We start from the raw sequence: 126,078 nt of genomic DNA, 5'->3' as shown, positions 1-126,078 counted from the left end.
TCCCTTCCTCCCTCCCTCCTTCCCTCCCTCCCTCTATTCCTTCCTTCCTCCCTCCCTCCCTCCCTCCTTCCTCTCTTCCTTCCTTCCTTCCTTCCACCCTCCCACCCTCCCTTCCTTCCTCCCCTCCCTCCCTCCATTCCTTCCTCCCTCCCTCCCTCCCTCTCTTCCTTCCTTCCTTCCTCCTCCCTCCCTCCCTCCCTTCCTCATCCTTCCTCCTCCTCCCTCCCTTCCTTCCTCCTCCCTCCCTACTCCTCCCTCCCTCCCTCCCTCCCCTCCCTCCCTCCCTCCTCCTCCCTCCCTCCTTCCCTCCCTCCTTCCCTCCCTCCCTTCCCTCCTCCCTCCCTCCCTCCTTCCTTCCTCCTTCCTCCCTCCCTCCCTCCTTCTTCTCCTCCCTCCCTCCTCCATTCCTTCCTCCCTCCCTCCCTCCCTCCCTTCCTTTCTTCCTCCCTCCCTCCCTCCATTCCTTCCTCCCTCCCTCCCTCCCTTCCTTTCTTCCTCCCTCCCTCCCTCCATTCCTTCCTCCCTCCCTCCCTCCCTCCCTCCCTCCCTCCCTCCCTTCCTCCCTCCCTTCCTTCCTTCCTTCCTTCCTTCCCCTCCCTCCCTCCCTCCCTCCCTCCCTCCCTCCCTCCCTTCCTTCCTTCCTCCCTCCCTCCCTCTCTTCCTCCCTCCCTCCCCCCTCCCTCCCTTCTCTCCTCCCTTCCTTTTCTCTGGGTGTCGCACGTGTGTCTCCCAGGCCTCCCTGGGCCCACTCAGCCATGTTTTCCGCACAGAAGGCTGTGGTTTGGGGGCTCATTCTTCCTCCCCGGGAGGAGCACAGAGAGGCTGCTGCCGGCTGCGTGGGGAGGGGAGCCCTGCTCACTGCCCACCTGCACGTCTCCTCCAGGTAAAACTTCTCAAATCAACTCCATAGTCATGATCAGCATTGGGGCCGGGATCCTGGCGGCCCTGCTCGCGCTGATATGTGTTACCAGCTGTCTGTACTTCAAAGTGGCCAGGGCATTGAAGTAAGTGACGTGGTAAGAGTGCCGACCCCCTCGCACGGGCACCTGGGCCGAGCTGGAGCCGGCCGCCCTGCCCTGGCCCGCCCCCCCCCCCCCCCCCCCCGACCCCGGGGTGTCAGGCACGGGGCAGCTGGGAGAAGGCAGAGGCAGGTGAGCACGGAATCCTGGCCGCGTCCCCTCGGGCTGGGCTGCGAGCTCACAGTGAGGTCCCGGCGGGCGGCTAGGGTCAGCGCTGTCCGTCCGCTGCCCGGGGCCTCGGGGAGCTGCCCCCCGTCCGCGGGGACTCACCCCGGCCGGCCCTGCCTGTGTCCCGGGCGCGGCAGACGGAGGACTGCGGGGCGGGCGCGCACCTCTGCCTCAGTTCACCCAGAGCCCGGCTCGGTTGGTCTCCCCTGCCCGAGCCCAGAGCTCCGGGTTCCCTCCTCCACTGCCCGTGGCCTGGGGACAGGGAGGTGCCTGGAGGCGTGGGGAGCGGAGCTGTCGAAGATCCTGGGGACAGACAGGGAGGGGAGCGCAGGTCATTCAGCTGGGGGGGCGGGGGGGAGGACCCTTCAGATGTGGGAGGTTCGCTGTCCGAAGCCGGGGCGCTCCGTGCTAGGAAGGAAGGCCGTGCACCAGGTCAGTCCCAGAACCCGGGGCAGCTGACGGGCGCCTGCCCCTCCCGGGCTCGGCAGCTGGGGCCTCAGCGCCGGGGCTCCGCTCCCTGGGTGCTGGGTCTGACCTGGTTGCTGGCGTCTTGGAGAGCACGGGACGCGGGAGCCTGGGCCAGAGCAGAGCTTTCCTCGCAGCTGGGCCCCCAGACCTCCGGTCCCACGCGGCCACGGACGGGCCGAGGTTTCTAACCCTCCTGTGTGTGTCTTTCCTTCAGAGCTTCAAAACCGCCTTTTTGTTTGGCCTTAAAAAATCATCCATCCGTGGTTACTCAGGACAAGATCGCCGCGGCCCCGTCCGTCACCGCCGGCTGCTACCCCAGCCTCCAGCTCTGCGAGGAGTGTCCCCTGTACACCGACTTCGACTCCCTGCCGCCATGCTTCTGTGATGTGAACGAGGGCCTCTGACTCGGGTGGGCGCGGATCCTCCGGGGGCGATCTTTCTTTCTTAGTAGAATGTTTTGTTATTCAAGTCAAGTTTGTAGTGTGTATATTATGTACTGTGTAACATATTTATGTGCTTTTGAATAAATGCAGTATGGAAACAACCCTCTCCGCCTCAGGGATGTTTGTTGATGTTAGTTGCAAATGTTCTTAAATTTGTGTATTACCCACTTTGCAACTTGGCAACTAACCTGTAAGGAGAGTGAGAGTAGAATGGATGGATGGATGTATGGATGGATGGATGGGTGGATTGATGAATGAATGGATGGATGGATGGGTGGATGGATGAACGAATGGATGGGTGGATAGATGGGTGGATGGATGAACGAATGGATGGATGGATGAACGAATGGATGGATGGATGGGTGGATGGATGAACGAATGGATGGATGGGTGGGTGGATGGATGAACGAATGGATGGGTGGATGGATGGATGGATGAACAAATGGATGGATGGATGGATGGGTGGATGGATGAATGAATGGATGGATGGATGGATGAACGAATGGATGGATGGATGAACGAATGGATGGATGGATGGATGGATGGGTGGATAGATGAACGGATGGATGGATGGATGGATGGATGGATGGATGGATGGATGAAGAAATGGATGGGTGGATTGATGAACAAATGGATGGATGGATGGGTGGATGGATGGATGGATAAATGGATGGATGGATGGATAAATGGATGGATGGATGGATGGATGGATGGATGGATGGATGGATGAACGAATGGATGGATGGATGGGTGGATGGATGAACGAATGGATGGATGGATGGGTGGATGGATGAATGGGTGGATGGGTGGATGGATGAACGAATGGATGGATCGATGGGTGGATGGATGAACGAATGGATAGGTGGATGGGTGGATGGATGGATGGATGGATGGATGGATGGATAAATGAATGGATGGATGGATGGATGGATGGGTGGATGGTTGAACGAATGAATGGGTGGATGGGTGGATGGATGAACGAATGGATGGATGGATGGATGGGTGGATGGATGAATGAATGGATGGGTGGATGGATGAACGAATGGATGAATGGATGGGTGGATGGATGAACGAATGGATGAATGGATGGATGGGTGGATGGGTGAACGAATGGATTTATGGATGGGTGGATGGATGAATGGATGGATGGATGAATGGATGGATGGATTGATGGATTGATGGATGGGTGAACAAATGGATGGATGGATGGGTGGATGGATGAACGAATGGGTGGATGGATGAATGAATGGATGGATGGATAAATGAATGGATGGATGGATGGGTGGATGGGTGAACAAATGGATGGATGGATGGGTGGATGGATGAACGAATGGATGGATGGATGGGTGGATGGATGAACGAATGGATGGATGGATGGATGGATGGATGGATGGATGGGTGGATGGATGGATGGATGGATGGATGGATGGATGGATGAACGAATGGATGGATGGATGGATGGATGAACGAATGGATGGATGGATGGATGGATGGATGGATGGATGGATGGATGGATGGGTGGATGGATGAACGAATGGATGGATGGATGGATGGATGGATGGATGGATGGATGGATGGATGGATGGATGGGTGGATGGATGAACGAATGGATGGATGGATGGATGGATGGATGGATGGATGGATGAACGAATGGATGGATGGATGGATGGATGGATGGATGGAAGAGGGCAGCCCCACGCTCCTCTTAAGCACGACTTCCCGATGTCACAGGTGCTACACCTCCCACTCAGCACCAGTCTCACCTTGGAGACCAGGATTCCTTTCTCTCATCTGCCAAACACAGTGCCAGGGACTTGAATTCACCTGCCTCAGGCTCTCTGGACATGGCCAGCTAGAAATTCGTGGACGCTGAACCTGTACTTTCTTCTTCCCCCCGTCCTGTGTCACCCCTCCTCTCCCTCATGGTCAGCACCCTGGCAGCAAAGTGACCCACCTGGACCCCACGTTGGCCCAGGTGCCATTCCCACCCCCCCCAACTTGATTCTTTGGACCCCCACAGGCTCTAGTGTTTAGAGAAGGGCAGTGAAGGCTTTAGGGTCAATGATGTTACCCCCTCCATGATCTGAACATGTCACAGGGCATAGGCCCAATTCCCAGTCAGGGCCAGGAGGAGCTCCCCCATGCCCACTGCGTGCCAGGCCTAGAGGTGCCTGCGAAGCGCTTTCGCTGGGTGCCACCTCCAGGGCCTCCAGGCACGGTCGAGGAGAGCACGCTCAGGTGAGGGTGGCTGATGACACGCGGGCCACAGCTGCTGTGCTCACACCGGTCGCCCCCGATGCTGAACAGTTTCAGACAATGGTCAAGTGCTCGAGAGAGAAGAGTTCGAAAACGCACGGATCTGATTTACCCAACGCATCGCTTTACTGAAGAGGAACACACGCTGCTGCTGGGCGCTCACAGGTTTGCGGGGAAACTGGAGGAATCAGGCCCCGCCCTTGCCCTGATCAGTTCCTCTGCGGATCTCCAGTGGCCCCAGCACCTGGAGACGCCCAGCCTGCTCCCCCGTGGCCACCGCAGGGCCCGCACCCCTCCGGCTCCGGCCCCGCCCGGCACAGCCCTGGGAGCAGCGAGAGGAGGGGTCGCCGGCTTTGCACACGGCGACCTCGCACTGCAGGTAGACCACCTCGTAGCCGGGGAGGAAGCTGAAGGCGTTGAACTTGAACTGGGCCGTGTTCCTCTGGTGAGAGGGGAGGCTGAGGTAGGTGTCATCTGAGACGCACCTGGTGGGGAGGGCCGGCAGCAGGAGGGTTAACGGATAGCGCAGGTGAGTCACTCCGGCTCCCGCAATCAGGCTGGGACCCCGAACTCGGCATTCAAATGGAGTTCTTCCCACCACCCTTCTTTGTTCTATGAAAAAATGTTTACAGCCTGGCCGGTGTGGCTCAGTGGTTGAGCATCGACCGATGATCCAGGAGGTCCCGGTTCAATTCCCGGTCAGGGCACAGGCCCGGGTTATAGGCTCCATCCCCAGCAGGGGGCGTGCAGGAGGCAGCTGACCCATGATTCTCTCTCATCATGGATGTTTCTCTCTCTCCCTCTCCTTTCCTCTTTGAAATCAATAAAAACATATTTTAAAAAAGGGTCTATCATTTCAAAACATCGTGAGCTCGTGCTGCCAGTCATTACCCAGGGGGTTGTTTTTGACCCGAAGGCCCCCTCCCCAGGAGCCGTGAGAATGCAGCCGTCCACCCCAGAGGCCCCTCTCCTTACCCTTGCCGGATCAAATAGTACTTGACGGTTGCAAAATCACCGGGGTCTGGAGAAGCCACACAGGTGTCCACGGAGAGCCTCAGGCTGGGGTCGGGGCTGCGGAGTGTCGCCTGCAGGAACACCTCCTCCCTCTGGCCAGCGTCCTCCGGCCCTGCGCTCCCCACGGGCGGGGCCACGGGCAGCTGGAGGAAGGCTGTGGACACCTCGTAGGCGGCGCCCCGCCCCGGGCCGTCAGCCCCAGGAACACGTCCGACTGTCGACGGCCCGTCCACGGAGCAGGTGAACTTCAGCTGGGGCACCCGGTGCCGCACGGTGACGCGGCCGGGGGCGCCCCACGGCCGGCCGCTGACGGAGTTGGAGTAGCTGAGGGAGCCGCGGCTTTCCTGGGAGGGCGGGGGAGAGGGAGGAGGCCCAGCCTGGGCATCTCGCTCGGGACACGCCACGTGACGTGGGTGAGAAAAATGGCTGGGGTTATACACGCTGTGTCTTTGGCCTTGTCTCCTTCACGTCAGTGACAGTGTTTTGTGACATAAGCAGGTGGTTAAGGACAATGAAGTAAACATATGCATTTCATTGTACACACATGTCCAAGGTAGTTACTGTCTAGAATGGAAAATAGAGCCAGCTACTGGGTTAGAAACACAGCAGACAGGCAGACAGACAGACAGACAGGCAGACAGGCCCCAGGCCTCCCCCAGCCCAGCACCATGGCTTGCCTGTGGCAGGCGTGCACTAATCTGTACGTATAAAACCCTAAGTGACTGTTAGACCGAACGACCAGATGACCGGCTGGTCGCTATGACGCGCACTGACCACCAGGGGGCAGATGCTCAACGCAGGAGCTGTCCCCTGGTGGTCAGTGCACCCCCACAGCCAACCTCCCACGGTCCCTCCCCTTGGCCGGCCGGCCCCGATTGGCCCTGATTGGGACTGGGTGAGACAGTGATCGCCAGCCAGGCCGAGGGACTCCACCGTGCACGAATTCGTGCACCCAGCCTCTAGCACTGAATAAAGAAGCATGTTGTAAAAAATACTTTGGCTTTGGAGCTAAAGGAATAGCTCCCATCCATCCATCCATCCATCCACTCCCCCATCCACCCACCCCCCATCCACCCCCCCATCCATCCATCCACCCAACCCCCCATCCATCCACCCACCCCCCATCCACCCCCCCATCCATCCATCCACCCCCATCCACCCCTCCATCCATCCATCAATCCATCCACTCCCCCATCCACCCACCCCCCCATCCACCCCCCATCCTCCCAACCCCCCATCCATCCATCCACCCCCATCCACCCCTCCATCCATCCATCAATCCACACCCCCATCCATCCACCCCCTCATCCATCCACCCCATCCATCCATCCATCCATCTACCCTCATCCACCCCATCCATCCACCCACCCCCCATCCATCCATCCACCCCCTTCCATCCATCACTCTACCCCCCCATCCATCCACCCCCCCATCCATCCATCACCCATCCACCCACCCCCCCATCCACCCCCCATTCACCCCTCCATCCACCCACCCACCCCCACCCACACACACTCCCCCATTCACCTACCCCCCACCCACCCCCACCCACACACACTCCCCCATTCACCTACCCCCACCCACACACACACCCCCATCCACCCACCCACCCCCACCCACACACACTCCCCCATCCACCCACCCACCCCCACCCACCCACACTTCCCCATTCACCCACCTATCCATTTATCCACCCACCCATCCATCCATCCATCCATCCACCCCCATCCATCCACCCACCCCCTATCCACCCCCCCATCCATCCATCACCCACCCATCCACCCCCCATTCATCCACCCATCCATCCATCCACCCACCCCCACCCTCATCCATCCACCCCCCCATCCATCCATCCACCCCTCCATCCATCCATCCACCCACCCACCCATCCACCCACCCACTCATTCACCCATCCACCCCCCCATTTACCCCCCATCCACCCCCACCCCCAGCCACCCCCCCATCCACCCCCCCATCCATCCACCCATCCACCCATCCATCCATCCACCACCCATTCATCCACCCACCCACCCACCCACCAGCATTCAGCACCTGTTACTGTCTGTTCCAAGTGCAGTCTGGACCCCCAGTCCCCATGGGAAGGGAAGTCTCAGACAAGTGAGGGAGCCATTCCAGGTCTCACCGAACTGGGGAATAAAGTCACAGCCCGTGCCTTCCCTCTGTCCCCACCAGGCGTGTAATAGGCGCTGACTTTTCCCAGCCTCTCCTGGGCCTCCAGCAGAGGCACCGCGGCCGCCGGGCCGTGTCTCACCTGTCGGACGGTGCCGCAGTGGCCGTAGGGGATGCTGAAGATGAGGAAGCGCCCCGCGACTTGGGGGCGACACAGCTCATCGTTCAGGTGGACGTCCCAGGAGGAGTAGCCCAGCCTCCGGAGGTAGCCGCGGTCCACGGTGACCCGGAAGAGGTGAGGCAAGCAGGACAGCTGGGCTGCGGGGGAGAGGCGGGAGGAGCTCACACAGGGCACCCCGTCCCCTGGGGAGGGGCGGGAGGAGCTCACACAGGGCACCCCGTCTCCTGGGTGTCGAGGCCAGGGCTGTGGACAAAGTACCCACAGTGCCCTGGGCTGGCTCAGCTCTCATCACCCCCCCACTTTTGACTTGACTTTCACGGACTTTATCCATCTCCCCCCTTTCCAAAAGTCACCCCATGGGGAACCCAGCCCACAGCTCGCGCCCAGTGGGCGGGAGGCAGGGCCTCTGCAAGGAGCTAGGGGACAGCTCTCCACGTGACGCACGCGAGCCTCTGTGGGCTGCAGAGAGCGCCCCCGAGGGTAGGCAGGTGCCAAGGGGCTTCCTCCCCGGCCTCTGACGCCCAGGAAGTGGGGGGACATGCGAGGCCTCAGTGAGACCCAGAGGCGCCCCCCCCCCCGCCGCAGCCTCGGACCCTGGAGAGAGGGGCGTTACCATGGTCCCTGGGCGCAGCGGGGCGGGCTCCACCTGGAGGGAGAAGGAGGGGAGGCAGGTCAGCTGCGCAGAAACTCAGAGACGGAGATGGCGAGCCGCTAGGGCAGGTCCAAGGGCATGGGCGCTCAGGGGCGATGCCCAGGAAGGGAAGCGAGGGGAGGGTGCCCGCTCGCGTGGAGCGCTGTCGAGGACACGTGCCGGCGACACGAGGGTTTGTTGGAGCAAGAGCATAGCAAACGCGGGGCTTTGCCGCCGAGAAACAGTCACGTCTGAACGCTGGGCGTCCCTCCCCACCCGTGGCCCTTCCACCCGTGGAGACGCAGGCCGGGCAGCAGGAAGTGGGGGCCGGTGCCCGGGGCCAGGGCCGCGCAGGAGTGTGGCCAGCCTCCCCCCACCTCCTGGGACACCCTCGGCCCCAGACCCCGGTCCTGATGAGACGGCACCCCCTTGGGGTAAATCCCAGAGTGGAAAGGGAGGGTCGTTCACAGCGGCGGCGGGGGGTGGCTGGCGGGGAGGGGGGTGCTGGGGCCGCGAGAGACACACGAAACAGGTGAGGAAGGGTCTGAAGATGGAGCCCACGGCCCGGGCCGCCCAGACCAGGGCTCCGGCAGGGGCCACGCTGGCCCCCAGGGGACTCCGATCGCTGGTTTATGGGGGCCCCCGTTTCTACGCAAAACCAGAGCAGCGCCTGCGCCAAGGTGAAGGCAACGGCGGCGCTTTCTCTACCTCGTTTACCTGGAAAACACCGGGAATGGAACCGACACGGCGAACTCGGGCTTGTTCACCGGACCTTGGAACCCCATAACCCGAGAGCCACGCGGGTGAGTCTCGGGGAACACCGGGGTGCCGCTCCACAGAGGGGGGTCAGGGCCCAGGACGGTGTTGGGAGGAAACAGTATTTCGGGAAAGAAACAGGATGACGAGGACTCGAGGGGAACTCAGACATCCCGGGGCCTGGCTTCTGAGGGCGGGGCCTGGCTTCTGAGGGCGGGGCCTGGCTTCTGAGGGCGGGGCCTGGCTTCTGAGGGCGGGGCCTGGCTTCTGAGGGCGGGGCTTGGCTTCTGAGGGCGGGGCTTGGCTCCTGAGGGCGGGGCCTGGCTTCTGGGGGCGGGCCTGGCTTCTGAGGGCGGGGCCTGGCCCCTGAGGGCGGGGCCTGGCTTCTGAGGGCGGGGCCTGGCTCCCGAGGGCAGGGCCTGGCTCCCAAGGGCGGGGCCTGGCTTCTTTGGGCGGGGCCTGGCTTCTGAGGGGGGGCCATGGCACCAAAGGGCAGTCAGGACTGCGCCCTGGACCACCTTGAGGTCAGGAGAGGCACTTGCATAAACTGTCCTCTGCCCCCAGCCGGTCAGTCCTTAATCATTTATTATGGCGTCACTTCCTCCTTCTCCCCATGATCTCTTAGCTCTGTGGTCGGCAAACCGCAGCTCGCGAGCCACATGCGGCTCTTTGGCCCCTTGAGTGTGGCTCTTCCACAAAATACCACGGCCTGGGCGAGTCTATGTTGAAGAAGTGGCTTAGAAGAAGTTTAAGTTTAAAACATGTGGCTCTCCAAAGAAATGTCCATTGTTCTGTTGATGTTTGGCTCTGTGACTGATGAGTTTGCCGACCACTGGCCTAGGTCTATTTCAGAACAAACCTTGCTCTGCATTGCACTTGGACAGAAGTGGTTAATGAACCCCAAGGCCTCCGGCAGGGGGGCTCAGGGGTGAGGTCCACCTGTGAACCAGGAGGTCACGGTTCCATTCCCGGTCAGGGCACAGACCCGGGTTGTGGGCTCCATCCCCAGTGGGGGACGTGCAGGAGGCAGCCGATCCGTGATTCCCTCTCATCATGGATCCCCCTCCCCTTCCCTCTCCCCCTCCCCCTCTGAAATGAATAACTATATTTTTAAAGACCCCTAAGCTGTAGGAGGAAGGCATTTTTACCAACTGCGCTCTCCCGATCCTAGAATCTGGCGCTCAGCCAGCCTGCCAGCCCCTGGGCGGTGAGTCCTGAGGTTAGGGGCCTTGGAGAGGGAAGAAGGGGCAGAGCCTGGGAAGGCCCGGGCCGGGAGGAGGGAGGGGGCGGGGAGGGTGGAGGGTGGAGGGGTGGCGGCCCCGCGGTACCTGCGCAGACCACGCCCGCGTCCTCGCGGTGCCGGCAGTCGTGCCGGGCCCAGCCGGCGTGCGCGCAGCTCCCCAGCGCGTTCTCGGCGCCCGCGCAGCGCACCTCGTCCAGCAGGATGGGCCCCGCGCCGGGGCCGAAGCGGGCGCGTCCCGGGGCGCTGAGCGCGCGGCCGCAGCCCAGGAGGCGGCACACGACGCGGGCGTTGCGGAGGCTCCAGCCGTCGTCGCACACGGTGCCCCACGCGCCCTGGTGCCAGACCTCCACGCGGCCCTCGCAGCGGCTGCGCCCGCCCGCCAGGCGCAGGGGCCGATCTGGGGGCGAGGGGGCCAGTCAGCAGCGGGCAGGGCGCCGGGGCCCTTGCCGGTTTCAGTGGGAACAAGTCACCCTGGTGCATTCCGAGCCGGTAATGGGGTTTCTCTCCCGCCCCCCCCCCCCCCGCCCGCAACCCCCCCCGCCCGCACCCCCCCCCCCGTGGCTCTCCCACAAAAGGCAAACCCTTAATGAACGGGACCCTCCCGCTCTGGCCACCACGGCAGCCTGCTTCCCGGGAACCGCAGCTCTTTACGCAAAAGCCCCGGCCCAAAGGAAGCCAACAGGGGCTCCCTGCACCCTAACTCCCCGGTGGGCCCCCCACCCCGGGAGCCGGGAGCAGTGCGGAACCCCGGGTCCACCTGAGGCCCCGAGTCCGCGTCTCACGTTACCAAGTGCCCGGCCCCCCACGGGCATGGAGCCTCGCTGGGTGGGTCACCGCTCAGCCTCCTCCAGGCCCACGCCTGCCGGGTCCATGGTCCATGCGAGTCCGTCCCCCCAGCTGCCTCTGTTCACAGCTATAACCCTGGTGGGGCGCCGCCTGGAACCTGCCCGGGCCCTCTGCTCCGCCCCGGGAAAGGGGGGTGTTGGCTCCGCTGGGAGCTTGCTGGGCTGGGGTTCTCAGAAGCGCCCCCCCCCACCAGCCCCTGGAGGCGCAGGGAGCAGAGGGGCCCGCGTACCTGCTGGAGAGGACTCTTCGCCTGAGGTGGGGGTTGTCTCTGCAAACAAAGAACCAAACTCAAATGCCCGCAGTTGGCAGAACCGGGGAGCGACGGGCAGAAGCGGTCCCCGCCGGTTCTCCAGGCACCAGAGCCTAGTGCGTGTTGGGGTGGCGGGCAGGTCACGCACCGCCCGCCAAGGTGGGTGTGGGCCCAGCCCTCCCGCCGCCCTGGCACAGCTGCTTAAGGCGGCCAAGACGTCCCTGGTCAGGCCCCAGCCTGTGTCTGGATGAGCAGAGAGAGCAAGAGGCTGCGTGGCCATGGGAAGGGTGCGTGGCCGTGGGAAGGGTGCGTGGCCGTGGGAAGGATTTGTGGCCGTGGGGAAGGGTGCGTGGCCGTGGGAAAGGGTGTGTGGCCGTGGGAAGGATTTGTGGCCGTGGGGAAGGGTGCGTGGCCGTGGGAAGGGTGCGTGGCCGTGGGAAGGATTTGTGGCCGTGGGGAAGGGTGCGTGGCCGTGGGAAAGGGTGCGTGGCCGTGGGAAGGATTTGTGGCCGTGGGGAAGGGTGCGTGGCCGTGGGGAAGGGTGCGTGGCCGTGGGAAGGGTGCGTGGCCGTGGGAAGGATTTGTGGCCGTGGGGAAGGGTGCGTGGCCGTGGGAAAGGGTGCGTGGCCGTGGGAAGGATTTGTGGCCGTGGGGAAGGGTGCGTGGCCGTGGGGAAGGGTGCGTGGCCGTGGGAAGGGTGTGTGGCCGTGGGAAGGACTTGTGGCCGTGGGGAAGGGTGGGTGGCCGTGGGGAAGGGTGGGTGGCCGTGGGGAAGGCTGTGTGGCCGTGGGGAAGGGTGGGTGGCCGTGGGGAAGGGTGGGTGGCCGTGGGGAAGGGTGGGTGGCCGTGGGAAGGGTGCGTGGCCGTGGGGAAGGGTGGGTGGCCGTGGGGAAGGGTGGGTGGCCGTGGGGAAGGGCGGGTGGCCGTGGGAAGGGCGCGTGGCCGTGGGGAGGGCGCGTGGCCGTGGGGAAGGGCGCGTGGCCGTGGGGAAGGGCGCGTGGCCGTGGGGAAGGGCGCGTGGCCGTGGGGAAGGGCGCGTGGCCGTGGGAAGGGTGTGTGGCCGTGGGAAGGACTTGTGGCCGTGGGGAAGGGTGGGTGGCCGTGGGGAAGGGTGGGTGGCCGTGGGGAAGGCTGTGTGGCCGTGGGAAGGGTGGGTGGCCGTGGGGAAGGGTGGGTGGCCGTGGGGAAGGGTGGGTGGCCGTGGGAAGGGTGCGTGGCCGTGGGGAAGGGTGGGTGGCCGTGGGGAAGGGTGGGTGGCCGTGGGGAAGGGCGGGTGGCCGTGGGAAGGGCGGGTGGCCGTGGGGAAGGGCGCGTGGCCGTGGGGAAGGGCGCGTGGCCGTGGGGAAGGGCGCGTGGCCGTGGGGAAGGGCGCGTGGCCGTGGGGAAGGGTGCGTGGCCGTGGGAAGGGTGCGTGGCCGTGGGGAAGGGTGCGTCGCCGTGGGAAGGGTGCTGGGCCTCCGGCTACAGTGGGGTATACTGCGGGCAAATTCTTGGTACAGTGTGGGCCACGCGGACGGACGCTCAGCTATGGCTGCCAGTCGGCTCTGCCACGGGGAGGTCCCGGCACAGGAACCACGACCCCTGTAGGGACCCCCGGCTGGGAGAGAGCCGCCCCGAGTTCCTGCCGCGCTGCCAGATAATCCAGTTCCCCCCCGTACGTCCCCCAAAGCCGCTGGGGCTCAGAGGAAGCGGAGCCTTTCGTAGTTCAGCTCCAGGCCCAGATGAGCCACAAAACCAGCCACGGCGACGTCAGGACCAGCTGCAAGGAATACTGACCCCTGCCCCGGTGCCGCCCATCAATCAGGGGGACCCGGACCCCGAGAGGCCACACCTGGAAGGCTGCGGAACGTTCTATTGAGATCTTCCCCTGGGGCCTCCCTACCATCCCCCCTTTAATCCCTCAGGACCAGGACCCAGTGCCCTCCCTCCCGGAACACGTCCATGCCTCTCCCCTCCCCTTCCCCCTCCCCCCAGGCACCTTACCCACAGCTTCCTCGTCCCCCAAACGCCAAGGGCCCCTCCTTTGCCTCCGTAACTTGTTTGCTAAGCCCATTTCTCATCGGAATCCCTTCCACCTCCGTGATTTACCCAACACATGTTCTCTCTAAAAACACTTGGTGCGTATACCCATTTGTCAGACAGAAAGAGGGAGGGTGGGTCATGTTTAACTTAAGAAAGTGACATCAGGACACCTTACCGGAGGGGGCATCGACGTCCGCGGGGGGAGAAGGGGCATCTGTGTGGACAAAGGGAGGAGAGACATACACGTGAGGGAAAGGACACTCCTTGTCCTTTCCACTGACGGTGACTTTGTGGTCAAAATAGTCACTAATGCCGGCCCGTGTGGCTCAGGGGTTGAGCGTTGGCCTATGAACCAGGAGGTCATGGTTCGATTCCCGGTCAGGGCACAGGCCCGGGTTGTGGGCTCCATCCCCAGTAGGGGGCGTGCAGGAGGCAGCCAATCCGTGGTGCTCTCTCACCATTGATGTTTCTCTCCCTCTCCCTTCCTCTCTGACATCAATCAGAGGATATGTTTTTAAAAAATGGTCCCTCCGCCGAAACCGGTTTGGCTCAGTGGATAGAGCGTCGGCCTGCGGACTGAAAGGTCCCAGGTTCGATTCCGGTCAAGGGCATGTACCTTGGTTGCGGGCACATCCCCAGTGGGAGGTGTGCAGGAGGCAGCTGATCGATGTTTCTCTCTCATCGATGTTTCTGACTATCTCTCTCCCTTCCTCTCTGTAAAAAATCAATAAAATATATTTTTAAAAAATGGGCCCCCAGCAGACCGTTTTCTAACTAGAACATGACGAGCAGGAAGCTGGTCTCATGGATTTGAACGTCGCGATGAGCGAGCCTTTACCAGGTGGGGAGGTCCCGTCTGTGGGGCTGGCGGAGGCATCTGCAGAAAGAGGATGGGGAAGTCACACTCCTGAGCCGGGGACGCGAGCTCTGTCTGTACCGAGTCCGTGTTGGGGGCGCGCCCAGGGACAGCCCCGGCTGAGAGCTGGGGCGCCATGGAGAGGCCCCGAAGGGTAGACAGGGTGTTACCTGGTGGGGAGGTCGGGGCCGTGGACGTGGCAGCTGGAAGTGAACAGAAACGACACGATGGCAATGAGACAGCTGTCCAGGCCCAGCTTTCCTGCTTCCCTGACAGGGTCCACACAGGCCCCCTCCCCCCCTCCCCCCCCACTGCCTCCTGGCCACCCTCCACCCTCGGGTCTCCATTCCTCTTGCCCACCCTTGACCTCTCCTTTGAAGGTCGAGGGCAACACCATTGCTCCAAGTCTCTCCACCGGGTGTGGACAAGCTAACCAGGATTCTGTAGACCTCGGAGCAGGAGGTCACAGTTCACCAGGATTCTGTAGACCTCGGAGCAGGAGGTCACAGATCACCAGGATTCTGTAGACCTCGGAGCAGGAGGTCACAGTTCACCAGGATTCTGTAGACCTCGGAGCAGGAGGTCACAGATCACCAGGATTCTGTAGACCTCAGAGCAGGAGGTCACAGTTCACCAGGATTCTGTAGACCTCGGAGCAGGAGGTCACAGTTCACCAGGATTCTGTAGACCTCGGAGCAGGAGGTCACAGTTCACCAGGATTCTGTAGACCTCGGAGCAGGAGGTCACAGTTCACCAGGATTCTGTAGACCTCAGAGCAGGAGGTCACAGTTCACCAGGATTCTGTAGACCTCGGAGCAGGAGGTCACAGTTCGATTCCTGGTCCGGGCTCATGCTGGGCTGTGGGTTTGATCCCCAGTAGGGGGCGTGCAGGAGGCAGCTGGTCCAGGATTCTCTCTCATCATTAATCTCTCTCTCTCTCTCTCTCTCTCTCTCTCTCTCTCCCTCCCTCTCTCATCATTAATCTCTCTCTCTCTCTCTCTCTCTCTCTCTCTCTCTCTCTCTCTCGCCCTTCCTCTCTGAAATCAATAAAAATGTTTTTTTTTTAAAAAAAAGCAAGAAAGAAAATAAAATTACCAGGCGGGGTGGTTATTCCTGAGGCTGATGCTGAAAGTGTCAAACAACAGAAACGAAAATAAGATAAAATCCAAACAAAAATCCCACCCACCAACAGGAAATGTAGAAGACACTTCTTTATTTAAAACCTATATTCCTCAGAGACACTACAATTAGAGAAAGGTGACTTCCGAATGCGAAATGAACAATACGAAAGGGTTCGTGGATGAGACTGAAATGGAGATAAGGGTGCACAGGCCCGGGTTGCAGCTCGATCCCCAGTGTGGGGCGTGCAGGAGGCAGCCGATACGTGATTCTCTCTCATCATTGACGTTTCTCTCTCTCTCTCTCTCCCTCTTCTTCTCTGAAATCAATAATAAAAAAAAAAGGCCGAAACCAGTGTGGCTCAGTGGATAGAGCATCAGCCTGCGGACTGGGGGGTCCCGGGTTCGATTCCGGTCAAGGGCACGTACCTTGGTTGCGGGCCCATCCCCAGTGGGAGGTGTGCAGGAGGCAGCTGATCGATGTTTCTCTCTCACTGATGTTTCTAACTCTCTATCCCTCTCCCTTCCTCTCTGTAAAAAAGCAATAAAATATATTAAAAAAATAAAAATAAAAGATATTTAAACAAAAAAAGCCCTCAGGGACCATAAAGTGTGATAGAAACATCCTCGCCCTTGTCTTCCTCTCACCCATCGGAACCTCACCTCCACCGGCCCTCGAGGCGGGGGTGCAGGTGGGGGGTGGGGGCTGGGGGGTGGGAGGCGGCCCGGGGCGGCCGAGGGACCTGGGAGGGGGAGGGGAGCCGCAGATATCAGCTGCACACATTGCTTAGCAACAACAGGTGAGAACCAGGCTGTCCCGGGTCCATCCAGCTTTTCTGAGCGGTTGCATAACTGCTTCCAGGTGCAAGGAGCCCCGGGAGGCCGCAGAGGGCTCTCTCTCCGCGGAAAAGCTCCACGAGGAGGCGAGGGGCTCACACCCAGAAAAGCTGCTCCCAGAGGGGCGCAGCGCCCCGGTCCCCAAGTTTGTTTTTTAAATATATTGTTACTGATTTCAGAGAGGAAGGGAGAAGGAGAGAGCGAGACATCAACGATGAGAGAGAGTCATGGATCGGCTGCCTCCTGCACCCCCCACACTGGGGATCGAGCCTGCAACCGAGCCTGTGTCCTGACCGGGAATCGAACCCCGACCTCCTGGTTCACAGGTCGATGCTCAACCCCGGAGCCACGGGGCCGGGCCCATGTAGGCGTGTGCTCCTGGGATCTGGGCCCGGGGACCAGGCGGTGACCCTGGGCCCGCTTGAACTCCTGCGACCAGGCCCTGGGTTGCTAAGTCTGAGGGTTCCCGGGACGCGGGCTGGCCGTGCTGACACTGGAAGGTTCTAGGCGAGGGGCACGCCCTCACTGCCGGAGGGCCGCGGTCTGGGGGCCGCCCTACCTGCGCAGACGGCCCCGGCGTCCTCCTGGTGCCCGCAGTTGTGCACCGACAGGCCGAGGTGGTGGCACCGCCCCAGGCTGGTCTCGCTGCCCGTGCACCACACGTCGTCCAGGAAGATGGGGCCGGAGCCGGCGCCAAACAGCCCGCTCCCCGGGGCCGCCAGGGCCGCCCCGCAGCCCAGCTGCCGGCACACCACCCGGGCGGCGGGCAGGTCCCAGCCGTCGTCGCACACGGTCCCCCAGGCGCCGCCGTGCCGGATCTCCACGCGGCCCTCACACCGGCTCCGCCCGGCCGCCAGCCTCACCTCGGGCAGATCTGCGGACAGCGCTTCGGTCAGCGGTTCCTGTCCGGCCAGCACGTGGCCCCGGGAGTGACACGCCGGGGACCCCCGAGGCCTGACTCTCCTGTGTCTGAGATTTGGCACCAACGACCACCTCCCCCTCACGGGCGGCTCCTCCCGGGGCCCAGCCACGCGCTGGCTCTGCAGCAGGCACGTGTCCCTGGAACCACTGCTCCGTCCGCGTTGGGTGTCACTTCTTAGGCTGTTTCTTTAAAAATTCAGAACGAGCCCTGGCCTGTGTGGCTCAGTGGATAGAGCGTCGGCCTGCGGACTGAAGGGTCCCGGGTTCGATTCCGGTCAAGGGCACGTACCTTGGTTGCGGGCACATCCCCAGTGGGGGGTGTGCAGGAGGCAGCTGGTCGATGTTTCTCTCTCATCGATGTTTCTAACTCTCTATCCCTGTCCCTTCCTCTCTGTAAAATATCAATAAAATATATTTAAAAAAAACACAAAAATAAATAAATAAAAATTCAGAACGATGCGGCCGAATGCCCGGGTTTCCGGCTTTGCGTGTCTGAGCCAGGGCTCTTTAAGAATATGATGCAGCCGAAACCGGTGCGGCTCAGTGGATAGAGCGTCGGCCTGCAGACTGAAGGGTCCCAGGTTCGATTCCGGTCAAGGGCATGTACCTTGGTTGCGGGCACATCCCCAGTGGGAGGTGTGCAGGAGGCAGCTGATCGATGTTTCTCTCTCATCGATGTTTCTAACTCTCTATCCCTCTCCCTTCCTCTCTGTAAAAAAAAATCAATAAAATATATTTTTTTTAAAAAGAACATGATGCAATTCTTAGAACAAAATCAGCTTCACTTCCCTGGCACTTAGACGTCACAAGGCGTTTTCTGGAGGAGGATGGGGGAGTTGGGGTGGGAACAGCAAGCAGCGGGAGAGGGCGCGCGGCTCCGGTCGAAGGTAAGGAAGGGGCCCGGTGACCCGACCCCTGAACCCAGAGCAGGGGGTTCTCAGATCCCGAGCCGCAGAGGTCGGGGCTGGGCCCGTGGGTCCCCGTGGAGAAGGGCCCGTATCTGGCCTGTGATGCCACGAGGGCGGGCGGACGTGAGTCTCCCCGGCGAGGAGAGACCTCGCCGTCACCGGCTTGCCCCTGACGGGCACACGTCTATGTCACGCAGCACCGGCCATGGCAGTCGTGTTGGCTACAGATGCCGGGACCCGGGACGTGGCCTCAGAAGCACCGGCACAGAACGTAGTGAAGCAACAGGTACCTAGTGGGTGGAAAGCACGCGGCTGGTCCCCAGGAGCCGGAGAAACTGCGCGGAGAAAAGGCAAACACGCATCAGCACGCTCCAGACTAACAGGCGTGTGAGCTTGCCCTTAGATTTATTTTTCACTGATGTCAGGGAGGAAGGGAGACGGAGAGACGGAAACACCCAGGATGAGACAGAATCACGGATCGGCTGCCTCCGGCACGCCCCCCACTGGGGATGGAGCCCGCCACCCGGGCCTGGGCCCTGACCGGGGATCGAACCCTGACCCCCTGGTTCATGGGTCAACGCTCCACCCCTGAGCCACGCGGGCCGGGCCCACCTCCTTAATCACATGCAGGAAGATTCCATGATTTTCTGGTGACTTTTAAAAAAGTGTTAATGGTGGTAAAATACACCTCAGGCTTTCACAGAAATGCGGGAGGTTTCCTGGGCCGAGACGCTACCGAGGGCGGCGAGCTCACCTGTCGCCGTGGGCACCTCTGTCGGCTCCGGAGAGGGCGCTAAGGACGAGAGGAGAGGGAGAAGCAAGTCACACCCGAGGTGCCGGTCAGCGTGCGCGGCCCCGTGAGTCACCTACAGTTTCTGAGTTTCAATGGAGTCCCTCCCCAAGTCCCTTCTCTGTGGGGACTTCCCTCCATCACCCGAACGGTGTGTCCACGGCCGAGTGACACAAGCTCAAGAAAATCAAAGCAGGTGGTGGACAGATATTCCTAAAAAACAGATACACGTCAGCCCCCAGCTCGTTGTTCAGTGGTTAGAGCATCGGCCTGCAGCCTGAAGGGTCACGGGTTCGAACCCTGGGCCTTGTCCGGGCGCATGCAGAAGGCAACCAATCCATGTCTCTCTCACATCGATGTTTCTCTCTCCGTGTCTCTCCCCATCCCTCCTGCTCTCTCTAAAAAAATCAATGGGAAAATATTCCTAGGTGAGGATTCACAACACCACCACCGAAAACAGATCACTTGCCGGGGTCCTCAAACTACGGCCCGCAGGCCACAGGTGGCCCGCCGAGGACATTTATCTGGCCCTCCGGGGGCTGCCGCCTGTCCTGCTTAGCAGCCCACTCGTCCCGGGCCCGCAGTGCGCATAGGAATTTGTTCATAGTTGTTTTTTTAAACTATAGTCCGGCCCTCCCACGGTCTGAGGGACAGTGAACTGGCCCCCTGTTTACAAAGTTTGAGGACCCCTGCTTTAGAGTGTGGGAGGCGGCGTGGGGTGTGGGAGGCGGTGGCCATGGGTGGGGGTTGTGCAGGGACACCTGTGCGGCTGGGGCTGGGGAAACAGGGGCCGAGGGACCGTCCAGGCGGAAGGCCGTGTCGCACTGGCCGCAGAGCGGGCTCACCTGCGCAGGTGACGCCGGCGTCCTCGTGGTGGCCGCAGTTGTGGGAGAGCCAGCCGCGGTGCAGGCAGCGGCCCAGCCCGCCTTCCGTCCCCTCGCACTCCACGTCGTCCAGGGCGATGGGGCCCCGGCCCGGGCCGAAGTGCGCGCCCCCGGGGGCCGCCAGGGCCCGGCCGCAGCCCAGCTGCCGGCACACCACCTGGGCGTCGCGCAGGTCCCAGCCGTCGTCGCACACGGTGCCCCAGCTGCCGCGGAGGCGCAGCTCCACGCGGCCCTCGCACGGGTGGCCGCCGCCGGTCAGCCTGAGGGCCGCCTCTGGGAACGGACACGGTCACTGCGGGCGCAGCCCCGGCCCCGGCCCCGGCCCCGGCCCCGGCCTCCGGAGGCTGGCCTTTCCTCTGAGCCTCGGCCTCCTGGGCCCCTCGCTCATGTGGGCGGGGCCGCCGCGAGGTGCTCAGGGGCCCAGGCTCAGGTCGGTGTGATATATATATATTTTTAAATATATTTTATTGATATTTTACAGAGAGGAAGGGAGAGGGACAGAGAGCTAGAAACACCGATGAGAGAGAAACATCGATCAGCTGCCTCCTGCACACCTCCCACTGGGGATGTGCCCGCAACCAAGGTACATGCCTTTGACTGGAATCGAACCCGGGACCCTTCAGTCCGCAGGCCGACGCTCTATCCACTGAGCCAAACCGGTTTCGGCCGGTGTGATATTTTTAAAAATAAATGTTTTTTAAAATTGATTTTTTAAAGAATTGATTCTTATAGAGAGAGGACGGGAGAGAGATAGAGAGAAAGAAACATCAATGACAAAGCCATCATGGATCGGCTGCCTCCTGCACGCCCCCGACTAGGGATCGAACCCTGACCTCCTGGTTCATAGGTCAGCGCTTAACCCAGCCGTGGGCAAACGACGGCCCGCGGGCCGGATCCGGCTGTTCCATCCGGTTCTCTTGCTCTCCCCTCCGCTCCTTTACTTTGAATTTATACTAGTTCACACAAACACTCCATCCATGCTTTTGTCCCGGCCCTCCGGTCCAGTTTAAGAACCCATTGTGGCCCTCGAGTCAAAAAGTTTGCCCACCCCTGGCTTAACCCCTGAGCCACAGGGGCCAGGCTCAGGGTGATTTTTCAAAGCCTTTTCTGCAGCTGCATTGCCGACGGACAGGCCCACGGGGGCCAGGCCGTGTGACGTGGGACCCACCGAGGACCGAGCACGGCTGTCCCTGCCGGTCCGGCCCGTCCTTGGGCGGGAGCCACCCCCGGGGCAGGAGCCCCCTCGAGTCGGGATGGGCCAGGCCCCGTGCCAGCAGCAGGCGCTCCCTCTCGGCGCCGACGCCTCTGATACCAGGACACCGGGGAGGTCACCCCTCAGGCTGGGGTCCCACCACTTTCTGCGGCCGATTCTGGGGGTGAGCTAAGGAGCACGGGAACCCCTTTCCCATCCCAGTCCCCGGGCGCGGAATCGGGTCCCCCCTCGCCCCTGGGACCCTGCGGAGCGGGCCGCGGGCCCGAAGGACCCACCAGAGTCGGCCTCCTGCAGGAGGGACGTGTAGGTGGCAGAGAAGCCGGCCCCGGTGCCCACGGCGTCGCTGTGCAGGACCACGGCCAGGCGGCGGGAGGAGGAGGTGAAGGTGGCGGCCGAGCCGGAGCAGAGCCTGCCCAGCGAGAAGTCCGCGCTCGGCGGGCCGTCGAAGACCTCGAGGAAGTCGAACGGGCAGCCGTCCACGTCCTCTGGCCTGTGAAGCAAGGGCGCCCTTCAGCCTCGGCCTGGGGCTCGCCCACAGGGGGCGCTGCCAGTGGCTCAGGGAAGGTTCCAGAAACGCTGTCTGAACCCACATCTCTTCACAGGGCAGGGCAAGTCAAGTCCCCGTCGATGTGGGCAGTATGTCTCTCTCTGTTCTGAAAATGCTTTAATTTTGTTTTGTTTTGTTTTGTGAATCCTCACCCGAGGATATTGTCCCGTGGATTTTTAGAGAGAGGAAGGGAGGGGTGGGAGAGAGAAACATTGATGTGAGAGAGACACATCGATGGGTTGCCTCCCACACACACCTCCAAATGTGGCCTGGGATGGAGCCTGCAATCAAGGCCCATGCCCTTGACTGGGAATCGAACCCAGGACCCTTCAGTCCATGGGCCGAGCCTCTATCTACTAAGCCAACCAGCCAGGGCAAACATGTTTTAATTTTTAACATTTTCTTTCCGTTGTATTTTCTGAATGTATGTTGCAAGTGCAAAGAATGTAATCTAGTATTTTTTTAAAATATATTTTATTGATTTTTTACAGAGAGGAAGGGAGAGGGATAGAGTTAGAAACATCAATGAGAGAGAAACATCAATCAGCTGCCTCCTGCACGCCCCCTACTGGGGATGTGCCCGCAACCAAGGTACATGCCCTTGACCGGAATCGAACCCGGGACCCTGCAGTCCGCAGGCCGACGCTCTATCCACTGAGCCAAACCGGTCAGGGCTAGTCTTTTTTAAAAAATATTTTTTTATTGGTTTCAGAGAGGAAGGGAGAGGGAGAGAGAGAGAAACATTCATGATGAGAGAGAATCACGAATCGGCTGCCTCCTGCACGCCCCACACTGGGGATCGAGCCCACAACCCGGGCCTGTGCCCCTGACCGGGAATCGAACCCTGACCTCCTGGATCACAGATCAACGCTCAACCCCTGAGGCCCGCCAGCCCGGCTGCATGTCCAAGTTTTGACCACAATCACCAAATGGGCCTCCAAGGCTCCCCTCGCCCTTTGAGAATTACATATGGAAGCTGTTGTTTGTGGGGGGAAGGCTGGGAGGGGGGCGTGGGCCCGCACACCCCACTAAAGGACAGGTTGCGTTTACTCACTCCACCACGTCCAATGTCAGTTTGACACGAGCCCCAGCGTCCACTTGTATGTCCCAGACACACACCAGGTTTGGGGGGTACGCGTTGGGGTACCAAGGGCTGGAGAAGGAGCCGGAAGCGTTGGTGAGCAATCCGCCACAGGGGAAATTTTCATCTGCAAGAGACAGTGAAGAAAGCCCATCGGGGGGCTGGCCCCGGCCGGTGTGTTTGCAGGCGTCCTCAAACTACGGCCCGCGGGCCACAGGCGGCCCGCCGAGGACACGGATCCCGCCCGCCGGGGGCCGCTGCCTGTCCTGCTGAGCAGCCGACGCGTCCCGGGCCCGCAGTGCGCCTAGGAATTTGTTCATAGTTTTTTTTTTTTTAAACTATAGTCCGGCCCTCCAACGGTCTGAGGGACAGGGAAGGGGCCCCCTGTTTAAAAAGTTTGAGGACCCCTGGTTTAGGGGGTGTAGAGGGCCGGAGTGAGGGCAGGAGTCAGAGCTTGGTCCAGGGCTGATGTGGCCGGGAGCCCAGACGGTGGCTTGGAGGCCCCTCTGCGTTCCCGGGGCTGGTCTTTGTCCGGCAAGACACTCGGCGCCCCGCTGGGCCCTCCCAGGAGAAAGGGCGTGACTCCCTAAAGGGGCTCCAGGCCCCACGCACACCGGGGCTCAGCCTGTGTTTTTCGTTGTTGTTGTTGTTAATCCTCACCCGAGGATATTTTCCCCTTGATTTCCAGAGAGATTGGAAGGGACGGGGAGAAACACACAGAGAGAAACATCGATGTGAGAGAGACACGTCGATGGGTTGCCTCCGCACGTGGCCCTGGGGGCCGGGGATGGAGCCTCAGCCCATGTGTGTGCTCTGGCCAGGAATCAAACCCAGGACCCCCCCAGGCCACAGGCCGACGCTCTATCCACTGAGCCACACCAGCCAGGGCTATATATATATTTTAAAATAAATAAATAGCCGATAGAGTGTCGGCCTGCAGACTGAAGGGTCCCAGGTCCGATTCTGGTCAAGGGCATGTACCTTGGTTGCGGGCACATCCCCAGTGGGAGGTGTGCAGGAGGCAGCTGATCGATGTTTCTCTCTCATTGATGTTTCTAACTCTCTATCCCTCTCCCTTCTTCTCTGTAAAAAAAGATAAATAAATAAAAAATAAAATAAAATAAATAAATAGTAAAGAAAGAAAGCGGAGGTACCTGTAGGGGGGCTGTCAGCCGTCGAGTCTGAAAATACACAGAGAAAAACGGTACCATGAGCGAGGACTCGGCTCCAGAACATTCCCTCACAACACGCAGAAATAGCGACCCTCGGCTGTGCCTTCTCGGTGCCGAGTGGACGGAGAGGACCCTGGCTCTTTAAGAGTCCGGACCGTCACACCCACGGGCAGCGGGGGAAGCCGGGGGCAGCGCGTGGAGGGCTGGCCCGGGTTTCTGTTCCCGCTCCGCAGCGTCCAGAGCAGGACCGTCACGCGCGGGCACGCGGCCCCCCACAGCTGACACCCACGCAGGACCCCACTGGCCCGGAACTGCGTTCCCGTGAACCTGCCTCTCTCCCTCCCCTCGTGGCTCCCACCCCACACTCTTGTCACCGCTGACGAGCGCGTTGCTCTTGTTAATGAGCAACAGAGAGAATTAAAGTCGCTCAGCCCCGATTTCAGGATCAAGGAGCCGCCGGAATTCACGCAGGTCGGGGGCCTGGGGCGGGTTGCGATGCACGGAGGGCGGGTACCTGTGGGTCCTGCTGTGGGGTTGCCATCGACACCTGTGCAAAGACAGAAGGGAGACGGGCGGATGCATTAAGGCAGGCACATGGCCCTGGCCGGTGCGGCTCAGTGGGCAGAGCGTCGGCCTGCGGACAGAAGGGTCCCGGGTTCGATTCCGGTCAAGGGCAGGTACCTCGGGTGCAGGCTCCTCCCTGGCTCTGGTTGGGGTGTGTGCAGGAGGCAGCTGATGGATGGGTCTCTCTCACATCGATGTTTCTCTCTGTCTCTCCCTCTCCCTTCCGCTCTCTAAAAACCGATGGATGGGTCTCTCTCACATCGATGTTTCTCTCTGTCTCTCCCTCTCCATTCCGCTCTCTAAAAAGCGATGGAAAAATATCCTTGAGTGAGGATTAAGCAAAATAAATAGAAACAGAGTAAAGGACTCTAAAATAACTAACATGCCGAAACCGGTGTGGCTCAGTGGATAGAGCGTCGGCCTGCGGACTGAAGGGTCCCGGGTTCGATTCCAGTCAGGGGCATGTACCTTGGTTGCAGACACATCCCCAGTGGGAGGTGTGCAGGAGGCAGCTGATCGATGTTTCTAGCTCTCTTTCCCTCTCCCTTCCTCTCTGTAAAATATCAATAAAATATATTTTTTTTAAAAAAATAAAAAAATAAAAAAACTAACAGGAGTTATGGCATCTACAAGTCATAAACCAGGACTATTCCAGCGAGTCAGGCCCCTGCCCAGGCCCCCGGGTTCATAGGTCACTGCTCAACCACTGAGCACGCGGCCCGGCTAGCGTCCCTTTAAAATTCTCAGAAGCATCCCGATCGGAGGAAACATCACACGGCCCCCTGCGGGACCCCCCCCCCCGCCCCGAGGGCTCTGATGTGCCCCTGTCCCGCTGGGACCCGCCCTGGCGTCTGTGTGGAATCTGGTGTGGCTGCAGCAGGACCTGCCCCTGCCCCCAGCTCCGGGGAGGGCGAGGCTGTGTGTGCAGCCCGGGGGCCCCCTGTGCTCACACGGCCAAGGCAGAGCAGGGACTCCGCTTTCTCATCCGTGTTTTGGGAGGAAAAGACGTGAGCAGCAGGGCAGGGCAGGGTCAGGGGGCGGGGGCGGGGGCCGCTGGGGTCACACGGATGCCACTCAGCTGTCGGCACTGAGGGTGGGCCCCGCAGGCCAGATCTGGGGAGCGGCCCTTCCCTCGGCGGGAGAGGACGCCCCGGGAGCGTGCCCCTGAGGTCCCTGCCGGGACACCTACCGCCCTCGCTCTCCTCGTCGCTCTGGTCCGGCCGCACGGCGCGGTACAGGGCGGAGAACCCCGCGCTGGTGATGGCCGCGTCGCTCCTGAACACGAGGGTCAGGACGTTGGAGGAGGAGAGGAAGGTGAGGGCCGCCCCGGCACAGAACCTGCCCATGGACAGCGAGGCCCTCTGCCAGCCGTCGAACACCTCGATGAAGTCGGGGCACCCGAAGGCGTCCTCCAACCTGGGGGGGGGGGCAACGCGGAGTTAGCCCCCGGAGCCCGCAGAAGTGTCTCAAGTAAAGTCGGGATTGGCTTTGCATCCAGCCGGAAACTGCCATCCTCCCGGCCACCTCCTTCCAGCCCCCCACTGGGGGACATCACCCCTAAAAATCGCTGGAACCTGCGCTCCTGCCCTTCCCATGGGGACCCCAGGACAGTCAGCCTCTCGTCATGTCCCGCTCGCTCTACTTCAGCCCCCCGCCCCCCGCCCCCCACTCTCTGGCTCCCAGTCTCTCAGCACCTCCCTCTCTGCCTCCCGGAGGGCCCCGGGCTCCCCGCAAACAGGGAGACAGGGTCGCTCTAACCGCCTGGAGGTGGGGGGAGCAGAGCTCTTACCGCAGCCTCCTGACGGTCAGCAACACGAGGAACCCCTCAGCCACGCGGATCTCCCAGACGCACCGCACGTCCGCGGGGTCGCTGGCGGGGTACCAGGGGCTGGAGAAGGAGCCCACGGGGCCTGACAGGACCCCCCCGCAGGAGCTGCTTCCTCCTGTGAAGGCAGACGGGAGCCCACGGTGGCTTTCCCAGGCGTGCGAGCCAGAACTCCTCCAGGCTCAACAGCGAACCGCAAAATGGGAACGGATGGAGCCGGTACAGACAGAGCTGGGCTTGTACCCGGGAGGAACCCCCAGTTCCTCCCTCGTGGCAGCCGGACACAGGCGCCCTCTGTGGGTGCATGACCACAGGGACCCCGTCCTTTGCAGGGGATACTTGCGCTGAAAGGGACTTAGTAACCTGGTGGCGTAGAAGCTTGAGGAAACACAGCGGCAAAAAACAAAGCCAGAGGCAATCAGGAGAGCTCAGCACCCTCCCATCCGCTCAGCACCCTCCCAGCCACTCAGCACCCTCCCAGCGCTCAGCACCCTCCCAGCCGCTCAGCACCCTCCCAGCCGCTCAGCACCCTCCCAGCGCTCAGCACCCTCCCAGCCGCTCAGCACCCTCCCAGCCGCTCAGCACCCTCCCAGCGCTCAGCACCCTCCCAGCGCTCAGCACCCTCCCATCCGCTCAGCACCCTCCCAGCGCTCAGCACCCTCCCAGCCGCTCAGCATTCTCTCGGCTCTCAGCACCCTCCCAGCCGCTCAGCACCCTCCCAGCCGCTCAGCACCCTCCCAGTGCTCAGCACCCTCCCAGCGCTCAGCACCCTCCCATCCGCTCAGCACCCTCCCAGCGCTCAGCACCCTCCCAGCCGCTCAGCATTCTCTCGGCTCTCAGCACCCTCCCAGCCGCTCAGCACCCTCCCAGCCGCTCAGCACCCTCCCAGCCGCTCAGCACCCTCCCAGCGCTCAGCACCCTCCCAGCCGCTCAGCATTCTCTCGGCTCTCAGCACCCTCCCAGCCGCTCAGCACCCTCCCAGCCGCTCAGCACCCTCCCAGCACTCAGCACCCTCCCAGCGCTCAGCACCCTCCCAGCACTCAGCACCCTCCCAGCACTCAGCACCCTCCCAGCTCTCAGCACCCTCCCAGCACTCAGCATCCTCCCATCCACTCAGCATCCTCCCATCCGCTCAGCACCCTCCCAGCACTCAGCACCCTCCCAGCGCTCAGCATCCTCCCAGCCGCTCAGCACCCTCCCAGCACTCAGCACCCTCCCATCCGCTCAGCACCTTCCCAGCCGCTCAGCACCCTCCCAGCGCTCAGCACCCTCCCATCCGCTCAGCACCTTCCCATCCGCTCAGCATCCTCCCAGCCGCTCAGCACCCTCCCATCCGCTCAGCACCCTCCCAGCGCTCAGCATCCTCCCAGCGCTCAGCACCCTCCCAGCGCTCAGCACCCTCCCAGCCGCTCAGCACCCTCCCATCCGCTCAGCACCCTCCCAGCGCTCAGCACCCTCCCAGCGCTCAGCACCCTCCCAGCGCTCAGCACCCTCCCAGCGCTCAGCACCCTCCCATCCGCTCAGCACCCTCCCAGCGCTCAGCACCCTCCCAGCGCTCAGCACCCTCCCAGCGCTCAGCACCCTCCCATCCGCTCAGCACCCTCCCAGCGCTCAGCACCCTCCCAGCGCTCAGCACCCTCCCATCCGCTCAGCACCCTCCCAGCGCTCAGCACCCTCCCAGCTCTCAGCATCCTCCCAGCCGCTCAGCATCCTCCCAGCGCTCAGCACCCTCCCAGCGCTCAGCACCCTCCCATCCGCTCAGCACCCTCCCAGCGCTCAGCACCCTCCCAGCTCTCAGCATCCTCCCAGCCGCTCAGCACCCTCCCAGCCGCTCAGCACCCTCCCAGCGCTCAGCACCCTCCCAGCGCTCAGCACCCTCCCATCCGCTCAGCACCCTCCCAGCGCTCAGCACCCTCCCAGCGCTCAGCACCCTCCCATCCGCTCAGCACCCTCCCAGCCGCTCAGCACCCTCCCAGCCGCTCAGCATCCTCCCAGCGCTCAGCACCCTCCCAGCGCTCAGCACCCTCCCAGCCGCTCAGCATCCTCCCAGCCGCTCAGCACCCTCCCAGCCGCTCAGCACCCTCCCATCCGCTCAGCACCCTCCCATCCGCTCAGCACCCTCCCAGCCGCTCAGCACCCTCCCAGCACTCAGCACCCTCCCAGCACTCAGCACCCTCCCAGCCGCTCAGCACCCTCCCAGCGCTCAGCACCCTCCCAGCGCTCAGCACCCTCCCAGCACTCAGCACCCTCCCAGCCGCTCAGCACCCTCCCAGCACTCAGCACCCTCCCAGCACTCAGCACCCTCCCAGCACTCAGCACCCTCCCAGCCGCTCAGCATCCTCCCAGCCGCTCAGCACCCTCCCAGCCGCTCAGCACCCTCCCATCCGCTCAGCACCCTCCCAGCACTCAGCACCCTCCCAGCACTCAGCACCCTCCCAGCCGCTCAGCACCCTCCCAGCGCTCAGCACCCTCCCAGCGCTCAGCACCCTCCCAGCGCTCAGCACCCTCCCAGCGCTCAGCACCCTCCCAGCCGCTCAGCACCCTCCCAGCACTCAGCACCCTCCCAGCACTCAGCACCCTCCCAGCACTCAGCATCCTCCCAGCACTCAGCATCCTCCCAGCGCTCAGCACCCTCCCAGCGCTCAGCACCCTCCCAGCGCTCAGCACCCTCCCAGTGCTCAGCATCCTCCCATCCGCTCAGCACCCTCCCAGCCGCTCAGCACCCTCCCAGCACTCAGCACCCTCCCAGCACTCAGCACCCTCCCAGCACTCAGCATCCTCCCAGCCGCTCAGCACCCTCCCAGCCGCTCAGCACCCTCCCATCCGCTCAGCACCCTCCCATCCGCTCAGCACCCTCCCAGCACTCAGCACCCTCCCAGCACTCAGCACCCTCCCAGCCGCTCAGCACCCTCCCAGCGCTCAGCACCCTCCCAGCCGCTCAGCACCCTCCCAGCGCTCAGCACCCTCCCAGCGCTCAGCACCCTCCCAGCACTCAGCATCCTCCCAGCACTCAGCATCCTCCCAGCGCTCAGCACCCTCCCAGCGCTCAGCACCCTCCCAGCACTCAGCACCCTCCCAGCGCTCAGCACCCTCCCATCCGCTCAGCACCCTCCCAGCGCTCAGCACCCTCCCAGCTCTCAGCATCCTCCCAGCCGCTCAGCATCCTCCCAGCGCTCAGCACCCTCCCAGCGCTCAGCACCCTCCCATCCGCTCAGCACCCTCCCAGCGCTCAGCACCCTCCCAGCTCTCAGCATCCTCCCAGCCGCTCAGCACCCTCCCAGCCGCTCAGCACCCTCCCAGCGCTCAGCACCCTCCCAGCGCTCAGCACCCTCCCAGCGCTCAGCACCCTCCCATCCGCTCAGCACCCTCCCAGCGCTCAGCACCCTCCCAGCGCTCAGCACCCTCCCATCCGCTCAGCACCCTCCCAGCCGCTCAGCACCCTCCCAGCCGCTCAGCATCCTCCCAGCGCTCAGCACCCTCCCAGCGCTCAGCACCCTCCCAGCCGCTCAGCATCCTCCCAGCCGCTCAGCACCCTCCCAGCCGCTCAGCACCCTCCCATCCGCTCAGCACCCTCCCATCCGCTCAGCACCCTCCCAGCCGCTCAGCACCCTCCCAGCACTCAGCACCCTCCCAGCACTCAGCACCCTCCCAGCCGCTCAGCACCCTCCCAGCGCTCAGCACCCTCCCAGCGCTCAGCACCCTCCCAGCACTCAGCACCCTCCCAGCCGCTCAGCACCCTCCCAGCACTCAGCACCCTCCCAGCACTCAGCACCCTCCCAGCACTCAGCATCCTCCCAGCCGCTCAGCACCCTCCCAGCCGCTCAGCACCCTCCCATCCGCTCAGCACCCTCCCATCCGCTCAGCACCCTCCCAGCACTCAGCACCCTCCCAGCACTCAGCACCCTCCCAGCCGCTCAGCACCCTCCCAGCGCTCAGCACCCTCCCAGCGCTCAGCACCCTCCCAGCGCTCAGCACCCTCCCAGCGCTCAGCACCCTCCCAGCACTCAGCATCCTCCCAGCACTCAGCATCCTCCCAGCGCTCAGCACCCTCCCAGCGCTCAGCACCCTCCCAGCGCTCAGCACCCTCCCAGTGCTCAGCATCCTCCCATCCGCTCAGCACCCTCCCAGCCGCTCAGCACCCTCCCAGCACTCAGCACCCTCCCAGCACTCAGCACCCTCCCAGCACTCAGCATCCTCCCAGCCGCTCAGCACCCTCCCAGCCGCTCAGCACCCTCCCATCCGCTCAGCACCCTCCCATCCGCTCAGCACCCTCCCAGCACTCAGCACCCTCCCAGCACTCAGCACCCTCCCAGCCGCTCAGCACCCTCCCAGCGCTCAGCACCCTCCCAGCCGCTCAGCACCCTCCCAGCGCTCAGCACCCTCCCAGCGCTCAGCACCCTCCCAGCACTCAGCATCCTCCCAGCACTCAGCATCCTCCCAGCGCTCAGCACCCTCCCAGCGCTCAGCACCCTCCCAGCACTCAGCACCCTCCCAGCACTCAGCACCCTCCCAGCGCTCAGCACCCTCCCAGCGCTCAGCACCCTCCCATCCGCTCAGCACCCTCCCAGCACTCAGCATCCTCCCATCCGCTCAGCACCCTCCCAGCCGCTCAGCATCCTCCCAGCACTCAGCATCCTCTCGGCTCTCAGCACCCTCCCATCCGCTCAGCACCCTCCCATCCGCTCAGCACCCTCCCAGCTCTCAGCACCCTCCCAGCGCTCAGCATCCTCCCAGCCACTGAGCATCCTCCCAGCCGCTCAGCATCCTCATGGATTCTCTCTCATCATTGACGTTTCTCTCTCCCTCTCCCTTCCTCTCTGAAATCAATAAAAATCTATTTTTAAAAAGAAAGGCTTCCCAGCTCCCTGTTTGTGGCTCATAAATGCAGGGGCTGTGTCTCCAGCTCTTGCAGCTGGGCCTGGCCTGGCAGGGCCTCAGTGAACACTGGTGGGCGAGGGACTGATGATCTTACGTCAGGGAATGGCAGACTCACATGGTGGATCTCAGCCTCCCCAAGGCAAACGTGCCTCTGAGGGTCAAATATACGAGGAAATTCCTTGCCCAGAAGTAAACACGCCCCCATCCGCACCCCCACCACCCGCCAGGGGTTCACTACTTGGCTTTCTGAAAAAGTTACGCGGTTCCCGCAACGGCCCCTGGGTGTCAGGGGCCCCTGGTCGGCAGGTAGCGTGCTTGCTGGGTGCAGACTGGCCCTGGCCCTGGAATGACCGCCTGTAGGGCCGTGGCTGAGAGACGCTCACACCTCTGGGTCGGGTGAGTCTAGGGAAGGAGGTGGGGTGGCCGGGGAGAGAAGCAGATTCCTCAGGAAGGCGGGGCTTCCAGGCGTCAGCACTCTGGACAGCTCCCGCCGGGCGGGCAGTGAGGATGCGGACAGGACCTCCAGCACTGGCTGCTCCTGCCCCTGGAGGAGGCCGCAGCCGCCTTCACACACAGGCTGTGCATCGCCCTCTTGCTCCACCTGCCCAGGTGGCACTCTCAGTGGGGAAAGCCAGCAGCTACAGGGCAGAGCCCTGGGACTAAGGCCGAGGGTCTTCTAACACTGAACCCCAGGCCTGGCTGGTGTGGCTCAGGGGTTGAGTGTTGATCTAGGAACCAGGAGGTCACGGTTTGACTCCTGGCCAGGGCACATGCCCAGGTTGCAGGCTCGATCCCCAGGAAGGGGTGTGCAGGAGGCAGCTGATCCATGATTCTCTCTCATCATTGATGTTTAAATATATTTTTATTGATTTTTTTACAGAGAGGAAGGGAGAGGGATAGAGAGTTAGAAACATCGATGAGAGGCACATGCCTTTAAAGCAAAGTGATAGGGAGAAACCAAGATGGCGGCATAGGTAAACACCTAAACTGCTGCCTCGCACAACAATTTCAAAACTACAACTAAAAGACAGAACGGACACCATCCAGAACCGCAGGAAAGCTGACTGAGTGAAAATTCTACAACTAGAAGGAAGGAGAAAAGCTCACAGAGAATTGGAGGTACGGCAAAGGGTCTTTGTGCGCGCAGAGAGGAAGGGCGGCGGAGTGCCTGGCTGGCTTTCTCTGGCGGAAGGGGGAAGGGAGCCCCCGACCGCATTGAACCCCAGTTCTGACTGCAGTGAACCCCAGTTCCAGGCGAGCCCCCGGGGACCCACGCTCTTGTGGGGGGAGTCTGGACTCTCGGGCGGAGACTCGGGAGCCGGGGAAGGCGGAAGACTGAAAGTCCGCTCGCGCCAGTGCGCACAAAGGCTGCGGAGGCTGCCACAGGCTTTCCCTAGCGGAAGGGAGTGAGAGGCTCCTGACGGCACCGAACACCAGTTCTGACTGAAGTGAGCCCCAGTTCTGACTGCAGTGAACCCCAGTTCTAGGCGAGCCCCTGGAGACCCACGCTCTTGTGGGGGGAGTCTGGACTCTCGGGCGGAGACTCGGGAGCCGGGGAAGGCGGAGGACTGAAAGTCCGCTCGCGCCAGTGCGCACAAAGGCTGCGGGGGCTGCCGCAGGCTTTCCCTAGCGGAAGGGAGTGAGAGGCTCCTGACGGCACCGAACACCAGTTCTGACTGAAGTGAGCCCCAGTTCTGACTGCAGTGAACCCCAGTTCCAGGCGAGCCCCCGGAGACCCACGCTCTTGTGGGGGGAGTCTGGACTCTCGGGCGGAGAATCGGGAGCCGGGAAGGCAGAGGACTGAAGGCACACACGTGCTAGCAAGGGCAAGGCTGATGGGAAGCCAAGACTGAGACTCCACCCCATCCAAGCTGAGCACAGAGGCTATTGCAATTTGGCAAGTCTAATCCTATAAGGCTGTCTCCAGCACCGGACTTCTCCCAGCATAGACACAGCTGATCCTTACAGCCAACTGGCCTGGTGGTCAATTCTTCCCAGTGATACCAACAACAATAAAGACTTAATTACAACAAGGCTGTACACACAGTCCACAAAGGTGTGCACCAAGAGTGTCCACCTCAGGTTAACTGGGGAGGCAGACCCACTGGGCCAAATTGGAAACCTAGCACACAAATCTACCAACTCAGGGAAGCAGTGAAAATGCGGCGTCTAAGAATCAGATCACAAACGAAAGAAATGGAGGAAAACAAACGACTGGATATAGAATTCAAAACCACGGTTATAAGGCTTTTTAAGAATATCCTAGAAAAGGCCAATAAATATAACGAGACCCTCGAAGAGATGAAAAAGGACCAACTAGAAATTAAACATACACTGACTGAAATAAAAAATATTATACAGAGACCCAAAAACAGACAAGAAGAACACAAAAATCAAGTCAAAGAATTGAAATACAAAGAAGCAAAAAACACTCAACCGAAAAAGCAAAAAGCAAAAAAAAAAATCCAAAAAGTTGAAGATAATGTAAGAAGACTCTGGGACAACTTCAAGCGTACCAACATCAGAATTATGGGGGTGCCAGAAGAAGAGAGAGAGCAAAATACTGAAAACCTATTTGAAGAAATAATGACCGAAAACTTCCCCCACCTGGTGAAAGAAATGGACTTACAAGTCCAGGAAGCCCACAGAACCCCAAACAAAAGGAATCCAAAGAGGACTACACCAAGACACATCATAATTAAAATGCCAAGAGCAAAAGACAAAGAGAGAATATTAAAAGCAGCAAGAGAAAAACAGTTAGTTACCTACAAGGGAGCACCCATACGACTGTCAGCTGACTTTTCAACAGAAACTATGCAGGCCAGACGGGAGTGGCAAGAAATTTTCAATGTGATGAATAGCAAGAACCTACAACCAAGATTACTCTACCCAGCAAAGCTATCATTCAGAATTGAAGGGCAGATAAAGAGTTTCACAGACAAGAAAAAGCTAAAGGAGTTCATCACCACCAAACCAGTATTATATGAAATGCTGAAAGGTATTCTTAAAGAAGAGGAAGAAGAAAAAAGGAAAGATAAAAATTGTGAACAACAAATACATATCTATCAACAAGTGAACCTAAAAATCAAGTGAATTAAAAACCTGAGGAACAGAATAATCTGGTGAATACAGTAGAATCGGGGGCATAGAAGGGGAGTGGACTGATAATTCTCAGGGGGAAAGGGGTATGGGGGGTTCATGAAGTGACTGGACAAAAATCATACACCTATGGATGAGGACAGTGGGGGGTAGATAAGGGCAGAAGGTGGGGTGGGAAATGGCTGGAGGGGAGCTATGGGGGAAAAAAGGAGAAATAATTGTAATAATCTGAATAAAGATTTATTTAAAAAAAAAATAAAGCAAAAAAAAAAAAAAAAGAAACATCGATGAGAGAGAAACATCCATCAGCTGCCTCCTGCACACCTCCTACCGGGGATGTGCCCGCAACCAAGGTACATGCCCTTGACCGGAATCGAACCTGGGACCCTTCAGTCCGCAGGCCGACGCTCTATCCACTAAGCCACACCGGTTAGGGCTCATCATTGATGTTTTTATCTCTCTCCCTCTCCCTTCCGCTCTGAAGTCAATAAATCTATATTTAAAAAATTCCTTTCATTCTTAAAAAACAAAACTGAATCCCAGGCATCTGCTGATAGGGAAGCCCCTCCAATTAGAAAATCTGTTGTGTCTTTTTTTTTTTTAATCCTCACCTGAGGATATTTTTCTCATTCATTTCCAGACAGAGTGGAAGGGAGGGGGAGAGACAGACAGAGAGAACCATCGATTGGCTGCCTCCTGCAGGGGCTCGGGATGGAGTCCGCAACTGAGGTTCGTGCCCTTGACCCCTTGACTAACATCAACCACTGAGCCAAACCGGCCAGGGCTGTCCTGTCTTTTCACAACGACCGGGGCCTCCTACCTGGCTCTCCCTCGCCCCGCGGAATCACGTCGAACAGAGCGTGGAAGCCGGAGTTGGTGACCACAGCGTCGCTCCGGAAGACCAGGGTCATGATGTCGGAGGAGGAGGAGACCAGCACCGCTCCCGGGGCACAGAACCGGCCCAGGGAGAGCGAGGCCATCCTCGGCCCATCGAAGACCTCCACAGAGTCGAAGGGGCACCCCGGGACGTCTTCCAGGCTGGTGGGGGGGGGGGGCAAAGCGGAGGGTTAGCACCTTGCTGGGACCGCCCTGACTGAAAAGCGCACACCGTAGGACCGTCCCGGGATTCCACGTCCGGGTCGTGGTTTACATGGCACACGGACATGTGACATATCGACTCCCTTTCTCAGATGTCTCGTGACCCGCCCTCTTGTTCCCTTTGAGGAATGAGCGAGGCTGGTGGTTACGACTGGGTCACAGGCGTGTTCAAGGCCGTGTCCTTACTTCAGACTCGGAATGCTGAGTTTGACGCGGGATTTTTTATCCGCGTGGATCTCCCAGACGCACTGGGTGTCGGTTGGGTAGTTTTCCGGGTACCGGGGGCTGGAAAACGAGCTGGGGAGCCTGGTCAGCACCCCTCCACAGGAGCCACTTCCTCCTGCAACAACAGGGGACACCTGCGTGACCGGCAATGACCTGGCCCCACCCCTGGTGGGTGCCGTGGGCAGCACTGCCCCCTGGTGGGCACACACAAGGCCGTCAGCTGGGAAGTAGCGTCCTTTTTTTTTTTTTTTTTTTTTAAATATATTTTATTGATTTTTTAGAGAGGAAGGAAGAGTGATAGTCAGAAACATCGATGAGAGAGAAACATCGATCAGCTGCCTCCTGCACACCTCCTACTGGGGATGTGCCCGCAACCAAGTTACATGCCCTTGACCGGAATCGAACCTGGGACCTTTCAGTCTGCAGGCCGACGCTCTATCCACTGAGCCAAACCGGTTTTGGCAGGAGCGTCCTTTTGGTCTAATTCTGTCTGATGAGACAAATGGAGTTTCCATTTTAATTTAAAAAGAGCGATTACCTGTTATGTGATCCTGAGACGCCGTGGAAAGACCTAGAAGGAAAACAAGGGGTGATAACTGTGATGACCAGACAGCTCCTCTCTCTCCACACGGTTTCCTCCATCCCTGTCACCCACGGAAGTTCGCGCTGAGCTGAGTTACATGCAATGAGAGAACCACAGACGAACGTGCCTTTGAATGTCTGTGCCCTGGACCCTCACCAGGGCCCTTTAACATCAGACAGCCCTACCCCCTCAGTCACGACATGAAGCCGCCGTTCCCAGGAGCGCCCGGAACATGCCAATGACTGGTGACCTGCGTGTGCTGTCCGAGGCTCTGTGGGCACAGCAGGCGCCTCAAAGAGCAGGAGACGGAGTCGACCATTCCAGCCCCGCTGCTTCCGATCGCCCCAGTCCTCGGCCGGGAAGAGGAGGTGAGCTCACTCACGCGGGCCCGGCAGGATGCCCGCGGTCCCCCGGCCCAGACTGTCCTTGCAATGGAACGAGGGCCCCTTCATTCACCTCCAGCGCCACCTCAGGGCTCACACCGCGTGTGCGGGCCTGACTTTTCTCACTTTGTGTGTGTGTTTTTCAAATGTTGACTATATAACATGTGGATGCTTTATTTTTTTATGTTTTTAATGGATTTCAGAGAGGAAGGGAAAGGGAGAGAGAGAGCGAAACATCCATGATGAGAGAGAATCATGGATCCGCTGCCTCCTGCACGCCCCCTAATGGGGATCAAGCCCACAGCCCGGGCATGTGCCCTGACGCTCAACCGCTAAGCCACAGGGCCGGGCTCAACTTTGGTTTTTATTACAGATGAATATCATTCGATCAGTAAGTTATAAGGTCTTTGAACACGGGCGGAAGTCACAAGGTCCCCAAGAGCGTGTACGTAGGGGTCAGGCTGGTTCCACCATTAATTCCTGAGTGATCTCAGGAAAGTTCCTCCACCTTTCTGAGCCTCAGACTTCTCTTCTGCGAAATACAATAGCAAATCGCTTTTGGCAGGAGTGTCCTGGGGACAACCAGTCATCTGAGCAAAATGTCCCCCCCTCTCGGCCCCGGTTCTGTCCGGTCTTTGTGTAGCCGGGGCCGATGGACAGTGTGGTCAGTGAGGTTGGTGCCCAAGAGAGCCAACAGGTTGAGTTCAAATCCACTGGCTCGTCCTGGGTACAGTACTAACTTTCTTGTCTCAATGTACCTATCTGAAAAATGGGAATAATCGAAGTCCTTCTCTCAAGGGTTATTGCAGGGATTAAATGAGTTATAAGTGCAAAGAGCTCAGAACAGTGTATGGTTCTCAACATTCATCCATATTTGATATTATTGTTGTTGTTGTTATTATCATTATTATTATTATCAAAGTTGCTTGGACTAGAAAAAAACATGGACATACCTGGAGGTGTGGGAGGAGGCAAGTCTTCTGCATCTGGGAGCATAATGAGAAGAGGTCTCTCTCATTAGTGAATCCAAAGTGTGGAGGACGTGGGGTATGGGCATGAGTGGGGGACAAAGGGGAAAGGACCATGGTCTTTCTGAGACCAGAGCACCAGACCTGTCCCTGGGCCAGTCCAGTCCTCCTCTGGCAGGGTCCTTGGTCTCAGGGGCAGGGGACTCAGGGCTGGATTACCTGTCCCCTCTAATCCTGAACCACCTGGGATATGTGTTAGAATGCAGACCCCAGAGCCCCCTTCTCAAACCGAGTTAGTCATCATCTCCAGGGTCGGGATCCTGCATCGTGATTGCCAGGTTCCCGGTGGGGCAGGTACACACGAACAATCGAGACCCCCACCTCCCCTGTGCAATCTGGAGCTGCCCTTGGCAGGGTGTGTGTCTGAGCCCAGGGCCAGGGAGAAGCTCGAGGATTGTGTGATGAAAGAATGAGCATATGGATGGAGGGATGGAGGGAGAGGGTGGAGGCAGGGAGGGAGGGAGGGAAGGATGAATGGAAGAATGGATGGATGGATGGAGGGATGGATGGATGGAGGGATGGAAGGATGGATGGATGGAGGGTTGGATGGATGGAAGGATGGAGGGATGGATGGATGGAGGGAAGGATGGATGGCAGGAAGGATGGAGGGAAGGATGGATGAAAGGAAGGATGGAGGGATGAATGGATGGAAGGAATGATGGAGGGATGGATGGATGGAGGGAAGGATGGAGGGATGGATGGATGGATGGAAGGAAAGATGGAGGGATGGAAGGATGGAGGGATGGAAGGATGGAGGGATGGAAGGATAAATGGATGGAAGGATGGAGGGATGGATGGATGGAGGGAAGGATGGATGGCAGGAAGGATGGAGGGAAGGATGGATGAAAGGAAGGATGGAGGGATGGATGGATGGAAGGAAAGATGGATGGCAGGAATGATGGAGGGATGGATGGATGGAAGGAAGGATGGAGGGATGGATGGATGGATGGAAGGAAAGATGGAGGGATGGAAGGATGGAGGGATGGAAGGATGGATGGATGGAAGGATAAATGGATGGGAGGATGGATGGAGGGATGGATGGATGGAAGGAAAGAAGGATGGATGGCAGGAAAGATGGAGGGATGGAAGGATGGATGGTAGGAAAGATGGAGGGATGGAAGGATGGAGGGATGGAAGGATGGAGGGATGGAGGGATGGATGGATGGATGGATGGATGGAAGGAAAGATGGAGGGATGGAAGGATGGAGGGATGGAAGGATGGAGGGATGGAAGGATGGAAGGAAGGATGGAGGGATGGATGGATGGATGGAAGGAAAGAAGGATGGATGGCAGGAAGGATGGAAGGATGGATGGAAGGAAAGATGGATGGATGGAAGGATGGAGGGATGGAAGGATGGAAGGAAGGATGGATGGAAGGATGGAGGGATGGAAGGATGGAGGGATGGAAGGAAAGATGGAGGGATGGAAGGATGGAGGTATGGAAGGATGGAGGGATGGAAGGATGGAGGGATGGAAGGATGGATGGAAGGATGGAGGGATGGAAGGATGGATGGAAGGATGGAGGGATGGAAGGATGGATGGAAGGATGGAGGGATGGAAGGATGGAGGGATGGAAGGATGGAGGGATGGAGGGATGGAAGGATGGAAGGAAAGATGGAGGGATGGAAGGAAGGATGGAAGGAAGGATGGGAGGATGACATTCCACCTGGGATGCATGGTTTCACTGCCTTCACCCACAACACCCGAAAGGATTGTCTGAGAGGGGAGGGGCTACCAGAGCAGGTGACGCCGGCATCCTCATGGTGGCCACAGTTGTGCTCCGCCCAGCCCGAGTGCGTGCATTGGCCCAGGTGGCGCTCGGCCCCCGAGCACTGGACGTTGTCCAGGAGGATGTCCCCGGAGCCCGGGCCGAAGTGGGCCTTCCCCAGGGCAGCGACGGCCCTGCCGCAGCCCAACTGCCGGCACACAACCTCAGCCTCGTGCAGGTCCCACAGGTCGTCGCACACGGTGCCCCAGGCCCCCTGGCGGAGGACCTCCACGCGCCCCGAGCATGCGCCGGAGCCGCCCGCCAGCCGCAGCGCCGGCCAGTGCCCTGTGGACAGAGACCTGGTGACGACCGCCGTCGGGGACGCTCCCCACGAGCTGGTCGGGCTGCCGGCCCTGCACCACCATCAGGGATGGAGGACATGGCAAGAGGTCAGGCAACGGGTCAACCTCCCGGGTTTGATAAATCATCAGGATTGTCAAAATGCCGTATAGCCTCGCCCGGCCGGCATGGCTCAGCGGTTGAGCATCGACCTATGAACCCGGAGGTCATGGTTCCATTCCCGGTCGGGGCACAGGCCCGGGTTGTGGGCTCAATCCCCAGTAGGGGGCGTGCAGGAGGCAGCCGATCCATGATTCTCTCTCATCATGGATGTTTCTATCTCCCTCTCCCTTCCTCTCTGAAACCAATAAAAGCATATTTTAAAACTGTCCATTAACTGAATAGTTATTAGGCCCCTCTGGGCAAATGCAGAAGAACGTTATGAACAATGTGCACAGTGATCTGTGGTTTTGTGTGTGTGCATGTGTGCGTGTGTGCGCGTGTGTGCATGTGTGTGCATATGTGTGTGTGTGTGTTCACCTTTGTAGTAACTCAGGAAGAGCATCCATTTACCAACTTTATCTACGAGGAAACTGAGGCAAAGTGGCTCACCCCCAATCTCACGTCTGGTAAGTAACAGATCTAAATGCAGGTCTAATTCCAAAGGTCACTGCGTTTCTTTCTTCTCTGCTGCTCCATCTCACTGCCTCCAGGGTGTCTGACACCCTGTTCCCCTTAAAAGGTCGCTGGTGACGTGGAGGCGCATCAACTATGACCCCATGTGGCCCCACACAGGGAAGACAGGGTCCCCCTAGAACAGCCGTGGGCAAACTATGGCCCGCGGGCCGGATCCAGCCCGTTCAGCTGTTCTATCCGGCCCGCGGAGCCGAAAGAGCGGAGGGTTCTCTTGCTCTCCCCTCCGCTCCTTTACTTTGAATTTATATTAGTTCACACAAACACTCCATCCATGCTTTTGTTCCGGCCCTCCGGTCCAGTTTAAGAACCCATTGTGGCCCTCGAGTCAAAAAGTTTGCCCACCCCTGCCCTAGAAGGCCGTGGAACCTGCTCAGGGTTTGACGGCTTGGAAAGGCTCTGAAAAAAATGAACTCTGCTCCCCCGGACGCTAGAGCCCGACGTGGCCCATGGTGTCGAACGGCCCTGAAAAGTTCGACAGCAGTCACGTGGCCCCGTTGCAAATAGACGAACCGCGTGCGGTTGGTCCCGTTTCTGCCCAGGAGGCAGGTACAGAGGCAGGTGCCGAGAGGAAAGGCACCGGGCGATGCCGGCTGCACTCGGGCTTACCTGGTCTGGCCGTCCCCGTCCTGGGTGTTGCTGCTGGGATGGCTGTGGGTACAAGAAAACCTCCTTCAACAAAAGGGAGGACGCGGGCAAGACAAGGAGGCAGCGTTCCGAGACAGCTCTCCACGCCACGCGAAGACGCCGGCAGAGTCCCTCCCCCCCCCGTCTTCTCTACAAGAAGCAACCTCCGCCCGGCCGGCGTGGCTTGGTGGGTGAGTGTCAACCTACAGACCGGGAGGTCAGGGTTTGATTCCCGGTCGGGGCACAGGCCCGGATTGCGGGCTCAGTCCCCCGTGTGGGGCGTGCCGGGGGCAGCCAATCGGTGACTCTCTCTCGTTATTGATGTTTCTCTCTCTCTCTCCCTCTCCCTTCCCCTTTACATCCATCATAAATGTGTGTTTAAAAAAGAAGCAACCTCTGAGATCGAACTTCCTTGACGTGGGGGTCTCGGCGTGTCTCAGATGTGTGGGATCCAACAGAAGTGATCCCTTTCCCTGCCCAGTCCCTGGGCGCATGGCAGTTAAACCGTGCCGCCCTGTGCTGGAGGCACCCCCGTCGGTGCTGCTGCTGCGTCTTCGGTTTCTACTTTCCCTAAACGGGCGTGTCTGGTTGGCTGTGTTTCATTGCCTTTGACAGGAATCCAGATCAACGACGATCACTAGGCAGGGACCCCGCTATGTGTAGCCTCGTTCCACTGCGAGTGAGCATCATACATGTGCAAACGCGTGTGGACAGACCTCTCAGCTGCGGTAGATACGTGCAGGCGGTTAGCAGACGTGCGTGAAAGGGATCAGATTACGACAGTGACCGCACCCGGGGTGGGGACAGAGGCAGACACGGAAGTAGGAGCGAAGATTGAGTAACAACAGGAGACAGGACTCACTGGTGAGCGGTGGGGTCTGTGGAACCGGCTCTGCAAACACAAGGAAACCATCGTCAATTACCGCCCGGCGTCGCCCTGGCCGGGCCGCTCCGTGATGAGAGCGCCATCGCCGTACGCCAAGGTTGCAGGTTAGACCCGGCCCGGGCACAGACGAGAGTCAACCGTGAGCGCACGAATAAACGGGCCAACGAGGGTCTCTCTCAAAAAATTAAACCCGTCGGTCAGCAACGGTGTCCCGTCAATCACGGCGACGTCCCTGATCGGCTTGTGACAGAGCAGCTGCCCCCGCCCGCTCAGCGGGGCGCCCGGGGCTTCCGAGAAGGAGGCCGTTCTGAGCAGCGTGTGGGCCGAGGCGGCGGCTGAAAGAACCGTCCCTGAGCTCGGCCCCTCTCAGTGGTCACTAGTGCAGGACCCATCGCTGGGAGGCCTCGGGGCAGGGACGGACCCCTCAGACCTCAGTTTCCTCATCTGTCAAAGGGGAGGACGCACGGGCTTGCGTGAGGATTGGAGGAGGTAGCACATGCAAAGGGCTTAGGATGTTGACCGGCTCCAACGAGGCATCCGGCCGACGCCAGCTGTTCTTCCGATCACGGCTGCTGTCCGCCCCCAACCTCGGCACGTGTGGCTCACCGGGACCCTCGGTCCAGCTCCTGGCTGCCTCCGCACCGCACACCGCGCCACCCCACCTGTGCTCCCGCAGCTCCCGCACCTGCTGGCCCTCCTCCTCCTCCTCTGCTCACAGCCTCACCAGGTTTAAAGACAAATCTAAGCCCGGCCGGCGTGGCTCCGGGGCTGAGCGTCGACCTACGAACCAGGAGGTCACGGTTCGATTCCCGGTCAGGGCACAGGCCCGGGTTGCAGCCTCCATCCCCCGTGTGGGGCGTGCAGGAGGCAGCCGATCCATAAATCTCTCTCATCATGGATGTTTCTGTCTGTCTCTCCCTCTTTCTTACTCTCTGAAATCAATAAAAATATTAAAAATAAATAAGGACAACCCTCAGGCTGCTTGCTGTATTTTCGTGAACACTGTGCTGTAGCCGACACTCGCCTCTCTCTCCCTCTCTCTCTCTCTCTCTCTCTCTCTCTCTCTCTCTCTCTCTCTCTCTCTCTCTCTCTCCTGGTGCCTTCCTGAGACTCACGCACACACTAACCGAGCACATTCGCTTTGCTGGCCTGAATGTCCTGTACCCTGCTTGTCCGCTAATGGTGTCGCCCGTGCTGGTCTGGAAGGCCCTCTGTCTCCCGGGCTGGGACCACACCCCCCGCAGGTCCTAACACGCCCGCCCGGGGCAGGACTCAGAGGGACTCAGAAACGGCTTTCCGCTGAGCCTGCGAGGAGACGCCGTGTGGACTGGACAGCCCTCGTGATGCCCCAGGACAGGTGCCTCAGTCACCACCCAGCAGGCCTGGCGTGGGGTCATCTGATCATCCCCACTCCGGGGCCGGGGGGCGGGGGGGCAGGCAGAGGCGGAGTCTGCCGCCCGAGGTCCCAGCGCAGCGATGGGCCAGTCACGGCTCCGCGGGCGGACAGGCCCGCTCCCGGCGCTCGCACTGGCCACCCCCTTACCTTTGGCTGCGGAGTAATAATACGCGATGAAGACCTTCCCGATGTTGTTGGAGCTTCGGAAGTACTGGAGGGTCATGGAGCTGGAGGAGGACTCGTAGGTGAGGTAATAGCCTGAGCAGGTCCTCCCCAGGGACGTGGCCGAAGACGGGGGGCCGTCCAGGATTTCAAAGTATTCGTTGGCGCAGTCCAGGCTGGGGAGGAAGCGGATGGCGCCTCAGGCCCCGGGCGGCAGCCCTGCGGGTGCGCTTGAGGCGGGCCCTTCCGTCGTGACTATAAGGAGGCCGCGGACAGGTGAAACGCTGGCCTTCAAACGAAGGGTGCGTTCCTTTGACCTCACTTTCCCCTCCAAGGAGGATGGGACTTTAACTGGGACGGGAGGGAAGCCGCTGAAGCTCTAGGGGTGCCCTGAGTTCACGGCGCCTCGAAGCCCTGGGCCCGGGGCAGGGCTGGGCGAACCAGGGCCATGGATCTGCTGGGTCTGCCCGCGTAGACACGGCTCCCAGGTCCAGTCCAGCCATTTATGAGCTCTCGACGGCCGGCCGGCCGGCCTGGAGGGCGGGAGGGAGGTCCCACCCCCGCCCAGCTCGCCTTGGGGAGCGACCTGAGTGGTCAGCTGCTGCTCTCCGTTGTCGAGCTTTGTCCAGATGCCTCTAGCGCTCTCGTCAGAAACCCGTGCCCATGCCTCGGCCCCTGAGCCTCCGGCCCAAGTCATATTTTGGACAAGAAAAATTCAAGAGTAATAAACAACTTAAGTTGCTTCTGGGGGCCAGTCTCCTTAAGACACTGATCTATGAAGAACGTCAACCTTGACTACGACATTAAAATCTGAACATTTCTCATTTCTTAGGTCTCGGTCCCCTGGATTCTGCACCTTTAACCAGAGGCTGAAATAGAGACACACTGCGTCTTAATCTTCGCCTCTGTCACACACACACACACACATGTGCACCCCACGTGTGCACACACAGAGACACATGCAGACACATGTGCATGCACACATATACAGACACATGCGCATGCACACACATGAACACACGTGCATACACATGCATGTGAAAATGGTGACCGCTGAATAAGAGGTCTGTAGTCGAGCTCACAGTGTTGTACGCACGTCAAGGTCATGCTTCTGGTATTGCTCTGCAGTTACGTTAAGAGCCGCCGGTAGGGGAGCTGGGGAGGCACCTGGAACTCGCCCTATTTCTGCAGCGTCTTGTATGTTTATGATTATTTTGGACTAAGACTTAGAGACACGGAGGAGCCCTAGTTGTGGGAGCCAACCAGGGAAGCCCACGGTGGCATTTCGAACCGCGCGCGGCCTCGGCGCCGCGGGACCTACTTGAGGTAGGGGAAGGCCAGCAGCACGTGGTCGGACGCGTTGGCCCGGATCTCCCACACGCAGGTCACGTTGTCGCGCATGACAGTCCGCGGCGGGTTCCTCACGGCGCCCGACGCGTTAGCGATGACGCCGCCGCACCGAGGTTTCTCTAAAAGCAGGAGGGGGTTCAGGGTCTCCACTTGCCCTTATTCAGTTCACGCATTTTATAACTCACACACTTCACCGTTTCCTTCCACATTCAGACGGTTCACGCCCGAGGTCTCACCTGCAGTGGCCGTCCCTGCCGTGGCAGCCGACGGGCGACCTGTCACACACAAAGGACACGTGGACTGTCAGCGGGCGCGAGGCCCACGCTGTCCGGGTCCCCCCCCCCCCCCCCCCGCAGAGCCGCGGAGCCAGCCTGGGGGTGAGCCGGCGCCCGGACAGATGCTGGTGTGGGGAGGGAAGAGGCACCACCGGTCTAGAACCTTCCCCGACGCTGGCGCATCCTTCCCGCGTCACACACACAAATGAGCTACGTTTAAATCGGGGTGAAGACCATGGAAGATGGGAGATGCTGGCTCCTGTGGCCAATTCCAGGGAGCCTGGGGCTGGAGCCACGCGGCTTCGGTGGACGAACAGCAAGAGGCACTGATGCGCTGCTCCCCTCCACCGCTGCTCCGGGCCCGGGAGCCGGGACCAGGGACGCTCCGGACCCTCCTTCCGGCCCGACGCGCCTCCGACCAGTGGCAGCTGGCCCAGAACTTCCCGCTGGAGCGTCTCTCCCAGGACCAGGCCACTCCGCCTGCCCAGGACCAGAGCCCACCACCCCGAGGGGCGGACTGAGCATCGCTAGACCTCGCCCCTCAGCCTGATGCACGACGCCGCGCACAGGACGGGGTTGGTGCAGGAGAGGGCACCTGGCACCTCTGGGTATCACCAGAGAGCAGCGGGGCAAACAAGAGCAGGAGCTCCCTGGGGCCGGCTGCACCGGAACGAGGCAGAGGCTAGGAGAGGGGGACAGAAGGGGGCACCTTGACCTTGGCCAGTTCCTTCCCACCAGCCACCTGCCCCTGGGCAGGAAGTTCCTTAACTGCCTCTCAAGTCCTTTTAAAAAAACTATTATTGATTTCAGAGAGGAAGGGAGCGGGGGAGAGAGAGAAAGGAACATCCATGATGAGAGAGAATCACGGATGGGCTGCCTCCTGCACGCCCCACACTGGGGATGGAGCCCGCAACCCGGGCCTGTGCCCCGACCAGGAATCGAACCGCGTGGGAGAGGAGGACGTTAGGGGTTCCTAGGTCGGCGCTCAACCGCAGAGCTATGGTGGCCCGGCTCTGCCTTGCAGATCCAACTCCCTACCCGAGTCTCACCGCCGTCCCCTCGTGCCCTCAGAATGACGGACCGCACGTGCTGTGCGGGAGCCGAGAGTTAGAGCCTGCTGCCTGCGTGTGGCGTGAGCAGCGGAGTAGCGGAGAGGCGGACATGAGCCCAAGGCAGCCGTGGGCAAATTACAGCCCGCGGGCCGGATCCGGCCCGTTCGGCTGTTCTATCCGGCCCGCGGAGCCGAAAGAGCGGAGGGTTCTCTTGCTCTCCCCTCCGCTCCTTTACTTTGAATTTATATTCGTTCACACAAACACTCCATCCATGCTTTTGTTCCGGCCCTCCGGTCCGGTTTAAGAACCCATGGTGGCCCTCGCGTCAAAAAGTTTGCCCACCCCTGGCCTAAGGTGCTCTCCACCTGGCCACGGACATTCAGGGGCTCCAGGCTCCGCCCGCCCCCCCCCCCCCCACCCCGCAGCAGGAGAGTAAGGGACACCCAATTCCAGCACAGCCTCTGCCCCGAGGGGTGGGCACGCTGCCCTTGGCGCCAGCGCCCTCCTACCTGGTGGCGTGCCCGCGGCGTGTGCAGCACCTGTAAGCAGAGGGATGAGAGCGGCGGCCGTGAGCTTTACCCCGTCTCTTGTAGGTTCCGCCTGGGAAGAGCCCGGACCCGCTCGGCCTGGCGAGGGGCGGGGTTACCTGAGCAGACCACGCCCGCGTCTTCCCCGTGCCCGCAGTTGTGGGAGAGCCAGCCGAGGTGGGCACACTCCTCCAGGTGCCCCTCGTCGCCCCTGCAGCGCACATCGTCCAGCAGGATCTTGCCAGAACCTTCCCCGAAGTGGGCCTCGCCGGGCGCGGACACGGCCCGGCCACACCCCAGCTGCCTGCAGACGACGTTGGCTTGCGGCAGGTCCCAGAGGTCATCGCACACGGTCCCCCAGACGCCCTGGTGGAAGAGTTCCACGCGGCCCGCGCAGCTCCCCCGGCTGCCCACCAGCCTCACGGGGGCCCAGCCTCCTGGGAAGAGTAGGGGTCACGGGGTGAGAACGGCGCCCTCTGCCTGTTGATGGCTGGACCGGCTTCTACCCGGCCTAGCCTTCCTTGCTTTCCATGACTTTGCAACGCACACCCTTCCCGCTGCCGGGAGAGGTCCACGCTCGAAGGAGCCCCTAACACCCTCCTCTCCCACACCCCATTGAAGACGGCTTGCCGGGGGGGTCGGTCCTTCACACCAGCGGCCCCAGTTTTTCTCCTCCTCATACCTTTGCTCTTCACCATGCGACACTGAAGCTCCCCCTCTCATTGCCAGGGGTCCTCAAACGACGGCCCGCGGGCCACATGCAGCCCGCCGAGGACATGGATCCGGCCCGCCGGGTGCTGCTGCCTGTCCTACTTAGCAGCCGACGCGTCCCGGGCCCGCAGTGCGCAAAGGAATTTGTTCATAATTTTTTTTTAAACTATAGTCCGGCCCTCCCACGGTCTGAGGGACAGTGGACTGGCCCCCTGTTTAAAAAGTTCGAGGACCCCTGTACACCTTCGCGCTGGGCTGGTGGCTCATGACTCGCTTTGCCCATAGAATGTAGCAGAAACAATGATGCATATAACCTGTCCTACCCAAAGCCATGCAGAGCTGAGTCCGAGAGGGCTGACAGGCTCCCCTGTGCTCCATGGAAGCTCTGGGACAATCACGAGAATAAGCCTGAGCCGGGGGCTGGGTGGTGGAAGTCACATGTCCTCGTCACCTCTGTCACCTCAGATAACAGCTATGGACATGTAAGGCCTGTGAGGGAGGCCGTCCTAGGCCGGACGGTCTTCCACGGACCTGCCAGCTAACCTGAAATGTATGTGGGAGCCCTGCCAAGATCAGCCAAGCCTACCCCAGATCTGCAAGGCAGCCCAGCTGACCCCCAGACTCACGGGCAATTACAAATGGTGCTGTCCTAAGCCACTGTGTTTGGGGTGGTTTTACATGACAATAGATAACTCGTACATGTCTTCTTTACCCATATCCCTTTCTTAGATGACCTGTCCTACCCGAAGCCAGGAGGGGCACGGGGCCAGTGCCATGTTCCCCACGACCGAGGCTGCCCAGTCAGCTCAAGTGTACGTCCGACTTCAGAGGAACCAGTCCCTGTGCTGAATCAGGACAGATTCTCTGCTGGGAATTTGGAATTAGAAGAGGACAGGAAGGTCATCTGGACTCAGGAACTGGTTCCCATACCTGCAGGTGGAGGTGTCCGGACCTCCGGGGCTGTGGTCAGTAAAGGCTCGGAGAAGCCATCCCCTAGAAAGAACAACAGCGTGAGGTCACTGTCAGCAGTGGGGAAAGAACAAGTGGACATTGCATTACAAGACGCTCTGAAGCTTTTGGCATTCTTTCAATTCGTCTAACGAGGCTGCTTAACTTTTTATTCATCTACTAGAGGCCCAGTGCATGAAATTCGTGCACCAGGGTGTGGGGGGGGTGTCCTTCAGCCCAGCCTGCACCCTCTCCACCGGGATCGGGCCTAAACGGGCAGTCGGACATCGCTCTCACAATCCAGGACTGCTGGCTCCCAACTGCTCGCCTGCCTGCCTTCCTGATTGCCCCTAAACGCTTCTGCCTGCCAGCCTGATCACCCCCTAATCACTCCCCTGCCAGCCTGATTGATGCCTAACTGCTTCCCTGCCAGCCTATTTGCCCCCAACTTCCCTCCTCTGCCGGCCTGGTCACTCCTAACTGCCCTCCCCTGCAGGCTTGATCGCCCCCAACTGCCCTCCCTTGCAGGCCTGGTCCCTCCCAACTGCATTCCCCTGCTGGCCATTTTGTGGTGGCCATCTTGTGTCCACATGGGGGCAGGATCTTTGACCACATGGGGGCAGCCATCTTGTGTGTTGGAGTGATGGTCAATCTGCATATTACTCCTTTATTAGATAGAATAGAGGCCTGGTGCATGTGTGGGGGCCAGCTGGTTTGCCTTGAAGGGTGTCCCAGATCAGGGCGGGGGTTCCCTTGGGGCGTGGGGTGGCCTGGGTGAGGGGCCTGTGGTGGTTTGCAGGCCAGCCATGCCCCCCTGTGACCCAAGCGGAGGCCCTGGTATCTGGGATTTATTTATCTCCTACAATTGAAACTTTGTAGCCTAGAGCGGAGCCAAGCCTTCTGCTCCCTCTGTGGCGGCAGCCATTTCTGTTGGGATTTATTTATCTTCCATAATTGAAACTTTGTAGCCTTAAGCGGAGGCCTGGGCCAGCCAGGGTGTGCGGAAAGCTTGGCTTCTTCCATCACCAGGGAAACCCAAGCCTCCCTCCTGCTTTCTCCATGGCTGCAGCCATCTTGGTTGGGGTTAATTTGCCTACTTGCTCCTGATTGGCTGGTGGGCGTGGCTTGTGGGCATGGCTTGTGAGCGTGGCTTGTGGGTATATAGCGGAGTGATGGTTAATTTGCATATTACTCTTTTATTAGATAGGATATTATGTTCATGGTAAAGGGATCCTTGAATTCTTGGTCCAATAGAAATAAGTCTTTAAAAAATAGGAAACAAACTTAAGAACATCATATTTGAGGAAACCTGAAGGAAAGGAAAGCAGCATCTACAAATTGATAATGCTGGGATGTATTCATAAATATGCTTTGAATGGGAAGAATAATATGAGCAAGTTCTAAAGAGCTTAGTGACCTTCCAGCCAAAAGACATGATTATTCAATTCTGGAATCTAATTCTTATTCTGCCACATGCACATGAACATCAGTTTTCTGATCTGTGCCAGATGAAGAGAAGGCCATGAGTGCAACCTCAGCCTCTTAGCTGTAAATGGAAAATTAATTCATCCACAGAAACCTGTCTGTTTGCATAATACCAGATGTTGGCAGATATCTTAATAATTTACCTAAGATATTCTTGTTTGAGTGCTTAGCTCTCTATATACATAACCATAAGAACACACAAACTAAAAATGGCCAAGGAAGTGATTCACAAGTACAAAGTTTAACTTACCAGGTAAACTAGTTTCTGCTGATAACGGTGCTGCTGCTGGTAACAATGCTGCTGATAATGATGGCATTGATGATGGTGACAGTGGTGGAGATGATGATGACAGTGGTGATGGTGATGATGACAATGGAGATAATGACAGTGGTGATGATGAGAACAATGAGGATGTTGATGATGGTGACAGTGGTGATGAAGTTGGTGACAGTGGTGGTGATGATGATGATAATGGTGATGTTGATGATGAGAGTAGTAATGACGATAATGACAGTGGTAATAATGACAGTGGTGATGATGATGACAATGGTGATGATGACAGTGGTGGTGATGATGGTGATGACGAGAGTGGTGATGGTGATGATGATGATGATGATGACGATGACAGTGGTGATGATGATGGTGATAATGGTGATGATGATGATGACAGTAGTGATAATGATGATGGTGATGATAGTGGTATTGATGACAATGGTGGTGATGATGATGGTGATGATAACAATAGTGATGATGATGATGGTGATAATGGTGATGATGTTAATAATGGTGATGATGACAATGGTAGTGATGATGATGATGACGATGGTGATGATAATGGTGATGGTGATGATGATGATGGTGACGATGATGGTGACAATGGTGATGGTGATGATGACAATTGTGATGATGGCAATGGTGATGACAATGATGGTGATGATGACAGTGGTGGAGATGATGATAATAGTGATGATGCTGCTGACAATGGTGATGATGATAGTGGTGATGACAATGGTGATGATGACAGTAGTAGTGATGATGATGATGATGGTGATAATGGTGATGACAACGGTGATGATGATAAAGGTGGTGATGATGATGACAGTGGTGATGATGGTGATAATGCTGCTGATGATAATGGTGATGCTGCTGCTGACAATGGTAATGATGACAATGGTGATGATGACAGTGGTGATAATGTTGATGTTGATGATGACAGTGATGATGATGGTGATAATGGTGATGATGACAATGGTAATGATGATGATGACAATAGTAATGATGATGATGATAATGGTGATGATGATGATGACAATGGTGATGATGACAGTGGTGATGATGATGATGATGATGATGATGACAGTGGTGATGATGATAATGGTGATGCTGCTGCTAACAATGGTAATGATGACAATGGTGATGATGACAGTGGTGATAATGTTGATGATGACAGTGGTGATGATGGTGATAATGGTGATGATGACAATGGTGATGATGATGATGACAATGGTAATGATGATGATGATAATGGTGATGCTGCTGCTAACAATGGTAATGATGACAATGGTGATGATGACAATGGTGATAATGTTGATGTTGATGATGACAGTGGTGATGATGGTGATAATGGTGATGATGACAATGGTAATGATGATGATGACAATAGTAATGATGATGATGATAATGGTGATGATGATGATGACGATGGTGATGATGACAATGGTGGTGATGATGACAGTGGTGATGATGATGATGATGATGATGACAGTGGTGATGATGACAGTGGTGATGATGATGATGATGATGATGACAGTGGTGATGATGATGATAATGGTGATGCTGCTGCTAACAATGGTAATGATGACAATTGTGATGATGACAGTGGTGATGATGGTGATAATGGTGATGATGACAATAGTGATGACAATGGTGGTGATGATGATGACAGTGGTGATGATGATAATGGTGATGATGACAATGGTGATGATGATGGTGATGATGGCAATGGTGGTGATGATGATGACAGTGGTGATGATGATGATGACAGTGGTGATGATGATTGTAATGGTGATGCTGCTACTGACAATGGTAATGATGGTGATAATGGTGATGATGATAATGGTGATGCTGCTGCTGATGGTGATGATGATAATGGTGATGCTGATGATAATGGTGATGATGATGATGACAGTAGTGATGATGATGATGGTGATGATGGTGATGATGACGACAGTGGTGATGACGACAGTGGTGATGATGACAGTGGTGATGATGGTGATAATAGTGATGATGATAATGGTGATGCTGATGATGATGGTGATAATGGTGATGATGGTGGTGATGATGATGATAATGGTGATGACGACAGTAGTGATGATGATGATGTTGATGATGGTGATGGTGATAATGGTGATGATGGTGGTGATGATGATGATAATGGTGATGCTGCTACTGACAATGGTGATGATGACAATGGTGATGATGACAGTGGTGATGGTGATAATGGTGATGATGATGATAATGGTGATGATGATGATGTTGATGATGGTGATGGTGATGATGGTGATGATGGTAATGATGATGATGATAGTGGTGATGATGGTGATATTGATGATGAGAATGGTAATGATGGTGATGATAGTGGTAATGATGATGATGACAGTGGTGATGATGATGGTGACAGTGGTGATGAAGATGATGGCAATGGTGATATTAATGATGAAGATGATGATGATGACAATGCTGACAACGGCAAAGATGGCGATGATGAAGATGATGGTAACTCTGTTTCTGCTGATCAGGATTATAAAAAAAAATTCCTCTTTGTTTTAAGATATTGGTTTTCAAAGTGTGGTTCCCTACCACAGTATAAGCATTTGGACTTCTTGGAAATACAAATCCTTACACCCCACTCTGGGCCTACTGAACTAGAAACGCTGGGTGGGACCCAGCAGTGTGCGTTTTTAATAAACCCGCAGGGTAATTCTGATGAAAAGTAACGTTCAAAAACCACTGCTGTAGGATAAAAAGGAAAGGATTGGAATAGCCCCACGGTTTCTTCTAGTGGCAAAGTTACTCTAAAATCACATAACTATAATTTTTCCACTGATGTTGTTTCACTGTCTGTAAAAAAAAAAAAAATCAGGCCTCACAGACTCAAGACAGATGACTGTCTGATCTAATCACTCTGGGACCTAAATGGCAATTTTCTCTCAAATAAGTGATTTGTGATGATTGATGGGCATAGTCACAGAAAACTGTACCCTAAAGCCAGTGACTATTAATTATGGTCCTTCCAGGCCCCGGCAGAGTCCTGTCTTGCCCGGTAATCCAGTTCTGGTTTGGGGAGGTTTCTGCACCCGGGCGTTGTGTCCTGCTAGCTCATCTCCAAACCCTCTGTTGCTGATGTTACTCATCAATGTTGCACCCTCCTCCAGGCCACACCCTAAGGGGAGCCTGGGACCTCTCCTCGGGCAGCTGCCCAGCAGAGGGGCTGTCAGGCCAGGATGAGCACGTTTCCTGAGAGCAGGAGGCCAAGGTCAACACCACAGATCTGAGTTCTGAGCCCTCTCCGTGATGGTGGACAGACACAGAGACTGGGAAGGCCGGTTAGACTTCAAGTCAAATAGACCAATGAAACCAGCCCCTGTGAACTGCGTCAGGCTCGATCTGACAGGGTCATTTTCATCCCATTTCTCCCGTAAGCATCAGCCGGACAGAACTAGAGGGAGGACGGGGCCTAGAAACAGCCCCATCGGTCTCCCTTGGCGGGAAGGGGTCTGCCGCTAGAGGACCTGCGCGTGCGGAGAGAGGGAACCATCAGCCCCCACGGGAAGAGGCCCCGGCTCACTTCCCACTCCCCGTCACAGCCCCTTCGCGAGTCCCGGAGACAGCACACGGCCCTCACCCGAGCAGACGGCCCCGGCGTCGTCCTCGTGGCCACAGCCGTGCGTGAACCAGGCGTCGTGGGCGCACAGGGCCAGGTGGCTCTCCTCACCGCTGCAGTGCACGTTGTCCAGGAGGATCTTCCCGAAGCCCGGCCCGAAGTGGGCGCCCAGCGGGGCCGACACCGCCCGGCCGCACCCCAGCTGCCTGCACACCACCTGGGCCTCCCGCAGGCCCCAGCCGTCCCCACACACCGAGCCCCAGGCGCCCTGGTAGAACACCTCCACGCGCCCGGAGCACCTCCCGGTGCCGTTGGCGAGCCTCATCGTGGGCGGGTCTTCTGCGGACACAAAAATACAGGCCCGTTTTGGAAACTTGCCTTTTGCTCTCAGCCTATTTGCCCAGCTCCCCAAGCAGGGAGGATTTTTGATCACTCCCCATTTACGAGCGCCTTCTAGAAAACCACCGCTCAATAATCCCGCCGCTGCGTGCGGTGGCCCCTGGCAGTCGCGCCACAAAGCGGATCAGGTTGTGGAACATGCGTTGCTGAGCCAGGACCTGCCCTCAGCCGGGCAGACACGAAACATCACAGAAATGTATTTCTATCCGTGGGGAAATGCGCCCATTATGCGGTTTATTCAAAAAGGTTCAGCACCATAGCTGTTAAAAGCAGTAAAATCTATCTATAAATCTTTATAGCTGGGAACACAGATACATCTCAAAAATGTGACACTGAGTAAAGAATACAAAGGAGTGGATGATAGACGGGGACTGATATCATCGGTGTGAAAGAAAATCACAAAATGACGCACCTAGAGTCGCCCAATTCCTATTTGTGAAAGTCTTGAAATGAACTACACGGAGTGGCCAGATGATGATGATCTCTGAACGCATAATAACCTGGCCACTCAATGTATATCCTATAGAATAAAAGGCTAATATGCAAATTATCTCCTTGACCAGGAGTTCGACCAGTAGGCAGGCCGGCCAACCGCCCATGTCCCCTCCCCCTGGCCAGGTGGCCGGACCCCACCCATGCACGGATTCATGCACCGGGCCTCTAATATATACACACAAACACACATACACATACACACACACACACACACACACACACACACACACTGAGTGGCCAGGTTATTATGCGTTCAGAGATCATCATCATCTGGCCACTCAGTGTAGAACGACACACACCACATCCAGGAGAGTGCTTGTCTCCGCGGCAGAGGAAGAGAACAGAGTGGGGATGGGGAGTCTGGGGACGTCAAAGCTGCCTGTCATGTCTTATTTCTTGACAAGATGGAAACCCAGAGTGACCAACGGTGAGCACCAGCCCTGGAGGCACGGGGGCAGCTGTTTGCTTCCTCATTCCCCTCATTGTCTGAACTGCAGGGGCAGGAAAGCGGGGTGCTCGGGAGCTCAGCCGGGTGCTGGGGGCCTGGTCCTCTCGCCCTGGCCCCGTGCAGCCCCGCCCCCTCCCTGGCTGTCACGACCTCCCCTGGGGCTCACGCGCACCGTGGCGCGTCCTGTGAGCAGGTGGCTGACCTGGCGGGCTGGGCCAAGGATCGTCGGCTCTACGACTCCAAGGTGGCGGGTCCACGGCAGGTGGCTCTAGAACGACACGGAGGCGGTGGTCAGGGCCGCAACGCCTTCCTGAGACACAGGTGAGACCCCGTCAGAGAAGGACTCAGCTGGCCCCTGCCCAAGAGCCGCCCGCCTGGCCACGTACTGCTCACAGAGAAGGACCCGCCTCTCACGAGGCTGGGGGTCAAGTTCAGGCGACAGAGAGGACGCTCCTGATGCCATCCTGCTTTCCCCAAACACCTCGCCCCCTTTTTAAAAAAAAATAAAGTTTGGGGGTTCATCCTCCCCCAAGGATATTTTTCCATTGATTTTTAGAGAGAAACACCCATGATGAGAAAGAATCATGGACCGGCTGCCTCTTGCACGCCCCTCCACTGGGGATGGAGCCCACAACCTGGGCATGTGCCCTGACCGGGAATCGAACCGTGACCTCCTGGTTCATAGGTCGACGCTCAACCCCTGAGCCGGGCCTGATGTTCTTTGACAGTAACGTTATGGATAAACACCAAGTGAAGCTGGACAGCGAGAATCCAGGCACCTCGGGGTCCCCGTCCCTCTCCGCACAGCGTGCCCTCTCCGATGGAACAGCAGTCACCAGCGATGGGCGGTGCAACGTAGCAGCTGCGATAAACTCAGTCACCGGGGCCGGGGGCCGGGGGGGGGAGGCGGGGGTCCTACCTGGCGATGCTGAACGCGCCGCAGTCCGAGGAGGCGGCGGAGTGGAGCCGGCTGCAGGCAGCACTGCAAGAAAGACGCACCCGTCAGCCTGCCGCACGCGGCCCCGTCTGTGTGGTCCCTTAGCTCCCACGGACGGACGCGTCTCGGAGGGAAAGGGGGTCGGTGAGCGGGAGAGACTGACCACAGAACTTGGGGGCACCGATGCCCAACACATGGACACAGGCAGCAGTGTGGTGAGGGCTGGGGAGGGGCAGGAGCGGGGTGGATGGGGTCAAGGCAGGGACAAGGGGGACATCTGTAATACTTTCAACAGTAAAGATAAATTTGAAAATAAGAAATAATAAGAATTCTCCCCCAAAGCCTTATCCGGTGTGGCTCAGCGGATAGAGCGCCGGCCTGCGGACCGAAGGGTCCCGGGTTCGATTCCGGTCAAGAGCACGTGCCCGATGGTGGGCTGGATCCCCAGCGTGGGGCGTGCAGGAGGCCGCCGAACCGTGATTCTCTCTCATCGTGGATGTTTCTCTCTCTCCCCCTCTCCCTTCCTCTCTGAGGTCAGTAAAAATATGTTTAAAAAAAAGAATCCCCCCCGCCCTGGCCGGTTTGGCTCAGTGGATAGAGCGTCGGCCTGCGGACTGAAGGGTCCCGGGTTCGATTCCGGTCAAGGGCATGTACCTTGGTTGCGGGCACATCCCCAGTAGGGGATGTGCAGGAGGCAGCTGATCGGTGTTTCTCTCTCATCGATATTTCTAGCTCTCTATCCCTCTCCCTTCCTCTCTGTAAAAAGTCAATAAAAGATTAAAAAAAAAAAAAAAGAATCCCCCCAAAGAAGCGCTCATGAACAGAAGTGCTCACAGTGACTTGAGGGGGGTGCGGCCAGCGAGGGCCCCCCATGATCTCACAAGTTGTGGTTTCGCCTCAACTCTGAAGGGCCCACCAGGTAGGTGCTAGACGTGCTGAGCCGCCTCTCAGCCACGGGCCCTGGGTCCCGTTCAGCTCGCTCGCCCCGTCCTCCCTCCCAGACGCCATGTCCCAGGCAGGTCTTTGGTGTTTTGTGATAAGAATTATGTGCAGTCCGGCCGGCGTGGCTCAGGGGTTGAGCGTCGACCTAGGAACCGGGAGGTCACGGTTCGATTCCCGGTCAGGGCACAGGCCGGGGTGCTGGCTCCATCCCTCGTAGGAGGCGCGCAGGAGGCAGCCGATCCATGATTCTCCCTCGTATTTTTAAAAAGGTTTTAATGATTTTAAAGAGAGCGGAAGGGAGAGGAAGAGAGAGAGAGAAACATCCATGATGAGAGAGAATCATGGGTCGGCTGCCTCCTGCACGTCCCCCACTGGGGATCGAGCCCGCCACCCGGGCCTGTGCCCCGACCGGGACTCGAACCCTGACCTCCTGGTTTCTAGGTGGACGCTCAGCCCCTGAGCCACACCGGCCAGGCCACAAGCATTCTTCAAAGTGGAGCTGGCGGTCGGAGAGTCAGAGAGAAATTCGCAGACACGACACGGCTGGCTTTGGAGGCAGAAGAGGGAGGCCCCGAGGCAAGGAGGGGGCGGCCTCGGACCCGGGAGAGGCAGGCCGTGGTCCTGCCCGCGGCCTCCAGGTGGACAAGACTCTGGACGGCGGTTTCGCGCGGTGAGACTCGTCCTGGACTCTGACCTCAGAGCCGAAGGCAGCGCATGGGTGCGGCTCACGCACCAGGTTTGTGAGGTCCGGTGATCACAGCACAGGACCGGTGACCACAGCACAGGACCGGTGACCACAGCACAGGACCGGTGATCACAGCACAGGACACGCAGACACGAGCCCCTGTTACATGGCCTCCAATGCTGCCTCCTCCGAGGCACGGAGCACGCGGCCGGGAAGCGCTGAGCGAGCCTGAAGCCCTCCGAGCAGCGGCCGAGCGACGCCGACCGGCAGCCTCGGACCCACTCATGATGTCTGGGAGGACGCATTCCAAACATCACAGCGCCGTCCTCTCTGAGGATGGGGGGTATCTTGGGGGATGGCCCTGAGAACAAGCTCCCCACAAACTCAGCCATGGGGGCGCTGGGGGTCCCCAGGGAAGGGACTCCAGGCCACGCCCCTTGTGCATCTCTTTCCTGAATTTGGGGGGACCGTGAGACTCTCGGGGGGGACAGCACAGAAGGCCCCTTACCTGAGAGGATGGTGTCCGAGTTCCCGTCATCTATGGGCACGAGAGAAATGGAGAAGTTTTCATGTGATTAAAGGGGTGACGTTCACGTCACCTGCTTCTGAGCGTCAGCGCCGCCCCAAGGGGACAGGTCAGAAAAGGGCCTGAGGACACAGGCCCGGAGCAGTGCCTCCCCGGACATCCTGGGCGCTCGGACGTGCTCGCCCGTGGGGTTGTTTTGAGGAGACCCCACAGCTACAGCTTCACCCCGGGGCGGGGCCGCTCTGCAGAACGGCTCACGGAGCAGGCCCCCCCCCCCCGGGCCAGAGCGCCACCTGCCGGCCAGGGCAGCGGTGCCCACCTGGGACCAGAGCCGGTGGCCACGGCCCGTCCACGTCCGAGCCCCTTCCCAGCCCTGCCTCTCGGGACCCAGGGGCACCATCCGTCCCCCGGGGCCCTCGGTGAACATGGCTGCTCTCCGTGTCGCGTACACGCATCCGCCACAGATGTCAAAGGACCGACAGGGCGCACTGCGTTCCTTCCCTGGACCCTGCCCCCTGCCTGCCCGGGGGTGCGGAGAACGGGAGTGTCAGGCTGATGGGACAGAAGCGTGAACTCACCCAGTGCCGGCTGCAGGCGCTCGGTCTCGGCGGCTACGTGGGGGGAGAAGGTCACGTTAGAAAAGGGCCAGGATGTCGTCCTAGAAAAGCTCCAACCAGAACACGCTTCAGCGCGAGAGAACGTGACTCCCGAATAAAAAGGTCGGCCCTCCGGCCTCAGTTCAGGGGGCGGTTCATCAGCCATCACACACATACGGGGTGAGCCGGACAGTGTGCCTGGCCACACGTGTCCCACTCCGCTGCGCTGCGTGTGGCCGCCCTGCAGACTCCGTGCGACCGGGAGGCAAACCCTCCTCGCGCCACGGAACAGGCAGAGCGCGCGGCTCTGAGACAGACGCGTTGATAGATCTCTAACCCCCACCCGACGGAACAAAGCCAATCGAGGGGGAAAAAGAGAAACCAAAGAAACAAAGCCAATCGAGGGGGAAAAGAGAAACCAAAGATAAATGTAAGCAAGCCAACCCCCCCCCCCCACGCACCCACACGTGCATGCACGCACCCACTCGGCCCCAATGTCTGAGCTGTTTGAATGGACTTTGAAAACATATTAGTTACGTTAGTGCCACACAGATAGCGCCCCTCGGGCGGCAGCCACGGGAAGGTCAGCCCGTGACCCGCTCTCTGCTCTGGACCCACGAAGCCACTTCCTTCTTCCCATCGGCACACGGGCGTCTTTCATCGTGGCGAGCTGAATACCAGCCACGTGTTGGGTGGAAATTCATTTGTGTATGTGTGTGGCTGTGTGCATGGGTGTGAATGTATGTACACTGAGTGGCCAGATGATGATGATCTCTGAACGCATAATCATCTGGCCACTCAGTGTCTATCCTATAGAATAAAAGGCTAATATGCAAATTGTCTCCTCCACCAGGAGTTTGACCAGCAGGCAGGCCGGCCAACCGCCCATGTCCCTTCCCCCTGGCCAGGCTGGCCAGACCCCACTCATGCACGAATTCATGCACCGGGCCTCTAATATATATATATATTATACTGAGTGGCCAGATTATTATGCATTCAGAGATCTTAATAATCGGCCACTCAGTGTATGTGAGAGCGTGTGCATGTGTGCGGCTATGTGCATGCACATGCATGAGCATATGTATGTGAGACCATGTGCATATGTGCATGTGTGAGTGTGTGTGCATGTGTGTGACTATATGTATGCAAGAGAGTGTGTGCATGCGTGGGGGTGTGTGTGCCTGTGTGTGGGTGGGAGGGGGAGGTTGGCCCGCAGAGCTATCAGCTGGCACAGCGCTGCTGAACGCCTGACCGGGGGTGAATGCAAGCAGGCGGCTGGGGGCCCGGCCCAGATCTGACACCACAGACCCCCACCCCGACCGCGGCGCCAGGGGGAGCCCTGGCTGAGTGCCCCGGGCGGGGCCGTGGGCGGGGAGGGGGTGGCCAGTGTCGGGCCTAGAGGCAGAGCAGGTGTGCGCCCAGCTGGGCAGGTCGCAACTCGATCGCGTTGCGGTTTTAGCGAGATTGCCCGTGTTTGCCTTGGCTCGTGCCGAGCAGATAAACTCTACGCGGGGGACAAGCGCACCTCCAGACACAGCCCTCGCTGTTCCCGGAAGCTCTGGGGGCCCATTGTCTGTAAGGAGCTTGTGCAACCGGCTAAGGCGCCCACAGCCCCCCCGGGCCGTATCGCATGGCTGACCCCACGCTCCCGGACGCCCAAGGACACGTCTGTAAGCTGCAGAGGAAGGGCACTCGGGGCAGAGGCGGCGAGAGCACAGGTGGGGGAGCCTGGGGCCAGGCCGTGCCGGAGAAGACGCCCCGGCGAATGCAGCTACTCGCCTGCAAGGCCCCCGTGCCTCTCAAATCCCCTGGACGCCAGCAGCTCAGGAAACACCCCGAGATCCTGGCGAGCTTGCTCTGGAGGACCCGGGCAGCGGGCAGCAGCGGTGGGAGAGTCTGGGGCGTTGTTGGCCACTCACTCGATTTGACCATTTCCGGAGTGCCCGCTGCTGTGCCAACGGTGCCGGGAAACCGGCCCGCGTGTCACGCCGTGCGCCCTCGGCGTGCGGGGTTGGCAGGCAGTCAGGACAGGGCAGAGGAAGGAGACGGTTGGACCCTCCTATCAGAGGCCCAGCTCAGGGTAATGAATCGCCCCCGTTTTGGCTGGTTTCGCCACTGGGACTCGATTTCTCAGGGGGATGGGAGGGGGGGGCGGGACAGGAGGTGAGGCTGACCTTCGCCCCAGGGATCTGCTCGGGGCTGTTTCCAGCGCAGCATCGAGTTGTTACCAAGGTGTTGTCTTAAGAGAATCGCTGGGTTTTAGGGGAGCTTTATCCAGTTCCCAGCAATCTTTAAACTCACTTGTCCCAAACTGGGGGTTGTCTCCACCCCCCCCCACGTCTATTCTAAATCCTTTAAAATACATATATTTTACAAATTGATTTCAGAGAGGGAGAGAGAGAGAGACAGAAACATCCATGATGAGAGAGAATCCTGGATCAGCTGCCTCCTGCATGCCCCCTAGCGGGCATCGAGTCTACAACCCGGGCCTGTGCCCTGACTGGGAATCTAGCCGTGACCTCCTGGTCATAGGGTGACGCTCAAGCACTGAGCCACGCCGGCCGGGCCGTCCTCAATCCCTTAGACACCCGACTCCATACAGATTAAGTCCTAGTCCAAGTCTACCTGCCGAGAGCAGCATGCACTTCTTCGAGCGAGGCCCTGTGGGCAGAGCTCACCCAGGTTCACGCAGCTAGATCTGGGGTCCCCACTCTACACCCCCAAAGTGGTCCTTTTTTCCCTCCGGTCCCCACTCTACACGCCCAAAGCGGTCCTTTCTTCCCTCCGGTCCCCACTCTACACCACCAAAGCGGTCCTTTCTTCCCTCCGGTCCCCACTCTACACCCCCAAAGCGGTCCTTTCTTCCCTCCGGTCCCCACTCTACACCCCCAAAGCGGTCCTTTCTTCCCTCCGGTCCCCACTCTACACCCCCAAAGTGGTCCTTTTTTCCCTCCGGTCCCCACTCTACACCCCCAAAGCGGTCCTTTCTTCCCTCCGGTCCCCACTCTACACCCCCAAAGCGGTCCTTTCTTCCCTCCGGTCCCCACTCTACACCCCCAAAGTGGTCCTTTTTTCCCTCTGGTCCCCACTCTACACCCCCAAAGTAGTCCTTTCTTCCCTCTGGTCCCCACTCTACACCCCCAAAGTGGTCCTCTCTTCCCTCCAGCATCACATTTGCCTCATCGGAGCCCATACCACGAACTCGCATGCCCCGTTATCTCAAACACTCGAAACTCGCTGTGCTTCAGAGATGCCCCGTGCATTTCCTTTTTATCTATTAATTATATTTCTTGATGTCAGAGAGGCAGGGAGAGAGAGAGAGAGAAACATCCATGATGAGAGAGAATCTTGGATCGGCCACCTCCTGCACACCCCCTAGTGGGGATGGGGAGCCCGCAACCCCGGGCATGTACCCTGACGGGGATCGAACCCGGGACCTTCAGTCCACAGGCTGACGCTCTATCCACTGAACCACACCAGCCGGGGCGAGAAAGCCCCCTGCATTTTCCGCATACGCTTGGCACAGCCCCCAGGAGCGCCCGCCTGCAGGCTGCTGATCGGCTGGAGAGAAGGACCCCTTCCCACTGGCATGTATCCACGATGCCTCTATTGCAGCCGTGGGCAAACTACGGCCCGCGGGCCGGATCCGGCCCGTTCCGCTGTTCTATCCGGCCCGCGGAGCCGAAAGAGCGGAAGGTTCTCTTGCTCTCCCCTCCGCTCCTTTACTTTGAATTGATATTCGTTCACACAAACACTCCATCCATGCTTTTGTTCCGGCCCTCCGGTCCAGTTTAAGAACCCATTGTGGCCCTCGAGTCAAAAAGTTTGCCCACCCCTGCTCTATTGCCTGAACCTGTGGCGGGAATATTGAAAGAGGAACCACTGGGGATGGATACGGGTGGGGGAAACGCTTTAATCGGATGCTGAGCATCCGCATCGCCCTCTCTTCCCGGTATAAGATCCCCAGTTTAAGAGCTTGTCGCGTCTAATGACAGTTCACACTGACTTGGCGGTTTCTCGCCTGAGGCACGCTTCCAAGGAATTTATGAACCTCATCCATTAAATCTCCCCGGTGAGAGCAACGGGCCGCAGCCGCAGGGATGCAAAGCCCGCCCACATTCATGTGGTCGGGAAATAGGGACCCGGGGCCTGAGCCGTGCCGACCTCCTGGCCCTACGTCACAGCCCCACGCTCGCTCATCATCAGACGTGTACATGCTGAGCTCCTTCGGAACACCCTTGCGTGTTCTAGCAAATACTCGGAGGCCCGAGGAGCTACTCAGTGACCTGCAGACTGAAAGGAGAGTTTGGGCATGAACTTTACAATCAAACGTTATTCTGTGGGTGGTGACGAGGTTTTTCTTTACAGCGAATAAAAATTTTATCCACGCTATTTGCCGTTCAGGGGTATTTCCGAGCCTTTGTTGGTTAGTGTAAGCGGGAAAGCTAAGTAACAGAGGACTTTAATGTTCCCCCCCCACCCTCAAGTCACAAAATAACGATAAAAGTAATCGAAATGATGGGGACAGTTTGATTTAGTGTAGTTCCAACTTAAACTAAAACGTCCCTAGGAGGACTAGCTGTGAAGTCCAGATTAAGGCTAAGCTTACCCAACTGATAATTCTTTAAAACAAAAAGGATAGAGATGTTCAGGTTAGAAGACTTCATGAATCAAATCTAGATCATTGTACATCACGTCAACGGTTTCAGGGGAAGGTATTCTTTGTGGTACATTTTCCAATGCCATCCAGCAACAGGAAAGAAATCGTGGCCGTGATTCAATACCTCCACTGCCTCACGTCAGCGTGCGGGCCAGAGAGCACGTCGAAACCCTGAAGGCCCCCGGCCAGTGCCCCTCCTTCTTCGTAAAAAGAAAAAAAAAATTGCCCTAACCGGTTTGGCTCAGTGGATAGATGTTGGCCTGCGGACTGAAGGGTCCCAGGTTCGATTCCAATCAAGGGCATGTACCTTGGTTGTGGGCACATCCCCAGTGGGGAGTGTGCAGGAGGCAGCTGATGGATGGTTCTCTCTCATCGATGTTTCTAACTCTCTATCCCTCTCCCTTCCTCTCTGTAAAAAATAAATAAATAGCCCTAACCGGTTTGGCTCGGTGGATAGAGCGTTGGCCTGAGGACTCAAGGGTCTCAGGTTCGATTCTGGTCAAGGGCACGTACCTTGGTTGTGGGCACATCCCCAGTGGGAGGTGTGTAGGAGGCAGCTGATCGATGTTTCTCTCTCATCAATGTTTCTAACTCTCTATCCCTCTCCCTTCCTCTCTGTAAAAAATCAACAAAATATATTAAATAAATAAATAAATAAACAAACAAACATAAATAAATAAATAAAATAAAAATTAAAAATGGATTTTTTTTGTGCCCTGACTGGGATTGAACCCGGGACCCTACAGGGGTTCAAGAAAATCGATATTTTATTGATTTCAGAGACAGGAAGGGAGAGAGAGAGGGCAGAGAAGCATCAGGATGAGAGAATCATTGATTGGCTGCCTCCTCCACGCCCCACACTGGGGATCGAACCCGCAACCGGGCATGCTCATGGGTCCACGCTCCACCCCTGAGCCACGCCGGCTGGACCAAGTGTCCCTTCTGCGCCCGTCTCTCTCCAGAACCCTCACAACAGAGCCACCCTGGTATAGAGCAGTCCACGGGCCAGTGCCTCGCCCACAAAACAGAAACCCACAGAAAACCCTGGACCCAGCGCCCCCAAACCCACCAGCCCGGCTAAGCGTGTCACAGCGGCGTCTCCCTCCGTGGCTGGATCGCATTCAACAGGGGAAGGCCCTGTTGGCCTGGATTCCATTCTAAGCTTCCCCACAGCAGGTTGGGGGGGCTCTGTGGGGGTACCCACACTTTCCCTGTCCTCCCTGGGACAGGCCGGAGCAAGGGGCCCCGGGCACCCACGGCTGTACCTGTTTGGAGTAGAAAAACCCCGGGCAGGAGCAGCAGCCCCAGCAGGGGGGCCGGGCAGCCCATGTCGAGGTGTCCAGCGGCTGCAGGCCGGCCCGCGGCCTTATATGCTCACAGGCTCCGGGGGCGGGCGGCCCTGCAACTCGATGCCTTGTGCTGGGATTGGACGGGTGGGGCACTCCCTGCGGGAGAAGGTGGTGATACCTGCTGGAGGCCTGCACGGAGCCCAGGGGGTGGGAGGTGCGGCCGGAGGGGTGACGAGGCAGATGGTGAGCTGGCCCCGGCTGGGCAGGTGGGACCCCGAGTTCCAGGAGCCCTGGATGTCACGGACACCCCGTTTCCTCCCGCCCATGGCACGTCCTAGGGCAGGGGTGGGCAAACTTTTTGACTCGAGGGCCACCATGGGTTCTTCAACGGGACCGGAGGGCCGGAACAAAAGCATGGATGGAGTGTTTGTGTGAACTAATATAAATTCAAAGTAAAGGAGCGGAGGGGAGAGCAAGAGAACCCTCCGCTCTTTCGGCTCCGCGGGCCGGATAGAACAGCCGAACGGGCCGGATCCGGCCCGCGGGCCGTCGTTTGCCCACGGCTGGCCTAGGGGAAGAAGCGGCGGGAATGGACTCGCCTTTCAACCACATCCCCGAATTCCCGCCCCGCCTTCATCGCAGTTCACGGTGTCTCAGTCGTATTCCCCCGCGGGCTTGTCGGCTCTTTGAGGGACGCACTTCCCTTGAGCTCCTCCTGGCCCTGCTGATAGCCCTGCTTCCTCAGCGTGAGGCCCGGGACTGCATATTCGAGGAGGAGCCTGGAGGGCCTCACCCCTACCTGATGCTCGTCGGACGATCGCTTCCCCAGCGGACACCTGACTTAGCTGCTTGGCTTCCAGGAGCAAGTCAGCCCTTAGCCTCCGAGGTCTCTCCTCCGCTCGGAGTCCCGGATGCCGAGGTTTCCGACAGAGCTCGCCCGCCTTCCAGAGCAGGTGACCCCCTGCGAGCGAGACGGGGGTCGGGGGGAGGGCAGGGGGCTTTACAGACGCGGGGGCCTGGGTTGTGGAACGATGCGGAAAGGAAGCGCTTTTCCAACCGAAGGCGCCATCTGTTCTTACCTGTAAAGGCCATTCTGCAGGCTGGAGGCCCTGGCCTGGCTGCTCGCTCAGTGGTTAGCGTTTCGGCCCGAGGACTGAAAGGTCTCGGGTTTGACTCTGGTCAAGGGCACGCACCTGGGTCGCAGGCTCGATCCCTGGCCCTGGTCGGGGTGCGTGGGGGAGGCAAGCGGTCAGTGCGTCTCTTCGCATCGATGTTTCTCTCTCTCTCTGTCTCTCTTCCCTTCCACTCTCTCTAAAAATCAACGGAAAACGTCCTCGGGGGAGGATTGTCCAAAGGCCACGCTGCACGTTGGTGACCCCACCGTGTCGGTCGCTCTGACCTGCAGGAACGGCTTCCGGCTTCTCCCGCGTGTAGGACACCCAAGGTCCGCCAGGCCCACTCGGCCCTGATGGATCCTGGGTAGGAGGCTGGAGCTGGGGCTGCAGTTCAAAGGGCCTGGGGCCTGCTTCCTCCGCTGTGATCGAGGGAACACACTTCGTCTCGTTTCCTCATCCAGAACGGGCGAGACAGAACTGCCCGCCCCGCTTACCTCCGAGGGGTACTGGGCGGGGTCATTACAATTGGGCCTCTACAGGAGACTTGTACATTTCACGAGCAAGATTATTCTTTCTCAAGGGATGTCCCCGCGCCAAAACCGGTGTGGCTCAGTGGATAGAGCGTCAGCCTGCGGACTGAAAGGTCCCGGGTTCGATTCCGGTCAAGGGCATGTACCTTGGTTGCGGGCACATCCCCAGTGGGAGGTGTGCAGGAGGCAGCTGATCGATGTTTCTCTCTCATCGATGTTTCTAACTCTCTATCCCTCTCCCTTCCTCTCTGTAAAATATCAATAAAATATATTTTACAAAAAAAAGAGTAGTTGCACACAAAAATCAAAAAAAAAAAAAAAAAAAGAGAGATGTCCCCGTAACAGAGGTGTTGAGCTCCTTTGCTTTTAAAATATGTTTTCACTGACGTCAGAGAGGAAGGGAGAGGGAGAGAGCGACGGAAACATCAAGGATGAGAGAGAATCGTGCATCGGCTGCCTCCTGCACGCCCCCCAGTGGGGATGGTGCCCCCACAATCCAGACGTGTGCACACACCGGGAATCCAACCGTGACCGCCTGGTTCCTAGGTCGGCGCTCACCCCTGAGCCTCGCCGGCCAGCGGTTTCAAGCTTTTCTGACCGTCTCGTCGTCATTAACCGTAAACCCAGGTGACTTAGCCAAGGCAGGAAGAGGGGCACCCTGGGAGAGAGAGCGTGGCACAGACAGAAGAACCGGAGCTGGGACGGCAGTGGATCGGTGCATCGCTCTTCTGTAACCCCTCTCCCTTCGGAAGCCCCTCTGTCTAGGCCAGCCGTGGGCAAACTACGGCCCGCGGGCCGGATCCGGCCCGTTCGGCTGTTCTATCCGGCCCGCGGAGCCGAAAGAGCGGAAGGTTCTCTTGCTCTCCCCTCCGCTCCTTTACTTTGAATTTATATTCGTTCACACAAACACTCCATCCATGCTTTTGTTCCGGCCCTCCGGTCCAGTTTAAGAACCCATGGTGGCCCTCGAGTCAAAAAGTTTGCCCACCCCTGATCCTACCATGTGGCTGAAGTACAGTTTCAATCGTGGGATAAAGTACGGTAACAGGCGTGCAAGTCCTTGTATTTGCCTAGCACCGACTTCCCGCTGAGGGCTCCACATGCATTCTCTCTTCTTTTTAAAGTCTCGTTGAGCCCTGACCGGTGTGGCTCAGTGGATAGAGCGTCGGCCTGCGGACTGAAGGGTCCCAGGTTCGATTCCGGTCAAGGGCATGTACCTTGGTTGCGGGCACATCTCCAGTGGGAGGTGTGCAGGAGGCAGCTGATCGATGTTTCTCTCCCATCGATGTTTCTAGCTCTCTATCCCTCTCCCTTCCTCTCTGTAAAAAATCAATAAAATATAAAAAAACACACACACACAAAAAAAAACCACAATAAAATAAAATAAAATAAAGTCTCTTTGGCATCTAGTGGTGCCCGCTGGATATACTGGAAACCCGTTGCGAGTATCCCCAACAGACCAGGGCTGCTCGCATTGAGGGTCAGGCCAGCGCCTCCGACTACGCACTGCCCAGCACACCTGTGGCCAGCGTGGCTCAGCGATACAACACGTCTTATGGGTTAGCTCCGTGGTCGGCAAACCGCGGCTCACGAGCCACATGCGGCTCTTTGAGTGTGGCTCTTCCACAAACTACCACGGCCTGGGCGAGTCTATGTTGAAGAAGTGGCGTTAGAAGAAGGTTCCGTTTAAAAAATGTGGCTCTCCAGAGACATGTCCATCGTTGTGCTGTTGGTGTTTGGCTCTGTGGACGGATGCGTTTGTCGACCGCTGGGCTAGTTCATCCTCTTGGAGATTCTTTCATTTTACTTGTTTGCATCGTTCGGGGAGTTCGCAGAACATGTGTCTTCTCTCCGCTTTCTAGGCCGGGAACCTGACCCGGGAGACGTGGCCCCACCCACCGGGGCCCGCGGGGGCGGGAAGGAGCTGCAGGCCCAGGGCTCAGAGGCCTGTCTCTGTCCTTCAAAAGCCACGTGAGCCCGGCCGTGGCTCAGGGGCTGAGCATCCACCCAGGAACCAGGAGGTCAGGGTTCGATTCCCGGTCGGGGCACAGGCCTGGGTTGCAGGCTCATCTCCAGTGGGGGGCGTGCAGGAGGAGGCAGCCGATGCATCATTCCCTCCCATCGTGGATGTTTCTCTCTCTCTCCCTCTCCCTTCCTCTCGGAGTTCTATAAACACACATTTAAAACAACCAACCACCGATTGCTCGTTCACAGAACCAGCGGGCTCGCGCGCCAGCGCAGCACAGCCACGCGGGCCCAGCGCCCTTTGGAGATTCCAGCCCGGGCCGCTCTGGCCTCTTCCCCGGACTCGGGTCCGAGGCACCCAGGTGAAGGTCAGAGAAATGTACTCCTCCGGGTTAGATCCCAAAGATCCGCTGGGCGTCCGGCCTTCTCCCCCCCACCCCTCCCGCTGGGAGTTCCAGTGTCTTAGGAGCCGCTGCCAGCGAGGGATTTAAGATAAGACGGCTTCCTGTGTGTGGACGGACTGGTAACTCACGCGGATTTCTTGGCGCGCCCGCCCGAAGCCTGCTCAGAGGGCGGGGCGCCTTCCGGGGAGGCCAGGGTCGGCAGGGCGAGCGCCGGGACCACCATCCGCACGGCCTCTCGCCTCTTGGCTCCCACCTCCGTGCGTGGGGAAGACCGGGGTTCCCACCGACGACGCCGGAAAACCCAGGGAGCGGGCGGGACGCTTCCAGGGAGAGAGAACCTGCCCCACTTCCAGGCGGGAAGGGAGGCCTGGGGGAGGGCACGCCCTGCCTTTAACGAAACACGAGGAAGGCTGCGCGCCCAAGACGACGGTGATACCCGGCGAGGTTTCCTGAGAAACCGCGGGGGACGCGGGACGGAGACCGGCCCCCGGACCGGCCACCGGAACGGACGGCAGTCCCTGTACCGTCCCAGAGGGATGGCGAGTCTTTCCTATTGGTGAGCGGTGAGCCCCCTGAGCGGCCCCACCACCACGCGGAGCCCCAAACCCTTTCCTGGGCCCGACCTCCCCAGCGCGAACGGCAAGGACAGCAGCGAGTCTGGGAGCTGAGACAGGCCCCGGGCGCCCCTAGCTCCGGTGTCACGCCGCTCCGCACAGCGCGTTACTGCGCTGCTAATGGGGTTTGGGTTGTTTTTGTTTTTTGTTATTATTATTATTATTATTATTATTATTATTATTTAATATATATTTTATTGATTTTTTACAGAGAGGAAGGGAGAGGGATAGAGAGTCAGAAACATCGATGAGAGAGAAACATCGATCAGCCGCCTCCTGCACACCCCCCACCGGGGATGTGCCCGCAACCAAGGTACATGCCCTTGACCGGAATCGAACCCGGGACCCTTCAGTCCGCAGGCCGACGCTCTATCCACTGAGCCACACCGGTTAGGGCTGTTATTATTATTTTTTAAGATTTTAAAAATTGATTTCGGAGAGGAAGGGAGAGGAAGAAAGAGATAGAAACATCAACGGATCCATGATGAGAGAGAATCGTGGATCGGCTGCCTCCTGCACGCCCCCCACACCGGGGAGGGATCCGGCAACCTGGGCACGTGCCCTTGAGCGGGAATTGAACCCCGACCTCCTGGTTCATAGGTCGGTGCGCAACCGCTGAGCCACAGGAGCCGGGCTGACCCGGTTTGTTTTGGAAGCAGCTGCCTTCTAGGACTTGGACACCATTTAAAATATACCCGCATATTTAGATGAGGGAAGGCATCGATCGAGCGCTCATCGGCCCGTGCCTGCAGGTTCAGTGGACACGAGTGATGACCAGTGTTCCTCTCGAGGCGTCCTGATTGCAGACAAGCCGTCCCTGGCGGGCACGCAGCGGGCACTGCCCCCCTCCCGCCTTTTCCTGCCGCGTTTCCGCCGTCGGTGCTCAGCTCCGATCGCCTTATCAGACCAATGTGCACGGTCCAGTGGCCGCACCGCCTCCTGGGGAGCCGAAGCTCCGATTATCCCGAGCTGGGCGGGTCTGTGTTTTGTTTTGCTTCTTCTCGCTGGGATAGCGTGACCTTGGGCAAATCCCTGAACCTTGCCCAGCACACCGGCTCCTTTGTCCGAGTCTCCCCAACACGGGCCTCCTCGCGCTGCAAGTCACGCTGGGGACAAGGGGTTCAGTCGAGAAGGCCCCCCGGCGGGGCGGGCAGAGCACTGGCCCAGGGGCCGGGGGCGGGGGGGGGGCGTGGGGAGGGGAAGGGGACGGGGCAGGGAGAAGCCGAGGGCCAGAGCAGCACTTTAGCCCGGGCGCTGGGTGCGGCCAGATGTCGGGGGTGGGGGGGGAGGCTGCGTGAGGCCACGAGGGGCTGAGGAACCCGGGCTCCAGGGTGAAGGACCCTCCCTGCACCACGGCAGGTTTCGCCTCCTCCCTCCTCCTGGCAAAGGCCAGCGGTGCCCGCTCCTGGGGAAGCTGGGTGGGGGGGGGGGTCAGCCCTCCCCCGCCGATGCCTGCAGCTACGCAGAGGCCTCCCCGTGCCCCCCCCCCCCCGCCCCGCGCTGAGCCTTCACCCCGCCCGCCCACCTCCCTCCTGCTCCTGGCCCGGCCGTTTGCAGAGTCAGGTCCCTCCCCAACGTCACCGATACCCGGGGAGGCCACACGCGTGCGTTGTCTCCAGACACATCACATCGCGACTCTGCAGACGCACAGCTCGCCCCGCGGGCGGTCCGCGGAGCCCTGGCTGTGGGGAGTCCCCCAGGTTGTCATAGCACCGAACCCCCTTCTTCTCCTGTCAGAACGAGGCGTGTCCCGTGCACTGACCTCCCGTAGGCCTGTGCCACCCCAGCCGTGCGGCCTTCCCAAAGCGGGGACCCCGTCTAGGCCGTCTCTATTTTGTTGTTGTTAATCCTCCCCCAAGGGTATTTTTTCCCATTGATTTTTAGAGAATGGAAGGGAGGAAGGGAGAGGGGGAGAGAGAGAGAGAGAGAGAGAGAGAGAGAGAGAGAGAGAGAGGAAGAGGAAGAGAGAGAGAGAGAGGAAGAGGAAGAGAGAGAGAGAGAGAGAGAGGAAGAGGAAGAGGAAGAGAGAGAGAAACATTGATGTGAGAGAGACACATCCACTGGTGCCTCCCCCATAAGCCCAGACGAGGCCCAGGAGGTGGAATCTGTAACCCAGGTACAGGCCCTGGACCAGGAATCCAACCCACAGCCTCTGGGGTGCACGGTGGAAGCCCTAACCACGGAGCCACGCCGGCCAGGGCTGCCTGGTCCGTCCCTAGCCTCACCCTCTAGCGGAGAGTTGAGCTCACGGCGCGCCCGAGGGCACCATGGAAGTGGGTGAGCGGCTGGGCACAGAGGAAGCGTCCTGAGGCCACTGGTTGCCCTCCGAGAGCAGCCCCTGTCAGCAGACAGACACCCGCCGGACCCCCGTCACCAGCCTCTCTCCCGGAGGTTTGCCAGTCACGTCAATGCTCGCGGAACACGCAGAGCACGCGTTCGATGGCTGACCCGCCACCCCAGGGCGCTCCTGCAGCGAGAGAAGCTCAGGTGAGACGCTCGCCGCCACCCCAGCGCGGGCCAGGCTGCCCTGTCACTGTGGCCCACACGGAGGGTGCCAGGCTGTGGCCTCCGCTCCCTGGTGGCTGCCCATCGCTCGGGGCACCCAGATCTGCCACCAGACCCGGCTGGAGCGAGCACCCCGGATCCGCTGAGCGGGGTGGGACAGGATGCACTCCTGGGGTGACAGGGGGGGGGGGCCCATTGCTTCACCCCCACACTCTCCTTTCAGTCACTGACTTCTCAGACGCGCAGGAGGCAGCCCAGACAGGGGACAAAGCTGCATCCGATGCCCTTGGGGATGGGTCACAACACAGAATGGAGCCGAGCCTGCCTCGCCGCCGCTGCCCGTCACGGAGGCAGATCGCCGCGGTGCTGGCAGGCGTGGCTCCAGGGGGAAGGGTCTTTTCTGTCGTAGTTTTTAAATTTATTCTATTTTATTTTCTTGATTCCAGAGAGGAAGGGAGAGGGAGAGAGAGACAGAAACAACCATGATGAGCGAGAATCATGGATCGGCTGCCTCCTGCACGCCCCTCACGGGGGATGGAGCCCGCAGCCCGGGCCTGTGCCCTGACGGGAATCGAACCCTGACCTCCTGGGTCGAGGCTCCACCGCTGAGCCTCGGTGTTTGTACCCGGGTTTCAGGAGGCCCGACAGGCAGGAGGCAGCGTGGCGGACACAGGGAGCGGCCCATCGCCCTGGCTCCTGCCTCTGTGGGCGCAGCGGGACCAGCAGGATCTGCCCGGCGCCGTCTCCACACCCCCCCCGACGGGCCCCGGGCGGGTGAGGTGACGATAAGGGAAACCACAGGCCCCGCCCTCCGTCGGCCGGGGCGGCTCAGCACCCTCAGCCGGGTGCAGACCTCACAATAGCGCCAGGGGCCAGTTGTGATGCAAGAGCAGGGTGCCCGCCCTGGGCTCCGGACACTGCGTGGGGAGGAGCCCCTCGGCCGACACCTTCCATCCGGCCTGTGGCCAGGCCATGCTCCGAGAATGGGAGAACGGCGGCCAGAGGGCGGGCCAGCAGAGGGTTAAAGACCCCCGGGCCCCAGAGCAGAAGGCCCTGAAGAATGGGGTGCTGAGCGCGGGCGAGTCTGTCAAGGACCAGGACCCCCTGTGCTGCCGCGGGGACCGAGACTCCGCTGCCGCCGTGGGGTGAGCGCGGCCGGGCTTCCTGTCCACTCCTTCCCGTCCACTCCTTCCCCTCTTCTCCTTCCCGTCTCCTCCTTCCCGTCCGCTCCTTCCCCTCCGCTCCTTCCCGTCCGCTCCTTCCCGTCCCCTCCTTCCCACTCCTTCCCGTCCGCTCCTTCCCGTCCGCTCCTTCCCGTCCACTCCTTCCCCTCTTCTCCTTCCCGTCTCCTCCTTCCCCTCCGCTCCTTCCCCTCCGCTCCTTCCCCTCCGCTCCTTCCCCTCCGCTCCTTCCCGTCCGCTCCTTCCCCTCCGCTCCTTCCCGTCCACTCCTTCCCGTCCGCTCCTTCCCACTCCTTCCCGTCCGCTCCTTCCCGTCCCCTCCTTCCCACTCCTTCCCGTCCGCTCCTTCCCACTCCTTCCCGTCCGCTCCTTCCCACTCCTTCCCGTCCGCTCCTTCCCGTCCGCTCCTTCCCGTCTATTCCTTCCCCTCCGCTCCTTCCCGTCCGCTCCTTCCCCTCCACTCCTTCCCGTCCGCTCCTTCCCCTCCGCTCCTTCCCACTCCTTCCCGTCCACTCCTTCCCGTCCGCTCCTTCCCCTCCGCTCCTTCCCCTCCGCTCCTTCCCGTCCGCTCCTTCCCGTCTGCTCCTTCCCCTCCGCTCCTTCCCGTCCGCTCCTTCCCCTCCACTCCTTCCCGTCCGCTCCTTCCCGTCCGCTCCTTCCCGTCCGCTCCTTCCCGTCCGCTCCTTCCCACTCCTTCCCGTCCGCTCCTTCCCACTCCTTCCCGTCCGCTCCTTCCCGTCCACTCCTTCCCCTCCACTCCTTCCCGTCCGCTCCTTCCCGTCCACTCCTTCCCGTCCGCTCCTTCCCACTCCTTCCCGTCCGCTCCTTCCCGTCCACTCCTTCCCGTCCGCTCCTTCCCGTCCGCTCCTTCCCGTCCGCTCCTTCCCACTCCTTCCCGTCCCCTCCTTCCCGTCCACTCCTTCCCGTCCGCTCCTTCCCGTCCGCTCCTTCCCGTCCGCTCCTTCCCACTCCTTCCCGTCCATTCCTTCCCGTCCACTCCTTCCCGTCCGCTCCTTCCCGTCCGCTCCTTCCCCTCCGCTCCTTCCCCTCCGCTCCTTCCCACTCCTTCCCGTCCCCTCCTTCCCGTCCACTCCTTCCCGTCCGCTCCTTCCCGTCCGCTCCTTCCCGTCCCCTCCTTCCCGTCCGCTCCTTCCCCTCCGCTCCTTCCCGTCCGCTCCTTCCCCTCCGCTCCTTCCCGTCCGCTCCTTCCCGTCCGCTCCTTCCCGTCCACTCCTTCCCCTCCGCTCCTTCCCGTCCGCTCCTTCCCGTCCGCTCCTTCCCGTCCGCTCCTTCCCGTCCGCTCCTTCCCACTCCTTCCCGTCCCCTCCTTCCCGTCCACTCCTTCCCGTCCGCTCCTTCCCGTCCCCTCCTTCCCGTCCGCTCCTTCCCCTCCGCTCCTTCCCGTCCGCTCCTTCCCCTCCGCTCCTTCCATCCGCTCCTTCCCCTCCGCTCCTTCCCGTCCGCTCCTTCCCCTCCGCTCCTTCCCGTCCGCTCCTTCCCCTCCACTCCTTCCCGTCCGCTCCTTCCCGTCCACTCCTTCCCGTCCGCTCCTTCCCGTCCGCTCCTTCCCCTCCGCTCCTTCCCCTCCGCTCCTTCCCGTCCGCTCCTTCCCGTCCGCTCCTTCCCCTCCGCTCCTTCCCGTCCGCTCCTTCCCGTCCGCTCCTTCCCGTCCGCTCCTTCCCGTCCGCTCCTTCCCACTCCTTCCCGTCCGCTCCTTCCCACTCCTTCCCGTCCGCTCCTTCCCGTCCACTCCTTCCCCTCCACTCCTTCCCGTCCGCTCCTTCCCGTCCACTCCTTCCCGTCCGCTCCTTCCCACTCCTTCCCGTCCGCTCCTTCCCGTCCACTCCTTCCCGTCCGCTCCTTCCCGTCCGCTCCTTCCCGTCCGCTCCTTCCCACTCCTTCCCGTCCCCTCCTTCCCGTCCACTCCTTCCCGTCCGCTCCTTCCCGTCCGCTCCTTCCCGTCCGCTCCTTCCCACTCCTTCCCGTCCCCTCCTTCCCGTCCACTCCTTCCCGTCCGCTCCTTCCCGTCCGCTCCTTCCCCTCCGCTCCTTCCCCTCCGCTCCTTCCCACTCCTTCCCGTCCCCTCCTTCCCGTCCACTCCTTCCCGTCCGCTCCTTCCCGTCCGCTCCTTCCCGTCCCCTCCTTCCCGTCCGCTCCTTCCCCTCCGCTCCTTCCCGTCCGCTCCTTCCCCTCCGCTCCTTCCCGTCCGCTCCTTCCCGTCCGCTCCTTCCCGTCCACTCCTTCCCCTCCGCTCCTTCCCGTCCGCTCCTTCCCGTCCGCTCCTTCCCGTCCGCTCCTTCCCACTCCTTCCCGTCCCCTCCTTCCCGTCCACTCCTTCCCGTCCGCTCCTTCCCGTCCCCTCCTTCCCGTCCGCTCCTTCCCGTCCGCTCCTTCCCCTCCGCTCCTTCCATCCGCTCCTTCCCCTCCGCTCCTTCCCGTCCGCTCCTTCCCCTCCGCTCCTTCCCCTCCGCTCCTTCCCGTCCGCTCCTTCCCCTCCGCTCCTTCCTGTCCGCTCCTTCCCGTCCGCTCCTTCCCCTCCGCTCCTTCCCCTCCGCTCCTTCCCGTCCGCTCCTTCCCGTCCGCTCCTTCCCCTCCGCTCCTTCCCGTCCGCTCCTTCCCGTCCGCTCCTTCCCCTCCGCTCCTTCCCGTCCCCTCCTTCCCGTCCGCTCCTTCCCGTCCGCTCCTTCCCGTCCGCTCCTTCCCACTCCTTCCCGTCCCCTCCTTCCCGTCCACTCCTTCCCGTCCGCTCCTTCCCGTCCCCTCCTTCCCGTCCGCTCCTTCCCGTCCGCTCCTTCCCGTCCGCTCCTTCCCCTCCGCTCCTTCCCACTCCTTCCCCTCCGCTCCTTCCCCTCCGCTCCTTCCCCTCCGCTCCTTCCCCTCCGCTCCTTCCCCTCCGCTCCTTCCCGTCCGCTCCTTCCCGTCCACTCCTTCCCCTCTTCTCCTTCCCGTCTCCTCCTTCCCGTCCGCTCCTTCCCCTCCGCTCCTTCCCGTCCGCTCCTTCCCGTCCGCTCCTTCCCCTCCGCTCCTTCCCGTCCACTCCTTCCCGTCCGCTCCTTCCCGTCCGCTCCTTCCCGTCCGCTCCTTCCCGTCCGCTCCTTCCCGTCCGCTCCTTCCCCTCCGCTCCTTCCCGTCCGCTCCTTCCCGTCCGCTCCTTCCCGTCCGCTCCTTCCCGTCTGCTCCTTCCCGTCCGCTCCTTCCCGTCCGCTCCTTCCCGTCCGCTCCTTCCCCTCTGCTCCTTCCCGTCCGCTCCTTCCCGTCCGCTCCTTCCCGTCCGCTCCTTCCCCTCCGCTCCTTCCCGTCCGCTCCTTCCCGTCCGCTCCTTCCCCTCCGCTCCTTCCCCTCCGCTCCTTCCCGTCCGCTCCTTCCCGTCCGCTCCTTCCCGTCCGCTCCTTCCCCTCCGCTCCTTCCCGTCCGCTCCTTCCCCTCCGCTCCTTCCCGTCCGCTCCTTCCCCTCCGCTCCTTCCCGTCCGCTCCTTCCCGTCCGCTCCTTCCCGTCCGCTCCTGCCCGTCCGCTCCTTCCCCTCCGCTCCTTCCCCTCCGCTCCTTCCCCTCCGCTCCTTCCCCTCCGCTCCTTCCCGTCCGCTCCTTCCCGTCCGCTCCTTCCCGTCCGCTCCTTCCCCTCCGCTCCTTCCCCTCCGCTCCTTCCCCTCCGCTCCTTCCCGTCCGCTCCTTCCCCTCCGCTCCTTCCCCTCCGCTCCTTCCCGTCCGCTCCTTCCCCTCCGCTCCTTCCCCTCCGCTCCTTCCCCTCCGCTCCTTCCCGTCCGCTCCTTCCCGTCCACTCCTTCCCGTCCACTCCTTCCCGTCCGCTCCTTCCCGTCCCCTCCTTCCCCTCCGCTCCTTCCCGTCCCCTCCTTCCCGTCCGCTCCTTCCCGTCCGCTCCTTCCCGTCCGCTCCTTCCCGTCCGCTCCTTCCCGTCCGCTCCTTCCCGTCCGCTCCTTCCCGTCCGCTCCTTCCCGTCCGCTCCTTCCCGTCCGCTCCTTCCCGTCCGCTCCTTCCCCTCCGCTCCTTCCCGTCCGCTCCTTCCCGTCCGCTCCTTCCCCTCCGCTCCTTCCCGTCCGCTCCTTCCCGTCCGCTCCTTCCCCTCCGCTCCTTCCCGTCCGCTCCTTCCCGTCCGCTCCTTCCCCTCCGCTCCTTCCCGTCCGCTCCTTCCCGTCCGCTCCTTCCCGTCCGCTCCTTCCCGTCCGCTCCTTCCCGTCCGCTCCTTCCCCTCCGCTCCTTCCCGTCCGCTCCTTCCCGTCCGCTCCTTCCCCTCCGCTCCTTCCCGTCCGCTCCTTCCCGTCCACTCCTTCCCGTCCGCTCCTTCCCGTCCGCTCCTTCCCGTCCGCTCCTTCCCCTCCGCTCCTTCCCGTCCGCTCCTTCCCGTCCGCTCCTTCCCACTCCTTCCCGTCCCCTCCTTCCCGTCCGCTCCTTCCCCTCCGCTCCTTCCCCTCCGCTCCTTCCCCTCCGCTCCTTCCCGTCCGCTCCTTCCCGTCCGCTCCTTCCCCTCCGCTCCTTCCCGTCCGCTCCTTCCCGTCCGCTCCTTCCCACTCCTTCCCGTCCCCTCCTTCCCGTCCACTCCTTCCCGTCCGCTCCTTCCCGTCCGCTCCTTCCCGTCCGCTCCTTCCCCTCCGCTCCTTCCCGTCCGCTCCTTCCCGTCCGCTCCTTCCCGTCCGCTCCTTCCCCTCCGCTCCTTCCCGTCCGCTCCTTCCCGTCCGCTCCTTCCCGTCCGCTCCTTCCCGTCCGCTCCTTCCCCTCCGCTCCTTCCCGTCCGCTCCTTCCCGTCCGCTCCTTCCCCTCTGCTCCTTCCCGTCCGCTCCTTCCCGTCCGCTCCTTCCCGTCCGCTCCTTCCCCTCCGCTCCTTCCCGTCCGCTCCTTCCCGTCCGCTCCTTCCCCTCCGCTCCTTCCCCTCCGCTCCTTCCCGTCCGCTCCTTCCCGTCCGCTCCTTCCCGTCCGCTCCTTCCCCTCCGCTCCTTCCCGTCCGCTCCTTCCCCTCCGCTCCTTCCCGTCCGCTCCTTCCCCTCCGCTCCTTCCCGTCCGCTCCTTCCCGTCCGCTCCTTCCCGTCCGCTCCTGCCCGTCCGCTCCTTCCCCTCCGCTCCTTCCCCTCCGCTCCTTCCCCTCCGCTCCTTCCCGTCCGCTCCTTCCCGTCCGCTCCTTCCCGTCCGCTCCTTCCCCTCCGCTCCTTCCCCTCCGCTCCTTCCCCTCCGCTCCTTCCCGTCCGCTCCTTCCCCTCCGCTCCTTCCCCTCCGCTCCTTCCCGTCCGCTCCTTCCCCTCCGCTCCTTCCCCTCCGCTCCTTCCCCTCCGCTCCTTCCCGTCCGCTCCTTCCCGTCCGCTCCTTCCCGTCCACTCCTTCCCGTCCGCTCCTTCCCGTCCCCTCCTTCCCCTCCGCTCCTTCCCGTCCCCTCCTTCCCGTCCGCTCCTTCCCGTCCGCTCCTTCCCGTCCGCTCCTTCCCGTCCGCTCCTTCCCGTCCGCTCCTTCCCGTCCGCTCCTTCCCGTCCGCTCCTTCCCGTCCGCTCCTTCCCGTCCGCTCCTTCCCGTCCGCTCCTTCCCGTCCGCTCCTTCCCCTCCGCTCCTTCCCGTCCGCTCCTTCCCGTCCGCTCCTTCCCCTCCGCTCCTTCCCGTCCGCTCCTTCCCGTCCGCTCCTTCCCGTCCGCTCCTTCCCGTCCGCTCCTTCCCGTCCGCTCCTTCCCCTCCGCTCCTTCCCCTCCGCTCCTTCCCGTCCGCTCCTTCCCGTCCGCTCCTTCCCCTCCGCTCCTTCCCGTCCGCTCCTTCCCGTCCACTCCTTCCCGTCCGCTCCTTCCCGTCCGCTCCTTCCCGTCCGCTCCTTCCCCTCCGCTCCTTCCCGTCCGCTCCTTCCCGTCCGCTCCTTCCCACTCCTTCCCGTCCCCTCCTTCCCGTCCGCTCCTTCCCGTCCGCTCCTTCCCGTCCGCTCCTTCCCGTCCGCTCCTTCCCCTCCGCTCCTTCCCGTCCGCTCCTTCCCGTCCGCTCCTTCCCCTCCGCTCCTTCCCGTCCGCTCCTTCCCGTCCGCTCCTTCCCGTCCGCTCCTTCCCGTCCGCTCCTTCCCCTCCGCTCCTTCCCGTCCGCTCCTTCCCGTCCGCTCCTTCCCCTCCGCTCCTTCCCGTCCGCTCCTTCCCGTCCACTCCTTCCCGTCCGCTCCTTCCCGTCCGCTCCTTCCCGTCCGCTCCTTCCCCTCCGCTCCTTCCCGTCCACTCCTTCCCGTCCGCTCCTTCCCGTCCGCTCCTTCCCGTCCGCTCCTTCCCCTCCGCTCCTTCCCGTCCGCTCCTTCCCGTCCGCTCCTTCCCACTCCTTCCCGTCCCCTCCTTCCCGTCCGCTCCTTCCCCTCCGCTCCTTCCCCTCCGCTCCTTCCCCTCCGCTCCTTCCCGTCCGCTCCTTCCCGTCCGCTCCTTCCCCTCCGCTCCTTCCCGTCCGCTCCTTCCCGTCCGCTCCTTCCCACTCCTTCCCGTCCCCTCCTTCCCGTCCCCTCCTTCCCGTCCACTCCTTCCCGTCCGCTCCTTCCCGTCCGCTCCTTCCCGTCCGCTCCTTCCCCTCCGCTCCTTCCCGTCCGCTCCTTCCCGTCCGCTCCTTCCCGTCCGCTCCTTCCCCTCCGCTCCTTCCCGTCCGCTCCTTCCCGTCCGCTCCTTCCCGTCCGCTCCTTCCCCTCCGCTCCTTCCCACTCCTTCCCCTCCGCTCCTTCCCCTCCGCTCCTTCCCCTCCGCTCCTTCCCCTCCGCTCCTTCCCCTCCGCTCCTTCCCGTCCACTCCTTCCCCTCTTCTCCTTCCCGTCTCCTCCTTCCCGTCCGCTCCTTCCCCTCCGCTCCTTCCCGTCCGCTCCTTCCCGTCCGCTCCTTCCCGTCCGCTCCTTCCCCTCCGCTCCTTCCCGTCCGCTCCTTCCCGTCCGCTCCTTCCCGTCCGCTCCTTCCCCTCCGCTCCTTCCCGTCCGCTCCTTCCCGTCCGCTCCTTCCCGTCCGCTCCTTCCCGTCCGCTCCTTCCCGTCCGCTCCTTCCCGTCCGCTCCTTCCCCTCTGCTCCTTCCCGTCCACTCCTTCCCGTCCGCTCCTTCCCCTCTGCTCCTTCCCACTCTTTCCCGTCTGCTCCTTCCCGTCCACCTCCCACCAAGGCCGCGTGGCAGCGCCCAGCCTGTGCCTGGAGCAACCTGGTCCGGCGGCCTCGCCTGGCTCCGCGGAATCACCCTTTGTGAGGTTTCCATTCCCAAAGGGAGCGCCAGGGAACCCCTTTCGGAAGTTTATTTTGCGAATCCTCCCCTGAGGACAATTCCCCATTGATTTTTAGGAAGCGTGGGAGAGAGAGTGAGAGACAGAGAAACACCGATGTGGGAGAGACACATCCATGGGTTGCCTCCGGTACGAGCCCTGACCAGGGTCTGGGCCAGGGAGGAGCCTGCACCTGAGGTCGGTGCCCTGGACCAGAATCGAACCCGGGACCCTTTGGTCCACAGGCCGACGCTCCACCCACTGAACCAACCGGCCAGGGCCTTTCTCAGAGTTCTAACGCACCTGCCTCTCCACCTTCCAGGACATGGACCCAATTCCACACGGCCGACCCCAGCATCGCCCCCGGGAAGTACTCCCCGCTGGAGAAAGAGATCCTGGTAAGTGCCCTGACCTTCATGGGGGGGAGGCGGGGGGTACTGAGGGCAGGCGGGGGAGCCGGAGGGTCCCTAACAGCCGCGGTCCAGACGGAAGTCTCCCAAGCAGGACGCAGGCTGGCGAGTTGGCTCGCGGCCTCGGCGCCTGCAGAGCCGCGTGCCCTCTTGTTTCAAAGCCCCGGGGAGGACGAGGGCGACAGCGGTACCGAGGGCAGAGGCGTCTCGCCGGGGCCTTACCCGGTGCCAGCTGCTCTCACGGGTGGTTCCGGAGGCTTCCCGGTGGCCCCGTGAGTCACACCCGTCCATCCCGTTCATGGTAGGCAAGGAGAGTCCCGCCCTGGCTGGTGTGGCTCAGTGGACAGAGCGTCGGTCTGTAAACTGAAGGGTCCCGGGTTCGATGCCCGGTCAGGACTCCATCCTCAGGGTGCGGCTTCCTTTCTGAAATCAATAAAAATATATTTAAAAAATAAATAAAAGAGACACCATAAAAAAAAAAAAAAAAAGGGAGAGCTGGGATTTGAACTGACCCCAAACGGACGGGAAGGGGCGGCCAAGAAGGAGTGGACAGGAAGCCCGGCCGAGTGTCACGGCCGCTCTGTTGACTCATGAGTTTGCCGACCACTGACCTAGACTCTCGATTCCAATAATTACAGGCTGTTGTTCCTTGTGATTAAGCCCCTATCCCAGTGGTCGGCAAACTCATGAGTCAACAGAGTGGCAAACCGCGGCTTGCGAGCTGCATGTGGCTCGCGAGCCGCAGTTTGCCGACCACTGCTCTAGGCTTGGCTGACCCCAAAGCTGCGCCCTTTGCCCACCACACGGGCCTGGGGCACGCTGAGCGGTGGCGGGAGGAGGGGCCGCCAGCCCCCCGGCTCGTCCCGGGCTGTGCTAACGCCTCGCCCGGTTGCCAGCGTCTAGGCGGCGTGCACACCGTGGCCTCCAGAAGGTTCCTGACGCACAAGCAGGAGGAGGAGCGGAAAATGCTCCGGGAGCTGCAGCTGCGGTCGGCGGACTACAAGCAGGTGCTGGAATACAGGAAGCAGTTCTTCCCGCCCTGCGCCGCCTGCGGGCTCCTCGACAAGATCTGGGCGGCCAAGGTGACGGTGTCCCCGCAGGAGCTGCGGGTGCCGCCGCGCGAGAGGCTGGACATCGGCCGGCACGTGGAGCGCATGCAGTTCGCGCGGGCGCTGCGCCACCACCGGCCGCTGCCCGCCATCGAGAGGGCTAGGCGCCCCGGCGGCCCTCCCGGAGGCGGCCCCCCCGCGGCCGCGGGCGAGGGCGCGGTGGACGGCGAGGCCCGCGGGGATGCCGCGCCGGGGGAAAGCGAGGACGAAACCACACAACGACAAGAGATCAAGATGAACGTCACGTTCAAGTCCAAAGTGCCCCCCAAACCGCTCACCCTCCGGCCCGGCCACCTGAAGCCGTTCTTTCCCCCCAGGAGAGCCGAGCGGTCCATCGCCGGCTGCACCAATCGCAGCCTCTTTCGCTTGGCGGACTTCCCGGGGGACCTCATGCTCATGAATCAGGACTTCTTCTCGCGCGGCATCCGCCCCAGCGACGTGGCCGCTGCCGGCCACCGCCCGGAGCTCGAGGGTGTCTGGGGAGAGCCCCCGGGCAAGCCTGCATCGCACCAGCATTAAAGTTTTATTTATTCCCCTCGGGGCACCGAGTGTCGCGGTCCGCGTCGTTCTCCCAGCTCTGCCGGTCCAGGAGCCTCCCCCCGACCCCGTGTTCTTGGGGGACCCATCTCCCAGGGGGTCCTCAACCTAAGACCCACCTGCTAAGGCTTCCTGGTTTCGGGCCGCTCCTGGCTGTCGGCTCCCACCTCCTCCGGGGGCCTGGATCAGCTGAAAGGAATCACCCCGGAAAGTAGTGGCTTCAAGCAGGGGTTGTCGATGTAGCTTGTCATCCTGGGCCAGCAACTCAGGCCGGACTCCGCCGGGCGGTCCTCCCGGCTTCTGCTGGGCCCGGGGTCTGCAGCCAGCTCCTCATGGGCTGACAGGCATCAGTGGGGCTGATGGGAGTGCGGGGGCCAGGTGGCCCCTCCAGCAGGCTAGCAGGCGTGCTCACAGGCGTGGCGGGATCCGAGAGGGTCAACGGAAGGGTGCAAGGTCCCGGGAAGCCAAGACTGAGCCGGCACGCGCCACGGTGCCACAGCCCGGCAGGCAGAACAAGACCAAGGCCAGTCCTGGGGCAAGGGCGGCTAACGGGCGTCATCTCCCTCTCTCTGTTTCTGTCTCTCTAGTCCAGTGGTCGGCAAACTGCGGCTCGCCAGCCACATGCGGCTCGCGAGCCGCGGTGTGCCGCTCTGTTGACTCATGAGTTTGCCGACCACTGACCTAGACTCTCGATTCCAATAATTACAGGCTGTTGTTCCTTGTGATTAAGCCCCTATCCCAGTGGTCGGCAAACTCATGAGTCAACAGAGCGGCAAACCGCGGCTTGCGAGCTGCATGTGGCTGGTGAGCCGCAGTTTGCCGACCACTGCTCTAGTCTATTTTTTTTTTAAATATATTTTTATTGATGTCAGAGAGGAAGGGAGAGGAAGAGAGAAATAGAAATATCCATGAGGAGAGAGAATAATGGATCGGCTGCCTCCTGCATGCCCCACACTGGGGATGGAGCCCAGGGCCTGTGCCCTGACCGGGAATCGAACCGTGACCGCCTGGTTCACAGGTCGACACTCAACCACTGAGCCACGCCGGCTGTAATTTATTGATTTGAGAGAGAGAGAGGGAGAGATAGAGGGAGGGAGGGAGGAAGGAACAGAGGGAGGGGGAAGGAGAGAGGGAAAGAGAGGAACATGGACCCACTGCTCCACCCCGTTGTGCGCTGGTGGGTTAACTCCTGCGTGTGCGCTGACCCGGAGGGAGGGACCACAGACCATGTGTATCGGGGACGCGCCAACGGAGCCGCCCCGGCCAGCGTGGACGTCACGTCTTCGTGGGAGAAATTGGGGTCACACTGCCAAGCGGATGGACACAGGGAGGCGGGCCAGGGTCCCGGTCACCGCAGTCCCTCAGAGCCCTGGAGCCGAACCCGCCTCCGCCCAGAGGGGCCCCTTCTCCCCTGAAACCACGAGAACTCCCCTGCCCTTGTGGGGAGGACGCAGGTGAAGCTGGGCGACCCGGGTCGGCCTCAGAGGAAGCCGGGTGCTCATGCTGGCGCCTGCTGCTCGGGCCTCGTCGGGCTGGGGGGGTGGGGAGGGTGGGGAACATGCGCATTCCCAGGGCAGGATGGGAAACTGGGTTCTTCCCTCCCTCACCCAGCAGCCCCGGGCTGGCTTCTCCCCCGTTTGGGGCAGATTCACTGCCTTTTTGGAAAGCGCCCTGTCCTTGTTTCCTCCCAGCGGCTGGGGCCACCTGTCCCTCCGTTCCTCCCTGGAGCCACGTGCAGGCCGGTGTGCCCTCGCCCGGCGCCCCAGGCCCTCGGGGCCCAGGAGGGGGCGCCCCCCGCCCCGCCGTAGCCTCCCAGCCCCAGTCTGGAGACGATGTTAGACCCAGAGGAGGCACAGCCCTCCCTGGCCAGGCAGAGGCGCCACCTCCCATCTTCTTTGTGTGTGTTTTTCCCGAGTCGCCCGTGTTGCTGGGATGTGGGCACATTTACACTCAGAGGGGAGTTTCCATCCCCATGGGGGTCGGTCCTCTCGGCAAGTCCCAGGCCCCCCCATGGCTGCTCCCGGGGGAGGTGCTCCCGGGGGCGGGGAGAACTCCTCGTGGACAACGTGTGGGGTAACAGTGCAGGCTGCATCCGATGTCTCTTTATTTTAATTATGTTTCTGAAATTTTGTCCTTTGGGTGTCTGCCCCCGTTTTTAAATAGATTTTTATTGTCGATAGTCTTACAGATATCTCCCAGCTCCCCTCCCCCTCCTCCCAGCCCCTCTCCCCTCTGTGGCCGTGCCCGTGGCTCTGCCCATCCGCCCCCCCCACCCCCTTCCCCACATGGAGGTGCCGGTCTGTTCCGTGCCGGCTCCCGGGCTACAGGAATGGCGGTGGCGCCCGCACGCTCGTCTTTCTCTCGCCCAGTGGTCGGCAAACCGCGGCTCGCGAGCCACATGCGGCTCTTTGGCCCCTTGAGTGTGGCTCTTCCACAAAATGCCACGGGCGGGCGGGTGCGCACATACAGTGCGATGGAAACTTCGTGGCCCGTGCGCGGACGTCGGTTTTCGGCCGGGGCGAGTCTATGTTGAAGAAGTGATTCTAACACCGAGCCACACTCAAGGGGTCCCAAGAGCCGCATGCGGCTCGCCAGCCGCGGTTTGCCAACCACTGCTCTAGCCCATTTCCTGCTTTGGGGAGAACCAGCAGCCACCAGCACACCGTCTCCATCCCCGAGAAGGTTCTGGAAGCCCAGGACCCCCGCCCCCTCCTTAGCTCAATCGGCAGGGATCCAGGGCTTCGGGGGCCACCACAATGACCAGGCCAGACTTGCTGTGAGAACGCCTTTTATTCAGCTTGTCCACGACACGGCCGGCAGGTGCGGCCCGAGAGGCGGTTCTGAAAGGCCAGGAAGGTCCCCCGGGGAAGGCTCGCAGTGGGAGGTGTGGCTCACGGCTGCCCCGAGGGCCCCGGACACCTGCCTGCCTGCCTGACCCTCAGTCCCAGAACCCAGCCCCTGACTTCCCACCCCCACCGAGCAGAGTCTGCGGGGCACGAGGCTCGGGCACACGAGCACACGTTCCTTCCTGTCCCCAGGGTCCCAGGGCCCTCGGGTCGGAGCCCCGCCCTGTGCATTCCGAGGTCACCCTGCAGCGTCAGAGGCGGCCGAGATGGGGTGTGCTCCCGTGTGACCCCGAGAGGTGGCAGCGCTGCCGTGGCGCCCGGCTGTGGCCGGCAGGGGGGGGGGGGCGGAGAGGATGTCGGTCAGGACGAGCCGGCGGAGACAGGACGCGGGGGGGCGGTGGTCGCGGGCAGGACGATGCCGTCAGAGCGGCTTGTCTGGTGGGAGGAAGAGGAGTGAGAGCGGGGAGTGCCGAGCGGGAAACTGAGGCCAGACGGAAGGGCGGCTGAGGGCCGGCGGGAGCGTCGCCGTGTCCTGGGGTTCCGGGAGCCAGAGGAGGGTTTGAGGTTCAATGTGGCTGGAGGCTCCCAGTGGCCGGGGTGGGGGAGCTGGGACACTCCAGACCAGCTGGCAAATGGGAACATGGGTCCCAGGCCAGGGGAACCCGGGCCCCCAGCGACTGCGGCGCCCGAGGGAAGAGGGGGCAGGAGAGGAGCAAGCGGGGTCCCCGTCGGCCCCTGCACCCACCATCTGCCCTGCCGCCCCCTCCACAGCTCCGACTCCCATGGCGTGCCCCGCCCTGTGCTCTCCGGCCGCAGGCTAAGTTTTCCAGGGCGGGGGCTTCCATCTGTTTTTCTTTTCATTATTATTTTTTTTTATATATAGCAAAGGTGGTGATTTATTAAAGAATAAGTACAGCCCTAACCGGTTTGGCTCAGTGGATAGAGCATCGGCCTGCGGACTGAAGGGTCCCGGGTTCGATTCCGGTCAAGGGCATGTACCTGGGTTGCGGGCACATCCCCAGTAGGGGGCGTGCAGGAGGCAGCTGATCGATGTCTCTCTCTCATCGATGTTTCTAACTCTCTATCCCTCTCTCTTCCTCTCTGTAAAAAATCAATAAAATATATTTAAAAAAAAAAAAGAATAAGTACAGACTCCCACATGGGGAGAGGGAAAGAGTCCCACAGAATGGACTCGCACGTAGGGAGGAGGAGAGGGTCCCCTCTTTTCATTATTTTTTTAAAATATTTTTTTTATTGATCTCAGAGGGGAAGGGAGAGGGAGAGAGAAACATCCGTGATGAGACAGAATCACGGATCAGCTGCCTCCTGCACGCCCCCCACTGCAGACCAAGCCTGCAACCCGGGCCTGTGCCCTGACCGGGAATCGAACCCTGACCTCCTGGTTCATAGGTCCTCGCTCAACCCCTGAGCCACGCCGGCCGGGCTCGATCTGCTTTTAGTTCTCTGTCCTCTGGCACCCAGGAGGCCTCCGGTGGGCGTGGAATGAATGGATAGGGGAGGACAGAGCCTACATGGGCCGGACGTGGGGACAGCCTGAGCGGGGACAGGAGGAGGGAGAGCTGCCCGAGGTGTGAGCCTGCGCCCGAGGGGACACCGGCCGCGGACAGCTACGCTCCCCACACCTGCCCTCGCGGCCCCGGCTGGACCCCACTTCTTTCCCCGGGGACTGCGGGGGGTTAAGGTAGACACGAGTGACCATGTGGTCATTGATGTGTTAATATGGGTGACGACCATGATACTAACAAAAGCCACCGCAAGCCCCTCGCAGTCCTGATGGGGTGGGGGGAGCGGGAGTGGGGGTGGGGGGAGCAGTTGTGTCTGACAGACGAGGAGTGAGGCTCGGGGAGGTCAGAACCCAGAGGTGAGAGGTCAGGTGTGTCTGCGTCCCAGGTCCGGACTTTCTAGGCCAGGGCAGGGGGACGTCCCGCCTGCAGGCCGCGGAAGGCCCGAGAAATCCCTGGCTCTGGCCCTGCCGGGGCATCCGGGTGAGTTCAGGAGAGGTCTGACCAGATGGAGCGCTCATCTCTAGCAGACCATTGTGTACGGCCCTCGAATGACGCCATCCAGACCCACATGGGCCCTAGTTTGGCTCAGTGGATAGAGCATCAGCCTGCGGACTGAAGGGTCCCGAGTCCAACTCCGGTCAAGGGCACAGGCTCAGGTTGTGGGCTCCATCCCCAGGGTGGGGCGTGCAGGAGGCAGCCGGTCCATCTTTTTCTCTCATCATGGATGTTTCTCTCTCTCTCCCTCTCCCTTCCTCTTGAAATCAATAAAAAAATGTGTATTTTATAAAAGATCCAAATGGCCCTTGGCAGAATGAAGGCCCCCCCCCCTTGCTTCAGCCAGACCCCACATGCGTCCCTCGTAGACCAGGGCCCTGGGAGGAAGGTGGCCAAGGGGCTAGCTAGTCACGCTCTGCACCGCCCACCGCACAGTGGACCCTGACCCCCACAGACACGCCCGGGACCTCCCGAGTCCCCTGGGTCACGGCTGAGCCCCAGCGGGTGGGGGGTGGGGGGGTCAAGGGCGACCACCTACCCAGGCTCCTCTCCGGGGCTATGGCGCCTGCAGCCGGATGGGGCCCAGGACCACGTCCACCTTCTCCTGGAAGGCGCCCACGTCCCGCTTGGGCCTGGGCTGGCAGCCGCCGCGGCAGCGGGAGGCGGGGTCGCGGGCCCGGCACACGAGCACCTTGCAGTGCAGGTACATGGCGGGGAGGCGGCGCAGGAAGTGGAAGGAGCGGAACCGGAAGCGGGCGAGGCCGGGCGGCGCGGGGAGGGCCTGGTAGGTGTCGTCCCTCACGCAGCTGCAAGGAGAGGGGGCGCCCGTCAGCGCTCAGGGCCTCGGCCGCCCCGACCGGGATGCACTGGGCGTGGGACTGGACCGCCCATGCCTCCTGCTGCACCCCAACAGTGCCCCCTGTCGCACCCCCCCTTCCTGCACCCCCTCTCCCCCTCACCCCCGCTCCCGCACGTCTGCCCTGGAGCGTGGTTGGAACCAGGACGGTGAGAACGTCCATTCTCAGCTGATTTGGGGTGACATTGGGCACCCTTGGCCACGCCCGCTGAGGACCGCCCGCGGCATCCTCTCTGCCCAAACGCCGTCTACACCCTCACGCATCCTCCCAGCAGCCCCGCGGTGGGCGTCCTCCTGCTCATTGGAGGGGTGCCACTGCCCCCCAGAAGGTACAGCTGGCGTCCGGCACCTCCATCTCCATCTGCTCCCAAATGAAAGCTTTCCCACCACACCCACGTCCTTGTGACGCCAGGGCCTGCCCGGAGCTCCTCACCTGGGGCCTCGTCCCGTGGACAGTCCACTGGCTTGGTGGCCCCGGGGGAGCCATTCCATGCGTCAGGCGCCCCCTCCCTGTGCGTTGACCAGAGCGGAACCCCTGACGGGCTCAGCTGAGCTTCCCCGGACCCAAGGCCTTGGCTCATGTGGTGGACTCTCAGGCCAACGAGGACACGGCTTACCCTCTCCGGATGAGGTCGTAGGTCACAGAGGCCAAGTCGTCGGAGGACGGCGACGCCACGCAGGTGTCCACGAACAGGGCCATGGAGGCGTTGGCGCGGCGGATCTCGGCCTGAACGTACAGGTCCTGGTTCAAGCGCACGTAGTAGGGGCGCGCGGTCACGGGGTATGCGAACGAGGACGACGTGTAGAAGGACATGTTGACGGCGAAGTTGCCGTACTGCACTTCCTGGACCTCGGCGTTGTCGTTGGCGATGTACATGAGGTCCACCCAGGTGTCCCGCAGCATCCGGCAGCTCACGTGGAGGTGCAGGCTCGGCCGCCTCTGGATGACGCCGCTCGAGACGGCGGCGGTGGCGGCTTGCAGGGTGTTGGAGTAGGTGATGGTGTCGTTATCCAGCTGGGAGGGGGCGGGAGAGGGGGTCAGGCAGAGGGCCCCGCGGGAGGATCTCGCTGCTGCCCTTGTTAGAGTCGGAAGTACGTGACTCGACGCGCTTCACAACCCTCCCAGGCCCGGCCGGCCTGGCTCAGGGGTGAGCGTTGATCTGTGAACCAGGAGCTCCCGGTTCGATTCCCGGTCAGGGCACAGGCCCGGGTGGCGGGCTCCATCCCCAGTGTGGGGCGGGCGGGAGGCAGCCGGTCCATGACTCTCTCTCATCATGGATGATTCTCTCTCTCTCCCCTCCTCCCTTCCTCGCTGACATCAATACCAACATATTAAACAAATAAAAGCCAGATGGCCGCCAGTCTCTGGGGCAGGGCTTCCTGAGCTCAGACAGACAGCTGGGTTGGCATGGTAACAGGAGCACTTCCTGTCCCTCCTGCCTGTGCCTCCTGCACCGCAGGCTCCACGCAGCACATTCTCGGGGTGTCGGTCTCCGGCCCATGTGATGTGTCCACCACCTGGTCAGGGTGATGTTTCTGGGGACGGGGCCCGGCGCCTGGTGGCCTGTGAGCTCTCCAGCCAAGGAGGCCGCCTCCCCCCGGGGCGTGGTCGGTCCGGAGCAGCCGCAGCATCGTAAGAATCCACAGACAATGACAGGGATGGGACGGAAGCCGAGCAGAGCACGGGGGTGGGGGGGGGTGGGAGGGAGGTCAAGGGTCGCTGCCCAGAGGAGCAGGTGAACAGGCCCCGGGAGGCCCCAGTGAGGCGAGCACCGGTGAGGCGTGTCCAGCGGAGACGGGGAAGCGGTCCCCTTCCCAGAGGCTCCGAGGGTCAGAGGCCATGGCCTCGCCGGGTGGCAGTTCCCAGGCCGGGGGGGCGCTTATGCGAGAAAGAGGCCCAAACTAACGCCATAACGGCCTCCATGGGGACCCTGAACGGTGAGGCCGCCTGGCATGTCACAGAGAGGAAGGAGGGGGTGTGCCTGCACCCCCTCCCCTAACGGGGCCCCGCCCCTCACCCCCACCCCGAGCCGTGGGGGCTTCAGACCCCGCGAAGCCCTGGCGGTGGCCGTGGTTGGGACGATGGACGTGCTGGGCAGCCTGCCCGCCGCCTCCTTGCGGTTTGGAAGTGGCGAGGGACACGGATGCCTTCACCCCGATCACGTTCCGGTTTTACAGACACAATCCCGTCCCCCGGGCCGCAGGATCCAGGACACGCGGGGACGTCGCCGGGAGGCAGCGGGCCCCGGGAGGGCGCGGGAAGGCCGGCTCACCTGCTGGACGGTGCCGCAGCCCGCGTAGGGGATGGTGAAGGTCACCTGGCTCCCCGTGACCTGGGCCTGACACTGCTGCACGCCGTCCCAGCTGGGGATGACCAGGTCGCTGGCCGAGTAGCCCAGGGACTGCAGGTAGCTCCTGCTCACGTTGGCCTGCATCCGGTCCGGCAGGCAGAGCAGCTCTGGGGCCGAGGGCAGCCGGGTCAGTGCGCGCCCCCAACCCACCGGGGGCTCCCCACCCCGCCCCGTGCACACGACTGAGGGGCTGACAAAGATGGTCCACATTAGGGTATCCTCACCACCCCCCCCCCCCGCCCAGGTGCCCTATGCGCACGGATGGAGAAATGGAGGCAGGCCCTGGCCGGTGTGGCCCAGTGGGTACAGCGTCAGCCCGGGGACTGAAGGGTCTCGGGTTCAAATCCAGTCTAAGGCAAGTTCCTCGGTGGCAGGCTTGATCCCCGGCCTCACGGAGGCAACCCATCGATGGGTCTCTCTCACAGGGGTGTTTCTCTCTCTCTCTGTCTCTCCCCCTCCCTTCCACTCTGTCTAAAAATCGACGGAAAAATATCCTCGGAGGAGGATAACAGAAACAAACAAAGAGATGGAGGCCGGATGGGGAAGATGTCCCGCCAGGTCACCCTGAGCCGCAGAGTACCGTGGGGACGCTGTGAAATAGGGCCCATGGGCCGTGGAGCCGTCAGAGCGGAAAGTCCTGACGGAAAAGGACTGGGGCAGCTCCTGCCCGCTAGCCACCGTCCGTCCGTCCGTCCGTCCGTCCCCTGCACAGCTCCACTCGTGACCAGCAGCCTCTGCCGGGCCTGGCGCCGCGACCAGGGGCCTCCAGGACACGGTCACGGTGCCCCTCACGCTGGACGGTCACAGGCCTCCCGCCAGGGCCACTTCCGCCCTGGGCTTGGCGTCCACTCAGCGCATCCTGCCCCGTCTCTGCCGACTGACCACAGTGAGGCTGGCCCTGGCCCACGTTTCTGGGCAGCCAGAGTCCCCCGACCCAGCGCCCCTGGTCCCTTCCGGCGGCAGATCCGGCCCCGGGACCCGCCGAGCGGCTCTGGTCTCCTGTCCCCTCCACTGTGGATGCCGGGGGCAGGCACCCCGCCCCGGAGAGCCTGGGACTTACTGGTGCTGTGGTTGGAGGGGCGGGAGAAGTATTCGGCTTGGAACCCGCTGCGGGTGACGCTGCCGTCGCTGACGAAGCGGATGGACATGAAGTTGGAGGACGACGTGAAGGAGTCCCTTGAGCCGTGGCACACGCGGCCGAGGAGCGGGGAGCCGAGGGCGGGGCCGTCGAACACCTGGATGTAGTCGTAGTTGCAGTTGCTCTCCAGCCTGCGGACACGGGCATGGGGTGCGCGCGCCACTTAAAAAGATGTTTGGTTGTTTTGTGCATCCTCCCCTGAGGGCATTTCCCATGGACTTTTAGGGAGAGTGGGAGGGAGGGGGCGAGACAGAGAGAAACGTCGATGTGACGGAGACATAGGGTGCCTTCCACGCGCACCCCGGGGGGCCAGGGACCGAGCCTGCAACTCAGGTACGTGCCCTGGACCGGGAATCGAACCTGCGACCCTTCAGTCTGAGGGCTGACACTCCACCCACTGAGCCAACTAGGCCAGGGCTTAGCCCTCTATTTTTTTTTTAAAATATGTTTTTATTGATCTCAGAGAGGGAGAGAAAGAGAGAGAAACACCAATGATGAGAGAGAATCATGGATCGGCTGCCTCCTGCACGCCCCCTACTGGGGACGGAGCCCACAACCCGGGCGTGTGCCCTGACCGGGACTCGAACCCTGACCTCCTGGGTCATAGGTGGACGCTCATCCACTGAGCCACGCCGCCGGCTCATCCCTCTCTTTTGACCGAGGCTCGGGAAAGTCGAGTGATGTCCTGTGGCCACACTGGGCAGTAGTGACCACACAGACCAGAAGCCAAGGCCCTGTCCTGGCCCCGCTGCCGCGGCTGGCCCACAGGCAGAATGCCAACGGGCAGCCTCTCTCCCACAGCGTCTGCTCTGTCCCTCCCTTCCCCATGTCCCCCAGCTCCCCCCGAGGCCCCGCGGCCGCTCTGCACCCCACTCACTGCACGTCTTTGAAGACCACGGTCACGCGGTGGTTGTTCTGGACCTCGATGTCCCACACGCACCGGGCGTTGCTGGGGTAACTCCCGGGGTAGGACGGGCTGGAAAAGCGCCCCGAGGGCCGGGACAGGAAGCCCCCACAGGCCGCCTCGGCTGCCGGGACAGATGCAGATGCTGGTGACCCAGAGCACACGGCACATCACCGCGGCGGGGGGCGGGGGGGGGGGCGGATTTTTACTTATTCATTATCTTTAATTTTTTTTTTTATTGTTTGATTTTGAGAGGAAGGGAGAGGGAGAGTGAGATAGAAACATCCAGGAGAGAGAATCATGGATCGGCTGCCTCCTGCACGTCCCCTCCTGGGGATCCAGCCCGTAACCCGGGCCTGTGCCCTGACCGGGCATCGAACCCTGACCTCCTGGATCCTAGGTCGACACTAATCACCGAACAACGCTGGCCGGGCAAGAGAGGGGCGTTTTTAAACAATTCCCAAGACAGAAACCAACGGGAGGTGGCCCCAGCGTGGCCTGTCCCTGAGGCTGAGGGACACAGACGGAAGCCACCCCTCGCCATTCCTGCCATCTCTCCCAGCGTCACGGTCACCGAGGGGAGGGAGCTCGGGCTTACCCGTCGGCCTGGTGCTGGTGTAGTGAGGCTCTGCGGAAAGAGAGGAAAGATCACGGTCAGAATCCTGCCGTCCTTGGCACAACCGCTGAGCGCACGCTCGCTCTGTGCCAGCCACGTGCCACCCTGGGCCACATCAAGACGCTGGCCACAGGCCGCGCCCTCCAGAGCTCCCAGCCCGGAGGAGGGGGGAGCGGCCGGGGAGAGGTCAATGAGGGGAAAAGAGACACATGTGATACTTCAAACAATAAAAAGTTTAAATGTAAACACACACACACACACACACACACACACACACACACACACAAACCAGAAGCGACCCAGCTGGCAGGGGCCATGGTGGAGAGGGCGTGTGTGCCAGCAGGAGGCTGGCTGTGTGCACGCGGGCGGGCAAGGGTGCCAGGGGCGGCTGGCGAGCGGGGGTGCAGGTGGAGAGAGGCGGCACACTTGCGGGCACCTCCGCCATGGACAGTCGCATGAAGGAATTGGTCAACGGACGAGCATCTGTAGGGGTTCTACTCGGCCATGTTTCCAGAATGGTCACCATTCGCCCCGGATTGACCTGGATGGTTATTGGCCCCTGAAACGCCGCAGCCGGGACAGCAGCGTCCTGGGCACTCGGTGCGTCGCCGTGCAAACCCGGAGCATCAGAGAGAGAACCAGCCAGGAGCCCCCCGCCTCGTCCTGCGAACAGAGCGGGGCTCCCCGGAAGCCTGGGCTGCGGGGCTCACCTGGGGTGGTCACGATGCCGGGCGAAGCTGCGAGAAAGAGAAGCAACGGGGTCAGGCTCAGGGCCCAGGGTGAGTCTCCATGAGCCCCCCAGGATGCGGACAGGGGGCTCCTGCGTGTCCCCTCTGTGGCCTGAGAAATGCTGCGGGGAGCGGCCACCAGAGCTGCCTGGTAAGTGTAACATCCGGGGCTGTTCGCCCAAAAAAGGTGCTGGGGCGTCTGTTCCTACAACATTAATGCACATGAAGCCGCTGTCTATCCGAGGGCTGGCCTGGGGCCAAGGGACAGCCACCCCCAACTTCCAGGAACCAGGCAGCTACTGGCGATGGGGGCGGGAAAGGCCCCTCTCCTGGTGGGCTGAGGGGAGAGGAGCCCGGACTCCAGGAAGCCACACGAAGAGGGGAGGCCCCAGGCGGGACCCACCTGAGCAGATGACGCCCGCGTCCTCCCCGTGGTTGCAGTTGTGCGAGTTCCAGCCCCTGTGCGGGCAGCTCCACAGGTAGGACTCGTGCCCCGAGCAGCCCACGTCGTCCAGCAGGATCGGCCCTGAGCCCTGCCCGAACCGGGCACTTCCTGGGGCCGACATGGCCCAGCCACAGCCCAGCTGCCTGCACACCACGTTGGCGTCGTTGGTGTCCCACCCGTCGTCACACACGGTGCCCCAGGAGCCTCGGTAGAGGACCTCCACGCGGCCCTGACACCGGTCACCGCCGTTCACCAGCTTCAGGGCCAAACCCGATTCGGTCCAGGACCCTGGAGGACGGCACAAGGACACCCCCTCCATGTGGGTGCTGAGCTCCAGGCCCGAGGCAGGGTCCAGACTCAGGGCCTCCCTCAGGGACACGCCCAGGGCAGGCCTCAGCTTTCCACACGCCCAGGGGTTCATCTTCATAACGGGAAGGGAGCGGGACATCATGTCCTGCCAGGTCTAAGGATGCCCACGGCAGGAGCCCCAGGATTGCCCATGGAGGTGAGCAGGAATGCCCCCCGCACTCCCCAGGGATCCCAGGGCAGAGCTCCACGGCTCCAGGACAGGCCAAGGCCATGGCCTCTTTAGCCACTGATTTCTCCTCCATGGTCCTGCCTGACTTGAGGCAAAGACCTCAGAGGCGATCGATCTCCGAATGACAGGAGAGGACAGAGCTTCATAGCCCTGAGGCTGAGCCAGCACTGGGGTGTCAGCAGGTCCCAGGAGACCTCCAGGGCTGACCGTGAGCCATGGGGGAGGGTCTCGGCTGAGCCTCCTCCCAGAAGTCACTTGAGATACGTCATCAGCCAACCATGTCGGACCAGGACCTGGACAGAGACCCTCCTCTGCCCCCTCCCCCAGGGACAGGATGGCCCACATGGATCTTCTTCCTGTCACGTTCCATCCCGGGAGTGATTCAGGGGCTGAGAGGGGCCCTGGAGGGGGAAGGGTCCTGTACCTGCTGTTGTTGTAGGAAAGGCAGTTAAGGGTGTAGTTTTGGGAGGAGTTGTCCAAGCGCCTGGAAGACACAACAAAGAGAAGGCCGTGAGTCCTTCCCAAAAGGTGGGCCAGTCCCCGTGACTTTCCCATGTGCCTCCTGCTTTGCTCCCTGCCTGTCCACAGCCTCCCGCTCTGCTGGGTCATTGGAGCCGAAGGCCTGTAAGAGACCAGCCGCATCCCTCCACGTCTCTGACCGCCATGCTCCTCCCCATCAGAAGACCTTTCCCATCTCTCCCGCATGAGCCAGGCGCGCACTGGTGCGCTTGAGGCTTTGGACTGACTGTGAAACTGGGATAGAAACAGTCAGGGCCTGGAGACTGAACTGGGAGGCAATCACAGGTCCTGGTACAAGGTGAATCCTCATCAAGTGTTCACTGCCATCCCCGGGCACTGTCTCTGCCACCTTGGGATGCACATGTGACCATGCTGGCCATCAGGGTGTGGCAGTTGTGAGAGGAGGAGACAAGACAGAAGTCAGCTCTCCCGTCATCAGAAAGCCAATGGGCATCAGTGCCCACTCTCCTACAAGGCCCTCCTCAGCCTGGAGTCACGGGGCCACCTTCATGGAAGGGGAGGCACTTCTCTGACCATCGGCCGCTCTCCCCCGGGACGGCCACCAAGTATCTGATGAGAACTCAGAAGGAGGATGGACAGACGGAGTCTTTGGAATCCCCCTCTAGTTAAGGAGACAGAGGGCAAAAGTGTGGTCCACAAGGGGTTCAAGGAGCCATGGGTCAGCTGGAGAGGGCCGACCGCAGAGGTGGGCAGGGAGAGGGACATCAGGAGAGGTGGCTGGGACTCACCTGGCCAGGAAGTGGAGGACTGAGTAGCTGAGGAAAGAAAAAGACAGTCAGACACCAAGCTCCCAGGTGCCCGGCCCAGATCCCAGATTGATGACCCTCAGTTTCTACACACGGAGCTGACGCCATGCACATGCCCTCGGGGTGGACACAACAGGGCCACCCCGATCCTCCCAGTTCTTCCAAAGCAACGCCCTCTGTCCCCTGCCATCGCCTGCCTCCCTGAGCCCGAGGACTTCCTCTCAAATGTATGGAAGCCAGGGTCAAGCCGGGACAGGCCACCAGGGCTCCGGAGTTGAGCCCAGAGAACAAGCAGAGAATGACCCCATCAAATGGGTCACAGATGTGCACACCAATCTTTCAGCCTTGACCCATTCTGACATTGAGAGTTTACACCCATTTCTAGAGTTTTCCACGTGGTCACAATGCCCCATCCCCAAGGCCTTCACAGGCTCCTTCCATTCATTGGCAACCTGCCATCTCCCACCTCCCCTGCTCCCTTCCTGTCTCTCTGTCCTTCACAAAGGACCTCTGTGCCCAAAGGTTGTCTTCTTTGCATCACCATCTTGGAGCCCCAGGTGACACCGTCCTCACAGAGGGAGGTGCTTCCCAACCCCCACACCCAGGGACGGGCTGCCCTGAAGGAAGCCCCACACCCCCTCCAGCGGGGAGTGAGCTGGCTCCGGGCACAAGGGGGGCTGCTCTCTGTGCTCAGGAAGCTGCCTGCTGTGCATGGTCACTGAGCTCAGGCCCCTTCGAGCCCGTTCCAGGCACGGCCTTCAGGGTGCTGGGCACATGGACAGACCACGCTGACCTGTAGCCTGAGCAGGTGACCTAGCACCTGGGTGCCCGCTGCCCTGAGTCACTCCAGTGCCTGGGGGATAGTAGATGGCTGAGGCGGGGCCGTGGCGTGGGGAGTGGGTGTGTTCTCAGCAGCATCAGCCCAGAAGGGCCCCCGTGGAAGTGAGCAGGAATGTCCCCCGCATCCCTTAGGGCCACCCAGGGCAGAGCTCCATGGCTCCAGGACAGGCCAAGGCCATGGCCTCTTTAGCCACTGATTTCTCCTCCATGGTCCTGCCTGACTTGAGGCAAAGTCCTCAGAGGCGATCCATCTCTGAATGACAGGAGAGGACAGAGCTTCATAGCCCTGAGGCTGAGCCAGCACTGGGGTGTCAGCAGGTCCCAGGAGGCCTCCAGGGCTGACCCTGAGCTATGGCAGAGGGTCTCGGCTGAGCCTCCTCCCAGAAGTCACTTGAGATACGTCATCAGCCAAACATATCGGACAAGGACCTGGTCAGAGACCCTCCTCTGCCCCCTCCCCCAGGGACAAGGATGGCCCACATGGATCTTCTTCCTGTCACGTTCTATCCCGGGAGTGATTCAGGGGCTGAGAGGGGCCCTGGAGGGGGAAGGGTCCTGTACCTGCTGTTGTTGTAGGAAAGACAGTTAAGGGTGTAGTTTTGGGAGGAGTTGTCCAAGCGCCTGGAAGACACAACAAAGAGAAGGCCGTGAGTCCTTCCCAAAAGGGAGGGCCAGTCCCCGTACTTTCCCATGTGTTTCCTGCACGTGCTCCCTGCCTGTCCACAGCCTCCCGCTCCGCTGGGTCATTGGGGCCGAAGGCCTGTAAGAGACCAGCCGCATCCCTCCACGTCTCTGACCGCCATGTTCCTCCCCATCAGAAGACCTTTCCCATCTATCCCGCATGAGCCAGGCGCGCACTGGTGCACTTGAGGCTTTGGCCTCACTCTGAAGCTGGGATAGAAACAGTCAGGGCCTGGGGATTGAACCGGGAGGCAATCAATGTCCTGGCACCCGGAGGACCATCTTCACGTGTTCACTGCCATCCCCGGGCACTGTCTCTGCCACCTTGGGATGCACATGTGACCATGCTGGCCATCAGGGTGTGGCAGTTGTGAGAGGAGGAGACAAGACAGAAGCCAGCTCTCCCGTCATCAGAAAGCCAATGGGCATCAGGGTCCACTCTCCCACAAGGCCCTCCTCAGCCTGGAGTCACGGGGCCATCTTCATGGAAGGGGAGGCACTTCTCTGACCATCGGCCGCTCTCCCCCGGGACGGCCACCAAGTATCTGATGGGAACTCAGAAGGAGGATGGACAGACGGAGTCTTTGGAATCCCCCTCTAGTTAAGGAGACAGAGGGCAAAAGTGTGGTCCACAAGGGGTTCAAGGAGCCATGGGTCAGCTGGAGAGGGCCGACCGCAGAGGTGGGCAGGGAGATGGCCATCCCAGGAGAGGAGGCTGGGACTCACCTGGCCAGGAAGTAGAGGACTGAGTAGCTGAGGGAAGAAAAAGACAGTCAGACACGAAGCTCCCAGGTGCCCGGCCCAGATCCCAGATTGATGACCCTCAGCTTCTACACACAGAGCTGACGCCATGCACATAACCTCAGTTTGAATACACCAGTGCTGCCTCACATCTAGCCGTCCTTCCAAAGCCATGCCCTCTGTCCCCAGCCATTGGCTGCCAACCTCAGCCCGAGGACTTCCTGTCCAGTGTAAGGAAGCCAGTGTCATGCTGGGACAGGCACCAGGGGCACTGGTGTTGACCCCAGAGAACGAGCAGAGAATGACCCCACCAAATGGGTCAACGGATGTGCACACCAATCTTTCAGCCTTGACCCATTCTGACATTGAGAGTTTACACCCATTTCTAGAGTTTTCCATGCGGTCACAATGCCCCATCCCCAAGGCCCTGACAGGCTCCTTCCATTCATTGCCCACCTGCCATCTCCCACCTCCCCTGCTCCCTCCCTGTCTCTCTGTCCTTCACAAAGGACCTCTGTGCCCAAAGGTTGTCTTCTTTGCATCACCATCTTGGGGCCCCAGGTGACACCGTGTCACAGAGGGGAGGTGCTTCACAAGCCCCACACCGAGGGAAAGGCTGCCCTGAAGGAAGCCCCAGACCCCCTCCAGCGGGGAGAGAGCTGGCGCTGGGGGCACAAGGGGGGCTGCTCTCTGTGCTCAGGAAGCTGCCTGCTGTGCATGGTCACTGAGCTCAGGGCCCTTCCAGCTTGTTCCAGGCACGGCCTTCAGGGTGCTGGGCGCATGGACAGACCACGCTGACCTGTAACCTGAGCAGGTGACGTAGCCCCTGGGTGCCCGCTGCCCTGAGTCACTGCAGTGCCTGGAGGTCAGTAGGAGGCTCAGGCGGGGTCCTGGCGTGGGGAGTGGGTGTGTCCTCAGCAGCATCAGCCCAGAAGGGTCCCCAGGGATGGCAGGGACGCACCTGAGCAGATGACGCCCGCGTCCTCCCCGTGGTTGCAGTTGTGCGAGTTCCAGCCCCTGTGCGGGCAGCTCCACAGGTAGGACTCGTGCCCCGAGCAGCCCACGTCGTCCAGCAGGATCGGCCCTGAGCCCTGCCCGAACCGGGCACTTCCTGGGGCCGACCTGGCCCAGCCACAGCCCAGCTGCCTGCACACCACGTTGGCGTCGTTGGTGTCCCACCCGTCGTCACACACGGTGCCCCAGGAGCCTCGGTAGAGGACCTCCACGCGGCCCTGACACCGGTCACCGCCGTTCACCAGCCTCAGGGCCAAACCCGATTCGCTCCAGGACCCTGGAGGACGGCACAAGGACACCCCCTCCATGTGGGTGCTGAGCTCCAGGCCCAAGGCAGGGTCCAGACTCAGGGCCTCCCTCAGGGACACGCCCAGGGCAGGCGTCAGGTTTCCACAGGCCCAGGGATTCATCTTCATCATGGGAAGGGAGCGGGACATCCTGTCCTGCCAGGTCTAAGGATGCCCACGGCAGGGAGCCCCAGGATTGCCCATGGAGGTGAGCAGGAATGCCCTCACATCCCTTAGGGCCACCCAGGGCAGAGCTCCACGGCTCCAGGACAGGCCAAGGCCATGGCCTCTTTAGCCACTGATTTCTCCTCCATGGTCCTGCCTGACTTGAGGCAAAGACCTCAGAGCTGATCGACCTCCGAATGACAGGAGCGGACAGAGACTCACAACCCCTGAGACTGAGCCAGCACTGGGGTGTCAGCAGGTCCCAGGAGGCCTCCAGGGCTGACCCTGAGCTATGGCAGAGGGTCTCGGCTGAGCCTCCTCCCAGAAGCCCACTGGAGACAAGTCATCTGCCAACCATGTCTGACCAGGACCGGGTCAGAGACCCTCCTCTGCCCCCTCCCCCAGGAAACAAGGATGGACCATATGGATCTTCTTCCTGTCACGTTCCATCCCGGGAGTGATTCAGAGTCAGAGTGGGGCCCTGGAGGGGGAAGGGTCCTGTACCGGCTGTTGTTGTAGGAGCGGCACTTGAGACTAGACTTGTGGAATGAGTTGTCCATGAGTCTGGAAGACACAACAACGAGAAAGACGTGGTGAGGCCTCGGGAACGGAGTCCTTCCCAAAAGGTGGGCCAGTCCCCGTGACTTTCCCATGTGCCTCCTGCACGTGCTACCTGCCTGTCCACAGCCTCCCGCTCCGCTAGGTCATTGGGGCCGAAGGCCTGGGGGAGAGCAGCCACATCCCTCCACGTCTCTGACCGCCAGCTCCTCCCCATCAGAAGACCTTTCCCATCTCTCCCGCATGAGCCAGGCGCGCACTGGTGCGCTTGAGGTTTTGGCCTGTCTCTGAAGCTGGGATAGAAACAGTCAGGGCCTGGTGACTGAACCCGGAGGCAATCAATGTCCTGGTACCCGGAGGACCATCCTCACATGTTCACTGCCATCCCCGGGCACTGTCTTTGCCCCCTGGAGATGCACTTGTGACCATGCTGGCCCTCAGGCTGTGGCAGGTGTGAGGGGAGGACAGAAGCCAGGAGCCTGCTTTCCCATCTCAGAAAGCCCCTGGGCATCAGTGCCCACTCTCCCACAAAGCCCTCCTCAGCCTGGAGTCACGGGGCCACCTTCATGAAAGTGCCACCTTCTCTGACCATAGGCCGCTCTCTGCAGAGACAGGCGCCAAGTATCTGATGAGAACTCAGAAGGAGGATGGCCAGACGGAGCTTCCCTCTAGTTAAGGGAGACAGAAGAGGAAACAGCCTTACAGCTCCTGAGGCTGAGCCAGCACTGGGGTCTCAGCAGGTCCCAGGACGCCTCCAGGGCTGACCCTGAGCTATGGCGGAGGGTCTCGACCTAGCCTCCTCCCAGAAGCCCACTGGAGACAAGTCATCAGCCAACCATGTCGGACAAGGACCTGGTCAAAGACCCTCTTATACCCCCCTCCCTCAAGAAACAAGGATGTGGATGGTCCCAATGGAGTCTCTTCCTGTCACGTTCCAACCACGGCGTGATTCAGAGTCAGAGTGGGGCCTAAGGAGGGGGAAGGGTCGTGTACCTTCTGTTGTTGTAGGAGCGGCACTTGAGACTGGACTTGTGGAATGAGTTGTCCGTGAGTCTGGAAGACACAACAAAGAGAAAGACGTGGTGAGGCCTCGGGAACGGAGTCCTTCCTAAAAGGTGGGCCAGTCCCTGTGACCTTCCCATGTGCCTCCTGCACGTGTCCCTGCCTGTCCACAGCCTCCCACTCCGCTGGGTCAACGGGCCGAAGCCTGGGGGAGACCAGCCGCATCCCTTCACGTCTCTGGCCGCCATGTTCCTCCCCATCAGAAGACCTTTCCCATCTCTCCCGCATGAGCCAGGCGCGCACTGGTGCGCTTGAGGCTTTGGCCTCACTCTGAAGCTGGGATAGAAACAGTCAGGGCCTGGTGACTGGACCCGGAGGCAATCACATGTCCTGGTACCCGGAGGACCATCCTCACATGTTCACTGCCATCCCCGGGCACTGTCTCTGCCCCCTGGAGATGCAGATGTGACCGGGGACCTCAGGGTGTGGCTGGTGGTGTGAGAGGAGGTCAGAAGCCAGGAGCCTGCTGTCCGATCTTCAGAAAGCCCCTGGGCATCAGTGCCCACTCCCCACAAAGCCCTCCTCAGCCTGGAGTCACGGGGCCACCTTCATAAAAGTGCCACCTTCTCTGACCATCGGCCGCTCTCTGCCGAGACAGCCGCCAAGTATCTGATGAGAACTCAGAAGGAGGATGGCCAGACAGAATCTTTGGAATTCCCCCCTCTAGTTAAGGAGACAGAGGGCAACAGTCTGGTCCACATGGGGTTCACGGAGCACGTGCAGGAGCCATAGGTCAGCTGGAGAGGGCCTACCGGCAGAGGTGGGCACGGAGATAGCCATCCCAGGAGAGGAGGCTGGGACTCACCTGGCCAGGTAGTAGAGGACTGAGTAACTGAGGGAAGAAAAAGACAGTCAGACACCAAGCTTCCAGATGCCCAGCCCAGATCCCAGGTTGCTGACCCACAGCTTCTACACACGGAGGGGACCCCGGGCACATGGCCTCAGGTTGGACACAATAGTGCCACTCGGCATCTAGCAGTCCTTCCAAAACCAACCCTCTTGTCCCCTGCAATTGCCTGCCTCCCTGAGCCCGAGGACTTCCTGTGCAGTGTAAGGACGGCAGTGTCATGCCTGGGAGAGGCCACGGGGCCCTGGTGTTCACCCCAGAGAAAGAACAGGGAATGACCCCAGCAAATGGGGTCAACCAAGTGCACACTGATTTTCAGCCTTGACACATTCTGATATGGATAGTTGACACAAATTTCTAGAGTTTTCCATGTGGTCCCAATGCCCCATCCCCAAGGCCCTCATTGGCTCATTCCATTCGTTGGCCACCTGCCATCTCCCAGTTCCCCTGCTCCCTCCCACTCTCTCTGTCCTTCACAAAGGACCTATGGGCTCTCAGTATGTCCCTTCAGCGTCACCATCTTGGAGGTGACACCGACCTCACAGAGGGGAGGTGCTTACCAACCCCCACACCCAGGGACCGGCTGCCCTGAAAGAAGCCCCACACTCCCTCCTGGGGAGAGTGAGCTCACTCTGGGGGCACAAGGACACCTCCTCCATGTCTGTGCTGAGCTCCAGGCCCGAGGATGGTTCCAGACTCAGGGCTTCCCTCGTAGCCATGCCCAAGGGTAGGCGGACAACTTTGGACACACCCAAGGGTTCATCTCCATCACGGGGAAAAGAGCAGGGACATGCATCCTGCCAGGTCTAAGAATGCCCCAAGGTAGGGACCCCCAGGATTGCCCATGGAGGTGAGCAGGACTGCCCCCCGCATGCACCGGGGCCACCCAGGGCGGAGTTCCCTGGCTCTGGGGACAGGCCAAGTCCATGGCCTCCTTAGCCACTTATTTCTCCTCCACGGTCCTGCCTGACTTGAGGCAAAGCCCTCCGGGGTGATTGACCTTAGCCAGACAGGAGTGGAAAGAGCCTCACAGCTCCTGAGGCTGAGCCAGTGCTGGGGTCTCAGCAGGACCCAGGAGGCATCCAGGGCTGACCCTGAGCTAAGGCGGAGGGTCTCGGCCTAGCCTCCTCCCTGAAGCCCACTGGAGACACGTCATCAGCCAACCATGTCGGACAAGGACCTGGTCAGAGACCCTCTTCTGCCCCCTCCCCCAAGAAACAAGGATGTGGTTCGCCTTTATGGAGCCTCTTCCTGCCCTGGGAGGGGGATGGGTCGTGTACCTTCTGTTGTTGTAGGAGCGGCACTTGAGAGTGTACTTTTGGAATGAGTTGTCCATGAGTCTGGAAGACACAACAACGAGAAAGACGTGGTGAGGCCTCGGGAACGGAGTCCTTCCCAAAAGGGAGGGCCTGTCCCCGTGACTTTCCCATGTGCCTCCTGCACGTGCTCCCTGCAGGTCCACAGCCTCCCGCTCCGCTGGGTCAACAGGCCCAAAGCCTGGGGGAGAGCAGCCACATCCCTCCACGTTCTCTGACCGCCATGTTCCTCCCCATGAGAAGACCTTTCCCATCTCTCCCGCATGAGCCAGGCGCGCACTGGTGCGCTTGAGACTTTGGCCTGACTGTGAAGCTGGGATAGAAATAGTCAGGGCCTGGTGACTGAACCCGAGGCAATCAATATCCTGGTACCCGGAGGACCATCATCACATGTTCACTGCCATCCCCGGGCACTGTCTCTGCCCCCTGGCGATGCAGATGTGTCCTGCTGGCCCTCAGGGTGTGGCAGGTGTGAGAGGAGGACAGAAGCCACGAGCCTGCTGTCCCATCTCAGAAAGCCCCTGGGCATCAGTGCCCACTCTCCCACAAACCCCTCCTCAGCCTGGAGTCACGGGGCCACCTTCATGAAAGTGCCACCTTCTCTGACCATAGGCCGCTCTCTGCAGAGACAGGCGCCAAGTATCTGATGAGAACTCAGAAGGAGGATGGCCAGAAGGAGCCTCCATCTAGTTAAGGGAGACAGAAGAGGAAACAGCCTCACAGCTCCTGAGGCTGAGCCAGCACTGGGGTCTCAGCAGGTCCCAGGACGCCTCCAGGGCTGACCTGAGCTTTGGCGGAGGGTCTCGGCCTAGCCTCCTCCCAGAAGCCCACTGGAGACAAGTCATCAGCCAACCATGTCGGACAAGGACCTGGTCAGAGACCCTCTTATACCCCCCTCCCTCAAGAAACAAGGATGTGATGGTCCCAATGGAGCCTCTTTCTGTCATGTTCCAACCACGGCGTGATTCAGAGTCAGAGTGGGGCCCAGGGAGGGGGAAGGGTCATGTACCTCCTGTTGTTGTAGGAGCGGCACTTGAGAGTGTACTTTTGGAATGAGTTGTCCATGAGTCTGGAAGACACAACAAAGAGAAAGACGTGGTGAGGCCTCGGGAACGGAGTCCTTCCTAAAAGGTGGGCCAGTCCCTGTGACCTTCCCATGTGCCTCCTGCACGTGTCCCTGCCTGTCCACAGCCTCCCACTCCGCTGGGTCAACGGGCCGAAGCCTGGGGGAGACCAGCCGCATCCCTTCACGTCTCTGACCGCCATGTTCCTCCCCATGAGAAGACCTTTCCCATCTCTCCCGCATGAGCCAGGCGCGCACTGGTGCGCTTGAGGCTTTGGCCTGTCTCTGAAGCTGGGATAGAAACAGTCAGGGCCTGGTGACTGAACCCGGAGGCAATCAATGTCCTGGTACCCGGAGGACCATCCTCACATGTTCACTGCCATCCCCGGGCACTGTCTTTGCCCCCTCGAGATGCACTTGTGACCATGCTGGCCCTCAGGCTGTGGCAGGTGTGAGAGGAGGACAGAAGCCAGGAGCCTGCTTTCCCATCTCAGAAAGCCCCTGGGCATCAGTGCCCACTCTCCCACAAAGCCCTCCTCAGCCTGGAGTCACGGGGCCACCTTCATGAAAGTGCCACCTTCTCTGACCATAGGCCGCTCTCTGCAGAGACAGGCGCCAAGTATCTGATGAGAACTCAGAAGGAGGATGGCCAGACGGAGCTTCCCTCTAGTTAAGGGAGACAGAAGAGGAAACAGCCTTACAGCTCCTGAGGCTGAGCCAGCACTGGGGTCTCAGCAGGTCCCAGGACGCCTCCAGGGCTTACCCTGAGCTATGGCGGAGGGTCTCGACCTAGCCTCCTCCCAGAAGCCCACTGGAGACAAGTCATCAGCCAACCATGTCGGACAAGGACCTGGTCAAAGACCCTCTTATACCCCCCTCCCTCAAGAAACAAGGATGTGGATGGTCCCAATGGAGTCTCTTCCTGTCACGTTCCAACCATGGCGTGATTCAGAGTCAGAGTGGGGCCTAAGGAGGGGGAAGGGTCGTGTACCTTCTGTTGTTGTAGGAGCGGCACTTGAGACTGGACTTGTGGAATGAGTTGTCCGTGAGTCTGGAAGACACAACAAAGAGAAAGACGTGGTGAGGCCTCGGGAACGGAGTCCTTCCTAAAAGGTGGGCCAGTCCCTGTGACCTTCCCATGTGCCTCCTGCACGTGTCCCTGCCTGTCCACAGCCTCCCACTCCGCTGGGTCAACGGGCCGAAGCCTGGGGGAGACCAGCCGCATCCCTTCACGTCTCTGGCCGCCATGTTCCTCCCCATCAGAAGACCTTTCCCATCTCTCCCGCATGAGCCAGGCGCGCACTGGTGCGCTTGAGGCTTTGGCCTGTCTCTGAAGCTGGGATAGAAACAGTCAGGGCCTGGTGACTGGACCCGGAGGCAATCTATGTCCTGGTACCCGGAGGACCATCCTCACATGTTCACTGCCATCCCCGGGCACTGTCTCTGCCCCCTGGAGATGCAGATGTGACCGGGGACCTCAGGGTGTGGCTGGTGTGAGAGGAGGTCAGAAGCCAGGAGCCTGCTGTCCCATCTTCAGAAAGCCCCTGGGCATCAGTGCCCACTCCCCACAAAGCCCTCCTCAGCCTGGAGTCACGGGGCCACCTTCATAAAAGTGCCACCTTCTCTGACCATCGGCCGCTCTCTGCCGAGACAGCCGCCAAGTATCTGATGAGAACTCAGAAGGAGGATGGCCAGACGGAATCTTTGGAATTCCCCCCTCTAGTTAAGGAGACAGAGGGCAACAGTCTGGTCCACATGGGGTTCACGGAGCACGTGCAGGAGCCATAGGTCAGCTGGAGAGGGCCTACCGGCAGAGGTGGGCACGGAGATAGCCATCCCAGGAGAGGAGGCTGGGACTCACCTGGCCAGGTAGTAGAGGACTGAGTAACTGAGGGAAGAAAAAGACAGTCAGACACCAAGCTTCCAGATGCCCAGCCCAGATCCCAGGTTGCTGACCCACAGCTTCTACACACGGAGGGGACCCCGGGCACATGGCCTCAGGTTGGACACAATAGTGCCACTCGGCATCTAGCAGTCCTTCCAAAACCAACCCTCTTGTCCCCTGCAATTGCCTGCCTCCCTGAGCCCGAGGACTTCCTGTGCAGTGTAAGGACGGCAGTGTCATGCCTGGGAGAGGCCACGGGGCCCTGGTGTTCACCCCAGAGAAAGAACAGGGAATGACCCCAGCAAATGGGGTCAACCAAGTGCACACTGATTTTCAGCCTTGACACATTCTGATATGGATAGTTGACACAAATTTCTAGAGTTTTCCATGTGGTCCCAATGCCCCATCCCCAAGGCCCTCATTGGCTCATTCCATTCGTTGGCCACCTGCCATCTCCCAGCTCCCCTGCTCCCTCCCACTCTCTCTGTCCTTCACAAAGGACCTATGGGCTCTCAGGATGTCCCTTCAGCGTCACCATCTTGGAGGTGACACCGACCTCACAGAGGGGAGGTGCTTACCAACCCCCACACCCAGGGCCCGGCAGCACTGAGGGAAGCCCCACACTCCCTCCAGGGGAGAGTGAGCTCACTCTGGGGGCACAAGGACACCTCCTCCATGTCTGTGCTGAGCTCCAGGCCCGAGGATGGTTCCAGACTCAGGGCTTCCCTCGTAGCCATGCCCAAGGGTAGGCGGACAACTTTGGACACACCCAAGGGTTCATCTCCATCACGGGGAAAAGAGCAGGGACATGCATCCTGCCAGGTCTAAGAATGCCCCAAGGTAGGGACCCCCAGGATTGCCCATGGAGGTGAGCAGGACTGCCCCCCGCATGCGCCGGGGCCACCCAGGGCGGAGTTCCCTGGCTCTGGGGACAGGCCAAGTCCATGGCCTCCTTAGCCACTTATTTCTCCTCCACGGTCCTGCCTGACTTGAGGCAAAGCCCTCCGGGGTGATTGACCTTAGCCAGACAGGAGTGGAAAGAGCCTCACAGCTCCTGAGGCTGAGCCAGTGCTGGGGTCTCAGCAGGACCCAGGAAGCATCCAGGGCTGACCCTGAGCTAAGGCGGAGGGTCTCGGCCTAGCCTCCTCCCTGAAGCCCACTGGAGACACGTCATCAGCCAACCATGTCGGACAAGGACCTGGTCAGAGACCCTCTTCTGCCCCCTCCCCCAAGAAACAAGGATGTGGTTCGCCTTTATGGAGCCTCTTCCTGCCCTGGGAGGGGGATGGGTCGTGTACCTCCTGTTGTTGTAGGAGCGGCACTTGAGAGTGTACTTTTGGAATCAGTTGTCCATGAGTCTGGAAGACACAACAACGAGAAAGACGTGGTGAGGCCTCGGGAACGGAGTCCTTCCCAAAAAGGAGGGCCAGTCCCCGTGACTTTCCCATGTGCCTCCTGCACGTGCTCCCTGCAGGTCCACAGCCTCCCGCTCCGCTGGGTCAACAGGCCCAAAGCCTGGGGGAGAGCAGCCACATCCCTCCACGTTCTCTGACCGCCATGTTCCTCCCCATGAGAAGACCTTTCCCATCTCTCCCGCATGAGCCAGGCGCGCACTGGTGCGCTTGAGGCTTTGGCCTGTCTCTGAAGCTGGGATAGAAACAGTCAGGGCCTGGTGACTGAACCCGGAGGCAATCAATGTCCTGGTACCCGGAGGACCATCCTCACATGTTCACTGCCATCCCCGGGCACTGTCTTTGCCCCCTCGAGATGCACTTGTGACCATGCTGGCCCTCAGGCTGTGGCAGGTGTGAGAGGAGGACAGAAGCCAGGAGCCTGCTTTCCCATCTCAGAAAGCCCCTGGGCATCAGTGCCCACTCTCCCACAAAGCCCTCCTCAGCCTGGAGTCACGGGGCCACCTTCATGAAAGTGCCACCTTCTCTGACCATAGGCCGCTCTCTGCAGAGACAGGCGCCAAGTATCTGATGAGAACTCAGAAGGAGGATGGCCAGACGGAGCTTCCCTCTAGTTAAGGGAGACAGAAGAGGAAACAGCCTTACAGCTCCTGAGGCTGAGCCAGCACTGGGGTCTCAGCAGGTCCCAGGACGCCTCCAGGGCTTACCCTGAGCTATGGCGGAGGGTCTCGACCTAGCCTCCTCCCAGAAGCCCACTGGAGACAAGTCATCAGCCAACCATGTCGGACAAGGACCTGGTCAAAGACCCTCTTATACCCCCCTCCCTCAAGAAACAAGGATGTGGATGGTCCCAATGGAGTCTCTTCCTGTCACGTTCCAACCATGGCGTGATTCAGAGTCAGAGTGGGGCCTAAGGAGGGGGAAGGGTCGTGTACCTTCTGTTGTTGTAGGAGCGGCACTTGAGACTGGACTTGTGGAATGAGTTGTCCGTGAGTCTGGAAGACACAACAAAGAGAAAGACGTGGTGAGGCCTCGGGAACGGAGTCCTTCCTAAAAGGTGGGCCAGTCCCTGTGACCTTCCCATGTGCCTCCTGCACGTGTCCCTGCCTGTCCACAGCCTCCCACTCCGCTGGGTCAACGGGCCGAAGCCTGGGGGAGACCAGCCGCATCCCTTCACGTCTCTGGCCGCCATGTTCCTCCCCATCAGAAGACCTTTCCCATCTCTCCCGCATGAGCCAGGCGCGCACTGGTGCGCTTGAGGCTTTGGCCTGTCTCTGAAGCTGGGATAGAAACAGTCAGGGCCTGGTGACTGGACCCGGAGGCAATCTATGTCCTGGTACCCGGAGGACCATCCTCACATGTTCACTGCCATCCCCGGGCACTGTCTCTGCCCCCTGGAGATGCAGATGTGACCGGGGACCTCAGGGTGTGGCTGGTGTGAGAGGAGGTCAGAAGCCAGGAGCCTGCTGTCCCATCTTCAGAAAGCCCCTGGGCATCAGTGCCCACTCCCCACAAAGCCCTCCTCAGCCTGGAGTCACGGGGCCACCTTCATAAAAGTGCCACCTTCTCTGACCATCGGCCGCTCTCTGCCGAGACAGCCGCCAAGTATCTGATGAGAACTCAGAAGGAGGATGGCCAGACGGAATCTTTGGAATTCCCCCCTCTAGTTAAGGAGACAGAGGGCAACAGTCTGGTCCACATGGGGTTCACGGAGCACGTGCAGGAGCCATAGGTCAGCTGGAGAGGGCCTACCGGCAGAGGTGGGCACGGAGATAGCCATCCCAGGAGAGGAGGCTGGGACTCACCTGGCCAGGTAGTAGAGGACTGAGTAACTGAGGGAAGAAAAAGACAGTCAGACACCAAGCTTCCAGATGCCCAGCCCAGATCCCAGGTTGCTGACCCACAGCTTCTACACACGGAGGGGACCCCGGGCACATGGCCTCAGGTTGGACACAATAGTGCCACTCGGCATCTAGCAGTCCTTCCAAAACCAACCCTCTTGTCCCCTGCAATTGCCTGCCTCCCTGAGCCCGAGGACTTCCTGTGCAGTGTAAGGACGGCAGTGTCATGCCTGGGAGAGGCCACGGGGCCCTGGTGTTCACCCCAGAGAAAGAACAGGGAATGACCCCAGCAAATGGGGTCAACCAAGTGCACACTGATTTTCAGCCTTGACACATTCTGATATGGATAGTTGACACAAATTTCTAGAGTTTTCCATGTGGTCCCAATGCCCCATCCCCAAGGCCCTCATTGGCTCATTCCATTCGTTGGCCACCTGCCATCTCCCAGCTCCCCTGCTCCCTCCCACTCTCTCTGTCCTTCACAAAGGACCTATGGGCTCTCAGGATGTCCCTTCAGCGTCACCATCTTGGAGGTGACACCGACCTCACAGAGGGGAGGTGCTTACCAACCCCCACACCCAGGGCCCGGCAGCACTGAGGGAAGCCCCACACTCCCTCCAGGGGAGAGTGAGCTCACTCTGGGGGCACAAGGACACCTCCTCCATGTCTGTGCTGAGCTCCAGGCCCGAGGATGGTTCCAGACTCAGGGCTTCCCTCGTAGCCATGCCCAAGGGTAGGCGGACAACTTTGGACACACCCAAGGGTTCATCTCCATCACGGGGAAAAGAGCAGGGACATGCATCCTGCCAGGTCTAAGAATGCCCCAAGGTAGGGACCCCCAGGATTGCCCATGGAGGTGAGCAGGACTGCCCCCCGCATGCGCCGGGGCCACCCAGGGCGGAGTTCCCTGGCTCTGGGGACAGGCCAAGTCCATGGCCTCCTTAGCCACTTATTTCTCCTCCACGGTCCTGCCTGACTTGAGGCAAAGCCCTCCGGGGTGATTGACCTTAGCCAGACAGGAGTGGAAAGAGCCTCACAGCTCCTGAGGCTGAGCCAGTGCTGGGGTCTCAGCAGGACCCAGGAAGCATCCAGGGCTGACCCTGAGCTAAGGCGGAGGGTCTCGGCCTAGCCTCCTCCCTGAAGCCCACTGGAGACACGTCATCAGCCAACCATGTCGGACAAGGACCTGGTCAGAGACCCTCTTCTGCCCCCTCCCCCAAGAAACAAGGATGTGGTTCGCCTTTATGGAGCCTCTTCCTGCCCTGGGAGGGGGATGGGTCGTGTACCTCCTGTTGTTGTAGGAGCGGCACTTGAGAGTGTACTTTTGGAATCAGTTGTCCATGAGTCTGGAAGACACAACAACGAGAAAGACGTGGTGAGGCCTCGGGAACGGAGTCCTTCCCAAAAAGGAGGGCCAGTCCCCGTGACTTTCCCATGTGCCTCCTGCACGTGCTCCCTGCAGGTCCACAGCCTCCCGCTCCGCTGGGTCAACAGGCCCAAAGCCTGGGGGAGAGCAGCCACATCCCTCCACGTTCTCTGACCGCCATGTTCCTCCCCATGAGAAGACCTTTCCCATCTCTCCCGCATGAGCCTGGCGCGCACTGGTGCGCTTGAGGCTTTGGCCTGTCTCTGAAGCTGGGATAGAAACAGTCAGGGCCTGGTGACTGAACCCGGAGGCAATCAATGTCCTGGTACCCGGAGGACCATCCTCACATGTTCACTGCCATCCCCGGGCACTGTCTTTGCCCCCTCGAGATGCACTTGTGACCATGCTGACCCTCAGGCTGTGGCAGGTGTGAGAGGAGGACAGAAGCCAGGAGCCTGCTTTCCCATCTCAGAAAGCCCCTGGGCATCAGTGCCCACTCTCCCACAAAGCCCTCCTCAGCCTGGAGTCACGGGGCCACCTTCATGAAAGTGCCACCTTCTCTGACCATAGGCCGCTCTCTGCAGAGACAGGCGCCAAGTATCTGATGAGAACTCAGAAGGAGGATGGCCAGACGGAGCTTCCCTCTAGTTAAGGGAGACAGAAGAGGAAACAGCCTTACAGCTCCTGAGGCTGAGCCAGCACTGGGGTCTCAGCAGGTCCCAGGACGCCTCCAGGGCTGACCCTGAGCTATGGCGGAGGGTCTCGACCTAGCCTCCTCCCAGAAGCCCACTGGAGACAAGTCATCAGCCAACCATGTCGGACAAGGACCTGGTCAAAGACCCTCTTATACCCCCCTCCCTCAAGAAACAAGGATGTAGATGGTCCCAATGGAGCCTCTTCCTGTCACGTTCCAACCACGGCGTGATTCAGAGTCAGAGTGGGGCCTAAGGAGGGGGAAGGGTCGTGTACCTTCTGTTGTTGTAGGAGCGGCACTTGAGACTGGACTTGTGGAATGAGTTGTCCATGAGTCTGGAAGACACAACAAAGAGAAAGACGTGGTGAGGCCTCGGGAACGGAGTCCTTCCTAAAAGGTGGGCCAGTCCCTGTGACCTTCCCATGTGCCTCCTGCACGTGTCCCTGCCTGTCCACAGCCTTCCCCTCCGCTGGGTCAACGGGCCGAAGCCTGGGGGAGACCAGCCTCATCCCTTCACGTCTCTGACCGCCATGTTCCTCCCCATCAGAAGACCTTTCCCATCTCTCCCGCATGAGCCAGGCGCGCACTGGTGCGCTTGAGGCTTTGGCCTGACTCTGAAGCTGGGATAGAAACAGTCACTGACTGAACCCGGAGGCAATCTATGTCCTGGTACCCGGAGGACCATCCTCACATGTTCACTGCCATCCCCGGGCACTGTCTCTGCCCCCTGGAGATGCAGATGTGTCCTGCTGGCCCTCAGGGTGTGGCAGGTGTGAGAGGAGGACAGAAGCCAGGAGCCTGCTGTCCCATCTTCAGAAAGCCCCTGGGCATCAGTGCCCACTCCCCACAAAGCCCTCCTCAGCCTGGAGTCACGGGGCCACCTTCATGAAAGTGCCACCTTCTCTGACCATCGGCCGCTCTCTGCCGAGACAGCTGCCAAGTATCTGATGAGAACTCAGAAGGAGGATGGCCAGACGGAATCTTTGGAATCCCCCCTCTAGTTAAGGAGACAGAGGGCTACAGTCTGGTCCACATTGGGTTCACGGAGCACGTGCAGGAGCCATAGGTCAGCTGGAGAGGGCCTACCGGCAGAGGTGGGCACGGAGATAGCCATCCCAGGAGAGGAGGCTGGGACTCACCTGGCCAGGTAGTAGAGGACTGAGTAACTGAGGGAAGAAAAAGACAGTCAGACACCAAGCTTCCAGATGCCCAGCCCAGATCCCAGGTTGCTGACCCACAGCTTCTACACACAGAGGGGACCCCGGGCACATGGCCTCAGGCTGGACACAATAGTGCCACTCGGCATCTAGCAGTCCTTCCAAAACCACCCCTCTTGTCCCCTGCCATCGCCTGCCTCCCTGAGCCCGAGGACTTCCTGTGCAGTGTAAGGACGGCAGTGTCATGCTGGGACAGGCCACGGGACCCTGGTGTTGACTCCAGAGAAAGAACAGGGAATGACCCCAGCAAATGGGGTCAACCAATGTGCACACTGATTTTTCAGCCTTGACCCATTCTGATATTGAGAGTTGACACAAATTGCTAGGGTTTCCATGTGGTCCCAATGCCCCATCCCCAAGGCCCTCATTGGCTCATTCCATTCGTTGGACACCTGCCATCTCCCACCTCTCATGCTCCATCCCACTGTCTCTGTTTTTCACAAAGGACCTCTGTGCTCTCAGGATGTCCCTTCAGCGTCACCATCTTGGAGGTGACACCGACCTCACAGAGGGGAGGTGCTTACCAACCCACACACCCAGGGCCCGGCAGCCCTGAGGGAAGCCCCACACTCCCTCCAGGGGAGAGTGAGCTCACTCTGGGGGCACAAGGACACCTACTCCATGTCTGTGCTGAGCTCCAGGCCCAAGGATGGTTCCAGACTCAGGGCCTCCCTCAAAGCCATGCCCAAGGTTAGGCGGACAACTTTGGACACACCCAAGGATTCATCTCCATCACGGGGAAAAGAGCAGGAACATCCATCCTGCCAGGTCTAAGGATGCCCCAAGGTAGGGAGCCCCAGGATTGCCCGTGGAGTTGAGCAGGACTGCCCGCCCCCCGCATCTCCTGGGACCACCCAGGGCAGAGTTCCCTGGCTCTGGGGACAGGCCAAGTCCATGGCCTCCTTAGCCACTTATTTCTCCTCCACGGTCCTGCCTGACTTGAGGCAAAGCCCTTGGGGGCAATCGACCTCGGCCAAACAGGAGAGGAAAGAGCCCACAGCTCCTGAGGCTGAGCCAGCATTGGGGTCTCAGCAGGTCCCAAGAGGCCTCCAGGGCTGACCCTGAGCTATGGCGGAGGGTCTCGACCTAGACTCCCCCCAGAAGCCTACTGGAGACACGTTATCAGCCAACCATGTCGGACCAGGACCTGGTCAGAGACCCTCCTCTGCCCCCTCCCCCAGGAAACAAGGATGTGGATGGTCCCAATGGAGCCTCTTCCTGTCACGTTCCAACCACGGCGTGATTCAGAGTCAGAGTGGGGCCCAGGGAGGGGGAAGGGTCATGTACCTCCTGTTGTTGTAGGAGAGGCACTTGAGACTAGACTTGTGGAATGAGTTGTCCATGAGTCTGGAAGACACAACAACGAGAAAGACGTGGTGAGGCCTCGGGAAAGGAGTCCTTCCCAAAAAGTGGGCCAGTCCCCGTGACTTTCCCATGTGACTCCTGCACGTGCTCCCTGCCTGTCCACAGCCTCCCGCTCCGCTGTGTCAACGGGTTCAAACCCTGGGAGAGACCAGCCACATCCCTCCACGTCTCTGACCGCCATGTTCCTCCCCATCAGATGACCTTTCCCATCTCTCCCGCATGAGCCAGGCGCACACTGGTGCGCTTGAGACTTTGGCCTGACTCTGAAGCTGGGATAGAAACAGTCACTGACTGTTTAGTCAGTGACTGAACCCGGAGGCAATCTATGTCCTGGTACCCGGAGGACCATCATCACATGTTTACTGCCATCCTCGGGCACTGTCTCTGCCCCCTCGAGATGCAGATGTGTCCTGCTGGCCCTCAGGGTGTGGCAGGTGTGAGAGGAGGACAGAAGCCAGGAGCCTGCTGTCCCATCTTCAGTAAGCCCCTGGGCATCAGTGCCCATTCCCCACAAAGCCCTCCTCAGCCTGGAGTCACGGGGCCACCTTCATGAAAGTGCCACCTTCTCTGACCATCGGCCGCTCTCTGCCGAGACAGCCGCCAAGTATCTGATGAGAACTCAGAAGGAGGATGGCCAGACGGAATCTTTGGAATCCCCCCTCTAGTTAAGGAGACAGAGGGCAACAGTCTGGTCCATATGGGGTTCACGGAGCAGATGCAGGAGCCATGGTTCAGCTGGAGAGGGCCTACCGGCAGAGGTGGGCAGGGAGCTAGCCATCCCAGGAGAGGTGGCGTTACTCACCTGGCCAGGAAGTGGAGGACTGAGTAGCTGAGGGAAGAAAAATACAGTCAGACACCAAGCTCCCAGGTGCCCAGCCCAGATCCCAGGTTGCTGACCCACAGCTTGTACACACAGAGCGGACCCCTTGCACATGGCCTCAGGCTGGACACCAAAGCGCCACTCGGAACCTCGCAGTCCTTCCAAAGCCACTCCCTCTGTCCCCTGTCATCGCCTGCCTCCTTGAGCCCGAGGACTTCCTGTGCAGTGTAAGGAAGGCAGTGTCATGCCTGGGACAGGCCACGGGGCCCTGGTATTGACCCCAGAGTAAGAACAGGGAATGACCCCAGCAAATGGGGTCAACCAAGTGCACACTGATTTTTCAGCCTTGACCCATTCTGATATTGGAGAGTTGACACAAATTTCTAGAGTTTTCCATGTGGTCCTAATGCCCCATCCACAAGGCCCTCATTGGCTCATTCCATTTGTTGGCCACCTGCCAACTCCCACCTCCTCTGCTCCATCCCACTGTCTCTGTCCTTCACAAAGGACCTCTGTGCTCTCAGGATGTCCCTTCAACGTCACCATCTTGGAGGTGACACCGACCTCAGAGACGGAGGTGCTTACCAACCCCACACACCCTCCAGTGGACCGGCTGCCTTAAGGAAGCCCCACACACCCTCCAGGGGAGAGTGAGCTGGCTCCGGAAACACAAGGACACCTCCTCCATGTCTGTGCTGAGCTCCAGGCCCGAGGATGGTTCCAGACTCAGGGCCTCTCTCATGGCCATGCCCAACGGTAGGCGGTTGACTTTGGACACACCCAAGGATTCATCTCCATCATGGGGATAGGAGCAGGGACATCCTGTCCTACCAGGTCTAAGGATGCCCCAAGGTAGGGAGCCCCAGGATTGCCCATGGAGGTGAGCTGGACTGCCCCCCCATCCTCCGGGGCCACCCAGGGCAGAGTTCCATGGCTCCCGGGACAGGCCAAGGCCATGGCCTCCTTAGCCACTTATTTCTCCTCCACGGTCCTGCCTGACTTGAGGCAACGCCCTCGGGGGCGATCGACCTCGGCCAGACAGGAGAGGAAAGAGCCTCACAGCTCCTGAGGCTGAGCCAGCACTGGGGTCTCAGCAAGTCCAAGGAGGCCTCCAGGGCTGACCCTGAGCTATGGCGGAGGGTCTCGGCCTAGCCTCCTCCCAGAAGCCCACTGGAGACAAGTCATCAGCGAACCATGTCCGACCCCGACCTGGTCGGAGACCCTCCTCTCCCCTCATCCCCCAGAAAACAAGGATGAGGATGGCCCATATAGAGCCTCTTCCTGTCACATTCCAACCACGGCGTGATTCAGAGTCAGAGTGGGGCCCAGGGAGGGGGAAGGGTCGTATACCTTCTGTGGGTACAGTAGGAGAGGAACTTGAGAAGGGAGTTGTGTAATCAGTTGTCCATGAGTCTGGAAGACACAACAAAGAGAAAGACGTGGTGAGGCCTCGGGAAAGGAGTCCTTCTCAAAAGGTGGGCCAGTCCCCGTGACTTTCCCATGTGCCTCCTGCACGTGCTCCCTGCCTGTCCACAGTCTCCCGCTCCGCTGGGTCATTGGGGCCGAAGCCTGGGGGAGACCAGCCGCATCCCTTCACGTCTCTGACCGCCATGTTCCTCCCCATCAGAAGACCTTTCCCATCTCTCCCGCATGAGCCAGGCGCGCACTGGTGCGCTTGAGGCTTTGGCCTGTCTCTGAAGCTGGGATAGAAACAGTCAGGGCCTGGTGACTGAACCGGGAGGCAATCAATGTCCTGGTACACGGAGAACCCTCATCACGTGTTCACTGCCATCCCCGGGCACTGTCTCTGCCCCCTCGAGATGCACTTGTGACCTGGGGACCTCAGGGTGTGGCAGGTGTGAGAGGAGGACAGAAGCCAGGAGCCTGCTGTCCCATCTCAGAAAGCCCCTGGGCATCAGTGCCCACTCTCCCACAAAGCCCTCCTCAGCCTGGAGTCACGGGGCCACCTTCATGAAAGTGCCACCTTCTCTGACCATAGGCCGCTCTCTGCAGAGACAGGCTCCAAGTATCTGATGAGAACTCAGAAGGAGGTTGGCCAGACGGAATCTTTGGAATCCCCCCTCTAGTTAAGGAGACAAAAGTGTCGTGCCACTGGGGTTCAAGGAGCCATGGTTCAGCTGGAGAGGGCTGCCCGGCAGAGGTGTGCAGGAAGAGGGACACCCAGGAGATGTGGCCGTGACTCACATGGCCAGGAACTAGAGGACTGAGTAGCTGAGGGAAGAAAAAGACAGTCAGACACCAAGCTCCCAGGTGCCCGGCCCAGATCCCAGGTTGCTGACCCTCAGCTTCTACACACAGAGCTGACCCCGTGCACATGGCCTCAGGCTGGACACAACAGTGCTTCCTCACATCTAGCAGTCCTTCCAAAGCCATGCCCTCTGTCCCCTGCCATCGCCTGCCTCCATGAGCCCGTGGACTTCCTGTGCAGTGTAAGGACGGCAGGGTCATGCTGGGACAGGCCACGGGGCCCTCGTGTTGACCCCAGAGAACAACCCCACCAAATGGGTCAACCAATGTGCACACCAATCTTTCAGCCTTGACCCATTCTGATATTGACAGTTGACACAAATTTCTAGAGTTTTCCATGTGGTCCCAATGTCCCATCCCCAAGGCCCTCATTGGCTCATTCCATTCGTTGGCCACCTGCCATCTCCCAGCTCCCCTGCTCCCTCCCTGTCTCTCTGTCCTTCACCAAGGAGCTCTGTGTTCTCAGAATGTCCCTTCAGCGTCACCATCTTGGAGGTGACACCGACCTCACAGAGGGAGGTGCTTCCCAACCCCCACACCCAGGGATGGGCTGCCCTGAAGGAAGCCCCAGACCCCCTCCAGCGGGGAGAGAGCTGGCTCCGGGGGCACAAGGGGGGCTGCTCTCGGTGCTCAGGAAGCTGCCTTCTGTGCATGGTCACTGAGCTCAGGGCCCTTCCAGCTTGTTCCAGGCACGGCCTTCAGGGTGCTGGGCGCATGGACCAACCACGCTGACGTGTAGACCGAGTAGGTGACCTAGCCCCTGGGTGCCCGCTGCCCTGAGTCACTCCAGTGCCTGGGGGACAGTAGGAGGCTGAGGCGGGGTCCTGGCGTGGGGAGTGGGTGTGTCCTCAGCAGCATCAGCCCAGAAGGGCCCCCAGGGATGGCAGAGACGCACCTGAGCAGATGACGCCCGCGTCCTCCCCGTGGTTGCAGTTGTGCGAGTTCCAGCCCCTGTGCGGGCAGCTCCACAGGTAGGACTCGTGCCCCGAGCAGCCCACGTCGTCCAGCAGGATCGGCCCTGAGCCCTGCCCGAACCGGGCACTTCCTGGGGCCGACCTGGCCCAGCCACAGCCCAGCTGCCTGCACACCACGTTGGCGTCGTTGGTGTCCCACCCGTCGTCACACACGGTGCCCCAGGAGCCTCGGTAGAGGACCTCCACGCGGCCCTGACACCGGTCACCGCCGTTCACCAGCCTCAGGGCCAACCCCGATTCGGTCCAGGACCCTGGAGGACGGCACAAGGACACCTCCTCCATGTCTGTGCTGAGCTCCAGGCCCGAGGATGGTTCCAGACTCAGGGCCTCTCTCATAGCCATGCCCAACCGTAGGCGGTTGACTTTGGACACACCCAAGGATTCATCTCCATCACGGGGATAGGAGCAGGGACATCCTGTCCTACCAGGTCTAAGGATGCCCCAAGTTAGGGAGCCCCAGGATTGCCCATGGAGGTGAGCTGGACTGCCCCCCCATCCTCCGGGGCCACCCAGGGCAGAGTTCCATGGCTCCCGGGACAGGCCAAGGCCATGGCCTCCTTAGCCACTTATTTCTCCTCCACGGTCCTGCCTGACTTGAGGCAACGCCCTCGGGGGCGATCGACCTCGGCCAGACAGGAGAGGAAAGAGCCTCACAGCTCCTGAGGCTGAGCCAGCACTGGGGTCTCAGCAAGTCCAAGGAGGCCTCCAGGGCTGACCCTGAGCTATGGCGGAGGGTCTCGGCCTAGCCTCCTCCCAGAAGCCCACTGGAGACAAGTCATCAGCGAACCATGTCCGACCCCGACCTGGTCGGAGACCCTCCTCTCCCCTCATCCCCCAGAAAACAAGGATGAGGATGGCCCATATAGAGCCTCTTCCTGTCACATTCCAACCACGGCGTGATTCAGAGTCAGAGTGGGGCCCAGGGAGGGGGAAGGGTCGTATACCTTCTGTGGGTGCAGTAGGAGAGGAACTTGAGAAGGGAGTTGTGTAATCAGTTGTCCATGAGTCTGGAAGACACAACAAAGAGAAAGACGTGGTGAGGCCTCGGGAAAGGAGTCCTTCTCAAAAGGTGGGCCAGTCCCCGTGACTTTCCCCTGTGCCTCCTGCACGTGCTCCCTGCCTGTCCACAGTCTCCCGCTCCGCTGGGTCATTGGGGCCGAAGCCTGGGGGAGACCAGCCGCATCCCTCCACGTCTCTGACCGCCATGTTCCTCCCCATCAGAAGACCTTTCCCATCTCTCCCGCATGAGCCAGGCGCGCACTGGTGCGCTTGAGGCTTTGGCCTGTCTCTGAAGCTGGGATAGAAACAGTCAGGGCCTGGTGACTGAACCGGGAGGCAATCAATGTCCTGGTACACGGAGAACCCTCATCACGTGTTCACTGCCATCCCCGGGCACTGTCTCTGCCCCCTCGAGATGCACTTGTGACCTGGGGACCTCAGGGTGTGGCAGGTGTGAGAGGAGGACAGAAGCCAGGAGCCTGCTGTCCCATCTCAGAAAGCCCCTGGGCATCAGTGCCCACTCTCCCACAAAGCCCTCCTCAGCCTGGAGTCACGGGGCCACCTTCATGAAAGTGCCACCTTCTCTGACCATAGGCCGCTCTCTGCAGAGACAGGCGCCAAGTATCTGATGAGAACTCAGAAGGAGGTTGGCCAGACGGAATCTTTGGAATCCCCCCTCTAGTTAAGGAGACAAAAGTGTCGTGCCACTGGGGTTCAAGGAGCCATGGTTCAGCTGGAGAGGGCTGCCCGGCAGAGGTGTGCAGGGAGAGGGACACCCAGGAGATGTGGCCGTGACTCACATGGCCAGGAACTAGAGGACTGAGTAGCTGAGGGAAGAAAAAGACAGTCAGACACCAAGCTCCCAGGTGCCCGGCCCAGATCCCAGGTTGCTGACCCACAGCTTCTACACACAGAGCTGACCCCGTGCACATGGCCTCAGGCTGGACACAACAGTGCTTCCTCACATCTCGCAGTCCTTCCAAAGCCATGCCCTCTGTCCCCTGCCATCGCCTGCCTCCATGAGCCCGTGGACTTCCTGTGCAGTGTAAGGACGGCAGGGTCATGCTGGGACAGGCCACGGGGCCCTCGTGTTGACCCCAGAGAACAACCCCACCAAATGGGTCAACCAATGTGCACACCAATCTTTCAGCCTTGACCCATTCTGATATTGACAGTTGACACAAATTTCTAGAGTTTTCCATGTGGTCCCAATGTCCCATTCATTGGCTCATTCCATTCGTTGGCCACCTGCCATCTCCCAGCTCCCCTGCTCCCTCCCTGTCTCTCTGTCCTTCACCAAGGAGCTCTGTGTTCTCAGAATGTCCCTTCAGCATCACCATCTTGGAGGTGACACCGACCTCACAGAGGGAGGTGCTTCCCAACCCCCACACCCAGGGACGGGCTGCCCTGAAGGAAGCCCCTGACCCCCTCCAGCGGGGAGAGAGCTGGCTCCGGGGGAACAAGGGGGGCTGCTCTCTGTGCTCAGGAAGCTGCCTGCTGTGCATGGTCACTGAGCTCAGGGCCCTTCCAGCTTGTTCCAGGCACGGCCTTCAGGGTGCTGGGCGCATGGACCGACCACGCTGACCTGTAACCTGAGCAGGTGACGTAGCCCCTGGGTGCCCGCTGCCCTGAGTCACTGCAGTGTCTGGAGGTCAGTAGGAGGCTCAGACGGGGTCCTGGCGTGGGGAGTGGGTGTGTCCTCAGCAGCATCAGCCCAGAAGGGCCCCCAGGGATGGCAGAGACGCACCTGAGCAGATGACGCCCGCGTCCTCCCCGTGGTTGCAGTTGTGCGAGTTCCAGCCCCTGTGCGGGCAGCTCCACAGGTAGGACTCGTGCCCCGAGCAGCCCACGTCGTCCAGCAGGATCGGCCCTGAGCCCTGCCCGAACCGGGCACTTCCTGGGGCCGACCTGGCCCAGCCACAGCCCAGCTGCCTGCACACCACGTTGGCGTCGTTGGTGTCCCACCCGTCGTCACACACGGTGCCCCAGGAGCCTCGGTAGAGGACCTCCACGCGGCCCTGACACCGGTCACCGCCGTTCACCAGCCTCAGGGCCAACCCCGATTCGGTCCAGGACCCTGGAGGACGGCACAAGGACACCTCCTCCATGTCTGTGCTGAGCTCCAGGCCCGAGGATGGTTCCAGACTCAGGGCCTCCCTCGGGGACACGTCCAGGGCAGGTGTCAGCTTTCCACACGCCCAGGGATTCATCTACATCACGGGAGGGAGCGGGACATCCTGTCCTGCCAGGTCTAAGGATGCCCACGGCAGGGAGCCCCAGGATTGCCCATGGAGGTGAGCAGGACTGCCCCCCGCACCCCCCAGGGCCACCCAGGGGGGAGCCACAGGGCTCCCGGGCTGGTCCTCCCGCTGGGGAGCTCGCTGGTTCCTCCGTGGGCCTGGGTGACCTCAGGCAAAGCCTTCGAAGGTGCAGGGCCTCTGCCAGGCTGGGAGGACAGCCGCCGGGGCTGAGCAGGGCCCTCCCATCCTGCCCGGTGGAAGGACGCGCCCAGTGACCACCCATGGCGGTGAGTAGGCTGCCACCCTGCCCTCCCCGGGCCTCTTGGTGTGGTCCCAGGAGCAGGGCCCCCTTCCTCTGACCTGTTCTTCTTACGTTTCATGCTTTAGGCCTTTCGGGGTACGTCCCAGTAAGCGAAGCCCCGCGAGCACCTCCACCCCCTGACTCCTCACCTGTGTCCTCGGAGGGAGTCGTGGGGAAAGGGCAGTGGCTGCCCCCTACCCCCTAAGCTGCTAGGACTTCCCGGGAGACAATGCCCCTCGGGGTGCTCCCTAGAGAGGCTGTGGGGCCACCTGCCCCTCCTCTGGGCAGCCCATGCGCAGTGCCGGCATCCTGGGGCGCGCCACCTGTCACGCCCGCAGGCTGAGGGCCACCTGCGCCCCTGGGGTCCGGGAGGGGCTCGGGCACATCCCTGGGGCTCGCTAGTGGCTCGGAGCGCGGTGCTGGCGGGGTCAGATGGCTGTGCGGACGGAAGGGCTGCCCTGGGCTCTGACCCAGAGACCACAGGCTCCTGCAGACCCGGCCTGTGACGGGCTCTTCCAACCCCCTGGGACGCGGACAGGGAAGGAGCACCCGCCCCAGCCGGGCCCCTAACCTCTGGGTACAAGGAAAAGCCGTAGAAAAGGCCTCACCGTAGTCATAGACTGAAGTCTGGGTGGCCCAGTGCCCTAGAGAGAGACCAGAGGCATCTTAGCAGGGTGGCTCCCAGCTCAGCAAAGGGTCTACAGCCAGGACAGTGGCTGCGCTTCCCCCTACCGTCCACCAGGGGGCGCAGTGGTCCCACCGTGGTCTGGGTTGCCCCCAGCATCCTTGCTCAGGGTTTTGTGATTCTACCAGCCCTGGGCAAACTACGGCCCGCGGGCCGGATCCGGCCCATTCAGCTGTTCTATCCGGCCCGCGGAGCCGAAAGAGCAGAGGGTTCTCTTGCTCTCCCCTCCGCTCCTTTACTTTGAATTTATATTAGTTCACACAAACACTCCATCCATGCTTTTGTTCCGGCCCTCCGGTCCAGTTTAAGAACCCATTGTGGCCCTCGAGTCAAAAAGTTTGCCCACCCCTGAGACGGACACAAATGGGTTGGATGGGGGATGTTCCCTTCGTTTAGGTGTGATAAGTGGGTGTCTCTCCGCCAGGCGCCCTCACGCTGCAGTGCAGAGTCCTGGGAAGCTCTCTGTGCTCAGAACCCGGGGCTGGGCAAGGGGGCGGTCGCACTGGCCGGCCAGCTTCCCCGCCCAGCGAGTCCGCCCTGCAGCCTGGAATGTGGGCAGTGTTGGCTCGGGAACCGCCACTCAGGGGGCTGCTAAATAAGGGAATTTTTAAAAATAATTTCAAACCTATTTTTAAAAATTGATTTCAGAGAGAGGAAAGGAGAGAGAGGGAGAGAGAGAGAGAGAAACATCCATGATGAGAGAGAATCATGGACCGGCTGCCTCCTGCACGCCCCACACTGGGGATCCAGCCTGCAACCCGGGGCCTGTGCCCCGACCAGGAATTGAACCCTGACCTCCTGGTTCATGGAGCGACGCTCAACCCCCCGAGCCTCGCCGGCCGGGGTGCTGATTTTTAAGGTGTAATGGTGGAGGCGATGTTGAGCGTTTGCTAACACGAAACCTCAGATCGCGAGAGAGCTTTGCCAGCATTCCCTCGGTTCATCCTCGAAACAGCCCCCGGGGGGAACTGAAGGGGACCCGAGACCGGCCGGCCAGTGAGTGTCCCGGCGGGACTCGGACTCGGGCGGCCACTCTGAACCGCTTCCCTATTCTGCCCCTGGTATATATTTTCATGACCCTTGAACGATTTGGTCCAAATTATGGCCTGTCCTTCTGCACAGGCGGGTGCCTGGGGACCATAACCAGAGGAGGAAATAGAGAGAAGTTGCCCCTTAAAGGTCAGCCGAAGCAGAGGTGTCCCCTCTTTCCGGGAGACTCGTAAAAAAAACCCAGGAAAGCAGAGAAAAGGTGAGACACACCCAGGGAGCAGGTGCATGCTGCCGTCCCCCTGCCCTTTCCCGCGGGCTGGACCGCCCCCCCCCCCCCCCCCCCCCGTGGGCAGCCAGGGCGAGGGGCAGAGGTCTTAGGGAAACGCGTGGCCGGGCAGAGACTAGCATGGAGACTCGTTAGAGCAGGGGTGGGCAAACTTTTTGACTCGAGGGCCACCATGGGTTCTTCAACTGGACCGGAGGGCCGGAACAAAAGCATGGATGGAGTGTTTGTGTGAACGAATATAAATTCAAAGTAAAGGAGCGGAGGGGAGAGCAAGAGAACTGGATAGAACAGCCGGATCCAGCCTGCGGGCCGTAGTTTGCCCACGGCTGCGTTAGAGGAAGGGACTGGGACCCCGCAGGGCCGTCCTTCCCCTCCTACATCTGAAACCCGCAGAATCCCCGCAGAATCCCCGCAGTCGTCCCAGCCCCGCGTCCTGGGGTGGCCCCGGTCCCCACTGCGACCCGCCCTGGGTTTAGGGTTACCGGTTGGCACAGACGTCTCCCCAGACATGGTCGCCGCCGTGTCTTCTGTTGTTTGTGCGACTGAAAATACACAGAAAAAGGGCCGAGTGAGAACCCCTAAGAGCAGGCCTTGGGTCGGCCCCCCGCTCCGAGGAGCAGTGCGGGGCTGCACCCCGGCGGGGCCCGTCACATGATGACTCCCTGGGCGTGGGGGACCGACCCTGCTGCGAGGCACCAGCTGGAGGTGGGGGAGGGAGGTCCGTGTCCTCGGAGCTCAGAGGCCTCTGGGCAGCCGGGCGGGGGGGACCCGTGAGGCAGGAGCCCCAGCTGCCGAGCGGTGAGTCGAAGCGAGTTTGTATGTTTTAAGTGAAAAGGGAACATGTAAAATGTGCACGTATCCTGCCCGGCCGGCCTGGCTCAGGGCTGAGCATCGACCTGGGAACCAGGAGGTCGGGGTTCGATTCCCGGTCAGGGCACAGGCCCGGGTTGCGGGCTGGATCCCCAGCGGGGGGCGTGCAGGAGGCAGCAATCCATGACTTCCTCTCATCATGGGTGTCTCTCGCTCTCCCTCTCCCTTCCTCTCTGACATCCATAAACACATTCTATTGAAATAAGGGAAGTGCGAGTCCCCAGCCGGCTGCTGTCACCATGCGGTGCACACATCACCGCGGGCTGCTCCCCCCCCGGGCCCCGAGGGCGTGGTCTGGGCCCCGCTCTCCTGGAAGCCGTTTCCGGGAACTCCATCTTCGTCGCGTCCCTCGTCCCTCGAGGCCTGGGGCGGGAGTGAGGGCTACAGGGTCTCTGGAAATCGGGGTATTTGTGCCCTGTCCTCTGACATTCATGCATTAAGCAAAAGGGACTTCAGAAATGGTGTGGGGGCGGGGGAGAAGAAGGAAGAAGGAAGGGAGGGAGGGAGGGAAGAAAGAAGGAAGGAAGGAAGGAAGGAAGGAAGGAAGGAAGGAAGGAAGGAAAGAAGGGAGGGAGGGAGGGAGGAAGGAAAGATGGAAGGAAGGGAGGGAGGGAGAAACAGAGGGAGAGGGAGAGAGAGAGAAAAGGAAGGAGGGAGAGACAATGGATTCCAGATAGGAGAGGGAGAAGGAGAGAGAGAGGGAGAGGGAGAGAGAGAGAGAGAGAGAGAGAGAGGAACAACAGGCAGGCACTGAGAGTCGACGGTCCCTCCGATGAGCCCGACCCTTTAGGGCACGTTTTCCGATGGACCCTCTAAGAACACGGAGCCGTGCCGATGACACGCTTCCCGCCACCCCTAAGGCAGGAGCGACAGGCACACGCACGGGGCCCTCGCTGTCCCGTCTGAGCCGCTGCCTGGCCGGCGTCGCTGGGCGAACAAGAGTGACCGAGCCGAAGCCGCCTGCCGAGCGCCGTGAGGGTCGGGCAGGGGCGGCCTCCCGCCATCGTCCTGGCTCCCCGACGGCCACGCTGAGGGCCGGGCAGGGGCGGCCTCCCGCCATCGTCCTGGCTCCCCGACGGCCACGCTGAGGGCCAGGCAGGGGCGGCCTCCCGCCATCGTCCCAGCTCCCCGACAGCCACGCTGAGGCCTGCGCCCTCCCTCACTGCAGGGGTCTCAGACCAGCCGCCCCCTTCGCCCAGGGACTCACGGCAGCAGACCGTGACCGGCCCGTCTAGCCACGACCCTTGCCTTTCTCAGGCAGAAAGGACCAGAAAAGCGCTTCCTTCCCGAATGCGCGAGGGCAGAGGGCCCGGGGGTGGGGGGGGGTGGGGGGTGGCAGCGGGAGCGGAGCAGGAGCAGACGCAGGAGGAGGAGGTACCTGCGGAGAGGGCCTGGCCCAGCAGCAGACACACTCCCAGGACGGCCCTGGGGAGCTCCATGGTGCCCGTTCTCCTCGGGGGGAACCACACACCTCGGTATTTATAGGGTTCCAGCCGCAACGAGGCGTGTCCGGGGCTTGACATTCCTATCGATGCCATAAATCAATG

General features: G+C 60.6%; 3 protein-coding genes across 3 annotated transcripts; 1 reads left to right on the top strand and 2 right to left on the bottom strand.

The window, feature by feature from the left end:
• Nucleotides 1-4,541: 4,541 nt before the first annotated feature.
• On the bottom strand, nucleotides 4,542-65,549 carry LOC308257778 (scavenger receptor cysteine-rich domain-containing protein DMBT1-like; the record flags this gene model as incomplete). The annotated part of the gene is made up of 33 exons (XM_080687851.1): nucleotides 4,542-4,839; nucleotides 5,330-5,712; nucleotides 7,641-7,816; nucleotides 8,293-8,325; nucleotides 10,395-10,706; nucleotides 13,603-13,641; nucleotides 14,203-14,304; nucleotides 14,454-14,486; nucleotides 16,798-17,112; nucleotides 19,703-20,014; nucleotides 21,230-21,444; nucleotides 22,556-22,709; nucleotides 23,737-23,763; nucleotides 24,269-24,301; nucleotides 25,508-25,734; nucleotides 26,108-26,261; nucleotides 34,941-35,158; nucleotides 35,405-35,558; nucleotides 35,982-36,014; nucleotides 37,363-37,395; nucleotides 39,173-39,490; nucleotides 41,667-41,696; nucleotides 43,234-43,424; nucleotides 44,570-44,717; nucleotides 44,835-44,873; nucleotides 46,435-46,464; nucleotides 46,572-46,889; nucleotides 48,094-48,156; nucleotides 53,502-53,819; nucleotides 57,895-57,924; nucleotides 58,491-58,523; nucleotides 65,257-65,418; nucleotides 65,537-65,549. The coding sequence occupies 33 exons, from the start codon at nucleotides 65,547-65,549 to the stop codon at nucleotides 4,542-4,544; spliced, it is 4,944 nt and encodes a 1,647-aa protein (XP_080543977.1).
• A 7,013-nt stretch (nucleotides 65,550-72,562) lies between these two features.
• LOC308257776 (uncharacterized protein C10orf120 homolog) lies at nucleotides 72,563-81,997 on the top strand (the record flags this gene model as incomplete). The annotated part of the gene is made up of 3 exons (XM_080687847.1): nucleotides 72,563-72,735; nucleotides 80,282-80,357; nucleotides 81,266-81,997. The coding sequence occupies 3 exons, from the start codon at nucleotides 72,563-72,565 to the stop codon at nucleotides 81,995-81,997; spliced, it is 981 nt and encodes a 326-aa protein (XP_080543973.1).
• A 2,790-nt stretch (nucleotides 81,998-84,787) lies between these two features.
• Nucleotides 84,788-121,369, bottom strand: DMBT1 (deleted in malignant brain tumors 1; the record flags this gene model as incomplete). Its single annotated transcript, XM_080687846.1, has 33 exons — nucleotides 84,788-85,296; nucleotides 87,421-87,688; nucleotides 88,356-88,753; nucleotides 90,012-90,196; nucleotides 91,150-91,358; nucleotides 92,105-92,255; nucleotides 92,730-92,759; nucleotides 93,458-93,484; nucleotides 93,879-94,208; nucleotides 94,883-94,942; nucleotides 95,727-95,753; nucleotides 97,146-97,205; nucleotides 97,992-98,018; nucleotides 98,968-99,297; nucleotides 99,977-100,036; nucleotides 101,024-101,083; nucleotides 101,898-101,924; nucleotides 103,220-103,279; nucleotides 104,265-104,324; nucleotides 105,310-105,369; nucleotides 106,180-106,206; nucleotides 107,502-107,561; nucleotides 108,551-108,610; nucleotides 109,421-109,447; nucleotides 110,743-110,802; nucleotides 111,792-111,851; nucleotides 112,656-112,682; nucleotides 114,021-114,080; nucleotides 114,901-114,927; nucleotides 116,269-116,331; nucleotides 118,082-118,411; nucleotides 119,105-119,167; nucleotides 120,907-121,369. The coding sequence occupies 32 exons, from the start codon at nucleotides 121,367-121,369 to the stop codon at nucleotides 87,439-87,441; spliced, it is 3,738 nt and encodes a 1,245-aa protein (XP_080543972.1). The 3' UTR covers nucleotides 84,788-85,296; nucleotides 87,421-87,438.
• Between the last annotated feature and the right edge of the window lie 4,709 nt (nucleotides 121,370-126,078).

Source organism: Plecotus auritus (assembly GCF_963455305.1).
Source record: "Plecotus auritus genome assembly, chromosome: 9".
In the NCBI taxonomy this organism is placed as follows: domain Eukaryota; kingdom Metazoa; phylum Chordata; class Mammalia; order Chiroptera; family Vespertilionidae; genus Plecotus; species Plecotus auritus.
The sequence above is the reverse complement of the archived record's forward strand: the minus strand, read 5'-3'. Positions and strand labels throughout refer to the sequence as shown.